General features: G+C 28.3%; 4 protein-coding genes and 1 long non-coding RNA gene across 17 annotated transcripts in view; 3 read left to right on the plus strand and 2 right to left on the minus strand.

Moving 5' to 3' along the window:
* Nucleotides 1–31,450, plus strand: part of LOC126896713 (paired box protein Pax-5) — a 54,748-nt gene extending 23,298 nt beyond the window's left edge. For 3 of the 9 annotated variants that reach the window (XM_050669717.1, XM_050669729.1, XM_050669747.1), the window contains exons 4-12: nt 12,986–13,151; nt 15,899–16,096; nt 23,278–23,624; nt 27,016–27,119; nt 27,192–27,411; nt 27,610–27,720; nt 28,632–28,862; nt 29,198–29,305; nt 29,711–31,449. In XM_050669717.1, coding sequence (XP_050525674.1) covers nt 12,986–13,151; nt 15,899–16,096; nt 23,278–23,624; nt 27,016–27,119; nt 27,192–27,411; nt 27,610–27,720; nt 28,632–28,862; nt 29,198–29,305; nt 29,711–29,949 — 1,724 coding nt within the window. In that variant the 3' untranslated portion in view covers nt 29,950–31,449. Of the gene's footprint in view, nt 1–9,103; nt 9,596–12,985; nt 13,152–15,898; nt 16,097–23,277; nt 23,625–27,015; nt 27,120–27,191; nt 27,412–27,609; nt 27,721–28,631; nt 28,863–29,197; nt 29,310–29,678 lie in introns of those variants that run through there. The other 6 variants (XM_050669756.1, XM_050669738.1, XM_050669764.1 and 3 more) reach the window with 6 other exon arrangements.
* An 8,665-nt stretch (nt 31,451–40,115) lies between these two features.
* Nucleotides 40,116–48,368, plus strand: LOC126896826 (uncharacterized). 3 transcript variants are annotated; one of them, XM_050669938.1, is made up of 6 exons: nt 40,116–40,278; nt 44,494–44,514; nt 45,551–45,571; nt 46,291–46,468; nt 47,262–47,492; nt 48,065–48,368. In XM_050669938.1, exons 1-6 carry the CDS (start codon nt 40,195–40,197, stop codon nt 48,202–48,204), a joined length of 675 nt encoding a protein of 224 aa, XP_050525895.1. In that variant the 5' UTR covers nt 40,116–40,194; the 3' UTR covers nt 48,205–48,368. The 3 variants fall into 3 exon arrangements, with proteins under 3 accessions (XP_050525895.1, XP_050525904.1, XP_050525912.1); XM_050669947.1 differs by lacking the exon at nt 45,551–45,571; XM_050669955.1 differs by lacking the exon at nt 44,494–44,514 and having other exon boundaries at nt 40,117–40,278.
* A 4,895-nt stretch (nt 48,369–53,263) lies between these two features.
* On the minus strand, nt 53,264–55,261 carry LOC126908789 (uncharacterized protein K02A2.6-like). Its single transcript, XM_050691116.1, has one exon. It carries the CDS (start codon nt 55,259–55,261, stop codon nt 53,264–53,266), a length of 1,998 nt encoding a protein of 665 aa, XP_050547073.1.
* A 10,935-nt stretch (nt 55,262–66,196) lies between these two features.
* On the plus strand, nt 66,197–76,627 carry LOC126896895 (uncharacterized). Of its 2 annotated transcripts, none has more exons than XM_050670064.1 (4): nt 66,197–66,394; nt 71,002–71,179; nt 73,782–74,009; nt 75,867–76,627. In XM_050670064.1, exons 1-4 carry the CDS (start codon nt 66,284–66,286, stop codon nt 75,887–75,889), a joined length of 540 nt encoding a protein of 179 aa, XP_050526021.1. In that variant the 5' UTR covers nt 66,197–66,283; the 3' UTR covers nt 75,890–76,627. The 2 variants fall into 2 exon arrangements, with proteins under 2 accessions (XP_050526021.1, XP_050526011.1); XM_050670054.1 differs by lacking the exon at nt 75,867–76,627 and adding an exon at nt 75,285–75,840 and having other exon boundaries at nt 66,198–66,394.
* On the minus strand, nt 75,941–102,522 carry LOC126896943 (uncharacterized). 2 transcript variants are annotated; one of them, XR_007701989.1, is made up of 6 exons: nt 102,311–102,522; nt 102,033–102,246; nt 80,556–80,594; nt 80,056–80,483; nt 79,680–79,789; nt 75,941–76,043 (listed from the first exon to the last, which is right to left on the minus strand). It is a non-coding gene; the product is annotated as an uncharacterized LOC126896943 (long non-coding RNA). The 2 variants fall into 2 exon arrangements; XR_007701988.1 differs by having other exon boundaries at nt 80,056–80,594.
* Nucleotides 102,523–104,429: the final 1,907 nt, after the last annotated feature.

Here is a 104,429-nt window from a genome sequence, read left to right on the forward strand (position 1 = left end):
ATAGGTTATACGTTATTATTATACTTTTTTGTATCACATCACAAAAAAAAAAAGGTAGCAAGTGTATAGAGTAAAATACTGTACAACATTGAAATGATGTTTGTTTTGTTTTTTGTTCGATACCATGTTGCTGGTTGTTCGAATGACGTATAGAACAGGAAGCAACCATAAGTTAAGTGGTAAAAAAAAAGAGGAAACGGCTTTCCGACCGCGAAGGAGGTGTTCTCGGAATGTGAAGGTGGTACTTACATAAAATAGAGCGTTCTTGGTCACACTTTTCAATAATTTTTTTTCATTATCATTTCAACCACTGTAATATTGAAAAAAAATCTATAATAAGTCTTCACTTTCTCACGACAAAACGCATTTACATTCTAAAATAAAAATAAAATACTCGAACGTTGTTACGACTTGACGCCAGTGCTCTCGTTATTAATTAATTATCGAAAAAAAAATACATAAGACAAAATAAAGAAAGGTTAATTATCCACGGATTAATTATATTTTTATAACGGTTATTTATAGTCGTTTAATTATGATTACATTCGAGTTAATAAAAAGCGACCAAAGGTAAATTTAAAAAAATAACACAATCTTGGATACAATAAAAATCAAAAAACAATAGAAATAGTCTTGTGTGCATTTTACTATCTGCGTATTCTCAATGCAACTTTTTAAACTTCACTAGAACATCAGTTGCTACTAAGAGTATTTGTGTGTATTCAGTGGAAATTCATACGGACAATTAGAACTAAAATGTTGTTTTTATTACAAATTTAAAACCTAAAAACTGGCAATTATCACTATGATCGTGATTTACGCGTCTGTTCCCACGTAAACGTGCCGATGAAGACGTCAAAGAAAAACCACACCATATGAAATGTCGATTTGTCCTAAATGTACGCCTGAAGATTCGCGTGCCACAGCATGGAGAGAGCCGAATCCGCCTCGTACTTTTGTATACAAAAATAATGTTAGTACTGTCGTGACCGGCCGTCTTTTTTTATTCAGAGGGCACATTACAAAACGATCAAGACTAGAAGGCGACGGCGGCGGCTGCAATAAAGACCTCACACGAAATAATGAAAAATAAAACGGCCGGATTCTCCTCCCTCACCCGCACTCTCATCTTTTACGGATTACCCGAAAATTGCCCCGCAATCAATTATCATTACCCAGTTTTCGCGTCGTCAGTTGTGTGGGCCATGATTTTCTAATTTTTAAACTCAATAAAATAAGTAACTTTATTATTGTCTACATATTAATATACACGACGGTCTTTCACGAAGCCACAATGACTTCTTTGACGACTTTGAACATTATCATAATATTTCTTAGTTCTCCGTCTCGTTAAGATACCGATATAGTCTACGAGTAATTATCATTAGATATTACCAGATTTTTATAATTATTATTCCATTTGGACACGCGGAAGATAATTATTTTATTATTTATTTTACATTTTCCGTCATCATTTCCGCAAACTGCAATAGACTGTGGATTTTTTATTTTATTATTATTATATCATTTTTTTCTTTTTTCTTTTTATCCGTCGTTGCGTCGCCCACCAGTAATGATTATTATTATTATTGCTTTTAGTGAATTACCATGTTTTTCCGAAGCCCTCCGTCGTTTTTCCGAGCCGACGCGATATTAATCAATTTCCGTCGCAAACGAGTCACGTACTAGTACATACACAAAGATGGAATGTATGTGTCCAATCTGGTGGCTGAGAAAAATAATAAAAAAAAAAAAAAAAAGCACTCGGCGGCGATGGGGAAAAAACGCCGAGAAAACCGATCGATGATTTTGTTATTATTTTATATTGTGTTTTCCTATAGTAATTGTCGTCGTTTTTTTTTTTTTCAAAAAACGCCTTGTGAAGGTAACGTTCCGTGACACCTGTACACAACAGTCCGCCAACTGTGTGGGAGTTCGTTTAAATTATCTAAAATTTATCAAATTATTGATTGTTTCAAGTTGGATTGGTCACGGAACCGTACAAAGGGTAAAAGGTGTAATGGCAGTGATTGATCTTGTATAAAATACATAGGAAATTGTCCGGGTCTTGGCAGGCGGACGAGAAGGGAATACTTAGTAGACGTAATAGTAATAATAATGACAACCGTGTATTGATCAGAAATTTTTATGATAAAGAATCTACGTATACGGTTGGATTGACATCGACGCCAATAATGGCATTTATAATAATAATAATTTATTAAATTTAAAAAGTGTTTATTTGTAATGAATGGGCACACGTCTTATAAACAACAACAACTACATTCTGATAATCGACTAATTGATTTTAGAAATCATTGGGATAATTTAAATTACATTTTTAACACTTTTAATTTATTTTCTATTAATTAACGGACACCAAAATCTTATCGAACGTGTCATAAAATGATTATATTATAGTTTGACTTTATTTATCGTCGTTATTGTAACTATTGATTATTTTGGCATACTATTGTTCTCGTGCTGGCAGAGCTTTTTTCATTTTGGCAAATTGTACCGTCAATGATAGAGAGAGAAACAGAACGAGCAAAAGAAATATATAGGAAAAATAGTGTGCGTTTTGTCTTTATAAGCAGTGCAGAACAAATGCCGAAAAGGAAAAATAACCGTCTAAGAAACTTTCTACTAATGGTGCAATAAATATCTGGTAGCGATGGAGATGGTGGGATTATACGGAATTGTATTGAGAAAAAGGGTGCTCGCGTATAAATACATTGAGAAAGGGAGGCGGAGTTTTAGGGTATGTTAGTGCTAGTGATTTTTCACTGCGCTAAGAATGAAAAACTCTGAAATAATAATATTACGTCCTTTAAAAAACTTTATGTTCTACCTTGGAAGTCTCATAACTTGTATTTCGTAAAAAATAAAACTATGTGCCGTTCCTAACTTAATATGTTTCCCTACTCCACTTAAGTATAAATCATTATTTAATTCGCCTAGTCGAACTCGTACCCGTTTGCCACACAGACAGGAGCGCTGCATTGTTGTATCTCGCCATCTCTCCAGGCGTTCATTATTTAAATAAGTCAGATACATTAGATACAGTGTTTCTCAAAAAAAAAATTAATCTTTTGCGTATTATTCAACTTTTTAATAATTAATATCCAAATCAAAAAAACTATTATCTTTATTATTTAGCATTTTTAAAAATAAATTTTCTAAAAAAATTAAATAAATGTATTTTTTTAATTAAAATAAGAGTAATTAGAATTCATAACAATATTGTCACGTTTTTGTTTTGAATCATGTTCAATTGTATAGTTGACATTTAACCAATTGTCCTTGATACTTAAAAAAAAACTATTTAAAATTGTAACAAAAAATTTATTGATACTTTTTACGCAGACGAGAACTTGTGAATATATAATGTATACTCACAAGTATATAATATTATATTGGTCTATATTATATAATATTTATTTTTACTAATGCTTTTTCATTTTCCATAAAATCATTACTTATGTTTTTTATTATATGGGTTAGAAAAATAAATATTTTGCTTAGTATTTTTCATAAAACAACTGCGCTAATTAGTGTTTTTACAGGAATAAAATACTATTATTGTAAAAAAATCATTTTTCAAGTTAAATTAACAAATAAAGTTAGGATTTGCTCGAAAACAAATATTGATTTTAAATTATGATTTAAATATAAAAATTGAATTTCAGACGAATGAGTGCAACTATTTAAAAAAAAAATATTTACTTGTCTCAAGATAAACAATTTTAAAATTTGACATAAAATATTAATTTATGAATTTGGCAATAATATTAAAAAAATCAAAATGAATTACCGAAAAACGTATTATAAAAAACTAAAATATTGTGTTTTATTTTTTGCGGTCTTGAGGGTACCTACAGTGTCATTTCTGAAAAATGATAAATTCAACTGCTCTCTGCGTTACTGTTGTGACGCCCGGTTAATGTTCATGCAACTGTGAAATATGACTATTATAAACCCCTCGATCCGGTTCTCTCCTAGTTCACACTGAGGTATTATTATAATATTGTTATTATTGTATTTTTTCTTCGCTTTCCTCTTTCCTTTTTTTAATTTCGCGGACCGTCGACTACCCTTATAAAGTGACGTCCGTCGCCGTACCGCTCGACGTGAAGACCGGTGGGACGAAGTGTGCAGTGATTGATTGCCCAAAGCACACGGCTTCACGCTTCTTTTTCGTTGCCCCTATAGAATGTATGTATTCAAATTTGACCCAGCGACATTGCCATCGACAGGTTCATTAGGAAAAGCCCCAAAGAACCGACTTGGATTCGCGATTTTATAATAATAATAATAACAACATAATCAAAGGTCATGTTCCGCATCCGGCGACAGTGATGTATCGTACACAAAAAAATCACGTGTGTTTTTCGCAATAGTTAAAAAAAATGACGAAACCTTCTATTAGACACAATACAGTTGATATTATTTGTCAAATAAAATGTTAGCAATTCGTAATTTTGATGCTTATAACGCTCTAATAAAACAAAATGCAAATTATATAGATACTTCAGCGTATGAAACTTTCCGTATAAAGAAATAATTTTAAACTAAAACAAAGAACATTTTCATCAAGTACAAACAAGACCATATAAATGATTCACGGTGATCAATTAATAGGTTATAATATTATTCTACGTCTGACATAACTGTCGTTTCCATTGGCTCACATGAATATTTCTGGCCGTGCAGCTTTGTTTTTAATAATATTCCCTTCGGGATTAAAACTCACGGTAGAGTGTGTGTGTTTCTAAGTGTTACGGCCGCATAATCTGCGAACGGGTGCTTTTTCAGCCGCTGTACTCCTTGATCTTCGGACCGTGAACATCCCTCCGCGGTATTATACATTTCTGCGGTCGTTTTTGCAAAGAGGGATAATCCAATCTTGAGAAACCGGGTTTATAATAAACAATGCGGGAAGCTTTTTAAGTGCTTTCCGCCCACAACAGCCCTTATCTCTTCATCTCATCTTTCTATAACTATCCTCTCTCTCTCTCTCACCTTTGCAGTATAATACACGCAACGTTCACAGTCATCTCGTTTCTTCTGCTTTTTGACGGAGCCATCATAAAATGGTAATGGTGAAAATACACTAGTTACCCTGCCCATGTTGTACTTTCGTTCCGAGACGTGCTCGTTTTAGAATATATCAACAGTTTTTATACATGTACATTTATCCATCAACAAACTACCCTAGTCACTTTTAAAATACACCTACCCTCTTACCACCAACGCTCGGTTAAAGAATAAATTCTTACGGTTGAGATTAGATTTTGTTTTAACTGCCAAAACTTTTCTTCATCTCTGTGATTTACGTTAAGGTTTAATACTTGTAAGTAAATTATTATTTACTCAAGTTTCATCGAAAGTAATTTCGCCTTAGCAAAAGACAATATTTCTTAGAACTCGTCGTCAGCACAATAAGCAACTCAATATTGAGAACATTTTTAATTGTTCGATAGAATCTTTACTAAGTATGACTTTGTGCTGGAAGAATTTGATGAATTGTTTGTTAACGATTTAACAAAACACATTAAAAATGTACACGATCATTTGCGCAAGCGTATTTAAAAATAAATTATTTCAGACGGCAAAAAATTGACGGAAATGGGCTTATTAAATGGATTTTTATTCTTGAGCACATAAACGACTTTAACAATTACCGTCATAACGAGACATATTCAAGAATTTTCATGTAGATAATTACAAAATGCAAAGCCGTATAAATTTTATTGTTTTTCTTTGTTATTGTTAAGTAATATTTTCATTTCATTGTTATATCTGATAAATATATAAGAAATAAAAATATGCGTACCTAAAATATATAATATATCCTATATTAAAAAAAAACAAATTTAGAAAAACAAAATACCTAAAGTTTTGTTAAGGCTTCCTAAACAGTACCAATAAGAAATAAAAATAATTTATGTAGACGAGTTTGTGCGTAGCAAAAGGGAAGTAGGCAGCGATGGAAGTGGTTCGGAAGACGGATACATTATAGGTTTTATCGTGGGAAATTCTCATCGGCCTGTTCTGTCAATGTCTCGGCGGTATTAGGTGCGTACAATAATTATTATTTTTATCAAAGTACAAATGTGACGTGGCCAGGGAAACGTGTATGGGTATCATCTTGTACGCGGAGTATAATGTTATTATTATACAATACGTTGTGTTAAACCCAGTGAAAACCGGACCGAGTAGTTGTGGTCGGCGGCTGTAACCGATATCAGCCGGACCATATTCGATTGCACCTGTATAATATATATGTGACAAAACAAGAGCACTGTGAGATATTCGTGATTGCTGGACACACTCGAAGAAGCACACACTATGAAATCGAAACTAGAATAAAGCTCTGCACGTCATTGTATTATGTGATGCCGCAACAGTCCGACGAGATTTTCGTTTTCAAATTCGACTACAATTTAAAAAACAAAATAGGATTTATGCGATCATACTTGAGAATTAAACTTGCGATAATAAATTTTTTTTTTTTTTTCATAACCGATATCATTACACACGAATGGTTTCGAGTGAAACGTCTCATGTGAAAACACATCGATAAAGACAATTTAGCGCTAGATGAAAAAACTTACCACCTTTTGATTGTTTATAAATGCGTCTGCATTTTTTACCATCGAGGGTCAATGGTAATCGTTTGGTAAACACATTTTAGCTACCCGTCGCACTATTCTCGTTTCATTGTTACACATACAACACCCAAAATATCTCTTTTTTGGAGTCAGTTTGAATCAGCTGCTGTTATTATTACCTGCAGCAGTATCATTCATACACTGCGTTACTATTATGATCAAGTGTCCCCCATGTGCGGCAGCTCTCCTGCTAGTAAATGAACCTGGCGTTTAATCGATACAGCGGGGAACGTCGCATATTATATTTTATGTACTCTGCAGGGCCGTACGGCAGTAGTAAAGCCGTGACAATTCCGAATTTATTAACTCGGCATTGTGAAGTAGCGTTAAAGGGGACGACACTGAACAACAACGGTATTATATTATAATATAATACGGTGACTTTTGTGCATGGAAACGGCAAGGCCGACACAATATAAGGAATTCGACGATACTTGTGCAACAGTACCGTCCACTTTTAAATACTCCAGTCGAAAAACAATGTGCCGCATTTAATGTAGTTTATTGTAACAATTAATTTAATACGAAATGTTCACAGACGTTGCTCCGACTTTGTTTGAAATGTATTCGAGTTAGAGAAAAAGACTGCCGCAGTCTGCCATTGAACTGCGAAAGTCATCGTCTGTCTTGGAAAATATTAATTATCGACATTTTGTCATCGTTCGGCCACCCACATGAACACGGTAGGCGTAGTCCACGCGTTTCCGCGTCATTAACCTCCCCGCACGACCCACCGCGTTAACTAGCCTTTTTCACGTGTGCCCGAGTATGTGTGACAATTATTATTAAAAATCATTGTTAGAAAATGTTCTGTGCACTGGTGCACGCGACGAATTCGCGGCGGTAGCCAAGGCATCGGTGTGCAACTGTGTCATATATTCGTGACAGTAAAACACGGGCAATATAGTAAACAAGAAAAAAAAAATGTAAGAAGCGTCACACATCGTTTAACGGGTCTTTGATGAGGGAGACACGCCAAAAGTCTGCGACACTGAGATATTCCACAAAATTAATAATAATAATAATAAAAGCGGCGTCGCGTCTGGCGTTAAACGCACAACGTTCGCACGTACAGGGTCGTGGTATTACTGTAATATATCATTTGGGATATTATTTTTAATTGTTTTTTTTTTTTTTTTTAATGCATAGGTGTGACTAGATCGGTGACAAGGAACGGGTATAATAATAATATATTACTGTCAATTAGAAAGAAATCCACGATTCACGTTGTGGGGGCGATTTAATATTTTATAAAAAAAAAAAAAAAATGTGAAAGCACTTGAACGGATATATATTCTGTTCGTTACGCGCCAAACCTCAATAAAAACCAAAAAGCATATACACACTCGTGGCTTTTACTTTTCATGCCTTTGAATGTGTGGCATTTCGATTGGCATTCCCCAAAGGAACCATTACGTAGCACAAAAGCCGGGAAAGAGGTGAACGCGGGTACGAACCAAACGTTTTGTAAAGCTTTCGCAGAGCAGTTTAATAACACAAAAAGCTCTGTCAGCTTTTTCGACTTTCGGCGCTTATTAAATATTTACGGCTTAGTCATGTATGTGTGAGTGCGAGTACGACGGATATGGAAAGGGAAATGAAAAAAAAAAAGCGTACGCAAAACGTTTTCGGCTTTCCGGTCCGCCCATTGGCCAATAGCAAAGGGTTTTGAAAGTACCTCGGGTGGCACATGCGTCATCCAACGCTTCCACTTCATCTTACCCCTCTCGCAAGAGCACAAAGGCCAGCCAGAGGGGGAATAGTTCAACGCGATTTGATGTGCGGCCCTGAAAAATCAAAGTGATCCCATCGCTAAGTCGTATATAAGATCTAGACTCAAGCATTTTATTGGATAAATTGCAATGTCTCATAGTGGCTAAATTGTGAATTTTACTTTAATTTAGTAGGAATAATAGTCGTTGCTACACCAACCATTAATGAAAATATTAAGACTATGTGTATTATCTTGTACTATATAAAATATACAATTACAAGCAATTACTCGAAGAATTTATATCTATGCTTTGGTTGTAAAAAAAAACTGATCAAGAACAGTTAAGGAAACTGATATAAGATCAAAGTAATTACAAAGATTGTGCAGCATAGTGATTTATTACACCAAGAAGAAAGAAATTGCGGTGGACCAGTATAAATTTTAAGAAAAAATAAAAGATAGGAAATGAGATTTAACGCTATTTTAGAGTACAGATGTCGAGAGAAAAGTGGATTAAACTATACGCTTAAGCATTTTGTATATACTCTTGTTTTTTATGTGAAAAGAGAGTAAAAAACCAAGTCAACGAAAACAAATCAGTCACCAACGTATGGATTGGAGGGGGTTTATCGTAGGGCAGAAAAAGCGGTGGTCGTCCCCACCGAAATCCCTTTGTACCGCCCATCGAACCCGTCGCCGGTCAGATAGCGAGGCGCTTGCCGGCACCACACAAACGACATAAGCCACCCCGGCGACGGATACATATTGTGTGGTGCACATCGCGCACGCCGCGACGCTCTTTCGACGTGTAATCCGCAAACACACGACGTGACCACCGTACATTATCGTCCCACGCTTAGTGTAATCACTCGAACGCGAATACTGTCTCACAGCATCACATCATATTGCTAGTTGTGTAGAATAGGCTGGATTTTTTATTGAAATTATCGAATTGAGAAGCGCATCTGTTATCGCTATAATCGCGTTTGTGACAAGAAGTATCCGTTACTGTCGATCGTGTTATGCACCACATCTTTCGTGTCCACTATGGTGCTCGGTGGAGATTCCGTTGTCGGTGAACTCGGCGCGGCCGCCAGACTGGACCCTTCAGCCAATATCGGAGGACTGTTCTCTGCCTTAAGGCCAGCCATGGATCTGTCCACGGCCGCTTACCGATACAACCAGAACATGATGGAATACTATACCTGTGAGTTTCTTATCTCGATTAGTGGTTACATTGCTATCAGTAGGTTGTAGTCGATAAATTTCTATTAATAATCATTATCAATGATAATTAATTTTGATCGCCTAAATAATTACCAACGCTTATCCGTAAAACAACAGTTAAAATCCAATTAATTCAACAGTGGCACCCAATAATAATGCTTCGTTATTTCAACCGCATCAGATCGAAAAAGCATTCACCTTTGCTTGAGTACACCACATCGTCACGCCTATTGTGCAACCTAATCGATTTAGGTACACACGAATTCTATTTGTTTTCATCGCAAAAATAATTACCATGCTGTTATTATTTAGCACACATAAAAATAATTATTGTGCAACAAAATTTTGGTAATTCATTACTTTGTTATTCGCAACGCAGTCTAATTAGCAAAATATAAATATGTTGGCACAATTATTGTTATATTATTAGTACCATAGACGTTGTATCAGCAACAGGGTTAGAAACCGAAATAATTTCGGGATTTGGAAAATTTTCTTCCATCTAGTATATTAGTTTATCTATATGAAATTTTTTTTTTTTAATATTTTTTTAAAAATATATTTACAAAAAATATTATGAGATCACCTTTCAAACCTCAATTGAACTTAAAAAAGTTTATGTTTGGTTAAAGTTTCAAGAGCGATTTGAAAATAAATTCGGTTTTTATAACTAATAATGTTACAGATTCTTGAAAAAAATTCGTTATAGGTGCTAACTTACTAGATATGGTAAAAATTTTCAAAAGACAGAAATAATTTCCAAGCCCTGGTCAACAATGTCGTTCACATTGAAAAAGGATACTATACCAAGTTATGCTTGGCCATGAAATAGAAAGAAACTAGATTAAACGAAAAATTGGTCTTATGTAATAAATCTATATTAAGGAAAACATAAATTCATTAATTTAACTTTTTCATTCTATAACACTCATTTCATATAGGTAGAAGTATAAACACTATATAACATCAAATTTATTTTTTCAAGAAAATATAGAGTATAATACGGATACTTCTATTATTATGTTATAATTTAAATACATACTAATGAAAAAATGTTGAATCATAAATTATAATTCTCAAACTCCTCAGAGAGCAATTTTAAAAAATAATTTAATAGAAATATTTGTATAACATTATATGTTATAATAACGATAAAAAAATATTATTACAATCCATAAACTTTCATGTTCCTAAATTACATTCACGTTCTTGTCCCACATTTGAAATCCTTTTTCATCGAACATCTTACGGTTTTAATAACCCTGTTGATCGAATAGCCAGAGAGTGCAATATATTAAAATTTGATTTGTTTATTATGAATGATTTGTATTCCTTAAAACACTGATTTTAGTAGCCTGATGCATATCATTCAATCACCTTTCTTTTTTGATAAATTTAATTTAATATTATGTACTTATTTAATACTAATATTGTAACATACTTGTATCATTATTTCAACTTCATTTCAATTTATGTCTATTATATATTTTATTATCACTGTACTTGAAGCCACCTGGGCGTTTACACCAAATAAATAAATAAATTATTGTAAAATTATTTAAAAATAAAATGTTATCAGTTTCAGAGAGAAATTTAATATGAAAATTCTCAAAAATATTATTATTAGAAAGTAATTTTCTAGCTAAAGTAAATTTTAATATTAAATATCATGAATATAAATTCTTTTAATCGTCTAAACCTATTAGTACAAATATAAAAAATAGAAAATTACTTTGGATTTTTCTGGCTTTATTCATAAATTAAATTATAGTGAGATTTATAGCACTCATTACATTGATTACATTAATAAATTGTTATTTTTTATATTACACTATGTGTCAAAATATCTCTTTATTGTTTTTAACACTTAATCGCTCACCAATGTTATTATACTTATTGTATGTACTCACGTCCACGTAAACACATAGCGTAATATTATAGGCGCGTGCAAGTCTTTTACTTGACATTCTATATTCTATGGGGAAGATTCATTAGGATAGTGTGTGTAACAATGAGGGCGAATGCTATATACTCCCCAAGGGCCAAACACTTTTGACGGCAACAAAGCTGCGATTTCCGTATTATCGCTGATTGTTTTTTGCTAGATCGTCGTCAACGATGCAACTGAAAAAGTATAGAAAACTAGTGTAAAAAAATTGGATTGAATATTCAAAATTTAGACTCATTTAAACGATTTGAAGATAGTAGAGAATATTCCACGATTTTTACTCGTTGTATTTCGAACGAACTAAGTAGATTAATTACGAAATGTATATCGGTTAACACTTAATAGGTAAATATAGTAAAATGCACATAATTTTTGAATGAGGTTCATTATTTTCTTGTAGTTGGGTCGAGAGCCAATATGTCGACGCCCAACGGAGTGGTGATGACTAGCTCTTAATAGCCGCCGCCCTCCTCTTAACCCTCGAACCACTTCAGAAACGGTAATCTGCTTAATTCGGCGGACAACCCCCAAAGCCTCGACAAACAAGATTATCTCGTTAAATAATCTTTCTCTCTCTGTTCAGAAATTTATGTGTATTCCACGTTGTGTGTTGTTTGTTGGTATAATAAACGCCCACCACAATGGGACACGCGTCGAAAGGTCTAAAGCCGCGGTATATTCAATGAACATTGTTTTGCCAGTTGTTATCTGTTACCCGAACAAAACTGACCACCAAACACCTTTTATTCGCGATTAATCTTTCTGTTTCATTGTTTGAAAACCTTTTATAAAAAGGCCATTCAAGGCCGGTCACGACGTTAATTTAAACAATCGACAGATGTTTAAATTGGTAACAAATATTATCTAAATTTTTCAAATTAATACGAATTCGATAAATTTCTCATTTGCACGAATCTAACAAATAATACACTTTTTTAAGTTGACAATATATGTTTATGTTAAATTCGAAATAACATAAAATATGGTGTTTTTTTAAATTTAATTTACAATAATAAATAACCAAAAACTAGACATAAAATAATATAATTTCAAATGTTTTGTCAGAAACCTACGGGTTATTACAGGAAAACGTCAGTACTAATGTTTGTAGAATAAAAATAATACGTTTACTATTGGAATTTTTTGTATGACCGAAAACTTAGAAATACGTGATTGTTAGTACGATCATCGCAGTGTTGAATGTAATTAGTTTCGTTACTCGGTTAGAATATTTTTTTTAAGTTTTGCGGTGCTATCTGTCTAAATACGCAGTACTGTAATAAAGAATAATTGGCGTTAGTTGAAAAAACATTTCTCAGAAAACCACCTTTAGGTTGGCTATCGACATTATCATTCGTCACTTTAATTGTAGATATAAAATTTAAGTAATAAATAAACATTAACAAATCATTTTGTTTTAAGGTCATGGCGGTGTAAATCAACTGGGAGGGGTATTCGTCAACGGTCGGCCGTTACCAGACCTAGTAAGGCAGAGGATAGTCGAGCTGGCCCATAATGGCACTAGACCTTGTGACATTTCTAGACAGCTTAGAGTATCCCACGGATGTGTGTCAAAAATTTTATCCAGGTAAGATTAAAAATAGATTATAGTATCTAATACACAGCATCAATTTGATTAAGGTTTGATAATGAAATTTCAAAAACATTTTATGTATTCTACGTGGTTTTTGAAGTGTTTAAAAATAGTTTTTGTTGTTTTGGCACTCAACCATCAGATTGAAAACCTTTTAAAATAAACAAGCCACTTTTTTATGATACCAAGAACAATTTCCTTCCCTCTTTATTACTATATTTTTTTAACGTTGTTCAATTCAATATGAAACAATTACCATAGCACACCGGAACCAAGATAATGGATTTGCTTTTCAAGCCTCGACCACAACCGATGTCCACTGACTTTCCCTCGCTTCCGGTTCTTCTTGGGACAATATAGTCCCGGCATATTATATACATGAGAATTTTTTTATAAACATACCCTAATAAAATATATAAGGTCGTAAAAACCATGTTACTGCTATTAATTTTTATGTTACTTTCCTCCGGTTCTACTGTTCTCTCGTTTGCTCACCCTTACATTCTTGTCGCGAATCTTGATTTCCATTTATTTATTTATTTTTTTGTTCGCGGAAACGGGTTACGCGTGCTTATATATTACATGCATTATGCATTAAGGCACAAGTTGACCCACTACTAAAAAAAAAAAACAAAAAAATTATATCAAGGACATAAACTTTTATATTGTACCCATATTTCACACACTCATATACTACGGTAGAAATTACTTATTTATATGGAAATAAATACAAAAGGGTGTTCATTGGTGATCCTTTCAATCACTGGTCATTGATACGTACTATTGGAATTGCCATTAAAATTCAATTCCAATAAACATTTCGAATGAATAGTATTTTGTGGATAAATTTTACCAGTATATCATTTGAAATGAAATATTAATCTACTCTAAACGAATGACATTGTTATGGTAAATGAACTTCATGGTAATTACTACCCAATTATTTAAAACTTGAAATGAATAAATGTTTAATTTAAATTATGATATTATAGGGTGGGTGTCCCTAAAATTTCTATATAATTCAAAACAAAAAACAATCGGAAACGGTTTCTTTCTTTTTAAACGAACTGTCACTGCGTATCCGTATCTCATACGATTCATTTCCTCTACCACAGTTTCTTCACCTCCATCTCTTATTCCTAATGCTACTGCTTTTGCTCTAGCACCCTTCCTTCGATTTTCTCCCCAAGAGTTTTAATAACATTAACTGCGCGCATATTATTCGTATGCGGCTTCTGGGAAATGTCACTGAGTGTACGCGTGCCGACTCTAAGTGCAAAATTGAGTTAGCTTCGCGTATACTTCCATCACTACCACAATATACGTTTGCTTGTTATTTTACAGTGTACGGCTTAGCCGTTGTCGACACCACAAACAAGCCATGCCATCGTTTTAGAATTATTAGGGTTGATGACGGCGTAGGCAAAAAAAACATCCGTGAAAAATTATTATTCTTTATCGAACAATAGATCTCGATTATGATTTCACTGGTTTGGTAAAGGGTTGAATGTATACACTAAAGAAACCGTGTCCAATATTGATAAATTCACAGAAATTTCCCATTCGATTGAAGTTCTCTGACAGAAATTAAGTGAAATAACTAATAACGCATGCGATCGCTTTCTAACACAATCGTGATAATGTTAATTTTTTAAACAACCAAGTTTTATGCAACACTAATGAATGTACTCACCAAGCGGAAAGTTTGTGCTTTACATTTTCATTAATTTATCTATAGTTTAAATTTTGAACAGTGGGCTGTTTGTGATTCATAATAGCTCTCTTATAGCGATCTAATTTTGGCTCAGGTGAAGACATTGACAAACTACTGCGCACTATAAATACAATATAAAATACGTATACAAGCGCGTAGAGATTTTTGGAATTATAAATTAAATACAAAACGCGCACCTTAGCTTTAAATCCATTCCAATTTAACGACTCGTTTGTTCCAATTAAGATACTGAGAAACGTTTGTGTTTCAAATGTGCCGGGACAAAATAATGTCAACACAGCTAGACATTCACTAATTATTACAGAACAACTTTTGCTGAACATTTGAATGCACTGGCATTGAAATTAGATTTACAGATTATAGCTATTTATGTTTCCAGTTGGCGCTTAATATATAATTAATTGTAAAAAACAGAAAAATTATTATACGATGTTATTACATAGTCCTCAACAATAATTAAAACGTAAAGCTAAGCTGTACCCTTTTTACAATCACAATTGAACGCATGCAAATACTTTTGGGCATCGCATTGAAAACCTTCCGAAAACAATGGGCTTGGACCTATATGAATAGACTAAAATCTACATTTTCTATAACGCGAAAAAAACAGAGGACAAACGGGAAAAAATTTATATATTATATCTTATAACACAATGATGTAAAATAATATAAATAATAATGTTATGTACTCGCATTATTATGTTGTGTTAATAAATAACCACGAGTTCCTTTGTACGGACGGGATCGTGTCCCGGAAGTAGGACATCTTCATATGCATATAATGACCAATGGTCAGTTTCCGCACGTCCTGACGATGGCTTGTGGACTACAAGGTCCTTTCATATTGTAATAAAAAGGGCGCATTGTTTTCCATGTGCGGATTTAGCAAGGTGTGCATCTCTAATGCGACGCGAAACCTATTCATCATATGAATAAAATATGTGCAGTCTAAAGCATGCACTTTTTATCATTTAATTTTAACGTGCTAACTATATTTTATTTTTAGATATTATGAAACTGGAAGCTTCAAAGCTGGAGTGATAGGAGGAAGCAAACCCAAAGTAGCCACAGCACCTGTTGTAGACTCTATAGCAAATTACAAAAGAGAAAATCCAACTATGTTTGCTTGGGAAATTCGAGATAGATTGTTGGCCGAAGGAGTTTGTACTCAAGACAACGTACCAAGTGTTTCTTCAATCAATAGGTAATTCATGTAAAATTATTACTAGCTACTGATTCTGATAAAATAATTTACTTTATTTATCGGCTAAAATATTCACTGAGTATACTCACTGCAAAGTTTTATCAAAATTGAATTTTTATCGGTTAACACAATAATTTTAGATAGTAGTTCATTTTTAAGCTCATGTACTTTATACATAAATGGTATTATTTTATTATTCATATCATCAGTCCATATGTTAACATGATGTTTGAACAACGTGTTTTATTTTGATAAAGACCGCGCTATTGAGTAACTTGATCACGAGGGGTTATAAGAGATTACACGATTAGACGGCGATGATGACGATAGAGAGTAATAACAATATAAAAGGGTGTAAATATCCAACGATGGGTAGAGTGGACGAAAGAGGGTCGTCAACTACGTTTTTATTAATCGCCAAATGGTAGTGCAAGAGCAACTGTGCCCAAGGGATTTGTCCTGAGATCTCTACAAGTCTCTGACCAATGAATGCAACTGTTCTATAACATGGATTGATAATATATTATAAACTTGCGAGTTTTTATATTAACAATTTCATTGATTAAACTTATGTTCAATATTTGCATAAAAACTAAAAAATAGTAAAAAGTACGTTGTTCAGCGACTCGAGACAAGAAAAAGTAAAAAAACAAAGATTAGATAAACTTGGTTTATTAATTTAATAACATGACTGAGAAAAATACTCTAATTTATTCGGTTTTGTTAAAATTAATGTATCATAAAACTTTTTTTATTAATTAATTTATTTTTGAAAAAATAGCAACTATAAAAAATCAGTTATTCGTTTTGACGCTTTAATTTATATGATTTTTTCTTTCTCTAATAAATAAACTACTTCTATGCTGATTTGAAGAGTTAATGAAATTTAATTTTTATTTCTTTATTAACATCTGTTCAAAACATAAGCTAAAGAAATCATATAACCTATTAAATCGATGAATTACTGGCTTTTTTAACAACTTCCCTGACTGTCCCACTAAAATTGATGTCTTTTTTTAAAATATTCAACATTTAAACTTCGATGACAGAACCCTTGGGCAACAAAAATAACACAATATAACAACACACATTACAATGTTATAAGCTTCACTGATCTTGTATTGTTATCAGTTGTCGCTGCACTGACTTGGGATGTTAATCATCGACACGAATGGTGTCCTGCCTTGCTAAAGCGGTACTACTACTGGTACATAATATTACACATCTGTTGTGTCGTGAAAATCATTGGTTCGTGTTATTATTATTAATATCATTATCTTCATAAAGTCGGAAACGCGCAACCTGTTGTTCACACCCTCCTACAACAACGCAAACGAACGCGTAAGCGCGGCCATTTATCATTTCCGTGCGATTGAGTATCAAAAAAAGACTAATCCGAAAAGGATAGCGTTTGAGATGACTCAATGACCTGCTACTTTTACATTATACAACTCCACGTACTGAATATAAAATATTACCAAACATACAGCCGGTCGCTCTAGTAGTCAATCCCTTTATAATTTCCAACACATTAAACATAGCTCGGTTGTTTGTAACGCGAAAATCACATTTCACAGTGGCAGGTTTCGAGTGGTGTGACGTTCAAATGAAGCGAAGAATACTCAGAGTCAAAACATCAGTTGTCTTTATAAACAACTATAAGAGTTTCACATGAATTTAAATTTTCAACAGGTTTGATGGCTCATTTTTGAAACAGCACATCTTATGTCATTATTGTTGCGATTCGAGAAATGTGAAAACTTGTAGAATAAAATGTCAGCGCCTCTGTCCAATAAAAATATTTTTTATAATATTAACAATATATATGTATATATATATATTAAATATCTATATTCTTACATGTTATCGTAGAGTTTTACGCGCGACTAAGGCGGGGAAGGTGAACAGAGACGTGCGCTGCTGGATTCTATTCAAGATATTGATCTCTCCCTTCTTTTTTCCACCGACGTTTTCTCAGACCCCTCACCTAACCTCGTCTTCCAAGACTAACTAAGTCACTTGCTCAGGCTAACCCTCGTATCACCACACATGGCTTTTCGTTCAGACCGGAAAACCCGTGGAAAATGTTATCGCTGGCGCCACAGAACTTCCTCGAGATGCTGACGACCTGTACTACCGCGTTAGATCGTCATCAAGTTTAATAATGTTCAAAAATAACCAAGATATTCCTACGATTCAAGTTGATTTTAATCTACCCTCTAAAACCCGTTGATGGTTTATTAAATACGACAAATAGCCTTCCACGGGGAGATCTTATCTGAATCGTGCACATGTCGACAACTTTGCAACGTTATTACTTATACAAACCGCTGTTATTGCTACTTATTATTATTATTATTATTTTTTTATGACGCTACGATGGTTTATCATTTTTCTAAGTGCCATTCGACAGATATTTGATTATCGTGCATTTGTTATGACGATGGTTACGCCAAAAATTTGGTATTTTGTTACTTAAATAACAATTAGATTTTTTTTCGTCGTGCGTATGATGACTAACCAACTAACAGTACTCATTATTAACAAAACAATGAGAAGGAGTACTACACAACAAAATACAATGGCGTTATTTAAGTCCATACCTTCCCCTCCTGGTACCAAGTATGAAGTCCACACTAGAAAACCACAGATTTGCCACGGTAAACTGAACTTGTGTCATGCTAAATACTTTGACAGTACTTAAACCGCAAACGTCACACCACAAATGTGTCCTATGGGATTTCGAAATAATATAGACGAACAGATATACTTAAGCATCGTACTGCGGATTTTACATTTTATAACTCTGGCGTATATATTAAACTATATTTTTCAACAGATATCGTTCGGATTTTTTTCTTTTCAGAATAACTCTTTAGTCGAATTATACGTAGTGGAAATTTAATATTTCTACATATAATGAATAATTATCACTCGATATCTAGTTAAATTGATGTAAAAATGCATTTTTTTTTTTTATCTTTAACCAAAAGTAGTCAATAATATAATGAAGACGTTTCTGTGTGAAACATTAGTCAACATCAGCGTGTTAGTAATAAAATACCATCGTAAGAAACCAATTACGACTTTTTCGCAAAACAAGTGCATGGGATTTACCAAAGAGTCACTGGAGCGAAATTCAAATACAGGGGGGGGGCCAACTACTCATAGTATATTGTACCATAAATACCATTTGCCATAGCACGAGGTATACGGGAATTATATAAGTGTGTGGTGCAATACGCTTGAACTGTCTCTGGTGGCCTATAGTGACGGCAGTGAAATAACGACGAGGGGTTAACTCGCACCCCTTATACGATAATCATAATATAACGGCAATAATTCCACCCTGTCTTCGGGTATCCGGCCAATCGGACGTGGCAAATGCCATTAAAACGGGACCAATGGTATCGCAGCAACTTGCAACGGAACTACTGTATTTTTCAAAGTGCTACAACTGGCACATTGGAAAGCCAAAACACTACACAATATTAGAGGTGACAAAAGAAATAATAACATTAAAAGCATCTTGTTAGTCAACCGAAAATTGTCTATTTGATCATTTTCCAAAAGTACTCATCGATAGTTAGAAGTATGCAGTTTGACACGTGTATTGAAAATATAAGAGATAGTTGTAACAAGTGATCCAAAACATCTGAGAAAAAATCCAGTCAATTAAACTGTGAAAACAAATCTTTTGCCGGTTTTACTTTCTCGTCTATCGGTATTATTTATTTTAAGATAATCGTCAAACCAGAAAACCAATTAGCCTACATAATTTCGTTTTAACTATTACAATATCTACAAACATGATGAAAACTACTGTCACTGGTTTTAGCTATAGTAATAGTATTTTTTTTAATATTTCTAATGTATTATTTTACCATATTTGTGGACTATAGTTACAATTTAAATTAATAACACAATATTTAGAGGAATTCATAATGTCACATTATAAAAATTCAAAGAAATATTTATTATAGAAATGTGTGTCATTCTACGTTGTGTTAATATTGATTTTACAGTAATATTTTTTTTTTGTATTTGTTATTTTTTGAATAAATTAGCTGTTAAAAATTGTATTAACAGTATACCAAAATAAACGTATCAAGGTTTATATAATAATTAATCATTCTTAATTGACTAGCTGTACCTAAATTGAGTTCCAGGGAAAAGACTAACGAAAAAATTTACAAAAAAAAAAAAAGAAATTTAAACGCGATAAACATCATCTCGCGGAACAAATAAAATTACGAAAAAATTTAAAAAAAAAAAAAAAGAAATTTAAACGCGATAAACATCATCTCGCGGAACAAATAAAATTCGATTTAAGTTACAATAAACTTACTTATTTCGTTATTTCATTTACAAGTATTTGATAAAACAAAGAAAATAATGAAAAATTATTTTACTTCAGTCAAAAGATAATCGTTAAACATGAACATTGGTTAGTTTGAATATTAAATGATGTTCAGTATATTAAACTCCTAACAATTTGCCTATCGATGGGTTACCACATTGTTTGATGTCACACAAAATCACTTCCTCTATTCATAAATACAAGTGTATTATTAATATGTACATTCGAGTTGGATGGATACACACGAGAAACTATTCATCTCGAGTGATCAGATGAACGTCTCGTAGCCCAAATAAATCGAGCCCCCAGATCGTCGACGTCGCCGCTGTCGTTTTTGTTGTTATGCGTGTTAGTTCGTGCGTTTCAAGAGGCTTTTCTCGGCGCAAAACGTGTGCAAGCTTTTCCGGTTACAAGTGAAACGTTTTACTGCGGTCTGCGTCATCGTCATCGCACATAGGAAACACGGTCCATGAACACTGGCTCCACCGACGACGGGTATGTGCAAAGTATAAAATCTCATACACTCACTGCAGTGTACACGCACGTCGTCTTTTTGGGCGTATAATACATGTCATTATACCCTCTTGTGCGTATAAACGGTATGATAATGCGCATAAAAATACAAGCCGCCTATACGAAAACGATATGGCATATGCATTCGACGGAATCCAAAATAGGTGGGACGCATGGCACAGTCGCGTTTCGGGAGAAGCGTGTGCATCTGCCAGAGGACTCCCCGCTGATCATTGTGCCGCAGTAGCGATATGTACTATATAATGTCGCTATATTGTAGTGAAGTCGGTTTGACTTATTCTGGCCTTGTGACCGGCTACACTCTATCAATGCGCCATTTACACAATAAGCGCGCCGCCGCTTCATACAATAACCATAAAAGAAGGGACGTGCCCCCCTTTCCAACTCCCTCTGTTTGGCGAACCCTATAACCGTGAAGTATTTGTGTTTGTGTGCGAACGTACATTATACACCACTTCAAGCGATAAACATGTTTGTTGTACAGAAAAAATACCTTGTTCGCTAGTTAAAAACGAGTGTGACTTTGCGGTGGCGAAACGGTACAAAAGTTTTAAAGAAAATAATAAAAAATTTACAATTTGTTTGTCTATTGTTTTGTTTTCGATTAGTAAAAACAATCAATAGTTCCAGACAACGTATTTTCTAGATATTGACAAGTCGACATTGCAAGGCGATTCCACATCAAAATTATAAACAGTCCGTCGTGTTACTTATGTTTATATTAACAATTACTAAATTAAAATGTTATCTCGTCCGTCTTGGAATAATGTGAAACCCAAACGACGCCCGTTGTGTTTACTATTAATTCGCCGTCCATTTAATCAAGTAGGAGCGTGTACCGAGTAGTCTATGATTTCGTGTTAATATTTGATTTCTCTTTTTTTACCTGTTGACACGTCCGGCCACGTGTTATGTCCTACCGATAAACAAACAGCCGTACAGTCAAAAACTAAACTATTTGTTCACTTCCATAACTGCCACAGTTCTATACAGCCGATGACAGTAGAACAAATTAAACTGAATTATTTATCGTCTGCGCTTCAAAGCGCAAAAGTCAAAATTGTTTTAGTTTTAAAAACGAATAAAATAATAGACGTATCAACTAACAATTATAGTTGAAAACGTTGTAATTTTAGTGGGCAGTTTTTCAAATTCTTAACACAATACATCACATGACAAAAACAATTGTGCGACTTTGTCGTACGATGATAAATTTAACAATAGTAACATTTACTACAACAACCGAAATGAATGGCGCACAAAAATCGGCTGTCAATAGGAATGTCGAATACTACACTGTGAGAAAAACGATGGCTTTTGTTTTTGGTCGTGGCGAATCCGCGCACAAGGGCGACCGCCGATGTATGGAGACCGTAATAAATTTGCGGGACGATGATTAATGCGAACCGTTACAGTATTAAAAACTAGTTCGGGGAAAGAAAAAAATATAATAAAATATAAGAGTGACTCCAGAATAGAAGAGGGCAGCACGTGGCGCAAAAGACACGTGCGCGAGCTTCCTGGACTTGCGACTGTTATCATAACCGTTATTGGGTATAGAGTTATTAATCTACTTGATGGGTTTCCCGCCCTCGTTCAACGGGTTTTTACATTATTATATTATTTAATTCGAGAGCAGTCATCCGCCGACGGTCTGTTGCCACACTGTCTTGGTGTCTCCTCGCCGACCCGTTGATTCGGCTACCGCTTATACGAATAACACGGAACGTATTAAAGGCAGAAACGATACGGTGCGGAACGCCGTCTTCTCGTATAATAACAATAATAATCAAATCGAGTTTTGGGTGCGGCAAAACGCAATTCTGCGCTTTCAAAAGTTATACCGCAATAGCGGTGTAAAGGAATTAGCCCGCGAAAAGGTATTGTTTCTCTCGGACAAACGGACCGCAAAGCTTTTAATACGGTTATGTGATGCCGTATAGTCACTACCAGCGCATACATACATTGTACTGCAATAACTTTTGCCCAAAGTTTTAAAGTTCTCGGCGTCACCCCTTGGGAGTAGCCGTGTACAATATAGTCCCTCGCGTAAATACTTTTTACCACTCGGCCACGACTGAACAAAAGTTTTGGTCGTCGTCGGTTCAAATGATAACAACACGGTGCGCTAATAATTATGTTTTCCGAACCGTTAAATATGCTCGGTACCGCATTAATTAGAAAAAGGGGTACGATGCACGACAATTTAAGTCGTGTTTCAGTTACCGAGTTTTTTGATTCGGGTATTTTTTACGATCGTAAAATGAAATTTTTTTTTCTCCGACAGGATTGTTCGAAACAAAGCCGCCGAAAAAGCGAAACACGTTCACAACCAACAACAGCAACAGAATCAGCATCATCAGCAAAACAGCAATAGCAACGGCAGTACGGGTCCACCATCAAATCAACAGCTTCATCAGCAGCAGCAAGGTCCCGTGTCGGTCATCGCACACGCACCCGCTCCTCAACAATCGGGCGGACTTCAGCAACAGCACGATCGGTACAGCATCAATGGTATTCTGGGTATACCACAACATGACCCTAACGGCAATGTGACTACGGGGAAACGAAAACGCGGTGACCTTGACCATCACCATCACCACCATCATCAGCAACATCATCATCACGGAGGCGGTAAGACACTCTTATTTAATTTTCTAGTGATTTTAAATCGGATATTTTTTTATGCGAGTCCGTGAACTTACTACTATCCGTCGGGAATGATTGTTGAGGAGACCAGATCACATATGGTTATTATGCACAAAGGATAACGATGTCTTGTGAGTGCAAGTGTGTTCTCTCACAAGGAGTTTGCTTTCCGGAAAGAAACACTAGCTGAGAGTGAGGGGAACGGTGTGTAGTAAGGAAAGGGATACTGAATAGTTCTACAAACTATATTGTTACCTAGCAACGCTCCATTACACCGCCATAGTTGTCCGGCCCGCGCCGTCCCTACGATGAAGCGACATCCTTCGCGAAAGCTTTTAACCCAAGAAACTCCCCCTGCCATCGTTTTCTCTTCATTTTAGTCTACTTTTTCTGTTTCCACGATTTCCCCTCCTTCACGACCTTTCTTACGTTTTCCGATAAGTTTTTACCGTCGACGCCACCCGGTCGACTGTTACATAACAACCCTACGTCCATTCGTGGAAAACTACTTTCCAGCCAAGTACTGAGCTACACGTAGGGAAAACTCTTCTGTATTATCGCAAAGTACAAAATTCCTCTTTCTATTCAAACACAAATGAGTAAATGAAACGCAAAGCAATTTCAGTAGTACGTTTATCGCCTTTCAAATTCTTAAAAGCTTATTATAATATTACTTCCTTACATCGTTACTTTTAATTGATGTACATTAGAATCTTATTCTAGAATACAATAATATTTTAACATTCAAAAATTTGTGTCTATATTAAATATATTTATATTTAACATTAATTTGATATAAAAAGTGTTTCTACAACTAAAGCACATGTTTTCAATATATTACATATGATTTTTGTGCAAGAACTTACAAATTATTTTAAAAACTTAAAAAGAAATCTATTCATTCAAAAAAAAAATTAAACCAGCTGGCAATCTTAAATGTTAATTTATTTTATCGCACATCAATTAAATAATATCAATTATTAAAACAATATTATTAAAAAGTTTAAAAACATTACTTTGTTGTTAAAAAAAAATTACTAATTATTTTTAAGTAGATAAATTTGCATAATCGTATTGTATTTCACGAATGACTTGAGCTATAATTATTTATTTCAATACTCATTGGCATTCCTATTTAACACCGAGGAGCATGTCGTAAAAAATAAAAAGTGTGACTGAAATAAATAACCAGCCGACCACAATCGCTTTCATTTAGATATAGTTTGGAATTATTGGTGGCTTAATAAAACAAATATTGACAATATTCTTGAAAACACTTAAAGAAATATACATATAAAAAGTATATATTATTATAGATCTACTACGTTTTAATTTTAGACAAAATTAAAAATACACTAACGTTAAATTGGACCGGACTGCATTTACAAAAAAATAATAACCAGTATACTTCCATTGTATCATAAAATATACGATGTATAGGTGCACCCGCACTATGTATTGTGTTTTATGTTGACGACCTGAATTATCCTTGAAATTATACATTATACAGATATAAATATCAAATAAAAACCGTGAAAACTCTAGTAATGTCTAGTGTCGGTCGCATTAATATACATGAACCAAAAACCTATGTATGCTCAAAGCGGTCTAAGGGCGATGGTTGAAATTTGAAAAAAAAAATCTTCATAAAATACATTTCACTACCAGACGTTTGCAATAATTTATTTCAACTCGCTTCTGGATTTGTTGAACATTTTTTCGAAGATATAAAACGTGTTTCGAATGTCAACGGTTTGAAATGTATGCTTTGAAGTAAGAATGCCTGTAGTAAGACTAACAGGATTTAAGGAAACTGTGGAAGTTGAGAATACGAAGGCAAAAGCTTTTCACCCTGTCTGCATATCCGTGTAAAGAGTTTCCATTTTCTCCCTTGCTTTCTTTTTGAATAACCCGCTTTTCTTCAGATCATTTCTTTCTTTTGAAAGCATTAGGCTCACTTTGTAACGGGCTCTGATATCCGTGCCGTCGATACTGCAGAAAGGTTCTTTTGTACTATATACACTGAAAGCGAAACTTTTGACGAACTTAAAACTTCTTTTGTTTTGCGTGAAGTCCTTTCGTCGTCTCTTGGGTTTGTTACGCTATATGCAATGTTACCCTACAATACATCGATTATGATGGTTGTCTTATCTTACCATACCAATTATAATATTATTAAAATAAAGTACACATTATACAGACAAATAAAATTATTCGATGGTATTTGTGATGATTTTCGCATTACATTTTTAACTTTTTCAAAGCTTTTGACCGACTACCACGGATTATCAATACAAGCGCTAAGTTTTATATACCGTATATATGGGTGTTTGGAAACAAATAATATTATACATCTTAAAATACCCTTTGCGATTCGATTCATTCCGAGAAGGTTGCTGTAAGTTTAACCACCGTTTAATAATATACAAGGTATCGTCCAGCACACATAACACGAGATTTAAGCCCTTGTACAGTTAAAATAGTTTTGTGTTATTGTGAACTGTGTGCACCTTTAACTAACACACGTTATCTACGTTTTTCAATACCCATTATTAAGTAACAATGAATGCCTGCTAATGTTCTGCACAACATAATGGTTGAAAGAGTCCAATTGAGTTTTTTTTCATTTATCATTTTGAAAATGACGGTTTGAGACTTGGAGATATAAAAGTCACCATGGTATTGATTATAACACTTAACATTTAATTTACTTTTTGCACAATAAAATACTTGATGGAATAGAACTTTCTTATAGCACATGTTGTTTGTGTATGTCTTGTGGCAAAATTCTTATGAAAGTAAATCTCGATATTTATTATTGTTTTATTGCACAGAAATCGATGAATTTCCCTAAAGTCCATAAAGGTTGTTTATTATTATAAAGTGTATTCAAATTGACCAATCAGATTTATGTTAAATCGACAACATTAAGTGTCTCGTATTTTCAGAAGCTCCAAACGACCGAGGGGGGGGGGCGCGTACCCAGCGTAATTCAATATATTAGTTTGACATTTAAAGCTTTGTATACGCATATTCCCAACGGGAACGGGGTAATAAGCAGCGAAACACAATCTGCTCTTTGACCCCGGGGAAATGTTTTGTTGCCTTGTAGTGTTCTGTAGTGTTTTATTATTTATTTNTAGCCTTGTAGTGTTCTGTAGTGTTTTATTATTTATTTTTTTTTTTGTAGCTTATAAAAGGGTCACACATAAATGTTCGATTGAGTGTCTTTGTATTAATTTATTTTAACAAATGCGAATATGTAAAAATTTAAGTGCAGGAAGGAAGAGAGATAATAGAAGGAACTATTTAGCTGTCTATATTGATAAATAATAGGTATAATTTATAAAAAAAATGAACTATAAATTACTTTTAGACGAAAACCGAGATTTAAATTCGGAAAACCATCAGCAAATCAAGAGAGAACGATCTCAGTTGCATTACAACGGCGGTGACGCTTCTCTGTATTCAAATGTATCTGTGAGTAGTCTTAATATTTTAAGGTTGATCCTATTTCATACTCGTACTAACAGTAAGATTGTTATCATACAGCTTTGGCCGGGTAAATGGTGTTTAAAAGATGAACACAAACTATTTTCTGAACTGAGTGCCGGTGTTACGTCAGGCGGTGGAACTTCGCCGTTCTACGATGCTAACCAAACAGCATTTTCTGCCGCTCCTCTGACGGCTGACCTTTACGAGACTATGACACAACCTCAACAGACACAAAACACAACACCGGTATACACACCGCCTGTACCCACTTCGCTCGGTAAGCATAATGTTATAGTAAAAATTACTTAAGCATTTTACCGCTTTTTCATAAACATAGTAGAGTCAAGAGATGCCGTGTAATAACGCGCATGTTTATGTATCTTTTTTTTTTTTTTGTTAATGTTTTGTCATTGGGCACTAAAAAGTGTTGTTTTTAGTTTAAATAGTTTAGTTAGATGGCATTATTTTTATTTAGTAGGCGGAGTCACTCCTTTAGCTCCTTTGACCATGCAGGAAATTCAAAAGATGAGTCCAGGTACAGTTTTAGTGGATCATTCTCATTTGTCGCCCGTGCAATATCACACAGGTAAGTTTTAGACTTTTGCTTACTGTTTTATATTTATTATTTTTTAAAAATTAATTATGATAATAATTAGACAGATCTCATATTAAAAATATTAGATAATAGTTGTGTGGACTTTTTTATTATGCTAATTATTATTTTTTATTCAATGTGCAATTATGCTTAAATACAAGGAAATTAACTGAAGTGATGGTATTAGAAAGGTACTAAGTTCAACAAAATACGTTTTTTGTATTTTCGTGGGAAACATATATAAATACATTTCCTAATAATTGATGAAAAAACTAAGTCTCATATCTGTATAGAATAAAAGTTGAGTTTGAAACGAAAAAACGATCGTAATAAGACTATGTGGGTTTTTCTTCTGTAAATTTTAGTTTTTATGACCCATATCATCACATGAATAATTTATTTCACGATGAATTAGTTAAAAACAATTTTATTTTAATTAAACGCTATAGTAATGTTTTTATGTTATATTATCCTTATTATGTATTGTATTTTTCTGGTTTGCTTTAAAATAATGTACAAAACAAAATAATAACTTTTCATACGCATTTGTTTAAGCAAACAGCTATAGACATTTTTCAACTTTATTATAGAATAATTTATTTTACAAACAAAAAAAATTNTATTATCCTTATTATGTATTGTATTTTTCTGGTTTGCTTTAAAATAATGTCAAATAATGTACAAAACAAAGTAATAACTTTTCATACGCATTTGTTTAAGCAAACAGCTATAGACATTTTTCAACTTTATTATAGAATAATTTATTTGACAAAAAAGAAAAAAGTGATCTCTTATTAATTATTAAAGCAAACTAGTGTACGTTTTTATTTTAATGATTTCATTTTGATTAAGTAATTTGCATGATTCTGATGCTTTTTGTATTTATTTTGTTTGGCGTGTAGACAACGGAACACCAGGTGGGTTTAGTAACGACGGGGGAGCTGGTGGGCCTCAGTCCGGCGGTGGTGGCGGCGTTACCTTATCGTCACTGTCTGCAGACGTTACGCCCGCCGGGTCTCCTGATCCGTCCAGCTTAACCGTTTTGCAACCGGCCAACAATGGCCAGAACGGCGCAGTATACGCTGCCGCGGCACCAACCATGTTGCCCGGTTTTGCCACACATTATAGCACAGGTAAGACTCCTCTCGGCATAAAATGTTAAAATCTTACAAGTTCTCTTTTAGCATAACAAATATTCTAACCGACCATAACAGAGTTGTTGTCACNACAGGTAAGACTCCTCTCGGCATAAAATGTTAAAATCTTACAAGTTCTCTTTTAGCATAACAAATATTCTAACCGACCATAACTAATTAACAGAGTTGTTGTCATCTGTATGAATAAAAAACCACGCTTTTTAAGCATTGTCCTTTTGCTCCTTGTATTTCTCCACGTTGTTATGATAATATTTTTTTCCATGTAAATAATTCAATATCAATTGTACTGATTTATTTTTTGTCTATTTTAGGCGCTGGCACTGAATACGCGTCTTACACTAGTTCGCCGTATACGCAATACTCACCGTCGCCGTATGCCGGTTACAGTTACAGCACCACTGGTACCAGCGGTCTTCTCAGTAGGTATTTTATTTCTTTTCCAAACGTGGTGTAAACGACGACAAAGTTGAAATCGAATATCCGTGACGGTGGAAAGTTGAAACATAAGCTCGTGTAGAATGATTTTTACAATTATTTATTATTAATTTTAATTATGTCCGTATGTTTCACGTATAATTACCAAAGAAAATCAAGTTTACGTAAGGCGTAATGAAATTTTTGCGACATTCTGCAAATGTTATTGCCAAAAATTCATTCAAATTACGGTTAATGTTTAACATTTCACTGTACCATTCGTTAAAAGATTCAACATTGAAAATAATCTTACAACGCGTTATAAATGCGATTTTTAAAAATATTGTCTATTTTTTTTTTTTTGTTATCAATTTCTAGGTATTAATTGACACACCGTGTTTGTTGTTTAGATCACCGTTATTACTACAACAACAACACCACCAACAATAATAACAATGGTGTGCATGAAATATGTGGCAATGAAACTGGCAGTAGTGCGAGTATGGCAGCCAGATCTCCTGTAGCGGCTACTCGAGCAAACTCGGCAGCTTGCGCAAGTGCTTCTTCGCCACTGGGCAGTGCGTCGTCACCTTGTCAAGCGAACAATTCTGGCGTGGCAGTCACTTCACCTTATATCGGTATCAGTTAAAAATACGTTTTTGATAACACAAATTTTGCTAATATGCTTTAGTACATCGAAATGAGACACCGTCAAAAGCTGAAATAGTTATTTTTAATATTGTAATTATTGTTGTAATATAATATTGTATAATTTTATGGATACTAAAAACATGTAATATGTAAATCATCAAAATTATTGGTTATTATCTTTGAATACCATTAATATTATCATTGTATAAAATGTATTACTATGACTTTTAATGATACATACATTGTGACTTATAATTTAACTACTGATATTTTCGTGATTATTACTTTATGAACGAGTTAATATTATATATATTGTATTCTAAAAATGATCGTCATGTAATTTTTTCCTTGTTAGTCTACTTGTCCTATTTTTTCATCGTAGTAAACCAAAGATATTATTATAGTGCGTTGTTATTTGTACAGAATCAGTTGAATAATAATTATTACTATACAAAGTTTATCTTAATGACAATTAATTGTAACATTTCTACCAATTCTATTTAAAACTTGATAGAAATTTTATAAAAAAATTCTATTGAATTTATACTAACTCAATGAAGTTGACCGTTTAATACAAATTATATTAAAAACTTTCATGAGTTTTCTTTATTTATAAAATATAATTCTAAAACAAATCTGATCAAATTTTTGACGAAGTTCTCTCTTAAAAAATATTTTAATAATTTTAAAAAAGTTTCTTTAAACAATACAATTCTAGTCTATTTTAATTTAATAATTTTATCAAATCGAGGCAATAATACTTTGTTAAAAAAATTAATCTAAGATTTATCAAATTTTTATTGTCCTCAAGACAAAATAAGTGCAATGTCAATGTAAGTTTTATAATTGTAATTTATTTCTTTATTATTATTTTTTTATGCATAATTGTAAAATTTGTAAATCATACTTGAATACTTTTATTTGAACTTTAAATCGAACACACCCTAGTCAGTAAGTGATGCTTCAATGCACTGATCCATGCACATTAAGTGGTTTTGTACTTAACAATTTAAAAATATATTAAGCAACTTCTATTTATGAATTTATGCATTGAAATATATGCAAATCGTTTATTTCATTAGAAAAAATGTACGTGTTATTTTTTTTTTTTATCTTTTTTTATATAAATTTAAATTGTACCATAATAATAATCATATTATTGTCATACAACAAGTATTTAATATTGTAATGTAGATTATTCATGACTTCAAACGTTTTATGTAATTAGATAATTAAATTATTTGTGTTAGAAATTCGACCAGTTATACTGTAACTACCAAAGAATATTATTACTGTTCATCCAAGTATACAGTTATTATAAAACATGTGTGAAGTTGAGTATAAACGTAAATTTGTTGTACTGTGGTCAATATTATAAGATCTAAATAATTGTACTAAAAAAAATATATGATGTAAAAACCAAATTATTATTATTTTAAGATAATAAAGAAGTATGTTCGTGAAAATTTTTATTGATCACAATTATTTAGTGTACTTTATGATAAAGTTGGTATATCTACCAAATTTTTATTCTAAAAATAAATTACCCAATATAGTAATATACTAATATTTTACTGTACAGACGACGCTGCCGGTCGTCCAAACACTGCTGTGTTTGTACACTGAGGGAAACAACTTTAATGTTCGCACACGACAAATGAATTATAACTGTTTTACTATTATATATTATATCTATTATATAATTTGCACTTGTATTAAAAATTAAGAATTAAAATTATACAATTAATTTTATTCTCTTAATTAATTTTAGTACGGGGTGCGATTGTCCCGTCGTCCAAGCCACGAGCCTCTGAAAATACCCCAAAAAACAAACAACTGCCTCTATTATTCAATTTTTGGTCAAATGTTATGATTAGCATATCAATATAGTTTGATTTTTACTGTAGAATACAAATTTTTTAGTTCATAATTTTATGTCAAAAATTGATAACGTGTGGATATCATAATTAACGTCATTAAATGGTATATATCTAGTAGGTCTCAAGTAAGCTTAAAATGTTTTGTTATTATGCAGTTTGTCTGATATTTATGTGTATTATAGGTAGAAAATAAATTATTCACTAATCTTAAAAACTTATAGCTTTATAAAAAATAATGTGTAAGTTAATATATATGATACTTTGAAATATTAATAAATACTTTTCAATTATAAGTTTTTATTCACGATAACAACAATTGAAATTTTGATATATTATCATAAATATAAAATTATATATTGTATTTATCTTAAAATTGCCTTTTTATAAAACAAAACAGGTGTTTTATTATATGGTATAATAATGGTAATTTATGGGTTTATTTTCACTCACAAAAGACAAAATTATTTGAAATCTCAAATACATATTTTTTTTCAATTTGATCGACCTTGAAAAACCAATTTTAATTTTTATATTATTAATAATTATTAATACTATTGTTTCTTAAGAACTATGAAATACAAAAGCATTAAGACACTATTATACAATTTTATTCATTTTGATTAGGTTGGCTGTTATTAAGTGTTTCAAGCTACTCTACAGTATTATACCATAAGCTCATGATTTGATATGACCAAAAATTAAGTTATAAAATATTTATGTGAAATTGTATAAAACTAACAATTTATAAATATTTATAAATGACGGTTGATCATCAAATACTTTTCAATTATTTTTTTTTATCAAACAATTCATTCACACTAATTATAATAAATAACACATGAATATAATTTTATGTTATGATAAAATTATACATTAGTAAAAGTTTAATTAAAAATTATGAAAAATCAGCAAACCAATGCGAAGTCACAGGTTTACTTGATGTTAATAGTATAATTTTGAACTTTTTTAGATTTATTTAAATAATTTTTGGTATTATAATATTAGGTAATAAAAAATGAATTACATATAGTTTTAATAAAATTAATTTTTGATATGAATATATAATAATATAATTATTTTAAATCTAATACAGTTTTAATATAAACTGTAATTTAAGCTATAACATTTAATTTTTTTACGTAAAATGTCATTGTAACTCAATATTTAGTCTAAATTTTGAATTACATTTGAAAATTATAACTCACAAATTTTAAATAAAATTTACGTTCAATTTAATTTTATTGTATATTGTAAAAACCATTACGACAAAAGAAAACATTATTGGCTAAAAGTTCCCATAAAAAAAGATTCTGTTTTAGGTAAATTTTTATATTTTTAAAGTGTGGCTAAAAAACTTATATCTTTATTCAAAGTTATTAATACAGGTGCGATCGAAAACTGACTCATAACACTTAAATGTAAAATCGTTTCACAAATAAAATATTTCTATAAGAATTGAATCAAGTTAAAAAAGAAGTACTACTGTTCAAAATATAATAAAATTCTCGTTAGAACTACCTGATCGACTCGAAATATAAATAATAATAATTTAAATAACTTAAACTGAGAATACTTAAATAATTTTGGAAATTAATTAAATTAAATTCATATAATGAATTGTTTTATAAAAAAAAATATTGAAAAGTATTTGATGATCAAACATCAATTATATATATATATATATATATATATATATATTTTCAAGAATATTTAATATTTTAGCTTACACATATTTTTAAGTTTTTAATATTAGTTAATATGTTTTTTAATATATATTTTGATAAAATATAATTTTATTTTAAACCACATTAAAGAAAACTCTTCACAATTACACATGTAATTTTGACTTTTGACAATTATATAGTTGCAATGAGTCATCGCATTTCTTAGTCTCTTCGAGGCACCACAACGGTATTAAAAAGAGAAAATTAATTAAAATATCTTTTTTGCATTGATTGGACTATGGGCAGATGACTGAATGTGTCTACAAAAATCATGACACATTCAAGACGTCCAATATTCGTTTGTGTCGTTCATGGCACATTATATGAGGCCTGAAGACCCTGTTTCCCACATTTTTATTCATTACTCTTTCTTTCGCAAGTAACTGTCACTAATTATTCTTTATAAGCTTTAGTATATTCTTTTATCTTTCTGAACAACTTTAACTCAATTTTAAAAGTTTTAAAAAATCCACCTACATTTTGTTAAAATAATTAATACTTTTGCATTAAAATAAATACGCTTTTATATAAATAATTCATATATAATTTCCTTTTATTAACATACCTCCTATAATTTTAAACATCACTCTCTATGCTAATTAATATGTATTACGAATTAAGTAAATGGAAATAAAACGTGTACAATATCAGTGACAAGAACATAGTAATATATGTTCTTACATTACCCTTTACCTTATTAAAGGTTCCACTCTGAACATTAAAAAAGTATAAATATATTAAAACAAAGGAGAAAAATTTGTTTAAAAATTCTTTTTAAACTTTTAAGTTACGGTTTTCTTTATAATCATGGGAGGGAACCTTGTTGTATTCACGAAACTTCTTGTAATCTTGTATCTTCATGCGTTTTTTTATTTTCTAAGGTAATTAGTTGTGGTATTTATTTCAATTGATGGTATATGATATTAATGGTATTTATTATAGTTGCTTCCTATGACTTAGTTTATTCTTCTCAAAGCTCATTAGCACTACAAGATTTTTTGCTTTTATATACATATAATAGGGTAAATTTATATGATAGTGTTAGGTTATAAAATTAGAATTATGATTATGCTTTGAAATAGAATAGAAATAAATATTAAAATTTTTAATGTTTAAATTTATTTTACAATCAAAATTCATTTAAGTCAATCTAATTTATAAAATGAAAAATTTGCTAAAAATTCTGTAAATTTATAATTTGCTATCTTACTTTTAACTAGCCAATGCATAATAACTTAAAAAAATAAAAATTGTGGTAATGTAACTATTTTAATTTATCATACAGTATAAAAATATTCGTGTATTTAAATAATACTTACTATATCTAGTCTACTAGTCCAACTGTAAGGAACGTAAAAATCAGAATCAGATTTTGATACGCAAAAAAATAAATAAACAATTATTCAATGATGAAAAGTTGTAAATTGATGTCTTTAATCTTGCGCTTAGTAGACAATGACAGTTTCAATGTATACTGAAATAATGAAAAATAAAGTTATTAGACAGTTTGTCGTGAAAATGGCAGTTTTTGTTTAAAGTTGTTGAGTGAACCAATAATGTTCTTCTTAGCAATCGACTTGTCAATTCCTGTAATATATCTAAAAATTAATTTTTATTTTATTTGACCAACCTTAATTAATATCATGCAGTACATTGACTTATATTAAACTGGTTATTTGATAATTATGATATCAATTGCTATTTAGTTGTCATAAAAATATTAAAATGGTCATCTGAGTAATATGCTATATCGACCAATGAAATTATATTATTCGAGTTCATTTAATTAATAACGTATTTTTTTATTTTACTTAAAATTCAGTATGGTTTAATCGCTGTAGCTTGATTTGATTAATAATAAAACTTTTATCCTAATTAAGTAATAATATTGTTTTTTAAGTCGTATTGAACGAACCGTAATTCATGTTTTCTTTTTTTTTTTTTTATACACAAATCATCAGACGATTTTGGAAAAAGAAATCGTCGGACAGGCTGCAATAAAATACACATCAATTATCATAATATGCTTATAATAATAGTAATTAAACTGACTTAAGTCAGTTTTTTTTTTTTTAACTTCAATAAAGATAAATAATTTTTAATCAACGTAATAAATAATTAAATTAATAATAGATTGTTAATAGGGGTCATAAATATTTATTGTCATAATCATCATCATCAGGCAGTGCCGGAAAAATCTTCGGTCGCTGCTGGAATAAGAGAAAATTCGATAAAAATAATATAACACTCATCAATAATTAATAATTATCATAATGATAAAAATCTAAAATAATATTATTCGAGCTGTATTAAGATGCTAAAATAATTTATTTTAATAACTAATGTTATTCCATTGTAATACTGAATACTATGTTAACTATTTATCATCATCGAATGTCGTCACGTGAGATAATGATGAATGTCAGGGTCACGTTTTTGAAATGTCGCGGTAGCCAATTGCTTTATCAGCAAAAATGTTATGTGTTATAACCGACTAAACTAGAATTTCATATGTTAGCATAATAAAGATCGAGAATTTTTAAAATGCAAAAAGTATTTCTATGATATGCGTAAGAATTATAGCATTCCGAAATAAAAGGTATTAATAAAGCATAAATGGCAAGCTATAATAAAATGTAAAATTAATATTAATAGAAAGTTGTAAGTCTTATGCTGCAATGTTTTTTTAATTTTCGGCAGCGATAGATTCAACTAGATTGAAAACGGGTTCTTTTAACGTATTGACCTTTAATATCGGTCCAATGAAAGCTGAGAATTATCATGGATAGACTTAAAAAATACACATAATTGTTATATCAATACCTATTTGGTTTTGCATCGAAGCTAAAATAAACAATAATAAAAAAATTTCAAATAGTTTACAAAAATTAAAATTTTGCATCAATATGGTACTGCAGTAGCACAGACTATTTCATATAGTCTTTGGCGATAATATAAACAACAGATGAATCAACAGTGTTGATATACAATAAACTGCTGAGCCTGCTGGTAAAAATGGAAATTTTCAATATTCCAAATGTTTAAAAATATAATTTAAAACTGTTGTGTTAAATAATTTAAAATATTTTAACTATATTACTAAAGAGAATTCACCAAAGAACAAATATTTATAATTTTAATGAGTTTAATTAATATAAATTAATAAAGAAAACTTTAAAAGCTAAAAAACTTATTTAAAATATAGGGAGTTGTTAGTTGTGGACTTAAATCATAACTCGACTACGAAATGATAATTTGGCTTGGGGGAATATTCCACCTCTCACATCAATTAGAGTAAGGTCCGCGTTTAAAATACTATTTTTGCTATAATTATCGTTATATATATGTAAAAGATGGATAAGCTTTAATAATTTCATATGGTCCATTGTAACGATCTCGAAATTTAGTATTAGATATTTCATTTTTAACTAAAACTTTGTCACCAATATTATATTGTGTGGTTCTCGACAAAAGATGTTTTTGTTTCGCTTGTTTAAGCAATACTGGAATTAATTTTCTTATTTTCTGGATTTTTAAAATTTGTGAGAGTATATTTTGATCTTCTGATTGTATTGAAGCTAATTTAAAGACACTTTTGTGCTCGAACCCAAAGACTAAGTAGAATGGTGACAAACCTGTAACTTTATGAATAGAACTGTTGTAAGCATATACTATATATGATAGATAATCTGACAACAATTTCTCATTATCTTTAACATAATTAGAGATTATATCAACAATAAAGTTTGGTTTTGACACTTTATTTGACCCTGAGAAGTTGGATGTTAGGGTAATTTCTGGTCTACATTTAATGATTCTAATAATTGTTTAACCGTTTTACCTTAAAATGTGTTCCATTGAGAATCATTGTTAATGTTTTTTGCAACGTCTTGTTTATCGCTGCATATTTTTAATTTGTTTTCTCATTCAGATTGGAGAAATAGTAAAAACACGTTTAATTATTCTATTTTGCAAAATATTTCTTCTAACGGCTAAAGTATTAAATTCGTTGATTTGAATAATACTACGAAATGTGCGAACTAATTTAGTATTTGGATTGTAAACTAAGGGTATCCAATGCAATTTGAAAACAAAACCAATAGAAAAAATTTGTTAGGGTTTGTAAAGTGTAATACACAATTAATATTAGTGTTTTCTGATGCAATTATTAAGCCTAAACGAAAAGGATTTGTGATGGCTGCTAAGTCTTCACTTTCTAATTAAATTGGTTTATCAGACAGATGAATGCCAAATATTTTTTTAATTTAATAAGCATTAATATCTATACCTTTATTATGTAAGACTGTTTTTAGCGTTGATACTCCACACCAATATTCTGATGCTACACTTATGTTAAAATGTCGCTTATCGCGGAAATTTCAAAACATCTATCTGTACAAGATATATTGAATGATTAGTCATGAGTTTGATAGATTTTAAATAATCGATCAACATTTGTTTTGGTTGTCAAGATACTTTGTTGTCAAAAAATTATATTTACTTTTTCATTGTTTTTTAAAAAAGTAATTTTAGCCTCTCTGGTCGCTCTATATTTTTTTAAAAACTTTACTTATATTTATTACTGTATCAACGACGAAAATAATATTTATTTTAATTACTTTGACCATTATTAATGGAAAATCCTTAGTTTTAATCGAATTCAAGGATCGAGTGTTTAATTCACAACTAGTATATCCTATCATAAATATTGAGTTTTTCATTAACTATAAGTGGGTAAAATTTATTCAATTTTTATTAATTAAAATTTTGCGCGCTGTTTCACATATTGATGGTGATCGATGAGAAACATTGTAAGAAATAGAAAATGGAACAAAATGTCGAATGACTAGGATTTTCTTAATTAGGATTATTTTGAAGATAATGTGGTGATCTTTGTATACAACCGTAGTAGTTATACCGATTATTATGATAGAAATACCATGATAGCATGTTGCTAAATCTATAGAAATGTCCTTTATAATTTTTATTGTTATAGTTTTTATTTACATTATTTCTAAAATTGTTATTAAATTTGTTCTTTCTATATTTATTAGTTATATAATTCATTACTCTACACTGATTATTTATATCATTAAACTTTGGATACCTACATAACTTATAGTTCCATAATCATTACATTTACTATCTATTTCCATTTTAAAAATTTCTGAATCGTTATCGTATTTTCTCAAATTTTTGTAATTTTTTCAACTCTTTGAATTATATTGACTATAACTTATATACACTTTAAGGTAATTGACTTCGTATATGAGTGCCTTAAAAAGATAGAAAGTATATATCATAACTCGATTTAAATACTAAGATCTCTATGCTAATTAATATGTATTACGAATTAAGTAAATGGAAATGAAACGTGTATAAGAACATATTAGTGATAAGAACATACTAATAAATGTTCTTACAGTATAAAATGTGACATGCTCTTATAGAATTATTAGACAATATTATTTTTTTATGCGAATTATTATTATTATAAATTAATTAAAATTCCTTAATTTAATTGCTAATAAAATGGTGTTATAATTCATTCGTAACTTATTTATTATAACTGTTATAGCATTTTTACAATAATTAAATCTCACAATACGAGACAAAACTGTTACAAATTTCACTATTATAAAACTGGGGTCCGTGGCATAGTGGATATGTGACATATTTGGACAAATATAAATGATATCCGATAGTCATTAAATTCACTATCATAAAAAACGGTTCCACGCAAATTTGTAGATAGTTTTTAATTTTAAGAAATAAGTAGGTTATTTTAAAAGCAACATCAACTCTTATTTTTTTAAATATAACCTGATTGATGTTCTTTGAATTATAAGTGGAACAATTTATTAATTTTTTTTTAATTAAACTTTGTTGTTCGTTTTAACCACAAAAACAAGTCCATAGGTAATTTTTTTTTATATAGTATATTATATAAGCTTTAACTTAAGGTAAATTTGTCGAAAAATGTTTTGAATACTAGGATAGATGACTGTTTTCTCATATCGTGGGTTGCATTATAAATCATGTAGTTATTAATATGGCAGAGAGGTAAATAAGAAACATGACCTGTGAAATAAATCAAAATAAATGATTTAATTCTATTTTTTAGTTAAGTAGAACAAACATTGAACAATCGTGCAAAAAACATGTAGTTTTATAAATTAATAAAAACCAAAAATAATGTTTTTCCTATTTTCTTAGTTAAATACATAATTCATTATAACTATTTAATGAAAAATTTAGTAGTAATTAAAAAAAAAAAAACTTCATACATCAAAGCTTATTCATTTATAGACTTAAATGTCAGTTTTCAGTGATAACTGAAAAAAAAGAAATCAAGTTTTTACTAGTATTTTTAGTACAATGATGTTTATATAAAACTAGTTTCTGCACCTTTATCAATAAATAAAATGTTTACTTAGTTTTAAATAATAATTAATATATATTAAAAAAAATTAAATTTATTAAATGCTTTTATTTCTATTTTTAAAATGACGTTTTTCTAACACTAATTCAACACATTGTTGTTATAAAATAAATCGAATTTTAATTAATCTATCATTTCAATTGTTTAACTTTTATTGTTTAAGTTTTATTCGAAAACATTGCTTTATCAAACCAATAATGTATTTTTACATTTTTATCGTGATATATTTAACTGGAAGTCTTTCAAACGCATTTCTTTTCACTTTTCCACCTTTGGACCCGGTAAAATGTTATTATTTAATTTTTAATAAATGTAAATTGTTAAATGTATTCTAATTAGAATATTCATTTTGAGAATATCTAAATGTTTATTAAGATGCAGATTATTATTTTTTTATCTTAGATAGGTATAGCATTTTTACACAATTCATCAAATTTAATTCAAATTTGATTTAAAAAAAAAAGTTTATCATGGTTTTGTTCGAGAATCAGTACCTCATGAAAATAATTAGTAATGCGATAAATAAAATGTAGCTCATATTTTAATTTTAAAATTTGGTTACTAAATCATAATAATAAAATAACAGGTAACTATTTTTTTTTTGCAAAAAGGGAGCCATTTTATTTGAATTGTAATTTTTCTAAAACTGATATCAGATTCTATTTTTTATGATTTAATTTTTCTTAAGAAAAACTGTAGGACAGTGATGTCACAGCAAAGTGAGGACGTGGCATTGTTGGGATAAGTATAGATGATTAGAAGTTCTTTCATTTATAATTACTTAAAAACAAATAAAACATCTTGTAAGTTTATGTAAAAAAACGTTAAAATAACTACTTTTTTTTGCATTATTATCATAATTAATAATTTTAATTGAAATCATAGTAATAATTTCTATGTAACGTTTGGTGTTTAAAAATATTCTGTTATTGAATTAATTTTAATGAATTTATTCAACCAAAAAACCAATAAAAAAATTGTTAAAAAAGTCAACTCAATTAAGCGTATCATAAAAATTGATAGTAAACGTAAAAATTAATTGTTAAATTCGGGTGAAACTAAAAATCAATTTTTTTAGAAATGTTTTATATAGTAACATATTACAAAAAAAATTGGAATATTATAGATTGGTAGTAACATACAAAAATAGAGTTAAAAAATTAATAAACTACAAAGAAAAATCATTTAATTATTAGTTGAAACCTATAAACATATGAAACCAAATTTGATAGTAAATACTTTAAAATTATTAGAAATGAATTGTTTTAATTGTCTATGTACAGAAAGCTGGTTATGCACTTTTTATTAGAGAAAGGCGAATTTTTTCAATTTGTTAGGGTAATATCTTTAACTAAATACTATTTGTGATCATTTGATGTATTATTAAAAAAAATTTGTTAAGTGAGAGCTAAAAAAAATGAATGATAAATAAAAAAAAAACACTTAGTAAAATAATTTAAAATCGAAATTTCTTCTCACGAGGCGAGACTATAGTGATGGGGTCCTTGATATTCATTGAATTTGAAAGTCAAATTGAGATAAAAGTCAAATGAGTAAAAAATTGATTTGTAACTCAAAAATAATTAAGCAAAAATTGCAAAAAATTCATTGCTACAGATGCGTTTGAAAACCGTACCTCAAGCGTGAGGGACACAAGTGTTATCAACACTACTGTACAACGCATTCGTCGTCTGTCAATAATAATGGCAATTTAGGCTAGTTTAAATTTCAAAGTTATTTTCTTCGACTTAAAAGAATCAAAACAATTTAAATAAGTTTAACTTTATATACTATGTCAGTTAGATTTATATAATATTTTTAAAAATCAGTGTACTCCTCTTGTAAGTTATTTTATAATAAAATAAAATACAAAACCCAGAATTTTATTACAAATATAGCATATTTTTTGAATATGGTAGTCATTTTCATTATGAAGACAAATTAATGTTCAAACAATTTTTTTTCATTTTAAAATATATTACACTAGCTTTAATTTAAGATATATATAAAAGTGTCAGTATTTCCGGAACACTTTCATAAGTTAATTTTTTGTGGAAGTGTTATAATTTTGAATCGCATATAAAACAAACAAAATATATAAAAATCATAGTAATAATTTTTAAGTACTTTTTGGTGTTTAAAAATATTTCAATTAATATTAATAATTTATATAATTGAATAATTAATAATTAATAATTAATTATTAATAATAATTATATATGATATAATTATTATAATATTAATATTCTTAATAATTGAATCATTAAAAACTTATGGGTCAATCCATGTCAAATCATTCAGAAGTTTTTGAACGATCATATTATATTTTTCTAATATTTTCAGGGTTTATTCTTTATGCTATATTTAGATAAATACAATTTTATGACCACCTTATTATTTAAATGCTATTTCAATGTAAAAAATGTTTAAAATAGCCAGACAACACACAAATATTCAATTTTGAATTAATCAAATTAAAATTTTAGACTTGACCTTATTATAACTTAAAGTTTACATAAAACAAAAATTATGTGAAATTCTAAACTTTAATCACTTTTTAAAAAACTTGCTTTTTGGGGAAAGTTGGCGTTTTTTAAATTCAAGACAAAAATAGCATATTAAGGTAGCTATTTTTATCATGAAAACAACCTAATTTCAAAAAATGTATTAATTTTACTATGATGTGTTATTTTTTTTTTTATACCTGTTGCCACATTTTCTCAGCTCGCACTGGACCAATTTCTTTCAAAAATACGTTAAAAGATCACAAATCGTATTTAGTTGAAGACATTACCCTTAAAAATTGAAAAAAATTCCCTCGTTCCCCGCAAATGGGGGAAATATCCAAAAAAGTTACAAATTTAAAAACCGCTAATTTTCGAAATTTTTTCACTTTTTTTTCTTAAAACTTCCATAAATTTTTCAAAAATAAACAAATCAACATAATTTTTTTTTATACTAAAACCTTAGATATTTTCCTTTCATTTGATATCATTTTATTGAAAATTTAACACTTAACCTGCTCACTGGGGGGATTTAAAATAGCAACTTTTTTACAAAAACTAACTTTTTCAACTTAATTTTTGAAAATGTTCTGGAAATACCGCGTCCTTTAAACATATATATATATTAAAGCTTATTTTATGTACTGTAAATTTCATAACTGTTCTTACAGCTTCCGATTCTTCTCTCCTCATAACATGACTAAACAATCTAGGTCTATTTTCTGTCATCTTATCCACTATTAACTCAACACCTATAGTTCCTCTTATATGCTCGTTACTTATCCTATATTCTCTAGTCACTCCACTCATCCAACTAACAATTCTCATCTCTGATACACTTATTCTCTGCTCTACTTTCTTATCAACCACCCAACACTATGAACCATACATCATACAGCTAGCCTTACAATTTCATACTAAATTTAAAAACTATAACTAGTATTTATTCATATATTATATTTTAAAATCAAAGAACTACTAATCAGGATATTATTAAAGAAATAAGAGTTGAAGTTGCTTTTGGAATAATCCAACAATTTCTCTAAATGAAACACTATCTAGAGATTTGCATCGAAACGTTTCTTGTGATAGTGATTTTTAATCACTGTCAAATATCATCTATATTTGTCCCATCTATGCCTTGTCTACACTGTGCATCGACCCCACTGTGCTTCCGTTTTTTTTTTTTACTTTATTTGTGTGTATTACTATAATATTCCACATCTTTTGGTAACATTTAAAATGTAAATCGTTTATAAAAAAAAAATGATTGTTAGTTTCTCCTGAATTAACAATAGATTTTTACAATTATAATCAACTTTTTAAAATTAAACACGCTGTCAGATATCATCTAAACTAAAATTAACTATATCACTTCCATACTGTGCTGAGTTTTTTAAAATTATAAGTTTTTGAGTGATGTTATAATACATTGACCTCTCATTACAATTCTTATCTAAGCAATGAACTATGATAACTATTGTCAAGTAAAAATTGTCATACTGTCACATATGGGCAATATAATCAATATTATCTGTTAAGCAATAAACTACATTAATTTAAAACTTTCATGTAAATAATAAAATATACATTAATGTTAGTATGGATTGTCACTGATATGTCAATTTTGTAATGAAATAATTAATCATTGTCCAGTATAGTATATTAGTTTTTAAGATAACATATATTAAATAATTTAATAAAGAGATAACAATAGCGTTTCTGACACTTCTTGCATATGAATATAGCTATAAAAATTAACAAAACAGCATATAAAAGGGGACAAAAAAAACCTAAAAATGGGCAGTATACTCTCGGCATGCTCTCAGTGTTTCGTCAGTATACTCCCGGGGGCTCATTCTACATTGATCCAGGCGTGCTCCCAGTATTGACGCAGCTCATTAATCTCAATCGTTTAATTCATGTGTAAGAAGTGAACAGATACGTTCAGATTTATTCAAAAATTAACAGACGACTTAATTCATTCTCTAGACATTCTACGAAAACACCGAGGTAAATACTAATTAATTAAATTAATTAGGTTTAATAGGGACAAAGAAATATTGAGTGATCACTAAAAAAATCACTCTGTTTTTCTATTATCTTTCACTATTCTCATAAACTCTCGAACTCATACCCGAGAAACTTTTATTATTAAAATAAATAGTAACTCCCTTTTTCCCCTAAAAATAATAATCTTTTTCTTTTTGAGTTACTATAAGTGGCGCCCAATCGCCGGCTTAGTTAAAATTTTAGTAAGGGTTAAAAATAAAAAAAAGTATTTACAAAATTAAAGTATTTGAATTCTTCTAATAAAATTTTTTTTTTACTAATTTTTAAATACCTAAATATATGTTATGAATCGATTTCTATTAAAATAAAAACTAATATTTAAAACAATGAATTAAAAAATAGGTATTAGAAAAATTAGATAAAATAAAATTGAGAAATTTAGAATCTATACTGTAAATATAAAAAGTAAAAGCAAGAAAAGAAATATATGATTAAAAGGTAAAAAAAAAAAAATGTTCAAATGAAATTGAAATTAAAATTGTCATACAGTCACATATGGGCAATATAATAAATATTATCTGTTAAGCAATAAATTAAATTAATTTAAAACTTTCATGTAAATAATAAAATACACATAAATGTTAATATGGATTGTCACTGATATGTCAATTTTGTAATGAAATAATTAATCATTGTCCAGTATAGTATATTAGTTTTTAAGATAACATATATTAAATAATTTAATAAAGAGATAACAATAGCGTTTCTGACACTTCTTGCATATGAATATAGCTATAAAAATTAACAAAACAGCATATAAAAGGGGACAAAAAAAACCTAAAAATGGGCAGTATACTCTCGGCATGCTCTCAGTGTTTCGTCAGTATACTCCCGGGGGCTCATTCTACATTGATCCAGGCGTGCTCCCAGTATTGACGCAGCTCATTAATCTCAATCGTTTTATTCATGTGTAAGAAGTGAACAGATACGTTCAGATTTAATCAAAAATTAACTTACGACTTAATTCATTCTCTAGACATTCTACGAAAACACCGAGGTAAATACTAATTAATTAAATTAATTAGGTTTAAAAAACATTAACTCTTTTAAGTATATGGTTAATATAGGGACAAAGAAATATTGAGTGATCACTAAAAAAATCACTCTGTTTTTCTATTATCTTTCACTATTCTCATAAACTCTCAAATTCATACCCGAGAAACTTTTATTATTAAAATAAATAGTAACTCCCTTTTTCCCCTAAAAATAAAAATCTTTTTATTTTTGAGTTACTATAGTGATTCCCCCCAATTTTTTCAAATTTGAGGATATCTTTGGCTAAATATAATTTGTGAGAGTTAAGTGCCCCATTTATCCCCTCCTCATTTATAAAAAAATAAATATATATAATTTTTATGTTTGAATTATAAATATTTTTTTTCTTATTTTTTTTATATTTTCCTATAAAATTAAAATATTATATTATTATATATCAATATTATTCTATATTTAATCACTATAATAATTATCTATTTATTTAATTTATAAATCATAAAAGTTTTCATCGGAATATGCATAAGAAAATAAGAGTTGATTTGCTTTTGGAATAATCCAACAATTCCATATAAAAATTAAACCTTATCTACAAATTTGCATCGATGAGTTTTTAATGAAAATTATTTTAATTAGTGTTTATCAATGTTTTATCTTAATATTTTAAGATATATTATTAATTTCATCTAATCCAATTATATGACATTTAATTATTAATTTTAGACGATAAAATTAAATATTATATGCATTAATAATTTGAAGATTATTTACGATGAAAATAAGAATTGTGAGGAAGGTATGGACATAAATAGATTTAAAGAATTATTTAGAGTTTTTGAATTGGTACACCGTTTTAGTATTGAAGTCATTGAAAAATTATTCACTGAAGGACTTGAAAATAGTAAATATAGCTCTAATTATGATAATAAAGTTAAATTTTCTTTTCAACAAATACTATTATAATTTAAAATTTAATATATTTACATATCTTTTAATTGTATCGTTCAAAATAATAGGTACAATAACATTTTGATTTTAAACAGTGGTTAAAGTGGAAAAAAATAGAATGGGGGATTATAATTCCTAAAAACTGAGCAACACTTAATTTTCTGCTCTCAAAGGCTAAAAATTATATTGAACATAATAACCAAATGTACTTAATTAATAAAAAAAAATATTTCAATGAAGGAATAGATTAGAACCTACCAATAATGTTTGTTATTTCATTAAAAATCAACAAGAAATGAGTATTAAACAAAACATCATAAAGTTTTAATTTATTATGGAAATAAATACAAAATGGTTTTTATTAATTTTAAATATTATACTATAACAGAAACAAGTTGAGAAAAAAATATTAACAATAACCAATTTAGATAGGTATCATATAATTCTTTTCATTTCATAATTTAAGTTCTACTGCAATTAATTTTTTTTAACAATTTTGAAATTTTGACAAGTATTTATAAAATTTAATCAATATAATAATTTAAACGTCTTAGAAAGTATTATTAGATCTTCAATTAATATAAAGAACTTATTCTGGTATAAATTATTATTTATAATATTATAATAAATTAATTATAATAAGTGATATTAAAATATCGGTCAGTGATTATTAATAATAAAGTTATTGATATTACCACTTTTTTAAATAAAAATGAATTGATAACACATAATTTTTACTTTAAAAGATGACAAAGAAATAAAAATTGATAAATTTGTAATACAAATGGAAAAAGTTGTAAAAATAATTGAAAAAAGATTATGCAAACATTACTTGACATTTTTGAACCAAGAAAGAAAGATGACTACAAAAGAATTATTAAATGCTATAATATTTACTGACATGGAAGTCACGGAAGAAAGAGTTACTGAATTAATAACTGATGAATATGCAAACGCACAAGATATAAGCTTTAAAGGTAAAATAAATATCACGTATAATTTTTTAGACTTTATACTAACCATCTAAGGTTGGGTTGGAATGGCGAATGGAATCTTTATTTACTGAATTTATTTATATCCAACCAAATGGAACCATTTGCATATGGCATCAAATGTTATTAAATTTGACTATTAGATTTGATCTTATAACCCCTCAATTTGTAGTAAGGATATCCAATTTTACTTGACATAAGATTCAGTTTTACTAAATAAAATTATATATATTTTTATTTAAGTAACTTCTGAAATAAAAAATTTCATCTGATTTACATGATATATAAATAAAATAACTTTTTAATCGTTAATCAGAGAGCAATGCTATATGTTTAAATTATTTAAAAAATGTGTTTCAAAAAAATAAAATAGCCAATATACATGATTATTTTTATCATTAATAATCGTTTTAAATTATAAGGATTATCTAAAAAGTTATAGTTGATAAAAAGTTATTTTATTAATTTATCAAGTTAAATTATTCTAATATAAAATAAAAAACTGACATAAAGTTAATTTTAATCAATTACTAATATTTTTTTTTATTTTCTTTTAGCATTTAGAAACATATTAGCGAAATTATATCACGAAGTAATCGATGATTATAAAAATATGCAAATTGAAAACCAAGAGCAGCAAGAACGTGATATAATTGATCTTAATATAAATGATCTCAATATAGATGACAGTGGTTAAATCACTATCATAAAAAACTTCAAATCCATAGATAGTGTTTAATTTTAGAAAATTGGTAGATTATTACAAAAATAATAACCACTATTATTCTCTTAATTTTATCCCGATTAGTTATTTGATTTATAATTATTATATATGAATAAATAATAATTTTAGTAATTTAATTTAGTATGAAATTGATATTAAGTAATATAATATTGCTATTTATACGGAGAAATTATAAAAATAATAAAGTAGTTATATAGTAATATATTCCTTTACTTTTAACGTGTATAAATATTTAAATGGATTGATGCAATACTTGTTGATAAAACATTTTTGTTACTTATAAATAAATACACTAGACTACAAGGAATACTTTTCAAAAAGAATTGTTCGCGATGTTTTAAACGTGCAATTAAACTTTTTCTATCAATTCGAAGTTTTAATATTATTACTTATTATTAAAAAATAAGTATTTACATATAAAAAAAAAACGGTAGCACAGTGGGGTCGAGGCACAGTGTGGACGAGGCATAGATGGGACAAGTATAGATGATATCTGACAGTGATTAAAATCACTATCATAAGTAACGCTTCGATGCAAATCTGTAGATAGAGTTTAATTCTAAGAAATTGGTGGATGATTACAAAAGCAACATCAACCCTTATTTCTTTAATCATATCCTGATTAGTAGTTCTTTGAGTTTAAAATATAATATATAAACAAATACTAATTATAGTTATTAAATTTAGTATGAAATTGATATTCAATAATTTAATATTATAATTTATACGAAGGAATTATAAAAATAATAAAGAAGTTATATTTTGCTTTACTTTTACATGTATAAAAATTTAAAGGGCTTGATACAATAAATTTCAATAAAAACTGTTTGTTACTATAAATAAATGCACTGAACTACAAGGAACTTTCATCAGTAACAAAAATATACCATTCTAATTCAACTTTTCGCGATGTTTTCAAATCTACAATTAGACTTTTTCTATAACTTCTAATTTTTTATATTATTATTAATTACATATAAAATAATAATTAAAAAAAAAAAAACCTTGTACGTTTCACGTGAAAAATACAAGTGTTACCGACTCGTCAATTATTCGATGTTTTCGTCGTTTGATAAAATTGGCTATTTAAACTAACTCAAATTTAAAAATTACTTTTTCAACTTTAAAAAAGTAAAAAAATTTAATAAGTTTAATTTCTTATGTCTTATGAACTTTATTCTATGTCAATTAAATAATATAATATTCATGAAAGTCAGTTTATTGCCCTTATAAGATATTTTATAATAAAATAAAATACAAAACCCAGGATTTTAACACAAAAATAGCATATTTTTGAATACGGTAGCCATGTGCGCATAGAAGATAGGTCGGGCACAATTTTTTTTTTTTTAATTTTATAGTACATGACATAAGCTTTAATTCGACATATGTTTAAAGGACGCAGTGTTTCCGGAACATTTTCAAAAGTCAAGTTAAAAAAGTTTTTTTTGTAAAAAAGTATCCTATTTTAAATTCCCCTATGAGCAGGTTAAGTGTTAGATTTAAAAAAAATGATATCAAATGAAAGGGAAATATCTAAGGTTTCAATAAAAAAAAATTTTATTTTGATTTTTTAATATTTGAAAAAGTTATGGCAGTTTTAAGAACAAAAAACATTCCGATAAAAGGTGATTTTTATCGCAAACATTACATTTTTTTTTAATTTTCGACAGCCATTTGCACATAGAAGATAGATCGTCGGGACAAATTTTTTTTTGTAATTTTATAGTCCATGACATAAGCTTTAATTTGATATATGTTTAAAGGACGCAGTATTTCCGGAAATTTTTCAAAAGTTCTATTTTTTATACAATGTTTTAAGTTTTGAACGCCCGCTAAATAAGAGGAAATTGTCTAATTTTAATAGAAAGTATGTCAAATAAAAGATGTACTTATAATATATTTAGAAAAAAAAATTTGTGCTGATACATACATTTTTCGAAAAGTTATAACATTTTTAAGTTGAAAATTTAAAATCGAAAATTTTAACACAAAAATAGCGTTTTTTTAACTACGGCAGCCGTTTACATGCTGAAGATAAAGTATCGGGACAAATTTTATTTTTTCATTGTATAGTACATAAAATAAGCTTTAATTTGGTATATGGTTAAAGGATGCAGTATTTTTGGAACATTTTCAAAAATTAAGTTGAAAAAGTTAATTTTTGTTAAATAGTTGCTATTTTAAATCCCCTCCCTATGAGCAGATTAAGTGTTAGATTTTCAAAAAAATGATATCAAATGAAAGCAAAATATCTAAGGTTTTAGTATAAAAAAAAATTATGTTGATTTGTTTATGTTGATTTGTTTATTTTTATAAGTTTAAATTTATATTTTTTTTGGATATTTCCCCATTTTCGGGGAACGAGAAAAAATGTTTCAATTTTTAAGGGTAATGTCTTCACTAAATACGATTTGTGATCTTTTGACGTATTGTTGAAAGAAATCGGTCCAGTGAAAGCTGAGAAAAAGTAGTGACTGACATAAAAAAAAAAACACATCATGGTAAAATTAATACATTTTCGCATCGAATCTTAAATTGCAAATGTTACCATAACTTTTAGCTCAATTACAAGTTTGAAATTGACATCATTCTATTTAATGATATTAAATATTAATAAATAATATTAATGATAATGAATTCTTATAAAATTTTATGAGAATTAATTAAAACAATGCTATTTTTAAGATTGATATGCAGTCAGGAAATTTTATTATTACTATTTACAGTATATTTATCAGAAAAACTCATTATATATTTGCATTTTTATTGTAATAGATCACTTAAATAGAAATCATAGTAATCATTTCTCAGTAACTTTTGGTACTTAAAAAGGTTCTACAATTGAAATATCCAGAACTGAATTAATTTTAATGATTTACTTTAACTAAATGAACCAATCAAAACAAAGTTGTTAAAAAGATACACTCAATTGAGCGTATAATAAAATTTGATTATAATTGTTAAATCCATTATTAATTCAGGAGAAACTTACAATCATTTTTTTAGAAATGATTTATATAGCTACTTGTTACGAACAAATTTGGAATATTATAGACTGGTAGTAGCACACATAAATAGAGTTAAAAAATTAACGAATTACAATGTAAAGTTATTTGAAAAGCTTGAGGATTTATTCATATTTGCATAGTGTAGCCTTTTTCTGGGATAAATTGTCCCAACGTCTACAAGTTTTCTTCATGTCCTCTCCGTAGAGTCTTGTTATGAATGTATTGAAACTTTCATAATAATGTAAAATTATTTACTTAGTTGAATACTTTTATCATATCAAATCTAATTCGACAATAAATACCTTAAGAATATTAGAAATTAATAATTGTAATTGTTTGTATGAAAAAAGCTGTTTAAGCTACTTTTTATTTGAATAAGAAACATTTTTCGATTTTTAAGAGTAATAACAAATTTAAATACAAATTGTAATCATTTGACGTATCGTTGAATAAAGTAGGTCTAGTGAGGGTTGGCACTTCTTATGTCTTATGAACAATATTCTATATCAATTAAATTATATAATATTCATGAAAGTCAGTATATTGCCCTTTTAAGATATAGTCAAATAAAATAAAATACAAAACTCCGAATTTTAATACAAAAATAGCAGATTTTTGAATACGGTAGCTATTTGCGCATAGAAGATAGGACGTCGGGACAAATTTTTTTTTCATTTTATAGCACATGACATAAGCTTTAGGTAGCTGGGTGATGTTACTCCTTTTTTTTATGTTAATGTATTACTATATGTAATTGTTTAATTTGTATATAATTAATATGATAATGTAATTGGTAAAAATAAATATAGCTTAAAAAAAACTAAAAAACACGCTTTTAAAGCACATCGAACTAAAAAGTTAAAAATAATTTTTAAAATAAGCGTAAAACAATAATGAACGAAAAATACTAGTATTATTGTGATAAAAGCGTCGGGCGCTCAATATACGAATAAATATAGTTTAAAAAACTAAAATATAATAAAAANAACTTTTTAGTTCGATGTACTTTAAAAGCGTGTTTTTTTAGTTTTTTAAACTATATTTATTTTTTACTTTTTAGTTTCATGTTATGATAGTAGTTACTATCAATATCATGGTTGTTACGGGTAACGGGAAATCAGGGTTCGATTCTGGGGAGGGAGTCTGAGAAACGGCTACCACATCCAAGGAAAGCAGCAGGCGCGTAAATTACTCACTCCCGGAACGTGGAGGTAGTGACGAAAAATGACGATACGGAAATCATCCCTCGTAATCGGAATGAATACTTTATATCTCTTAATTAGAATAAATCGTGTTAATATATTAATTTTAATAGTAATTAGAATATATATATTTATACAAATAATGCGACTTAACTACGTAAAAGTATCATGCACTAAGTATAGCTGTGTTTTATGGCCGGGCGGGTCGGACTAACGTTATACCCGAGGTATAAACGGCGGTAGGAATATATATATATATACGTAAGGCGCATTAGACGCGGGCGTTATTGGTCAGTCAAAATAAAAATTTGTTTACATATATATAATATTGATGACAAGCACGCGTGTACGGGTACGATAACTAAAAATAAATTTTTATAGGAATAGTGTACCGTCGTATTGTGAGCGAGGCGTGGGGAGGGGTGAATGCGTATAACAGTCTAGTCTAGACAACGGAATATGCGATAACGCGTGGCGTTTGGAGAGTTACAAACATACATACATACATACATACAGGTGAAACTAATATAAGCGTGTTAAAAATATGGCACAAAGCATCCACGCTTTTATCACAATAATGCTAGTATTTTTCGTTCATTATTGTTTAGGGCTTATTTTAAAAATTATTTTGAACTTATTAGTTCGAAGTGCTTTAAAAGCGTGTTTTTTAGTTTTTTTAACTATATTTATTTTTTACTTTTTGTTTTAATTTTAGTCTTTAAATCTCTAGGTGTAAATAAAAACTAATTTTAATTAAATAGAAATTATGTTTATTCTATAATACAAGAAAGCACACTTTTATTTTTTATTTATNATTTCATCATAACATTCTACAACATTTGGTTTTAAGTTATTATCTTTCACTATTAATGTACTCCTAAGTTCTCTACTTTGTAAAAGTTGGGCGGGGCTATAAGATAGACCAGCAACGGGTGTATTTCTATACATAAGTAAACACAATTCAAAATCCAAACCTGTATACAAGCACTTTTTTAACATATTTTTAGCTATCCCAACTCCTTTTTCTGCAAGCCCATTGCTCTGTGCATGCTGTGGACTTGTGTTGGTAATTTTAAAATTCCACTCTTTAGCAAACTGATGAAAGTTAACACTACCAAAAGGCATATTATCAGCTACGACTTCATTTGGTATGCCAAATTTACTAAATACTTCTTTTAACTTAATTACTACTGATTCACTTGTTTTAGAACCTAATTTAATAACCTCTAGCCATCTAGAATAGTAATCCTCAATAATTAGGTAATTTATTTTATTATACTCAGCAATGTCTAGTGCAATTTTATAAAATGGAATATTAGGTATAAAATGTGATTTTAAAGGTTCTTTAGTTTTACTAGAGCTAAATTTTAAACATACTGGACAAGCACTAATCCAATTTTCTATCTCATTGTTTATACCTGGATAGTAAAATAATTGTTTTGCTCTAGCTTTTGTTTTACTTATACCAAAATGTGGTTCATGAAGCTTTTTAATTATATATTGTCTCATAACCTTAGGAATAACTAGTCGACTACCATAATAAATTAATCCATTCTCCAAGTATATTTCATTTCTCAATTTCCAATAATGTTTGAGTTCACCCTCACACTTAACCTTAAGCCAACCTTTTTTACAAAATTCCATAATTTGTTTTAACACCTCATCATTTCCAGTATTTCTCTTAAACTCATCCTCCTTATCATTTGAAAAATTAATTTGTATTTCACTAATTGCATGAACTACATCATTTACTATCGTTTCACCGGTTACATCTCTTTTAATATAATTCCTGCTTAACAAATCAGCTACATACATTTCTCTACCTGGGAGATATTTCACCTTAATATCATACAACATACATTTCATTCGTAATCTCCTTATTCGATTATTGGGAATTTTGTTCAGTTCTTTTAACATAATTGAAACAAGAGGTTGGTGATCAGTAAACACAGTCACTTTTCTTCCATAAATCAATGAATGAAACTTAGTACATGCAAAAGAAATAGCAAGCATTTCTTTTTCTATTTGAGCATATGTTTTCTCAATTTCACTCAGACATCTCGATGCATAATATATAGGCCGCTTGTTTTGGAAAATACAACAGCCCAAAGCCCCCTCAGACGCATCACATTGTATTTCTAGGTCTTGATCGTTATTAAAATTAGCCAATATTGTCACATTACATAGACTCTCCTTCAAATCACAAAATGCCCTTTCACATTCAACACTCCAATTCCACAAAACATTCTTTTTTAGAAGCTCTCTAAAAGGTTTTAATCGTTCCGATAAATTAGGTAAAAATGCTCTTAAATAATTTATCATTCCTAAGAATGATTGGAGTTGTTTTTTATTTATAGGTGTTGTTAACTCTTGTATAGACTGAATTTTATCATTATCAGGTTTTACTCCCTTTTCATTAAAAATAAATCCTAAAAATTTAACTTCATTAGTTGCATATTGTAATTTCTTTGAATTAAACTTAATATTATATTTTCGAGCTCTTTCCAATACTCTACAAATAATTTTATCATGTTCCTCTCTAGAACTAGCACACACTAATAAATCATCAAAATATATTAATACTCCTGGAATATCACCAAAATATTTCATCATTAGTTTTTGAAAAATCTCTGGTGCCATTGACAAACCAAATGGTAAACGCTTAAAACTATATGATCCAAAAGGACTACTAAAAGTACACAACTTAACAGATTCAGAATCTAATTCACAATGATAAAAACCTTCTTTTAAATCAAAAAAACTATAAATACTTTTATTACTAAGGACAGATCTCATACACTTAAAAAACGGATAAATAAATAATACACAAAATAAAAACTTAAAGTCACAAACGTACCACACGGAAAGAGATTACCTTCGGTACTCCCGAGGTCTTCTCTTTCTCCCCTTTTAATTCATTCCGTTTCATCTTATATACTAAAATATTTTGTTTGTCTTTTATAAAATTCATATAGTAATCATTTTCAAAAAGGTTTATAAATATTTACTTCCTGATCTAGTAACAATAATTCTGGGAATTACAATTAATCCAAACATTACATAAGTGTTCTACTTCTAGGTTTACAAATAATAGACTATATTATATTTTTGTAATAATAGATTAAGAAATTCATAGTTAAACCAAACATTACAAAAATGCTTTCTTTTCAGTTTTATAAAATAATGACCTATATTACAACGCTTTATTTTCACGTACCCATTTAACACGTGTAGCGGCGGTCCATGTTTTGAACGTTTTACAACTGATTGATTTAACAGCTGAGCTTCAAATAATTTAACCGTATGCGTCGGTAAACACCATGACGCCATCGTAAATAAAATAAAATCTCCAAGATCTGGTAGTTTTATCGTATTGAGTAACGATACCCCTTCATCAAAAATCACCAGAAATTTATGTAGATCGGTTAAAGACTCGTTAGATGATTTCGGCTCTGTTAATACTTTTGATATTAATGATGCTGCGACTAAACGTGGCTTATCGAAACGTGCCTTCAACGTAGCCCACGCAAGTTTATAATTGTTGCCTGAAACTGGTATTCCACTTATTGCTTCTGACGCACTACCCTTTAAACACCCGGCTAAACAATAAAACTTTTTTATGTCCGTAATATTAGGGCGCTGATCCACAGTAGTGATAAAACGATTATAGAATGACATCCATTTAAAAATATCTCCACGAAAGGTAGGCAATGGTATGTCAGGTAATCGGGTAAATATTGCGCTGGCCGAACTATGTGCAAGTGAATTATTATTACTCGACGGCTGTTCAGGTCTCCCTATCGCAGACGTCTCCGGAACGACTACGTGCGCATTTTGATTCTGATGTTCTATAGGCTGATCATCACTGTGTTCATGTTGTACATGTCCTCGTTCATGTAACGACATACGAAATTCTCGATGGACCGAAATTAAACTTTATGTATCATCATGATACCGATTGACAATCGATCTCGCGAAAGCGATAATTTCCCGTAATTCAACCTTTAAGTTGTGAGTATATTCGGATTCTAAGCTAAGATCAATTAAACAGTCAATTATAGTATTATTTTCTGCAGTGAAAACAGTCCAAATTTGATCAATTTCATTTAGAAGAACCGCCAATTGGGGTAGATGTTCATTGTTACCGAGACAGCGAGTTGCCACCGCGCGAATCGCGCAAATCCACTTGACACAATCATCGCGTTTGAGGATCGCCTTGCTTTTTAATCGATTGATGCGTTCATTTTCCGGCTGTTCCGCAATCGCAAAATTAAATTTTGGAGCGATAATGAATAAAATTATACCCCTTATTTATAATCTCACGTCGCCAAAAATAACGTAAATTAATTATTATATATTAACAACATTTATTGTGACACAGAAATTTACAATAAATAATACACGCAAAAAAATAAATAATTGTCATTAATAAATTTAATAAATTTAAATCTTTATAACGGAGCGCAAACAAAATTAAAGAAAACAAATAAGTACGTAATACCGCACAATCAACCGGCGCAACTAATCATAATAAATAAATAATAACAACGCAAAGTTAAATAATACTTGCGTAATAATAATAAGTTATATTATTTATATTCTCTTAAAATCCTTAAAATATGATGTTTTTATGTCACATAAAATAGGCAATATATTCTCTTAATATTCTTTTAAAATACCAGATATATGATGTTTTATGTCCTTAAGTAAGCAAAATATTCTTTGAATATTAAAAAAAAATTCAATTTCAATTAATTTTTAGTAGAACTATAAAGTATGATTGCCATACCCCCCTAACCCACATGTTGTGGGTTTACCCTGCCATAGGTAGACGGGCGGTGTAAACAGCTGTTGGGATATGGTGAAAGGCATAGTCCCCCCACCCACATGATGTGGGTTTACCCTATTCTAGGTGGACGGGCGGTGTAAACAACCGGGAGGGGGGTATGGTGAAAGTTCGATGTTTCTCGTTCCTAGATAGCATTTCGTTATACCATGGTACAAGTTACCTTGGTATATGCATAGTATACCTAGGTAGATGGAACATCATATAGTATATCTTGATATATTACAGAATTTTAAAAATTACATAATTTTAGAATTATATGAAAATATTTGAATACAGAAAAGTGAAAGGTGCAATCGAGCGGCGGCGGCGACGGCTTATTAACCCAACGAAACCCAACTATGACGTGTATTGTTCATAGAGGGTCTCGCTTCCTTGACTCAAGTATGTATTAAAACAGCAGTCCAGCTATTTACCCCTACATAGAAGGGGAGGCGATGATAAAACTCATCATAAGATGATCATTATTATAATATTAAAGTAACTAAATAAATATGTGCAATATTTCATAACAATTCAGTTATTTTGTAATTAAAGAGAAAATATTTAAAAATCGATAGTTTAAATTAATTATTATGATATTAAGTTACATTATTGCGTTTGTTAATAGATATTTTTTTTGTTAATGTGTAAACGTTATTGGATAAAACATATGTATACATATTGAGTATACACATACTCTATTACATATATTTGTATAAAAATATTTAGAAATCGTGACTTTAAATTTAATTATTATGATATTAAAGTGAAATCACTTAAGTGGTGAACGAAAAGGCTAGTTTACAGAGATATGTGATCTGTAATTTGCCGACCCTCGATGAAAATATGTGATTTTTCCGCATAAATGAGTATTTTCACATAAAAGACTGATTATTACTTGAGTAAAATTAATAGTGTTGTATCACTTAAACGTTTTAAAAAATGTTTTCTTGTGACAAATGTGAAAAAGTGTACGTTGTGAAAAAACTGTTTTTAACTGCTGCATAGGAAAATACATGACGGTATACGATTTAAGTGTTATTTATGCTCATCTACTACTTTTTCGGACAAATGCGGATTTGTACAGTTATCATGTATTGTATACCCTGGTATATTCATAGTATATCGAAGTAGATGGAACATCATATAGTATATCTTGATATATTATAGAAAATTGGAGCTATTTTAAAAATTACATAATTTTAGAATTATTTGAAAATATTTGAATGCAGAAAGTGAAAGGAGTAATCAAGCGGCGACAGCGGCTATTAATCAAACGAAACCCAACTATAGCTATGTGATGTGTAGGCCTTTGGTCATAGAAAGCCCTCTTACTTGAATAACGTATGTATTAAAACAGTAAATCAGCGGTTTACCCCTACATAGAAGAGGAGGTGATGATGAAACTCATCATAAGATGATCATTATTATGATATTAAAGTAAATAAATAAATATGTATAATATTATACTATTTCATAAGAATTGAGTTATATTTTTAATTTTAGAGAAAATATATATACGTTAGAAATAATATTTTATCAAATTCTTTTTTTATTATTCAGCCATACTACCGCGTTTGTTAATAGACATTAATGTGTAATCGTTTTTGTATAAAACATGTATACACATAATCTATTACATATATTTGTATACAAATATTTAGAAATCGAGAGTTTAAAATTAATTATTATGATATTAAAGTGAAATTACTTAAGTGATGAAGAAAAGAGTTAGTATACGGGGATATGTGTCCTATGATTTGCTGACCCCCCTATGAAAATATGTGATTTTTCCGCATAAATGAGCATGAAATCGTTGATAAAGTCACAGTGTCATCAAGAACCATCAGCTCTAAAAAGAAGACACTACTCTATGAATAATATGGCTGCCGAACCTGTAAGAAAACAGCGCTACATTTATATCGCACCAACACCGCCAGCCGAGATGATTGACTATAGCAGTTACACTATTGCGTTCAGCGACAGAAAATTTTTGCAAGTGGGCCTGAATCCAAAGGATGACTTCAATGTAACGGTATGCATTATTACTCCTTCACGATATATTAGTATGTCAGCAGATTATTTAAATATTATTTACGGCATGAGGGATGAAATAACATTATTCCTACAATCACCTCCGATAAAAGGAAAGAACATTATGTTATACCAAAATGTCGATTTTAATATAACCAAAGTATTGTACCGTGATACCATGCATTTAGTATTAGAATCCAGAATAGTGGATGGGTGTCGAGTGTTATTGAATAACGAAAACATTAATAGACTTATGGACTTACAGTGTACTATTAACAGTGCAATATCAAGAAAAATAAAAACGCGTTTACTATTAAGCCATCAAATAGACCGCATTATATAATACACCGACAGTAAATGGTCGGGCCCTAAAATTCAACAATCAAACAACGATGAAATGGTTAATTTTATAAGAAGTTTGAACGACATAGAAATATGTGATACTATTCCTAAAGGTGACAGTAAATACATAAGCGAGCTGAAGAATTTAGCGTACAATGTAATAGTTGATAGTTGGGTCAAGTCATGGTCCAAAGACATGCTTCAAATTAATGTGAGTTTAATGAACATAGATTGTAATAACCTTTATTGTTATTAAATTTATAATTATGCTTTAGGAAAAAGAAGAAGAAATGTGCGATGAAAATGATGGTCCAACATTTTTCAATACAACAGTGTATACCCAAGAAAATAGTTATAGTCCATGGGCTTCACAATGGCCGAAACCCAATCACGTCAGAAAATTAACTTATATTAATAATTTATAAACAATAACTTTATATATTGTACTAGTTTCTTATAATAAACTTATAATCTAAAAATAAAAACAGTGTTGTTATTTGTATATAATATATTTATTTTATAATAATAATAATAATTACAAGGTTAATAATAAATGTTTACATAAACATGTAAAAAATGATAAAATATACGGAGGGTACCGTCAAAAGGTGTATATGTAAATACATTGTCTGAAATTACTTAGCATATGCAGTTGTATTAGCAGGGAACGCGGATGATGCTTCAATTTCAATATGTAGGTCAAAAAACGGGACTGTCATTGTGTCGGTCTGCTTTGACATATCAATCACTGTAATAGAATTATTATAATGATATTAAAAAATAATATTAAATATGGTTAAAATAAAAACATCTATACATTTGTCGGTTAAATAACAAGGTATTTGTACGAGGGACGTCCAGAAAGTAAGGTTACAAGGCCTGTGTAGGACGTAGGGAATTTTGTTTTTCAGAGTTTTCACCCCTGTCATGTAGAGAATTTTCTATCAATCAAAATAAATCATCAAACGCCTCAGTCCGTTACGAAATGTCGTCACAGCAGCCAAACACGTCAAACAGTTCGTCGTCCAATCGCTCCACCTACAGTAGGTGTGAGATACGCTCTGTTATTAGATTCCTTACTTTGCGTAACGAATCCGCGGCCAGTATTTATCGCCAGCTTGTGGAAACCAATGGATGCGAGGTGATGACACATCAGCATGTTACCAAGTGGGTTAGATTATTTAAAGAAGGCCGTACTGACACTCACGATGAAGAAAGGTGTGGAAGACCATCCGTAATTTCAGATCAACTTCTGCAGTAGGTTGAAGAAAAAGTTCGCAATGATCGTCGTGTAACTCTTGACGCCCTTAGTGAAAGTTTCCCACATATCTCACAAAGTCTCCTGGGTAAAATTATAACAGAAAAACTTGGTTATAGGAAGTTGTGTGCAAGGTGGGTGCCAAAAATGTTGACTCCAGAACATCGTCAAAATCGTGTTTTGGCTGCACGCGAGTTTCTTGAACGGTATGAAAGCGAGGGTGAAACATTTCTTGACTCAATTGTGACTGGTGATGAAACATGGGTGTGTCACTATACTCCCGAGTCAAAAAGGCAATCTCAACAGTGGCGACATATCCATTCACCATCAATAAAAAAATTCAAAGTCCAATTTTCAGAGAGGAAGATCATGGCATCTGTTTTTTGGGACCGGAAAGGGTTATTATTGGTCGATTTTATGCCTAAAGGAACTACCATAAATGCAGCTGCATACTGTGAGACACTGAAGAAGTTGAAAAAAAAAATCAAGGACAAAAGGAGAGGAATGTTAACTCGTGGTGTGTCACTCCTTCATGACAACGCTAGACCTCATACCGCCCGTCTCACTCAGAACCTGCTCGTTTCATTTGGGTGGGATATTGTGACTCACCCACCCTACTCCCCGGACCTGGCACCATCGGATTATCACCTTTTCAATAAATTGAAGGAGTTCTTGGGTGGAAAACGATTTTCAATTGACGAGAAAGTCCAGGATACTATCGAAAATTGGCTTCGGCGGGTGGAGCGGAAGGTATACGACGAGGGTATACAAAAACTGGTCCATAGGCTTCAAAAATGTATTGATTTTAATGGCGATTATGTAGAGAAATAATGACATGTTTTGACACTTATCTTGTAAATTTCATTTAAATATATCCATTTTTCAAGTTTTAACACATGTTGTAACCTTATTTTCTGGACGTCCCTCGTATGGTGGATTTGTACCGCACATATTTGTACAGTATTCATTATCACATGTAAAAAATGTTAAATTTCATGATGTAAAATATAGAAAAGCAAAGTGATATTTGAAAATTTATTAATATAATATTATTTTGAAATAGAAATTATTGTGATTAATTATCACACATAGATCATCAACTCCACTCGTACCAGTATTTATCTAGGCTTGTGCTAACTTTGAGTCGAGTCAATAAATACCTCGAGTAGTATAGGAACCACAAATGGGTTCTCTATCTTTGCAAGAGAGTCTTTATTAGTATTGACTACACAGGTAACCCACTCAAAGATTAGACTAGGCTGGCTAACTTCGTACAAACGTTATTGATTCTCTTTATTTATTTAGACAATATTTTATTCTAGAGATCACTTTAGTTTTTCTGGTGTCCTACTTAATTTATGTACTCATTTTATCTAACTTTAAACCTTATGGATCTTTTGTAGAATATGAATTTACCTTAATGATATCAGGACTAATGTTGAAAAAATGAATATACTTCAATTTTCTATGTAAAATCGTATTTTGTCAAGCCGCTTCTTGCATTCGTTGTAAGTTCATAAGGTGAAGTAGTTGTGAGAGAGATTGACAGTTTTTATGCCCTTTTATATTAAATTTAATTCATCTATCTATGCAAGAAGTGTCATGACCTTTTACTATTATCTGTTTATTACTCAATTTGTGTTATTTCTTACATGTTATTACAGTAGATTAATATCAATGTATTTTTAGGCGTATTTCTTGAAATAGTGTAAAGTATTAACATGAATAATATATATTTAATTTGATGACTAATAGACAATAACATATAAACTACTGAATAATGAGTGGTGTATGTATTATAATAGCGTGTTGCTACAACTAACCATTAGCTCTTATTGGTACATAAAATAATAATGTCACTGTTTCGAGGAACTGCTGTAATTTTTTTTAAAATCTCCTAAATTTCAAAGTACCGTATCTCGTTTGAAATTTATACAAATTAACTTTTTTTTCGCAAATTTTTAGCTTCGATGCGAAGCGGAGAAGGTATTAATTTTACTATGATGTGTTTTTTTTTTTTTTATGTCTGTTGCCACTTTTTCTCAGCTCTCACTGGACCGATTTCTTTCAAAAATACGTCAAAAGATCACAAATCGTATCTAGTTGAAGACATTACCCTTAAAAATTGAAACATTTTTTCTCGTTCCCCGAAAATGGGGGAAATATCCAAAAAAAATATAAATTTAAACTTATAAAAATAAACAAATCAACATAAACAAATCAACATAATTTTTTTTTATACTAAAACCTTAGATATTTTGCTTTCATTTGATATCATTTTTTTGAAAATCTAACACTTAATCTGCTCATAGGGAGGGGATTTAAAATAGTAACTTTTTACGAAAAATAACTTTTTCAACTTAATTTTTATTTTATATTTTATTTTATATTATATAACCCCTTATATTTTATTCTAGCTTCATTATGTTAGTTTTATATTTATTGATACTTGATAGAAAAGACGTTTTAAATAAGGATATTACTTTTATTTTGTAAGTAGTTGAGTGAGTTAGGATAGACAGATCAATTGTTATATAATGACTATGTAATAACATTATTTAGTCATATTTGCCTTTTTTTCGTGTTACTTTATATGAAATAGAAAACACCACTAAAAAATGTTTTATCTAGTTTTTATATTAAGATAATTCTTTTATCCCAGCCAACTCAATTACTATATAAATATAAAAGTAACATCGAATATTATTTTTTTAGTTTAAACAATTTCAAGTATTATTTTGGTTCATTCCTTAAGGGATGAACCAAACTTGACGTCTTTATAGGATCCAACTTCTGGACCAGTAGTTATTATCATTTTATAATATATAAAAACAATAACCTGTTGGTGAGATACGGGTATGTCTATTTTTAAGTTATTAACATTTTTATACCTAAGCAAATAGAGGCCAAGAAATGTTTAATGATATATGTATGAAAGTTATTCAAAATTATTTAAAATTAAATTTAGAGATGATTTAATAAAGAAAATAGTAAATTTAAAGCTATGAAATAAAAATGTCCCACGTTTTCGAAATTTTACAATGTTATTATTTCGTATACCAATAAACGCTACCGGTTTATATAAAATACGATAAACTGTACATGCTATTACACTATGAACCGGTATCATTTATTCTATAACGATTATTCAATAATCAAATTGTTTTTTTATACAGAGTGATTATTTTATCATAACCCACTAAATTACTTACAGAATAATAATAATATAAACAATTTTTTTTATTATTATCTTTAGTTACACATTATTCTTGAATTTTTAACTATGTAATACTTTTTAAGTTTATCCCTTATGCCTTGTAAGGGGGTCAACTTTGTTTTTCTAAATGGTAACACATATTTTTAATTTAATAAAATGTTTGAGTTTTTAATTTAATAGTAAATGGCATTTGAATTTTTAATATAACTTAATTCGTTTATTAGATATAATCATTTAAAGTTTCAAATTTTTGAGTTAATATACAGGTATAATACACAAGGGATTACAAATATAGGTAGCTAATTGGTTTTTTATGACATTGCTGTCACAGTCACGGATTGTTTATTATCAATTATAACTATCAATAGATGTACTTTTTATATTGTCAGTTAGTGTATTTATAAACTCACAACAATGTACCTTACTATCATTGATAATAACAATGCTGTGTACCTGCTAATGTCGATGTTATAAAAAATCAATTAGCTACTTGTATTTGTAATCCCTTGTGTATTATACCTGTATATTTACTCAAAAATTTGAAACTTTAAATGATTATATCTAATAAACGAATTAAGTTATATTAAAAATTTATATGCCATTTACAATTAAATTAAAAACTCAAACATTTTATTAAATTAAAAATATGTGTTACCATTTAGAAAAACAAAGTTGACCCCCTTACAAGGCATAAGGGATAAACTTAAAAAGTATTACATAGTTAAAAATTCAAGAATAATGTGTAACTAAAGATAATAATAAAAAAAATTGTTTATATTATTATTATTCTGTAAGTAATTTAGTGGGTTATGATAAAAAAATCACTCTGTATATGTTTTTATGACAATGATAAATCAAATTTTAGAAACTTCAGTAGATTAGATAAATTTAGCTGTTGTGATACCATTCATCATTTTAATTTAATATTATTCGTAATGTGTATCACAAAATAAAACAATTGTCTTAAATTGATATCATAGCATAATCACTATTGTAATTAATACAATGTATGTATTTGTTCAGTTTAAGATTAATATCTATACCATAAATGTAAACACTGTAAATTAATCTACAATGATAATGTATTAAGTAACAGTATCCCTAAGAAAAATCAAATGTATCATAACCAATGTCACATATTATCCCTGCTTATAATTTTCATTTAAGAAATTCATTCAAATTAAGGGCCCTGGTGGTCAATTCTTACATTTTGATGACATATATAGATCATAGATTTCATATATAAAGCCGTAAATGCTATACAACTCTCTCTCATTATTTCGCCTTTCAATTCAAGAATCAAATGCACCAATTGACCATCAGGCTCAAAATATTCAAAACTTGTCAGTCTTGTTTATTCGATTATTATGGAAAAAATCATAAAGTAAGTGATACATTGTCATCCCAATAATTTAGAAATTATTTAATCCGAGAAGAAACTGACAAAACAATAATAATTAAGCTATCTTTTCTCATTCAAATTTATTAACTGGTTTGTCAGGAGAATTATTAAATAATACTCCAATAAAATTAAACAAACTAAATTATAGTAACCGAAAGTAAGATAATTAAATTTATTCAAGTACTCAAAAATCCAAATTAATTAATCAACACACTCAACATAATTTTACTTTTACATCACACTACTAAAATCTTACTTTTGGCTCACTATTTAGCATTTTTAAATCATCTGAAAAAAAATGGTGTACTAGTATATACTTTTTATTTTTAATTGTCTTCAACTTTGCAGTGTACTCATATTTTCTCGATATAAATAATTTATTACTGTAAAACTAAATCAAAAGTGATGTTAATGTAACTATTTTTAATTTTAAAAAATAATTTGTCAAGTAAACAATAATAATTTTAAGAAAATTATGCATTTATTTCTGAATTTATTATAAAATTTAATTTGTTTAAAACTGTCATATAATGATATATTGTTAACATTAAAACATAACATTAATAGAATAAACTTGATTTTACCATAAAATATTACAAATAAGTAAATAAAAGTTAAAATAGTTTGTATCGCTGAAGTATTAAGCTAAAAATTTTCATTTATATAAATATTATATTCAATTAATAACTGTTTACCTATTTAAAATTCATTAAATTTAAAACGGATAATATTAAAATATGATTTATCAATTTAAAATATTACTCTTTGCAAGTTGCATTATATCAACTTTATGCTTTCCGAATAGCTGTGGACCATCAAATACTAAAGTTACTTCAAGTAAAATGCCGGTAACTTACTAGAATTTTATTTTTAATTTGTTAAAAATTATAACACTAACAATAAAAGATAAAAAAAACCAGCACAGTGGGGTCGCGGCACAGTGGTGACGTGGCATAGTTGGATCAAGTATAATAATATCTGACAGTGATTAAAATCACTATCAAAAAACAACGCTTCGATGCAAATCTTTAGATAGTGTTTAATTTTAAAAAATTGGTGGATTATTCCAAAAGCTTCATAAACTGCTAGTTTCTTATTAATATCCTGATTAAGATAAAGTATGTCGAATGAAAAAGGGATTATTAAAAAATAGAATTTCCCATAAAAAAATTATATTGATCAATTCACTTTTCAATAAGTTATAGCATTATAAGGTTAAAAATGTAAAAAATAAAATCGAGAATTTTCGTACAATAATAGCATTCAGTAGCCATTTTTACCGTGAAGATAAGATAAAGTCCGAAATTTTTTTTTTTCATGATAAAGCATATTACATTAGCTTCATTTTAAGATATATATAAAAGTGTCAGACTTTCCGGAACACTTTCAAAATTTAAGTTGAAAAAGTTCTACTTTCTATATGCATTTTTTAGATTTGAACCCCCCTCGTGTGTAGGGAAATGGTCGGATTTAAAAAAACAGTATGTCGAATGAAAGATGTATATAAATACTACTTCTAATGAAAAAATTGTATTGATCCATACATTTTTCAAAAAGTTATAGCATAATAAAGTTAAAAATCGAAAATACAAAATCGAAAATTTTCACACAAAAATAGCATTCAGTAGCCATTTTTACCGTGAAGATAAGATAAAGTCCGAAATTTTTTTTTTTCATGATAAAGCATATTACATTAGCTTCATTTTAAGATATATATAAAAGTGTCAGACTTTCCGGAACACTTTCAAAATTTAAGTTGAAAAAGTTCTACTTTCTATATGCATTTTTTAGATTTGAACCCCCCTCGTGTGTAGGGAAATGGTCGGATTTAAAAAAACAGTATGTCGAATGAAAGATGTATATAAATACTACTTCTAATGAAAAAATTGTATTGATCCATACATTTTTCAAAAAGTTATAGCATAATAAAGTTAAAAATCTAAAATACAAAATCGAAAATTTTCACACAAAAATAGCATTCGGTAGCCATTTTCACCATGAAGATAAGATAAAGTTCGAAATTTTTTTTTTCATGATAAAGCATATTACATTAGCTTTAATTTAAGATATATATAAAAGTGTCAGACCTTCCGGAACATTTTCAAAATTTAAGTTAAAAAAATTAATTTTTTGTGAAAAAGTTGTCATTTTAAATCCCCCCTTGTGGGCAGGTTAAGGGTTAAATTTATGAAAAAAATATACCAAATGAAAGGTAATAATATTATGCGTTGATATAAAAAAAAATTATATTGATATGTTCATTTTTGAAAAAGTTATGGAAGTTTTAAGAAAAAGAAGTGAAAAAATTTTGAAAATTAACGATTTTTAAATTTGTAATTTTTTTGGATATTTCCCCCATTTACGGGGAACGAGGGAATTTTTTCAATTTTTAAGGGTAATGTCTTCGACTAGATACAATTTGTGATCTTTTGACGTATCGTTGAAAGAAATCCGTTCGGTGAGAGCTGAGAAAAAGTGGTAACAGACACAAAAAAAAAAAAAAAAAAAAAAAAAAACACATCTTAGTAAAACCAATACCTTCTCAGCTTCGCATCGAAGCTAAAATTATAGAAAAATGAAAAAAACTTTATTTATTTATTAATTATTGACAGAACTTAAACGTCGTAATAATAATAGATTACGTTGATAGTAACTTTTTCTTGTATTGAACTGTTTTCAGTGTTGTTAGTTGATATTCTTTTTGTCTGGTGTATGATGGCTAACCAAGTTTTGCTTATTTTCCATCCATCTTCTCTGTTCAAATTCTCTGGACATTTATCGATTTCTATTGCCTCTTTGTACATTCGTTTGCCAAAATGAGTTTCTTTGTTTAGTATTTTTATTTTATCAAATTGGATGTTATGTCCTTTGTTTTTAGCATGTTCGTCTACTGCGGATTTTTCTGTCTTTGGTAATCCACATCTTTTTCGTGTTCTTTTATTTTTGTTTCAATAGTTCTTCCTGTTTGTCCCATGTACGATTTACCACAAGAGCACGCTATTTCATATTCTCCGGGTGTTTGCATCTCTGGTAGCTTATCTTCCGGGTTCTGAAGTAGTGATTCTGCGACTGTGTTCGATTTAAAAACAGTTCTTGTTTCTGAATCGGGTTTTAAATTTTTATCATACTTAGTTTTTGAGTTAATTAATAATTAGCAATTAAGCAATAATACAGAGAAATAATTATAAAAAAAATTAAATTTATTTTTTTTTTAATTTTTTTGAATTTATTTAATGATGTTTAATGAGAGTTATGTAAAATTTAAAACTGTTTCATCAAGTTTAACCGATTTTTTGAATCTTTAAAGTCGAGTGTAGTGTAATTTTTAAAAAAAGTTCTGAACTTTCAAGTATATATTTTTTTGGTTTAACTTAAAATTATAAAACTTTAACTAGAAAAAAGTTAATTGTATATGGATTTTAAAAGTATTATTTCTGTGCATTTCGAATATAAAGTGAATATAAAGTGTTAATAAAAAAAACACAGGAATATCTGGAAAATTCTTAACAAATACTAGTGTATTTATATATTTAAATTAAAGGTCTAGGTGTTATCTATTAGCCAATCTATTCTTCAACAATCACAATAATTATATACATAATAAAAGTATGCTTTATTAGAAGACAATGTTGGAATTTCTAAGATATCAATTGCTTAAAAGTTTTACATTACTCTCTTATAAGATCTAGTTTGGAATATGAAACCATTCTACTAGTTTCGACTCATTAATTACCTGAACACGATTTAATATAGCATTTTAAGTGGTCTCTGTCAAAAATTTAAAATTCATTCGTTATTCCATGATCTTCAATGTGTTTTACAGCTTCAATCATAATGTAATAGACGCGAATATAATTATTTATTCATTGTTTATAAACTTTTATATAATATAGTAGATTGTCCAGAACTTTTTAAATTAGTTGCATGTTCCTTTATTTTTTTCTAAATCTCCAGTTATATTTCACGAATCGTTTCACATTTATCGTCTTATGGTTTAAATGGACTATATGTAACGAGCTTGTATTAAGGTTAATTTAGATTTTAATTATAATAGCGAATCTAAACTTCTATTATTATGTTTTGAATTTTAATAATTTCTATATTAATTTATAAATATTAAAAAGTTTTATTCAATTTTTAAATATTTTTTTTCTGTACTAATTTTTATTTTTATTTATGTATTAATTCGTCATGACTAATTATTATTATAATTTTATACACTCTATTTATCCTTATGGGCGATTATAAAGTACTATTATTATTAAAAATATATCTTACTAATGTTGAGTAGTATATTTTTCTTTAATATTTTAAAGTTTGTGTAAAAAATAGAATTTTCATGTATTTATTATACGATATCAAACATGTAAATATTTAAATATTTATAAAATTAAAAATTTAACTACGAAATATAAAAATATGATGTTTTCTAAAAAATACAAGAATAATACTATATAGTATTTATTTTTTTATACTTTTTTAAAGTAAAAAAAGAAATTGTTTTTTCAGTAAATTAAAGATATATTATTTCTGATAATATTTTCATACTTCTAAAGTATAATACAAAACTCAAGTTATTTTATATAAACTACCTTTATAAACAGATGCAAGAAGCGAAACATTTGACTCATTTACATCAACAAATTCAAATAAAACTAAAAAAACCAGCACAGAGGAGTCATGGCACAGTGGTGACGTGGCATAGTTGGTTCAAGTATTTTAATATCACTATCATAAAAAACGCTTCGATGCAAATCTTTATATAGTGTATAGTTTTAAAAAATTGATGGATTATTCCAAATGCTACATGATCTGCTAGTTCCTTAATTAATATCTTGATTAATATAAAGTATGTCAAATAAAAAAGAGATTATTAAAAAATATTATTTCTCATAAAAAAATTGTGTAGTCCCATACACTTATCAATAAGTTATAGTATTATAAAGTTAAAAATGAAAAAATAAAATCGAGAATTTTCACACAAGAATAGCATTCGGTAGCCATTTTCACCATGAAAACAAAATAAAGTCCGAATTTTTTTTTTCCATAATTAAGTGCAATTTATTAGCTTTAATTTAAGATATATATATAAAAGTGTCAGACTTTCCGTAACACTTTTAAATGTTAAGTTGAAAAAATAAATTTTTTGTAAAAAAGTTGTCATTTTAAATCCCCTCTGTGGGCAGGTAAAGGGTCAAATTTATAAAAAAAATATATCAAATAATAGGTAATAATATCATGCATCTATATAAAAAAAATTTATATTGATTTAATTATTTTTGAAAAAGTTATGGCAATTTTAAGTAAAAAAAAATTTTAAAATTTCGAAAATTAGCAATTTTTAAATTTGTAATTTTTTTGGAGGTTTTCCCATTTACGGAGAACGAGGACAAAATTCATAGTAAAACCAATATCTTCTCAACTTTGCATCAAATCTAATAGATTATATTTTTAGGAAAACGATCATGTAACTGTCTTAAATATTTTTGAGCCTCGAGTGAGAAATAAATTATTATCAGTACGTCAAAATGGTGATGAATTTATTTATTTCAAGGATTTTGTTTGTGTTTATATAATAATACATGGAATAGATATCACTGAAGGCTCTTTTAGAGAAGCAAAATGGAGTAGGAGTAAGTATAATTTAATTTTCGTTTATTATTGATTTGTTTTTATTATGTCTTACGAACATAGTATTCATTTATTGGATAGCGACGACTATCTGGCTTTTCTCATATAATTAATTCAACGTACACGACAACAAACTTAAATAGATATACAACAATAATTAGCTGACTATTCCCTACTGACCATTGAATAATACATAGATTATATAGCCTTTTTTATACTGTTGTTGACAAAATTGGTTTCTTAGTGGTTAATAGTTTTGTGCTTTAATAAACACGCTACTCAAACAGTACTTGTAAATTTGTAGTTAACGGACGAACTCAACTCGTTGCCATTTGACACAAAAATTATTTTTAACCTTATCATTTGTAGACTAAATAAAGTCAATAGTGAAAACAAAATCATTTGGTCTTATACATGCTTTTTCAAAGCATATATATTTTTGATGTTATCTGTGAAGTCTCATCACTATCTAAATTATTGATACGAGTGTAGTGATATAACGAAAGAAGATTCTCGGTAAGGGTAAGAATATTCTTTTGCAGATAATTACGGGAGAATGTATATTAAAAAAAAAATGAATAAAATATTTAATTAATAATGTAATATTAAATCAAACTCAACAATTATTTATTAAAAATTTATGATTGAAAAATAATCATCTTTTTTTGACTGATAGTAGTATAATAACAAAAACATAAAAAATTATCTAGAAAAAAATTGTGTCAATAATTAGTAAAATAAGATAACATTCAACAATGGAGCCATTATTTTGTGTGAGACAGCTAATAGAAATATATAGGGAAAAGAAGAAAATGTTGTGTATGGAAATTATAAATTTGTAGAAAGCGTACAATAGGATACCGAGAAAGGTTTCAAAATGGGAATTAATGAGAAAAGGTACATTAATATAATAGAGGATATGTATGATACCCTGTAATGATTATACCAGGGTATAAAGTGTGGAAGGTGTAATAGAAGGTTTTAGGATATGAGTAGGAATGCACCAATATTTTGCTTTAAGCCCTTACTATAATGATGGACGAAGTACTAGAGAAATACAAGGAGTGATGTCATGGTGCATATTGTTCGCTGACGATATAGTGCTAATAAGAACAATTATGGAAATTAATGTTATAGCAATATAATATTGAGAATTTTTTCACGGAAATCGTACGTTTTTCTTTAACTTTGATGTCCGTTTTCACCACGAAGACAAGTCCAGAGGTCAATTTTTTTTTCAAAATAAAGTATATTACATAAGCTTTAATTTAAGATATATATAAAAGTAAACATTTTCAAAAGTTCATTTTTTTGTGAAAAAGTTACCATTTGAAACCCTTCCTGTGGGCTGGTTAAGGGTCAAATGTTCACAAAAAAATATAAAACGATAGGTAAATACCTAAGGTTTCTATAAAAAAAAATATATAATCATTCGGTTATTTTTAAAAAAGTTGACAATTTTAAGTAAAAAAAATTTTAAAAAATTTAGAAAATTAGTGATTTTTAAATTTGTAATTTTTTGGAGGATTTCTGCCGTTTACGGGGAACGAGGGAGTTTTTTTTAATTTGAGGGTAATGTCTTCGACTAGATACGATTTGTGATCTTTTGACATATTTTTCATTATTATTGGTCCAGCGAGAGCTGAGATTGAGCGTATACAGACACAAAGAAAAAAAAACACATCATAGTAAAATTAATACCTTCTCAGCTTCGCATCGAAGCTAAAATAGATCGAGATGATAAAACTTATCTCATAAAGCACAACAAAATTAAATTTTGATCTATTATTTGACTTTTTATTGAATCATTATCTAAATAATAGTTAAAGATGTTGTACGACGCCAAATACTCGGACGACCTTTCGCGCAGTTAAATCGCGTCTCTATCGGTTTCTTTAAAATTAAATAAAAATAAAGTTTTGTGGGCTGTAATTTATATTATCAAATACAATAACAACAATAATTTATACCTTAAATCTATGGTTAGTAATTTACACTTGAACAAATAATAAAATATAACAACATAAAATATTCTTCACAATTAATATTTAGACAATAACATAAAGTATAATTTGACCTTGCGCTTTCTCGTAACAACATGAAAAGTGTTTCACTGTGTCAATTATTACAACCGATCCCGACGCAACCAACTGTAAAATATATACTTCTTTCGCTGAATACCGGAATATTAATACGCACCGTTTAGTGCATTAATTCGTATAAACCAACGTACATAAAGTGAATTTAACACATAAAAACCAAAATAAGCAAGTCGACATCAACTGCGACACAACTTACTAGAAGTCAAAACAACACAACAGAATCATAATAATGAAATGTATAATAATAATGCAGCTACACTAATCCGGAGCATACGACAATACGAGTAGGAGAGCCATCACATACACTACCAAAACAAAACTGGTTAGGACAGGTCGCGCTCATTGCGTTGACAACCGAACTCTCTTTGACACGACCGAACAGATGTAGTGTAAATGTAAATAATATTAAATTTTAAAACTAATACCTTACCAACTGTATAAAATGAACAATCAAGAAAATCATTTAATTATAGTAATACATGTTTAATTTATATACGATTAGATAATATTGCAATGACAATAGACGAAGCAATGGTATTATACCGTGATATTATTAATGAACTTTTGAATGGATTAGCTGATGAATTGCGAAGTAAAACAAATAAATACGGATATATTCCTATGGGGGTAGCAAGTTTTATTTTTAAGCTACATAAATTAGATGAAGAAATACTAGCGAAAACTCTATATAAATTGGATAGGACACCCGATCACTTACTTAAATGCCAAGGTAATTTTTTAAATTGTGAATAATATTAATGTTATAGACTAACAACTAAAATAGAAGTTAGACAATTAAATATATAAATATATTTCAAGAAACATGTCTAAATCTCACTTTACATTTGATTCACTCAAAACAATGTATAAAGTTTTTAAATATATCATTATAAAAATCAATGAATTTTCAATATACATTTCATACATTTCTTCCAGAAGAGTTATGTAAAAGTATGAACTTTCGTTTTCATTAATAAGAGCCGAAATTAAATCAAATGAATTTATACAGCTTTTTTGATTTCATCGTTTTGCAAATTTTCGTTCCTTAAAAAAAAAAAAATTACATTGTTTATACAATGTGATTTATTAATCATAGTACCCCCATTTTTTTTATTAAATAATGTTTTTTTTATAAGAATGCATAAATTAAAATCTTTTCTATTTTTATAAACCATAAATAATGTAAAATCTATTTAAAAAAAAATTATTCCTAAGGGTAGATTTTAGGAGTAACTTTCAAAAGTTAAACAGGAAACTATTAATATTCTTTTACTATTAAATGGAGTATAGTCCGAATAAAATTTTGAATAGTCAATAACCAGTTTCTTCTTATTATTATTTTTAGTTATTATAGTTTTTATGTAAAAGGAATGCGCAACGTAGAAGAGTTCTTATTTGTCCGTTATGGTCAAAAAAGAGCATCGCTAAATATTACTGCGCTTTTCACAAATACTAAATCTTGAAACTCTAATACCTCAAAACCATCCCTTTCAAAAAAAAAAAAAACATACTTTTTTAATTATTTCCGTTATACTTTTACTCTCAAAAATGAGGACATTGTATTGTTATGAGGGCTACATTATATTTTCAATTCTCCCTGAAGAATATTTTTAATCCTAATAAATAGTAGAAACGTTCTCAAAATTTTGTCTAGGTGTGATATGTATAAGATTTTTTTTTTCTTCCAAAGTACATCTTAATATATATCATATATAAGACGAAAATATATATAAATATATTACAAAATAAATTTTATTTTGATAATTAAGGTTCTATTAATCATAAATCTTAAGATAAAGACCTCATTAATTAGACCCGGAACTTATATTTTAAAAATAAGTAGAACCTGAAATAGAGTATAAAAAATGGTGATACCAGTTAATGATTATCGCGTTAAAAATCAACATTATTTCACTTTTATAAAAACGTTGTGTATCTTAAATGTTTTTATACAATCCTAAAAGAAATATTTATGATAATAATTAACAAAAATTATTTTTTTCAGATATCATAAAACTCTTAAAATGAAATGTATTACATTATTGAGTTTAATATTTTTAATATTTTTTTGTTTTTTAAATTAATAATATTTTTAATATAGTTTTAATTTTACTTAATTTACATTTCTTGCTATTTTTTTTTATAATAGAACATTAAACTTATAACTACGTAAATTAATTTTTCTGTGGCTTATTTATTGTTATGTGTTAAGGTTATAAATTAAAAATTGTAAGCTGTCTCAACAACCATTATTAAAAATTCTTATTTAATGAAAGTGTTTATTGAGCTAAAACTATTACATTTATTATATTTTATTATTAGTCATATTATGACTATTGATGAAATTTATTTCCATTGGCATACAGGTAAATCATATTTATTAATAGAAAAAATCAAAGAACAATGAAAACAAGTATAGGTGGTATCTGACAATAATTTACATCATATCTTTAAAATGGTTCGATGCAAATTTGTTAAATTGTAAAAATTTAACGGCAATTTTCTCATAATTGAATTGTGGATGTTTTTATACAATCCTAAAAGAAATATTTATGATAGTAATTAACATAAATTATTTTTTTTTCAGATATCATAAAACTCTTAAAATGAAATGTATTACATTATTTATATGTAAAGATCTATAAATATACTTTTACTTGAGTGTTTCTTGTTTTAATTATTTTAGCTTCGATGTGAAGTAGAGATAGAATTAATTTTACTATGATGTGTTTTTTTTTTTGTTTGTTGCCACTTTTTTTCAGATCTGTAATGATATACATAGTACATCATTAATGTTATAATGTATTATTTAAAACTTTAATCAATCAATCATACATAAATGAAATGTATAACAATAAAAATAATATATATATATATATATACGTACCTTTTAAATGTTTAAATATACTAGTGAAATTTCGTAGAAAAAAGGATATATTAATTATATAAAACAAACAGGAAAGAATAAACAATATGTAATGGTAGCACACAAGATGAAGGGTAATAAACTATGTCTAAATTATTATATAAGGTATGATAGTATTTTATCATATGTAGATCATTATTGATGAAAATGTAATAAATAACATCTAATAAATTACGATTAATAAAGAAATAATAGTGGCGTCGGTGATCACTTCTTGCCTTTGAACCACGATCAAATATAATATAAAAAGCCAAAAACAAAGACCATTCTGAGACAGATGCAGTCAGATATTCATAATATCGTGCGTAGTGAGTACACTACGCTCGATCATTCCACACAACGAAATATATGCAAGAAGTGATCCATCGTCTTCGCAATTATATTTGTGCAAAAAATACAACATCTATTCATTTAAGAGTATCGCAGAAAATATCAAGGCAGGAATTTAATAAATTCACCAAAAATATATAAGGTTTAGAAATTAAATTTTATGTGTACGTAGATTAAGTAGGCATACAAGAAAATCAAATAAATATCAATAATAATAAATATACCAAGTAAATTTAATAAATCGATAATGTTTGTACAGAGTTACTTGGCAGAGTTATATCGTTGATACGTGTCTATTTCAGGAGTTAGGTTGGAGGTTCATATGTATAGCCACTTTACCACTCTGAGTAGACACACGAGGTGACTCAATCCCACCTATCACCGATAACCGTCAAAACCTTGGCATTATTGCTATTTAAAAATTGACAATTAATTATAATAAATCCGATATTAATAAAATTATGATCATTTTATTTTCTATGATTTTCTATCTTTCTTACAGACCCTCGTACTCATACCCCGAATAATAATATTATTAATACAATAAAGTGGTGGATCATATAAGAACCCAAATCCCGTCATATTCTATTTAATTTATTTCTTTTAAGTAACTCTCAAAATATTCTCTAAAATAAAACAATTAATAACCCCCTTTTTAAATAAACAAATAATATTTTTATTTTCCTTTTTTGTTTCACTACAGATCTCGCATGACCGATTTCTTTCAACAATACGCCAAAAGATCACAAATCATATCTAGTTGAAGACATTACCCTTAACAATAAAAAAAATTTCCTAGTTCCCCGTAAATGGGGGGAAATCTTTAAAATATTACAATTTTTAAAATCAGTAAATTTTGTTATTTTTTTCATTTTTTTTCCCTTAAAACTACCATAACTTTTTTAAAAATTATCAAATATAAAATAATATGTTTTTTTATTGGTTTTTTATGACATCTATATTCGCAAGTACACAAAATTTATTATCAATGTTAAATAGCACATTGTTGTGAGTTTATAAATCCTGGCAATACAGAAAGTATATCTATTGATAGTCATAATTGACAATAAACATTCCGCGACTGTGACAGCGACGTCATACAACACCAATTAGCTACCTGTATTTGTAATCCTTTGTATATTATACATAATATATATTATATATTAACTCAAAAATTTGAAACTTTAAATGTTTATGTCTAATAAACTAATAAAGTTATATTAAAAGTTCAAATGCCATTTACTATTAAATTAAAAACAAACATTTTATTAAATTCAAAATATGTGTGTACCATTTAAAAAAACAAATTTGACACCCTTACAAGGCATAAGGGATGAACTTAAAAAGTATTAAAGAGTTAATAATTCAAGAACAATGTGTAACAAAAAAGAATGTTTAAATTATATTTATTCTGTAAGTAATTGAGTGTGCATGATAAAAAAATCACTCTATATAGTGTGCCTCAATTGATAGATTTGCTATTCTCAATATATTTTTAGTTTGGATGCGAAGTTAAGAAGGTATATGTTTTACCATAATGTGCGTTCTTTTTATGCCTTGTAAGGTTTTAGCCAAACTACTATTTACTCACTGTCCAGGGGAACATTGAACAGTGACTTAGTAACCGAGCTAAGCAAGATGGTACTTGTTGACGGAGCTACTAGGTTTTGATTAAAAAAAAAAATATAGTAATAAAATGAGAGAAGAGTAAAAAGAGAAAAGCCATGTATAATATAATAACATTTTTTTTAATTATTCGAAATTTATATTTATCATTTTAAATATATATATTCATAAGAAAAAAATAAAAAAGGAAGAAAAAGAGGTGCTCTATACACAACATTAATAATGAGGTAGAACAGGGGTTTCATGTTATACTTGTTGTTGATTGTGTTCTTGAGTGACGGCCCACCACTGACCATTGTTGCACCTCACATCGCAATCATCTCAACGTTTTATTTTAATAAAAAACGGAGGACAAAAAAATACAGTCAGGTTGACCCAACGAGTAAACGGCAGATCGACATTAAATTAAAAAAAACAACGAAGGACAAAAAAAATGCAGATCATGAAAACGTGGTTTTCACCATAGAAAACAATATAAAAATAAACACGACTTTTCACCTCGGTAGTGTAGCTGAGAAGAAAGAAAAAACGAGTAGTCATGGCATCGTATAGTGCCCGCTGATCGTAGCGCCGGGTGGTGAAGGTGCCAACTTTAAATTGGTTCATGGGGAGTTACATAAATGTAGGGATGCACTGTGTGCGGTCAAACTGTCACAAAAAACCGGGTACTGACCATTGGATCGGTTGACTAGTATATTAGTTAATTTTATAATTGGTGACATACTTAATACCTAATGCACACACCATTAACTGATAAAAATTGACTAAAAAGAACTAGTCAAATTCTGCAACATTACAGTCTGTACTTGAATATTTTCAGCTCTCACTGGCCTGATTTTAATGATCAATACGCCATAATAATAGGATTTTAATCTAGTTGAAGCTATCAGTGTTGAAAGTTAGTAAAACCCCCTTATTTTTAAAAATTAAAAAAAATATCTTTAAATTACAATACCGTAAAAAATGGTATTTTTAAAATTATTTTTCTGCATTTTAAAACTGGTGTAATTTTTTTTAAACTCTTATTCAAATGAAATTGTAATAGAGTATATTAATAATAATAGAGTATGCTTTTTTTGAAAATCCTATGTAAAACATAAATACGGGAAGACTTTTTAATAGACCATCCCCACGCAGATAAATTTTTTTTTCAACTCGATATTTGAAAATATTCCAGAAGGTCTGACATTTGACTTTAAAGTCAACAATAGTGAAATTTCTGTAAAAAATTGTCACTTTTTTCATTTTGCTATAAGTCTTTCAAAAATACACTAATTCTAATGAAATTGTTTAATTATTCACTATTTATAGATTTGCATTGGAGGCTTATTATGACAGTTTTGTTAACCACTGTTAGATATCATTTATATTTGTTCCCACTGTGCCGTGGCCCTATTGTGCTGGGTGTTTTCATCGTGAAATAATATTAATAAAATAATGCATATAGATCCATGCATATTATAGATTGATATCTATGATTTATTGACTATATTTGACATGACTATTATAAATACTTACATGAAGAATTTTTTTTTCAATTTTTAAAGCCGAAATGTTCATATAGATTAAATTTGGGTTGTTACTAGCATAGTGATCATCAAAATCGGTTCAGTAACAGCGTAGTAATACTATGGACAGTCAAAAAAAAAAAAAAAAAAACAAACTGATTATTGTAAAATCGATACTATATCAATTTTAAACCGAATATTTTACATTTTAAACTACTTCGATAACGATTATAATCATCATAATAATGATAATGATTTTAATAAAAAAATTACAATTTTTATTGATCGCTTATTAAGAGTTATTAAGATTTATTTCTAATTTTTATTAAAATGTGTTTAAAATACTTTAACAAAAACATAATTAAAAGGACGAAAGCGGTAGATACCTTCAAATAAACATAATTACATGGTGACAATACAATTGTTTTCCTTTTGAAGAAGGCGATAAAAATATTTCCTATGAATACCCCCGACGGAACAATACTCTAGTATGTCAATGTAGTTTAAATATAATGGTTAATCTAAATATGTTTTAATCGTCACTGAACATCTGAGCGTAAAAAGCTCAGTCATTACGGAAGGTCTTTTATCTTCTTACGCCATTGTTGAGTTGCCTCCGTCACCTAATTTTTACAAGTAAAAATTCAAATTCTCATGAAAATCTATTGAAAAATAGTGTTGGTATATGATACAGGTGTGATGAATGTTCAAATTGTACGGAAATAGTTCATAGCTCATTTGGAATCGTCAAAATGTTGTTGAAGAACCAATACATTGCGTTTTAGACATCATACAGCTAGATAGGTGCCTTACCCTAGACGATATTATATATAAACTATCTCCTCACATCATATTAAATAATAATTTTTATTTTATATATACTAACGTGATGAAAATACGGTTCTCTCTATATTCACTTTACTCCCTAAAAAATAAAAAAAACATATTTCATTATCGTAAAATACAACGTATTAAGAAAATTGATATTAATACTGTTTATTGTCGGTGTTTCCAAAAGATCTTTGTAGATTACAATTATTTTTGTTTATTAAGAGTTGTTCACCCAATAACTCTTAATTATTAAAACAATTATAATATTTTCAATTAATTTAAATTATTTTACTATAATGTAATTTTAATGTAAGCAGTCTATTTACCAAGTGATATTTTATTTAACAAAATATCTCTATCTATTAATTATAGAATATTTATGAGTGACCTAGTTAGGTCAAAACTAAATAACAGTAATGTTTTACATTAGGCTTTGCCTAGCTGGGCTCCACCTGAGACTTGGTACCTTTCGGGCCTCACGCGCCTACAGCGTATTAGGTCTTTCAGGCTGTTTTTACAGGTAGGCCACTGATTTCGGTAAGAGTACCCAGCGTAGTCGGGCACCATTCGCGTTTGTTAAAAAATATAACTCCAAAAGTAGTTTTGCTGAAAAATAGTCCTACTTATAATAATATATCTACAAAATACTAGGTGTATTACATATTATTATATTTCATACATACCTACTAATTATTATTTAAAACAACAGGTAGGCAAAAGAAAACTTAATAATTACTAAAAATATTATTTAAATGCCGTGCTATAAGTAAAAACAATATAAAATTAAAACAAAATTGACATGCGCATAACAAAATAATATCTTATTAAATACTACGCACGTGGACTTAAAAAAAAATCTCAACAAATCAACAGATTTCAACGAAACTTTCAGGGTATCTTTGGAATGTCTCTAAGTAATTTTGGTAATAACTTTAGGTTTTAAATCGAAAATCGATGGCAGCAATGACCGTTTTCGATAACATTTTTAAACGCTCACAGTGTGCTAAAAAATTTTACTCGTCTTTGCAAATCATTTTCCTGAAATAACGTCAAGTTATTTCATAAAAAAAATTTAAAAATGTTTTGTTAAATTCAAAATATAACTAAATAAGCTTATTATAATTAAACAGTTTCATATCGAAGCTAAAATTATTGATAAAATATTTACAATTACTTTATTGAACAATAATGCTTTAAAGAATACAGTTTAAAAAAACTAAAAAATACGCTTTTAAAGTACATCGAACTAAAAAGTTAAAAATAATTTTTGAAATTAACTTAAAACAATAATGAACGAAACATACTAGTATTATTGTTTTAAGTTAATTTTAAAAATTATTTTTAACTTTTTAGTTCGATGTGCTTTAAAAACGTGTTTTTTTAATTTTTTAAACTATATTTATTTTTTACTTTTTAGTTTCATGTTATTATAGTAGTTATTATCAATATCTTGGTTGTTACGGGTAACGGGAAGTCAGAGTTCGATTCCGGAGAGAGAGTCAGAGAAACGGCTACCACATCCAAGGAAAACAGCAGGCGCGCAAATTACTCACTCCCAAAACGTGGAGATAGTGACGAAAAATGACGATACGGAAATCATCCCTCGTAATCGGAATGAATACTTTATATCTCTTAATTAGAAGAAAGCGTGTTAATATATAAATGTTAATAGTAATTAGAGTATATATATATATATATACATGTAAAGCAATATAGTACGCAAACGTATCATGCACTAAGTATAGCTGTGTTTTGTGGGCAAGCGGGTGGGACTAACGTTATACGTAAGCTGTATGGCACGCGGATGGTATTGGTCAGGTAAAGGGTCAGATTTATATAAAAAAATATACCAAATGGGAGGAATGATATCATCCATTTATATAAAAAAATCATATTGATTTGGTTACTTTTAAAAAAGTTATGGAAATTTTAAGTACAAAAAATTAAAAAAATTTCGAAAATTAGCGATTTTTAAATTTTTAATTTTTTTGGAGGTTTCCCCCATTTACCGGGAACAAGGGAAAATTTTTCAATTTTTGAGGGTAATGTCTTCGACTAGATACGATTTTTGATCAAAAAAAGAAACAGATTAAAAATAAGAATTATTAAAAAAAATGTTCATAGAGTATTACTCTATCGAATTTTATAATCAACTAGATTCTAATCAATGCAGATACTTAGTAGTTTGTTATCATTTGTTGGACCAGAGTTAAAAAAAATTTACCTACACCACGTTTCGAGTAAATGCTATTCCATTTATTATTACGTCTAGAACGTTATCTTTTTCAAATAACGTTTCCTATGAATATAAAAATGAAAATATAGCCATAATAATAACTGTATCACCCAATAGTAATCACAAATTAATAATAATTTCAATGTATGTAAGGCCTTGCACGTTTTTGATAATTCGTAAAAATAATTGAATTTTAAATTTTGGGGGGCCGGCCCTGGGTCACATTAAATCTAAAGGGGGTCAGGCCCACTCATGTCTACGTGCCTGACTGCAACCCCCACCCACAGTGAGGGGCACAATGCAGCCTTCAAGGTCTTTAAAAAAATTAATCATACGCCCGAGAAAACAAAAGTCCCTGTGTTATACGATAACAGCGCGAGTGGTGTACCCAAAATTATTTTGGACACAGTGGGGGAGGGGATATCAGCCGAGACGGCCTACCCGTCGCTTACGGCGATTGACACCGCCGGCGAATAAACCGTTCAGGCGCTCCCCGTTCGAACCGTAAACCACCCGAGTTTTGCCAAACAAACACGCTCGCGTAAAATTACAACTGCCGCTGAGGAACTTGAATTTAACAACGGTTTTGTGACGGCATTATTTGACTTACAAGCGCAATTTCTCTGCAGATGTCAAAAAATCGTAACTGCGGTTATGGTTCGATCAAGTTGACAGACGATGAAAAAAACGATAAAAAAACGATCGGTGTCTCAAAGATGGCTGACTGGACGTATTATTGCGGTGGGTATTCGACTCTAGGCATTTATTGGACTATACTATAAAGGTCGACTAAAATAGCGCATATGACGTACGGTGTTTAGTCAAATATATTAAAGTCGCATAACGCAATAATTACGTTGTGTGTTTGATGGGGTGAAGTGCTCCGTGGAGTGCGTGTAGAAGTGAGAGGGTAGGGATCTAGTCCCCACGCATATTGCGTTTTTGGATGTGGGGGGTTCCGGCTGTGCTGGGGAGGTGGGACAGGAGAGAAACAAGTCCATCTCCCGCACCAGACCGTTGTCCTCCAGTTCCATCGGGGTCTCCGGCTTCTCTTCCAGCGTGGTGGTGGCTGGTGTGCTACTGGTATTGGAATCACCAGTACACCGTCCACCGGTCGTGGTTATAAGGGGTGAAAGGTCCTCACTGACGACGACCCCCCAACGTCGAAGTATGTACTCCCTTGTGTGCAAATATTTATCTCGGAGATGTCGCAGTGATATCACTTCGAGGAGTGGGATGTTACATTCTAGTGACTATGTTAATTGTTGAGAAGTACTGGCGATCCTTAATAACCCGACTTGTGAAGTTTTTGCGTGCGATGTAACAAAACCGATTTCCATGTGAAGTTACATTGTGACTTCTTCAGATAATTCAGAAAAGTACACGCATAGACGTTATAGATAAGTCTCAGCCATATCATAAATGAGAGTATTCCAAACACATCGCAAATTAGTTCGCATAGATGTCACAAAGAATAATATTTATACAATTGCAATTAGTTAATAATCGTCGACTAAAATAGCGCATATGGCGTACGGTGTTTCCATCGTATTTAAAAGCGATTTAATCATTTTACTGACGTCGTCCAGCCCAACGTCGACAAATTCGGGGTATGGTTCGATGGGAGCCCCGAGTACTTCAATCTACTCGAAAAAAAAAATATGTATACAACGCAATAAAAACTGCTCACGTCGAGCGGACCGACATCGACAATTTCGGATGACGCTCCAACGGGTACTTTTACCACTTCATCCTACAGAATTGATTGCGTACATAAAATCACTAATATACGGTAAATTCATAATTATTATTATTATTATAAACGCATATTATTATTATCGGTCAAAATGGCGAAAGTTTTATAGATATTATAGATAAATCAATAAGATGTGATGAGGTTGACAATACACTACAAAAACTTACTACAGAGAATGTAAGCATCAATCAAATTGACATGTATTTATTACTAAATTAAATACTTTTACTAGTTAAAATTATATTGAAGTCTACTTATTCAGTATTTTAGCTTCGATGCGAAACTGAGAAGGTATTAATTTTATCATGATATGTTTTTTTTTTTTTTTATGTCTGTTGCCACTTTTTCTCAGCTCTCACAGGACAGATTTCTTTCAACAATACGTCAAAAGATCACAAATCTTATAGTTGAAGACATTACCCTTAAAAATTGAAAAATTTTCCCTCGTTTCCCGCAAATGGGGGAAATATCCAAAAAAATTACAAACTTAAAAATCAGTAAATTTTGTCATTTTTTTCACTTTTTTTTCTTAAAACATCCATAACTTTTTCAAAAATAAACAAATCAACATAATTTTTTTTTTGTACTAAAATCTTAGATATTTTTCTTTGATTTGATATCATTTATTTTGAAAATCTAAAACTTAACCTGCTCATGGGGGGGGGATTTAAAATAGCAACCTTTTTTACAAAAACTAACTTTTTCAACATTTTTTTTTGAAAATGTTCCGGAAATACTGCGTCTTAAGATTATCATATGATGTCACAGTCTTTTCAGGTATATTAAACACTGTCAATATCCAATGACTCTCATATACATTCATGGGTGCAAAAAGTAATTTTATTGTGTGAATATCTTTTTTTATCCATCTTCTTAAAGCTGGATAACCTCCTTGAAGATACGCTACAATATNTGTGTGAATATCTTTTTTTATCCATCTTCTTAAAGCTGGATAACCTCCTCGAAGATACGCTACAATATAATCAGTGACAACTGCATAAACTTCACCTTCTGACCGTTTTACTATCATTTTAATGTACTCATTAATTGTGTCTGAAGTATACCAAGATGTGGGCGATTTAAATGAAGGTGCATTATACTGATCAAGAGATTTTGTGTTCTGATCTTGCATTACTTCTGCAAGTGTAACCATATTTAAACATTTTTCATAAAATTAATAAAATACTTTGTTGAACAGTTGACTATTATTTAGGTTTATTTAAGGTTTTGGAATATGAAATTAAACACGTATAATTACTTTTGCTTAAAACGTCCATGGACCCCTTTAATGACATGCCTCTGCAGAAGTTATATTAATTTAACTCGTATTATTATAATTAATTATTTTTAATAAATAATCTTTTAGCTTCGATGCCAAGCTGAGAAGGTATTGGTTTTACTAAGATGTGTTTATTATTATTTTTTTTTTGTGTCTGTTACAACTTTTTCTCAGCTCTCACCGAACCGATTTCTTTCAATGATACGTCAAAAGATCACAAATCGTATCTAGTCGAAGATATTACCTTCAAAAATTGAAAAAAATTCCCTCGTTTACGGGGAGTAAACGGGGGAAATTCCCCCAAAAATTACAAATTTAAAAATCTCTAATTTTCGATATTTTTAAAATTTTTTTTACTAAAAACTGCCATTACTTTTTCAAAAATGAACGAATCAATATAATTTTTTTTTATAAATACCTTAGATATTTTCCTATCATTTTATATGTTTTTGTGAACATTTGACCCTTTAACAGCCCACAGGAAGGGTTTCAATATGGTAACTTTTTTTACAAAAAATTAACTTTTTGTAAAATACTTTTATATGTTTTGCATTGTTTAATTATATCTATAATAAATACATTTGAGTTATTATTAAACTTTTATTACTTCAAGTTAAGACACTAGGGTAGTTTCTTTTAAGATACAACAGTACCAAAATTCAAATTTCAAACTATTTGTCAATTCCTAAAATAGTAATTAGAAAAATAGTAAGTTTTTTTACGTCAGTAAACATTTCTATAATTTTCGTTTTTGAGGTTCATTAAAAGTTGGACATCACCGGGAAATCATTCAAAATACGCCACTGAAAAAAAATAATTTATTTTACCATAATGATGATGTTTTTTGTTAATAAGTAAATGGAAATAGCAATTTCCCATTGTCAAAATTTTTAATAGTTGCAAGAGAATAAATCCAAACGTTGATATTTTATTTCATACAGATTAAATTTTATATGCATAAATATTCTGTTAACCGATATCAAATTTATTCCACTTGAACTTTCATAAAAAAATCTCTATCATTTGTAAACTAATGTAATAAATAAACAAACAAATACAAAAGGTTTTTCTTCAAAATATCTTTAAAATATATATATATATTTTTTTTTTTTGATAATTCTCTGTAAAATTCTTAAAATATTGTATTCTTTGACCAATAATACAATTAAAATAAATAAGTATTGTTTATACTAAATTTATTTATAATTGGCTTATACATTTTTTTAATGAATTTTTACAATTAAGTTTCCTTGACAATTAGATGTAAATGTTGATTTTATCGACATTTCAGTTCACTTCGTTTTTTCCCGTGAAAGATAAACTATCGTCTTGTGTAATTATTAAGATTTATTTAATTAGTTATTGATTAGGCAAATGAAAAAAATATTTTTGGTCAAACAAATGAATCAAACTTACATAAGGTCATACGCAGAGTTAAAGAAATATGGAATCGTCGTTTCATGCATTCCAATTGTGTTTTAAATAATACAAAGAAAGGACAAATATCAAAAAAGTCAACTAATGATGGAAGAATTATCTGTAAACACTATTAAGATTAATAATTAAACTAACTATTTCGAATAGAGAAAAAGTCTTTTAATATAAAATAAAAGAAAAATTAATAATAAGTTCTCTTATTCATATATAACAATTATTCAGTCACTTTAGTTTAATTTAATGCGTAATCCAATATACGCTGAGCGTGTACGAAATGTACCAACGAATAAATATCGACCTATATATATATATATATATACACAGTGTTCAATAAGTTCGGAAACACCCATTTTTTAGAGCCGCTATTGAGTTTTTTAATAATTTTTTTTTTTAGAAGCTAATTGAATAATTAAATGCATCTTTTACGATTAAAATTTAAGTTCAACCCTAATGCAAAAGGGTAGAAATCTACTCTAACTTAAGAAATTTAAATGGCAACCATTACTTTTTTTTAAATTTTCGGTTAGAAAATTTTATTTAAAATAAAAATACTTTTAAAATTTTAAAATTGGATAAATCATTTTTGAGATATTGTTGTTTAAAAGGATCAATTTTGAGTTTGGAAGCACATTTTGCCACAGTAAAAACTAATCAATGTGTAATTCCGTAGACATAATAATCATAAATTGCCTGATTATTGTTGCTTGGTTTATCTTAATGATCGTACTTGAGCATGAAACGATCAATAAATATTGGTAAATTGATATTGTACCTTATCAATGGAATTATTAAATATCAATAAAAATATGATTTACGATTGCATTTTTTTCACGTTTACAAGTGAAAGTAGATAGTTGTTGAAAAACATGTGTGTTATCAAATTAAATATTTTAGTCAATAACCCAATTGTATGTAGTTATTCGTCAAAATGATTTTAACACGTCTTTATCATTTTGCGGCATGAAAATTTAAAGGTTCTGTGTCAGATATTTTCAAGTTGACTTTTTATTTTTTTTAATTCTTTATAATTTTCTGTAAAAATTAATCAATTTGAGAAATTATTATTTATAATAACTATTGTACTATTGTCATGTTGTGCTACATTTTTTATAAAGAGTTTTTAATTCCTGTGGTTGAATTTCTTTTTAACAAACATAATATTATGAGGTTGTCGTGTTAGGAAAAATATCACATACTCTTTCTTACACCGGACATATGTTACTGGATTAACCACTACTTTTCTACATAAATAATTCATTATGTAATTAATTTAGTACTTGACTTAGAATGTTGATATTATTACTTTCAAAGTTACTAAGTATGCAATATTTATTTATATATTTTTTTTAAAAGTTCTAACTATTAAAATCAATAATATTAAAAACTAAAAAGTTTTATCTATAGAATCTTATTGCTCTGTAAGCAACATTTTGTACTCTTTTGTTTTTCACAGATTGATTTTTGTTTTGATGATTAATTTGTAAATAATGTACACATTGTTTCTAATTTTATGTTCTAATTATTCACTAAAATAGTTTTAATTATAGGACGTGCGCTTTAATTTTGCGTTCATTTTTCTGTTGCTCATTGCATCTATTAATTTTAAATACGTATTTTTAAGATAAATCCATAAAAAATCAGCATGTATATGAAACTAGTCAGATGAATATTATGATAATTTTACTGTACCATAAGTTCTATCTTTCCATTGGATAATTCACTACTTAATAATTCAACTACTATTCTGTTGTGATGGAACATCGTCCAGTTGCTTGTATGTCTTATTATATTACATTCGGTTTATTCACCTATATTTTAAGTAGAACGCACGATTCATCAATTTAAGAAATAAACAAATTTCTCGCCATTTTTAATTGCATAATAAAAAATTAGTATTTCTGTGGAAACAAAATTGGTCAGTAAGATATTTAAGAAAATATACAATTGAAATAAATAGCCTATTAATATATTGATCATATTTCAAAATATATTTAAAAAGTTACTAACCTTATACAATGAACAATGATTATCATCCTTTCATATAATAAAACTTAGTTAAAAAGGATCTAAAGAATTTTTTTTTTTATTGATATTTTTATTCATAATAATAATTACAAATATTATACTTATTGGAATTAAAAAACACAAAATAACACATTATTTTTTAAATACATATGAAAAAATATTAAAAGATAAAATAGAAAAAATTCAAAAAGAATATATATTTAAATTACATAATTCATTTGTTAGAATAATTAATAAATCATATCAAAAGTCAATTAATAAAACATAAAATATATTTATTATAATAATAATTAATTATAAACATTTTATAACTGACATATGCAATAATACAAAATAGAAAACATTTTATTTGTATATTTCATACTCAAAATAATAATACATTTAATTTTAATTTTCCAATGAATAAAAATTTATTATTCTATTATTAATTTACTAGAAAAATTGTTTCAATGAATTAATTAAATACAGATATATTATAAAAATATGGTTAAATTAATTAAATTAAATATTTAGTTTTTACATAATTATATTCAAAATAAAAAACAAATTCTCTTTAAAAGAGACATATTATAATAAATGTATTAACGGTCAAAAATTCATTTTTTTCAATAATAATATCAACAAAACAAACTAAATTAATTAAATTTAAATTGACATATTTTAAATTGAAGTGATGGGGTAAACTCCAATTTATAATATGAAAATTTAATTATTATTTTTATTTGAATTAACTATTTTTGGTTAAGTATATCAAAATCAAAAATGAATGTTACATTAATTGTTATGGTTACCAAGTATGAAACTATACAATGTTTTAGCATGAAAACTTTAAATGATAATTAATCTATAAAAATACAAACCAACAGCCAAACTCTGAATAAAATTGTTTTAATAAAACAACAAAATATTATAATAAATAAAAATGTAGTCAGACTTATTTTTTAAATAATTTGTATAATGAAATATTCAGAATTTAACTTATAATCTTTACTATATTTTATAATATTCAAACTTATTTGCTTGGTTATTTTGATAAATTAGTTTTGGAAACATCAATTGAGTAATAAGTAGATTAGATACATGTTTTGAGCTAATCATTATTAGTTTATTATCACAGCANAGATGTGTTTCACTGAATTTTAAACAACACTAAATGCTTTGTATGAAGCTAAAACCACTTTGACTTTAGTAACAGAAAACAATTTTTATAATTAAATAATTACTTATCATTTTACACTTATATTTAAAATGAAAATAAAAACCAATTGTTATTTAAAAAAATTGATACATTCTCCAAAACTGATATCAATTATTAAGTAAGCACTCATGAAAAAATCAGCATTAAAATATAACTTAATTTAAGTATAATTTGTTGTTTATTGTAAAGAAAATATCAAGTTGACCATGTTATTTGAAGTATTGAATTCAAAATAAAAATAAAACTATTTAGAATTCAAGATATAATACTAAATATTCACATATGAACTATTAATAAAAAAACACAATAATATGAAAGAATGTCTTTTAAAATAGAAAATTATTATGGCAGTTTACAAATGAAATTAATACGAATTAAGAAGAATGAACTAAACATATTTTATATATTATATTTTTGGAATAAAAATATTTTATTTATCAATGATAATAATGTACAAACTTACCTAAAATATGCAAGGTATAAAAAAAATAATGATTACCATATTAATTTTGAATGTTAAATATTGTTAAGATAGGTAAATGGATAAGCTTAATTTTTTTAATTTTTTAGTAATAAAAAAAATTCTATTCAACTTTTTTTTTTTTTTATTAATTTTTCTTCTATAACACTTGTAATAAATTTTTTATTACTAATTTTGGAATTTTAACTGATAATTCAATGTTCATAGTTCTACTCCATAATAAAGTTTTCAACATATCTTTTTAATTATAATNATTCCATTATAAAGTTTTCAACATATCTTTTTAATTATAATTATTCTACAATTAAATTTTTGTTTTCATTTACATTTATAAATGTTCAACCTCCAATCACTTTATTTAAATAATTTATTTTACATGTTAGGAGTTGGAATTTACTATTCTAAAGTTTACTTCAATTCAATTTAAAATCATAGAATTTTTTTTCATATTTATTATGGATTTTATTGATTTTAACATCCATTATTTCTATAGAGTTATTTAAAGAAATAAAAAAATGTATACAACAAAACTGAATCATCAATATTTAAAGGAATTTGATAATTCTCTAAAAACAGAACTGGTTTTATTTTATGAAAAACTAAAAATTGTCTTTATTTAATAATTTTCTAATATGTTTTGTATTATCGATTAAGTTAAATTTTGAATGAGTAATTAAATTGTCCACTTTTCATATTACATATTAAAATATTTTATTGAAAAATTCTATTGTTTTACTTTCAATTTGATGAAATACCATTTCAAGTTTGTAATTATAAATCATTTAATTGTATTTGAAAAAATTTTACTAATTCAAAAATACAAGAAAATACTTGGTTATTTATTAATTTATATCTCCGTAATGAAAAATTATGAATTAATTAATATTCTTGTATTTATAGTAGGATAATATAACAAAATAAATACAGATTTATTTTATTTATTTATAAATACATTTTTATTTGTGACTTTTAAATTTCTTTTATCCAATAATTATACTAATTAAAGATGCATGATAAAGATAAAATACTTAATTAGTACTCAACAATGTATTGTCATGTACAAAATGTTAGCAAATATTAAATGATATCAATTTTTTAATTAATAAATTAGAGAACTGTTATGAAATAAAATAAAACTTTATGAGGTTGTACTTTAACAAATATGAAACACAAAAGTTAAAAAATCAAACTTAATGTATCAAGATATTTGATTAAAAGTAAAAATTAAAACAATCATTAAAAACAAAATTTTCTAACTTATTTACTGTCAACAGTTATAAAAATGTTGACTAAACTTGCTAATCTAAGTAATGAAAAAGTGTAAATTATAAAACTAATCCATCAGAAATTAATATTCTTATTTAACTTGAATTCTAAACTTGCCACTTAAATAAAATATCTGTTGTTCAAAATTTTAGCAAATAGTAAAAAAATACTATAGAAATTAGAAGATTCTTTAAATATTCATACATTTTGAAAATATACTTGAACTGTGAATTGAAAATTGGTATGATATTATCTGTTATTTTTCATTTGAATAACAAAATTTAAAAACACTATATTTTTTGATAACAATATTATTACAATCAATAATAATATCAATTGGTAGTCATCGGTTAATCAACGACTACCAATTATTGCATTGCCTACGGTAAGGGCTGTTTCACTTACAGATAAATTAAAATTGAAAATAGGCACTAATAAATTATGCGGCTCGTGATAAATTTTAATGTAGATAACTATTTTAAATGTCTCGACTTTTGTGGATGCTCTCGCTGTTAATTTAATTATACACTTGCATGCTAAATTTTCTTTAAATGTAGTATACAGAGCAATACAACCATATGTAAAACTAAGGAAGTGGCTTAGTCTTTTAAAAATTTAGAAAATTATGTTTATTGTTATTTAAATTATTTTTAGAATGGGGAAAGATACATTTAGTCCTTTTAAAATGTTCTTTATAGTAGCATCTATGAATTAAAATTTTGAAACTTTCATTAGACTTTAGACAAAAAACATAAATAAGTACATAATAGTAAAATTAATACCTTTTCAGCTTTGCATCGAAGCTAAAATATAACTTAATGAAATATTAAAAATAATCTTAAGTCAATACAGGTTAAAAACTTAAGGTTAATTTCGTCATGAGTATAAAAGTCAAAATCGAAAAATGATGCGTTACAGAAACTATTTTATAGTCTTTAATTTACCTCAAACTATCCCATAACTGTCGATAGATCAACTGTAATATTAGAAAATATGTGGACAGTTACTTTAATCTGAGTTAAAAATAATTATTAGTTGGTAGTTGAAAAGTATATTACAACTCCTATAGGCATAAGTTTGGAAACGTTGTTGCGTATTGAATAATAATAATGTTATAATGACCACTGATAATTTTTGTATAAACTTACAAACTACTACCTGTAATATGTTTGACAGCATGACGTACTTAAAGTGACACTAATTGTCGATAAAGCGACTATAACAATTGAACACGTTCAACGGTCACAGATAAAAGTGTACACTAGTTATGTATGTTAGATATCAATGCTAAAACTCCTATAGGAAAAAGTCCGGAAACATTATGTTATGCATTGACCGATAATGCTATATTCTACAAATACCCCAATTAAAGATCGCGTATTAGAGAGTGATTTTTAAAATGTCCATTTAAGTTCTTTTTACATGCTTTAATAAAAATTTTTTTTTTCTTAATAAATTTGCAGATAATGTGCAATAGATATCTTTTTTATAAAATTAAATTCATAAAAATGATCATAGCAAAATCTGTCTTCACATAGGACACTTTTCTACCCTTAAAACAACGATTATTTAAAAATGGTTTAACATAAAAAGTTATTTTCACCATAATTCTTTTTAAAATTGAATTCTCTATTGAAATTAGTAAAAAAAATTAGGGGTTGCCATTTAAATTTCTTAAGTTAGGGTAGATTTCTACCCTTTTGCATTAGGGTTGAATTTTAATTTTAATCGTAAAAGATGCATTTAATTATTCAATTAGCTTCTAAAAAAAAAAATTATTAAAAAACTCAATAGCAGCTCTAAAAAATGGGTGTTTCCGAACTTATTGAACACCCTGTATATATATATATATATAGTCAGTTCGTTCTGACGATTTCTATTAATACTAACACTTATAACGCACAGCACAATTTATATGCTAATAGTATCTGTACAAGGCGCAGGCGAAAATAACATTCGCGATACAGATGACGATAAACGTGAAAAAAAAGAGTCGAGCAACCAGTTAAGGTGAACGTCGAAAACGGAACAGCACGCAATATCGGTAATCCATATTCGGCGGCGGCCTTATCTCAGTGTCAAGGGCGGGGAGACGACCGATGACAACCGATTGTCATATTAATAGCTGGACGGCTGATATCGAGAGAGACACGGGTGAAATTGATTATTTAATTAATAATTATTAAAATTATATTCAATTTGCAGCAATTATTAATAAAAATATTTATCCTATAAAAAATTCCATTATTCCAAAAAAAGAGTGCTGCGCACTAAACTACATGTATTAAGATATAACATACCGCTATTTAAAGTAGATTATTTTGTATTAACAGAAACTTGGTTATCTACTGATATAACAAATAACGAGCTTGGGTTTGATAATTTCAATGTATATCGAGTAGACCGGAGCGAAAAAACAAGTATTTGCAAGAGAGGAGGTGGGGTATTGATAGCTATACATAAACGTTTCGTTGTGGATATTATTAATATTACTAATGATAATACTGAACAAGTATTCTTGATGATTAAAGGTGAAAATAATTATAAACTTATTTTAGGTGCTTGCTATATTCCACCAACTAATCAGGATATTAAATACTTAGCTCTTACCGAAACGGTCGAATATAAATTTAATAAGTATACGCCAATTAAAAATTGTATTCTTATAGGTGATTTTAATTTATCCGGTATTCGGTTTACAAATAACAATATTGGTCTGAATTATAATACAGATAAATCTTACGTAACAGGTAATATTATTTACGAAAGCTTTGTGTCACTTAATTTGTTTCAAATGAATAGTATATTAAATGAATATGGTTCTCAACTTGATCTGGTTTCCTCTAATGATAACACAATTAATACTCTCCCCTTAGACGACAGCATAGTACCGGTAGATAGATATCACCAACCATTTATAGTAAAAAGTAATATAAAAAATACTAAATCACTAGATGAAACCAATTCATGGTTTTATAACTACAAAAACGTCGATTATACAATAATGAACAATAGGATTGCAAATATAAATTGGTCTGATTTATACTTAATAAAAGACATAAATTTAGCAGTTGAAAAATTTTAAAAAGATTTACTTAATATAATAGATAGTTTAACCAAAAAAGTTTACACCAACCAAATAAAATTTCCATTATGGTTTTCAAAAGAGCTACGTTTTTTAATTATTAAAAAGAAAAAAATACATAAATTGTTTAAGGCTACAGGAGATAAAAAGTTTTATGCCGAATTTTCACTAATCAGGAACCGCTGTAAAGAACTTTCTAAAAAATGTTATTCTGATTATTTAAAACGTATTCAAGCTTCATTAACTAATAATCCGAAATATTTTTGGAAGTTTATCAATGATAAGAAAAAAAGCAAAGATCTCCCTATTACGATCTCTTTTAATGATGTCATTGCAGATAACCCCGATAATATTGCAAATATCTTTAAGGACTACTTCGGCTCAGTATACACTCCTATTCAAGCATCTTCTTCATATACTTTAAATAACTTATCTCCTAATAATGAAATTATCAATTTCTCCTCTTGTTTACTTTCTATCTCCGAAATTTTCAACGCCTTAAATAACATATCATTTAAAACAAAAATAGGTCCAGATAAAATAACCGAAATAATTTACCGTAATTGTTCTTATACCTTAATCCGTCCCATTAATTCCGATCTCTCGTAAATAACTACCGTCCTNCGGAAACCGATCTCTCGTAAATAACTACCGTCCTATATCCTGTTTAAGCGTATTACCAAAATTATTGGAAAAACTTATAGAACCAAAAATGTCTAATATTTTTAAAACTATCTTATCAGATAATCAACATGGCTTCCGTAAGACAAAGTCAACTCTAACCAACTTGATGACTTTTTATACTGACTTACTGCATTCCGTTAGTAATGGTCTTCAAGTTGATGCAATCTATACAGATATTAAAAAGGCGTTTGATACAATTAACATTAATATATTAATAGATAAACTTATTATTATTGGTGTTAGGGATCCAATCCTTTCATGGTTTAAATCTTACTTATCTGATCGAATCCAAAAAGTAAAAATAGGTAATTCGATTTCTCCAAACATAAATGTAACCTCTGGAGTGCCGCAAGGTGGTCATCTCTCACCTTTATTATTTATAATTTTTATCAACGATATAAACACTGTATTTCGACATTGTAAATTCACTTTATTTGCAGATGATTTAAAGCTTTATATGTCAATTTCCTCAATAGATGATTGTAATAAATTACAATATGACCTAAATCAATTCTGTTTATGGTGTGCAAATAATGGTTTAAACTTAAACACGGATAAATGTAGTCAAATTACATTCTCTAGAAATAAGCAAAATTTTTTATTTAATTATCACATAGATAATGAAAACCTCAATATTGTATCTAATTTAAAAGACTTGGGTATAATTTTTTCTAATGACCTTACATTTACTAAACATATAAATGAAATCCATAATAAAGCCTTACGTGTATTTGGATTTTTAAAACGGAATTGCTGGGAGTTTCATGACCCAATTAGCCTACGTGTTTTATACTTCTCTCTAGTACGATCGTTTTTAGAATATGGTTCGATAATCTGGAACCCTCATCAAGAATATCTTATTAATAAATTAGAACGAATCCAAAATCGATTTTTACGTATGCTGGCATATAAAACAAATAATGTTGAATTTACATTGCAATCATTATCTTTAAAATATGAAATAGATAGTTTGAAATTTAGGAGACAATTTAAGGACATACATTGGCTCTATAACTTACTAAACTTCAAAATTGATTGTCCAGATATACTTGCTTTAATTAATATAAATGTTCCAAATATCACGTTAAGATCCACATCTACATTCTACACTCCTACTTGCAAACGTAATCATTGTCTATTTGCACCGGTAAGCCGAATGTTAACTTTAGGTAATAAACTTAATAATTTTGATTTTTTTTTACCGAATTCACTTTCAGATTTAAAAAATTGCATGAAAAATAGTTACAATCTTTAGTTATAGTTTCATTATTATCTTAAATACTTATTGTTGTTTTTTTTTCTTTTTTTATATTATTCATCTTTATTATGTATGCAAAATTACTTTATTCATGTATTTTAACTAATTATCTCTGTACTCTATGCCCACAGGGCGTTTATTAAATAAATATTGTAAATATTAATGTTATAAATATTAATATTATAAAACATTTTGAAAATTAGGGATTTTTAAATTTGTAATTTTTTTGGATGTTTTCCACATTTTCGGGGAACGAGGGAATTTGTTTCAATTTTTAAGGGTAATGTCTCCAATTAGATACGACTTGTGATCTTTTGACGTATTTTTGAAAGAAATCGGTCCAGTGAGAGCTGAGAAAAAGGGGCAACAGACACAAAAAAAAAAAGTCATAAAAAAAAAAAAAACACATCATAGTAAAATTAATACCTTCTCTGCTTCGCATCGAAGCTAAAAAATTTCGGACTTTATTTTATCTTCGTGGTGAAAACAGACATCAAAGTTAATAAAAAAAACACAATTTTTGTAAAAAAAATCTTTTTTATATTTTAATATTATAATGCTATAACTTTTTAAAAAATGTATGGATCAATATAATTCTTTTTTTTATAGTTGCATGATGTCTTTACCTATCATTTGGTATATTTTTTTTATAAATCTGACTTTTTACCTGCCTACAGGGGTGGATTCAAGATGACAACTTTTTCACAAAAAATTTACTTTTACAACTTAAATTTTGAAAACGTTTCGGAAAGTCTGACATTTTTATATATATCTTAAATTAAAGCTAATGTAATGTACTTTATTATGCAAAAAAAAAATGTCGAACTTTGTTTTGTCTTCACGGTGAAAATGTCTACCAAATATTATTATTGTGTGAAAATTCTCGATTTTATTTTTTACATTTTTGACTTTATAACTTATAAGTTTAAAAGTGTATGGATCAACATAATTTTTCTATGAGAAATCCTATTTTTTAATAATTCCTTTTTCATTCGACATGCTTTATCTTAATCAGGATATTAATAAGGATCTAGCAGATTATGTAACTTTTGGAATAATCCACCAATTTTTTAAAATTAAACAAAATATTAGCTGTAATTTAGTATATCTAGGAAGAGATACATTATGTTCAAAACTAAGTTATAAAAAAGATTACAAAAAAACTTATAGAAATGCTTTTGCTTTTTAGAGTTCAAGACAATTGATCGTTTATGTTGAGAAAATAATATACAATTTTTAATAAACATTAATATTTGAGAAATTTTCTTAGTTAATTTTGTCATTTAATTATATACAAAACCTTTTAAAGTTTTAATCATAATGTGAACTGCTTGTTATAATTCATATATGTTAAAAAAAAATTTTTAATTTTTTGAAATTTCTATATTTTATTGTCTTACATGACTCAAGTGCAAACTATAAAAAGAAATTGTTGTTACTAGATGCAAATTAATAAAATCCATTAATAATTTGTTCCTTAAATGAAGGATTGAATTTATAAATATGGAAGTCACGTCATAGTTGGACAATAAAAAAATTATAATGATAACTTTTTTATGTATTATGAGCAAAAAAAGATCATAAACTTATTATTTGGGGGCCTTGAGCCTCATCTTAAATTGATTATACTACACAACATCTATACAGGGTGTTCAGTAAGGCAGGAAACGGTTAGTAGGAAACGGTTACTGTTAGGAACAGTAAGTTCCTGACTTACTGAACACCTTGTATACTTTGTTTTTAACAAAATATATTTTAGTGTCATATTTTATTAATATATTATGACAATAATGTCGTATTTATTTTTTGACACATTAATTTTTCGACGCGAGCCGTGTCAACAAGAAAAAAAAAGATTTATTTTTATCTATTAAATACTCACATTGTTTGTAACAGCGGTGAATCCAAAAATGTAAATATATTTTTTAGCAATTAGTTGCTTAAATTTTACTATATAAAATTTTACCTGCAGTTAAAAAAAAAAAAAAAAAACCCAGCACAGGGGGGTCGCGGCACAGTGGTGACGTGGCATAGTTGGATCAAGTATAATGATATCTGATAGTGATTAAAATCACTATCAAAAATAAACGCTTCGATGCAAATCATTAGATAGTGTTTAATTTTTAAAAAAATGGTGTTTTATTCCAAAAGCTACTTGATCTGCTGGTTCCTTATTAATATCTCGATTAAGATAAAGTATGTCGAATGAAAAAGAGTTTATTAAAAAATATTATTTCTCATAAAAAAATTGTGTGGATCCATAAACTTTTCAATAAGTTATAGCATTATAAAGTTAAATATAATATAAATAATAAAATCGAAAATTTTCACACAAAAATAGCATTCGGTAGCCGTTTTCACCATGAAGACAAGTCCAGAGGTCAAATTTTTTTTTTTCAAATTAAAGTATATTACATAAGCTTCAATTTAAGATATATATAAAAGTGTCAGACCTTCCGGAACACTTTCAAAAGTTAAGTTGAAAAAGTTAATTTTTTGTAAAAAAGTTGTCATTTTAAATCTTCCTTTGGGTAGGTGGGAAAGGGTCAGATTTATGAAAAAAGAATATCAAATGATAGGTAAAAACATCAAGCATCTATATAANAAAAAAAAAAAAAAAAAAAAAAAAAAAAACACATCATAGTAAAACCAATACCTTCTCAGCTTCGCATCGAAGCTAAAAAAATTCTTAAAATAGCATATTTTTGAATATGGTAGCCATTTGCGCATAGAAAATAGGTCGTCGGGACAAATTTTTTTTTTCATTTTATAATACATAAAATAAGCTTTAATTTGATGTATGTTTGAAGGACGCAGTATTTCCAGAACATTTTCAAAAATTAAGTTGAAAAAGTTGAACGCCCCCTATATAAGGGGAAATTGTCAAATTTTAATAAAAAGTATGTTTAATAAAAGATGTACTTATAATGTATATAGAATAAAAATTTGTGCTGATATATACATTTTTCAAAAAGTTATAGCATTTTTAAGTTGAAAATTTAAAATTGAAAATTTTAACTCAAAAATAGTGTTTTTTTAACTACGGCAGCCGTTTAAATGTAGAAGAAAAAGTGTCGGGAAACATTTTTTTTTCATTTTACAGTACATAAAAAAAACTTTAATTTGATATATATTTGAAGGACGCAGTATTTCAGGAATATTTTCAAAAATTAAATTGAAAAAGTTAATTTTTGTAAAAAAGTTGCTATTTTAAATCCCCCCCAATGAGCAGGTTAAGAGATAGATTTTCAAAAAAAATATATCAAATGAAACGAAAATATTTAAGGTTTTAGTATAAAAAAAAATTATGTTGATTTGTTGATTTTTCAAAAAATTATGGAAGTTTTAAGAAAAAGAAGTGAAAAATTTGTGAAAATTAACGATTTTTAAATTTGTAATTTTTTTGGATATTTCCCCCATTTCCGAGGAACGACGGAATTAGTTTCAATTTTAATGGTTAATGTCTCTTATTAGATACGATTTGTGATCTTTTGACGTATTTTTGAAAGAAATCGGTTCAGTGAGAACTGAGAAAAAGTGGCAACAGACATAAAAAAAAAAACACATCATAGTAAAATTAATACCTTCTCCGCTTCACATCGAAGCTAAAACACATCATAGTAAAATTAATACCTTCTCCGCTTCACATCGAAGCTAAAATTAAGTCAAATAAATACAAGCTTATCTTTTAGTTAATTCTACATACCCGTTATAAAACATTAGTACAATTTTATCATCTTAATAATCTTAAATTACTATTTATTAAAAGTTATGACATAAAAATAAATTGTTGCATTAAAACACTGTAAATAGATAGTAGTATTAAACAATGAAAACTTAATAATTGATGAAAATATATAACCTTAAGGGATAGTAAATCGACGTCAAATTAGCATTAAACACTAAGTAATTTAAAAGGTTATGTTAAAACTTAGCATAATATCAATCAACAGAAAAGATATTTTTGTTGGTCATATCAAAATAACATTATTGTAATATTGAATTGTATCGGTCACTACACTACGGCGAAGAGTGGCTAGGAAATTAACTTACCAGATGGACTGTGCTATTAATAATATAGTTAAGACCCGATTTGAATCTATTATTATCATCTCTCAATTAGTGTGTCGTATATTATTATTGCTATCTTATATGTTATATCTCGGTCAATATAAAATTAGTTTAAGTTACACCAAAGAAAAATAATGACTTTTGTATTTAAAACAATAAAATAAAAATAGAAATTTAGTCGAAAATCTTTAACTTTAATTAGCTGTAACAAATAAATAGTTGATAAAAAATAAAAAATATTATAAGAGCAAAGTTTTTTGAATTTTTTTTTTTTCAAAAAAAAATTTTAAATTAAAATGGAAGTTAATAAACAATTTTTATTGGCTCAGAAGGAAAAAGGAAGGGTAGGTTGTATGTTAGGTGTCGATAATTTCAATGAAAAGTATGAAATAAATCAAAATATGAAAATTATAGATACAGCCCATAGAAAAAGAAAAGCATATGATNAATATGAAAATTATAGATACAGCCCAAAGAAAAAGAAAAGCATATGATGAAATAAAAATGTTAGGCAATTATAAAAATGTCTTAATTAAAAAAACTAGTACTACCCAACTTAGAGGTAAAAAGAATATTTTAACTGATAAACTGGCCGCTGCATTTGATAAGTGCAAAATTAGCGACAAAGACGCTATTCATATATTAATGGCAACTGCAGAATCATTTAATCTCAATACATCTGAATTAATTATAAATAAGACTGCAATTAATAATTTTCGAAAACGTTTTCATGAAAATAAAATGAAAAAAATTTACAGTCATTTTGATATTGCTCAAGTAGTTCCATATATTATTCATTAGGATGGAAAACTTCTTCCTTCATTATCAGGAAAACAACTAGTTGAAAGGTTACCAATAATTGTGTCATATAATAATGTAGAACAACTACTCGATGTGCCTGAGATTTCTTCTGGTTCGGGGGAATGTCAAGGAGCAGCTGTCTTTACAGCAATTGAAAAATGGGGTTTAACTGAAAAAATAAAATCATTATGTTGTGATATAACAGCTTCTAATACAAGTAGACTTAAAGGTACCTGCATATTATTGGATCAAATGTTGAGACGAAATATTTTGTATTTACCGTGTAGATATCATATTTTTGGAATTGTATTAAAATGTGTTTTGAAATCAAATTTAATTTAATTCATCATCTGCACCAGATGTTCCTATATTCAATAAATTTTAAAAGTCTTGGCAAAATATAAATAAAAAAAATTATTCAAGTGGAATGGATGTTATTGTTAATTTAGAAAATTATTTAGTTTTGATCAATTATAACCTCAAATAAATATCAATCTCGAGATGACTATAAGGAACTTATAGAACTGGTCATAATATTTTTTAGTGAGATATATTTGAATGGGATTTATTTTAAACTTCCTGGTTCAATTTATTGTTTAAAAATATTTTTGTTTAGAGACTAATTTGTATTATCAATCAAAGAATTAAGCAATATTTGTTTGTTGTTTTTTTTAATTATAAGTGTATATATTAAACAATGGTTTAGTTCACCTAATACTATGTTAGCGTCAAATTAAGATTTACTATTTATAATAAATAAGATTGAATATGAAAAAATAGGTATAGATATTTCTAAAGTAGTTTTAAAAAAAATGTCGGTTCACTTATGGTATTTAGTAACCAAAATAGCAGAATTGGCATTTTTTTATCAAAAAATACCAAAATTAAAATGGTAAATTCATTTAATAATCGCGAAGTAGCCTCATGAACGCACAAACGTGTAGTTTTAGAATTCCATGGAATTTATGAATACAATAATACAAATATTGAAGACTTTATTTCAACGGAATCAAAAATTTTTTTTTGAAAAATTTGAAATTGAAACTGATTTTTTAGATTTAGATGCGTTGTTATGGAAAGACAACAATCAATATAGAAAAAGAAAAGAAAATGTAAATTATGTGGCAGAGAGGGATGTGAAGCTCATCGAAGAATATAATAATATTTTAACAAAAGATGAAGCACAAAAACAATATCTACTACAGATTGTTAAATAGTTCTTAGTACCTTATTATATAGGATGGCCCACCCTGATGATTACTGTGTATACATATGATGATAATGTGTTAATTACAAACTTGCATTAATATCATGATAAAAAATTAGATAAGGCAATTATTACTTATCACTCTCATTCAAAAGTATATGTCATTTTCATGGAAAAAGTTACACACTTCCAAATTATATGTAATAAACCAAAAATAAAAAAAAAAGAAAAGAAAAAGAGAAAAAATAGAAAATTAGAGAGAGAATATAAAAAGAAATTAGGGGTGCTTAGTAAATTATTATAATCATTATTTATTATAAGTTTTTGTAATTTTAATGTAGATTTAATTGTCTTCAATTTTATTTAAATTAATTTTCTCATTAATTGTTTCTCTCATTAATTATTAAAATTTCTAAGTGTCATTTAGTTTTAAAGAAAAATATTCTAAGTCCAAATTAATTAAAAAATCGACTAAGTCCCGGAGAGTGAAATCTTGAGTAGAGTGTCGTAGATTTTGTGTATTTTAAAATCGTCAAAAGAACTGGTTTAGATGGGGAAAAATGGCTTTTTATAGTGTGAAGGGGGTAGCCCAGCGATCTCTACCGTGATCCTAGAAGCTGAGGCTTTATATTCTAATTGGTTAATTAAAATGGGGTCTCAGCATGTAGGCGTTACTTAATAATTTCTACAAGAGGGAGATTTTATCGTATAGTAAAGGGTTATTTTGTATTTTAAATAAGAGAACCCTGTTTTGGTGATCTTGTATAATAATAATATGTGACATACATGAACAAATGATAACATCATAATATATATTAATATTATATGTAATAATATAATATTACATATAGTAATCATGAAAAAATAGCGTTTTCTTCTGTTCTTTTCTCAATACGTATTTCAATGTTTAATACCGTAAAATAATACATGAAAATTCAAATTTTCACAAACTTCAAAAAGCTACAGAATATTTACTACTGANCAAAACGCTACAGAATATTTACTACTGAATATTAAGAAGATATTTTTTTACTAAAATTTTTCTTAAATTCTACTCTACAAAATAGCTATCATAGATTTTAGCTTCGATGCGAAGCGGAGAAGGTATTAATTTTACTATGATGTGTTTTTTTTTTTTTTTTTTT

Source organism: Daktulosphaira vitifoliae, unplaced genomic scaffold (assembly GCF_025091365.1).
Source record: "Daktulosphaira vitifoliae isolate Bord-2020 unplaced genomic scaffold, ASM2509136v1 Scaffold_1, whole genome shotgun sequence".
Lineage (NCBI taxonomy): Eukaryota > Metazoa > Arthropoda > Insecta > Hemiptera > Phylloxeridae > Daktulosphaira > Daktulosphaira vitifoliae.

Excerpts from the sequence above, each read along its gene's own strand:
- LOC126896826 (XM_050669938.1), top strand. The coding sequence starts at position 40,195 with ATGTATTTTTACATTTTTATCGTGATATATTTAACTGGAAGTCTTTCA. Across the intron at positions 45,572-46,290 it reads CATTCTACGAAAACACCGAG|ACGATAAAATTAAATATTAT; the intron begins GTAAATACTAAT and ends TATTAATTTTAG. Across the intron at positions 47,493-48,064 it reads ACAAGATATAAGCTTTAAAG|CATTTAGAAACATATTAGCG; the intron begins GTAAAATAAATA and ends ATTTTCTTTTAG.
- LOC126896895 (XM_050670064.1), top strand. The coding sequence starts at position 66,284 with ATGATTTATCAATTTAAAATATTACTCTTTGCAAGTTGCATTATATCA. Across the intron at positions 66,395-71,001 it reads TTACTTCAAGTAAAATGCCG|GAAAACGATCATGTAACTGT; the intron begins GTAACTTACTAG and ends TTATATTTTTAG. Across the intron at positions 74,010-75,866 it reads TCACTTACTTAAATGCCAAG|ATATCATAAAACTCTTAAAA; the intron begins GTAATTTTTTAA and ends TTTTTTTTTCAG.